Here is a 135,300-nt window from a genome sequence, read left to right as displayed (position 1 = left end):
CCCCGACCCCCTCCCCTTCCCCGACCCCCTCCCCCTTCCCCGACCCCCTCCCCTTCCCCGACCCCCTCCCCTTCCCCGACCCCCTCCCCTTCCCCGACCCCCTCCCCTTCCCCGACCCCCTCCCCTTCCCCGACCCCCTCCCCTTCCCCGACCCCCTCCCCTTCCCCGACCCCCTCCCCTTCCCCCGACCCCCTCCCCTTCCCCGACCCCCTCCCCTTCCCCGACCCCCTCCCCTTCCCCGACCCCCTCCCCTTCCCCGACCCCCTCCCCTTCCCCGACCCCCTCCCCTTCCCCGACCCCCTCCCCTTCCCCGACCCCCTCCCCTTCCCCCGACCCCCTCCCCTTCCCCGACCCCCTCCCCTTCCCCGACCCCCTCCCCTTCCCCGACCCCCTCCCCTTCCCCGACCCCCTCCCCTTCCCCGACCCCCTCCCCTTCCCCGACCCCCTCCCCTTCCCCGACCCCCTCCCCTTCCCCGACCCCCTCCCCTTCCCCGACCCCCTCCCCTTCCCCGACCCCCCTCCCCTTCCCCGACCCCCTCCCCTTCCCCGACCCCCTCCCCTTCCCCGACCCCCTCCCCTTCCCCGACCCCCTCCCCTTCCCCGACCCCCTCCCCTTCCCCGACCCCCTCCCCTTCCCCGACCCCCTCCCCTTCCCCGACCCCCTCCCCTTCCCCGACCCCCTCCCCTTCCCCGACCCCCTCCCCTTCCCCGACCCCCTCCCCTTCCCCGACCCCCTCCCCTTCCCCGACCCCCTCCCCTTCCCCGACCCCCTCCCCTTCCCCGACCCCCTCCCCTTCCCCGACCCCCTCCCCTTCCCCGACCCCCTCCCCTTCCCCGACCCCCTCCCCTTCCCCGACCCCCTCCCCTTCCCCGACCCCCTCCCCTTCCCCGACCCCCTCCCCTTCCCCGACCCCCTCCCCTTCCCCGACCCCCTCCCCTTCCCCGACCCCCTCCCCTTCCCCGACCCCCTCCCCTTCCCCGACCCCCTCCCCTTCCCCGACCCCCTCCCCTTCCCCGACCCCCTCCCCTTCCCCGACCCCCCCCCTTTCCCCGACCCCCCCCCTTTCCCCGACCCCCCCCCCTTCCCCGACCCCCCCCCCTTCCCCGACCCCCCCGACCCTTCCCCGACCCCCTCCCCCCTTCCCCGACCCCCTCCCCCCTTCCCCGACCCCCTCCCCCCTTCCCCGACCCCCCTCCCCCCTTCCCGACCCCCTCCCCCCTCCCCGACCCCCTCCCCCCTCCCCGACCCCCTCCCCCCTCCCCGACCCCCCTCCCCGACCCCCTCCCCCTCCCCGACCCCCCTCCCCGACCCCCCTCCCCGACCCCCTCCCCCCTCCCCGACCCCCTCCCCCCTCCCCGACCCCCTCCCCCATCCCCGACCCCCTCCCCCCTCCCCGACCCCCTCCCCCCTCCCCGACCCCCTCCCCCCTCCCCGACCCCCTCCCCCCTCCCCGACCCCCTCCCCCCTCCCCGACCCCCTCCCCCTCCCCGACCCCCTCCCCCCTCCCCGACCCCCTCCCCCCTCCCCGACCCCCTCCCCCCTCCCCGACCCCCTCCCCCCTCCCCGACCCCCTCCCCCCTCCCCGACCCCCTCCCCCCTCCCCGACCCCCTCCCCCCTCCCCGACCCCCTCCCCGACCCCCTCCCCCCTCCCCGACCCCCTCCCCCCTCCCCGACCCCCTCCCCCCTCCCCGACCCCCTCCCCGACCCCCCCTCCCCGACCCCCGACCCCCTCCCCGACCCCCTCCCCGACCCCCTCCCCCCCTCCCCGACCCCCTCCCCCCCTCCCCCCGACCCTCCCCCCCTCCCCCCGACCCTCCCCCCCTCCCCCCGACCCTCCCCCCCTCCCCCCGACCCCCCCCCCCTCCCCCCGACCCCCCCCCCCCCCCGACCCCCACCCCCCCCCACACCCCTTCCCCGGAACACCCCACCCCTTCCCCGGAACACCCCACCCCTTCCCCGGAACACCCCACCCCTTCCCCGGAACACCCCACCCCTTCCCCGGAACACCCCACCCCTTCCCCGGAACACCCCACCCCTTCCCCGGAACACCCCACCCCTTCCCCGGAACACCCCACCCCTTCCCCGGAACACCCCACCCCTTCCCCGGAACACCCCACCCCTTCCCCGGAACACCCCACCCCTTCCCCGGAACACCCCACCCCTTCCCCGGAACACCCCACCCCTTCCCCGGAACACCCCACCCCTTCCCCGGAACACCCCACCCCTTCCCCGGAACACCCCACCCCGTCCCCGGAACACCCCACCCCTTCCCCGGAACACCCCACCCCTTCCCCGGAACACCCCACCCCTTCCCCGGAACACCCCACCCCTTCTCCGGTACACCCCCCCCCCCCCCACCCCTTCCCCGGAACACCCCCCCCCCCACCCCTTCCCCGGAACACCCCCCCCCCCCCCCACCCCTTCCCCGGAACACCCCCCCCCCACCTCTTCCCCGGAACACCCCCCCCACCCTTCCCCGGAACCACCCCCCCCCCCCTTCCCCGGAACTCCCCCCCCCCCCCCCTTCCCCGGAACTCCCCCCCCCCCCACCCCTTTCCCGGAACTCCCCCCCCCCCCCCCCCCCCTCTCCTCCCCGGAACTCCTCCCCCCCCCCCCCCCTCTCCTCCCCGGAACTCCCCACCCCCCCCCCCCCTCTCCTCCCCGGAACTCCCCCCCCCCCCCCCCACCCCCTCCCCGGAACTCCCCCCCCCACCCCTTCCCCGGAACTCCCCCCCCACCCCCCACCCCTTCCCCGGAACTCCCCCCCCACCCCCCACCCCTTCCCCGGAACTCCCCCCCCACCCCCACCCCTTCCCCGGAACTCCCCCCCACCCCCCACCCCTTCCCCGGAACTCCCCCCCACCCCCCACCCCTTCCCCGGAACTCCCCCCCACCCCCCACCCCTTCCCCGGAACTCCACCCCACCCCCACCCCTTCCCCGGAACTCCCCCCCACCCCCACCCCTTCCCCGGAACTCCCCCCCACCCCCACCCCTTCCCCGGAACTCCCCCCGACCCCTTCCCCGGAACTCCCCCCGACCCCTTCCCCGGAACTCCCCCCGACCCCTTCCCCGGAACTCCCCCCGACCCCTTCCCCGGAACTCCCCCCGACCCCTTCCCCGGAACTCCCCCCGACCCCTTCCCCGGAACTCCCCCGACCCCTTCCCCGGAACTCCCCCCGACCCCTTCCCCGGAACTCCCCCCGACCCCTTCCCCGGAACTCCCCCCGACCCCTTCCCCGGAACTCCCCCGACCCCTTCCCCGGAACTCCCCCCGACCCCTTCCCCGGAACTCCCCCCGACCCCTTCCCCGGAACTCCCCCCGACCCCTTCCCCGGAACTCCCCCCGACCCCTTCCCCGGAACTCCCCCCGACCCCTTCCCCGGAACTCCCCCCGACCCCTTCCCCGGAACTCCCCCCGACCCCTTCCCCGGAACTCCCCCCGACCACTTCCCCGGAACTCCCCCCGACCCCTTCCCCGGAACTCCCCCCGACCCCTTCCCCGGAACTCCCCCCGACCCCTTCCCCGGAACTCCCCCCGACCCCTTCCCCGGAACTCCCCCCGACCCCTTCCCCGGAACTCCCCCCGACCCCTTCCCCGGAACTCCCCCCGACCCCTTCCCCGGAACTCCCCCCGACCCCTTCCCCGGAACTCCCCCCGACCCCTTCCCCGGAACTCCCCCCGACCCCTTCCCCGGACCTCCCCCCGACCCCTTCCCCGGACCTCCCCCCGACCCCTTCCCCGGACCTCCCCCCGACCCCTTCCCCGGACCTCCCCCCGACCCCTTCCCCGGAACTCCCCCCGACCCCTTCCCCGGAACTCCCCCCGACCCCTTCCCCGGAACTCCCCCCGACCCCTTCCCCGGAACTCCCCCCGACCCCTTCCCCGGAACTCCCCCCCCCCCCCCCCCTTCCCCGGAACTCCCCCCCCCCCCCCCCCCCCTCCCCGGAACTCCCCCCCCCTTCCCCGGAACTCCCCCCCCCCCCCCCCTTCCCCGGAACTCCCCCCCCCCCCCCCTTCCCCGGAACTCCCCACCCCTTCCCCGGAACTCCCCCCCCCCCCCCCCCCCCCTCCCCGGAACTCCCCCCCCCCCCCCCCCCCTTCCGCGGAACTCCCCCCCCCCCCCCCCCCCCCTTCTCTCCGAAACTCCCCCCCCCCCCCCCCCCCCCCCCGCCCTTGTCTCCGAAACTCCCCCCCCCCCCCTCTCCCCGGAACTCCCCTTCCCCGGAACTCCCCCCCCCCCCCCTCCCCGGAACTGCCCCCCCCCCTCCTTTCCCCGGAACTCCCCCCCACCCCCCCTTCCCCGGAACTCCCCCCCCCCCCCCCCGCCCTTCCCCAGAACTCCTCCCCCCCCCCCCCCCCCCTCCCCCCCCCCCCCCCCCCCCCTCCTTTACCCAGAACTCCCCACCCCGCATTCCCCGGAACTCCCCACCCCACATTCCCCGGAACTCCCCACCCCCCCTTCCCCGGAACTCCCCCCGCCCCTTCCCCGGAACTGTCTGTGTGGAGTTTGCACATTCTCCTCGTGTCTGCGTGGGTTTCCTCCGGGTGCTCCGGATTCCTCCCACTGTCCAAAGATGTGCGGGTTAGGTTGATTGGCCATGCTAAAATTGCCCCTTAGAGTCCTGAGATGCGTACATTCGAGGGCTTAGCGGGTAAATATGTGGGGGTAGGGCCTGGGTGGGATGTGGTGGGTGCAGACTCGATGGGCCAGCTCAGTGTGAATGTAGAGGAGACGCAGCTCAGTGTGAATGTACAGGAGACGCAGTTCAGTGTGAATGTACAGGAGACGCAGCTCAGTGTGAATGTACAGGAGACGCAGCTCAGTGTGAATGTACAGGAGACGCAGCTCAGTGTGAATGTACAGGAGACGCAGCTCAATGTGAATGTACAGGAGACGCAGCTCAGTGTGCGTGTGAATGTACAGGAGACGCAGCTCAGTGTGAATGTCCAGGAGACGCAGCTCAGTGTGAATGTCCAGGAGACGCAGCTCAGTGTGAATGTCCAGGAGACGCAGCTCAGTGTGAATGTCCAGGAGACGCAGCTCAGTGTGAATGTCCAGGAGACGCAGCTCAGTGTGAATGTACAGGAGACGCAGCTCAGTGTGAATGTACAGGAGACACAGCTCAGTGTGAATGTACAGGAGACGCAGCTCAGTGTGAGTGTGAATGTCCAGGAGACGCAGCTCAGTGTGAATGTACAGGAGACGCAGCTCAGTGTGAATGTACAGGAGACGCAGCTCAGTGTGAATGTACAGGAGACGCAGCTCAGTGTGAATGTACAGGAGACGCAGCTCAGTGTGAATGTACAGGAGACGCAGCTCAGTGTGAGTGTGAATGTACAGGAGACGCAGCTCAGTGTGAGTGTGAATGTACAGGAGACGCAGCTCAGTGTGAGCGTGAATGTACAGGAGACGCAGCTCAGTGTGAGCGTGAATGTACAGGAGACGCAGCTCAGTGTGAATGTACAGGAGACGCAGCTCAGTGTGAATGTACAGGAGACGCAGCTCAGTGTGAATGTACAGGAGACGCAGCTCAGTGTGAGTGTACAGGAGACGCAGCTCAGTGTGAGTGTACAGGAGACGCAGCTCAGTGTGAATGTACAGGAGACGCAGCTCAGTGTGAATGTACAGGAGACGCAGCTCAGTGTGAATGCACAGTAGACGCAGCTCAGTGTGAATGTACAGGAGACGCAGCTCAGTGTGATGTGAATGTACAGGAGACGCAGCTCAGTGTGAATGTACAGGAGACGCAGCTCAGTGTGAATGTACAGGAGGCGCAGCTCAGTGTGAGTGTGAATGGACAGGAGACGAAGCTCAGTGTGAGTGTGAATGTACAGGAGACGCAGCTCAGTGTGAATGTACAGTAGACGCAGCTCAGTGTGAATGTACAGGAGACGCAGCTCAGTGTGAGTGTGAATGTACAGGAGACGCAGCTCAGTGTGAATATACAGGAGACGCAGCTCAGTGTGAATGTACAGGAGACGCAGCTCAGTGTGAATGTACAGGAGACGCAGCTCAGTGTGAATGTACAGGAGATGCAGCTCAGTGTGAATGTACAGGAGACGCAGCTCAGTGTGAATGTACAGGAGACGCAGCTCAGTGTGAATGTACAGGAGACGCAGCTCAGTGTGAGTGTGAATGTACAGGAGACGCAGCTCAGTGTGAGCGTGAATGTACAGGAGACGCAGCTCAGTGTGAGCGTGAATGTACAGGAGACGCAGCTCAGTGTGAATGTACAGGAGACGCAGCTCAGTGTGAATGTACAGGAGACGCAGCTCAGTGTGAGTGTACAGGAGACGCAGCTCAGTGTGAGTGTACAGGAGACGCAGCTCAGTGTGAATGTACAGGAGACGCAGCTCAGTGTGAATGTACAGGAGACGCAGCTCAGTGTGAATGTACAGGAGACGCAGCTCAGTGTGAATGTACAGGAGACGCACCTCAGTGTGAGTGTACAGGAGACGCAGCTCAGTGTGAATGTACAGGAGACGCAGCTCAGTGTGAATGTACAGGAGACGCAGCTCAGTGTGAATGTACAGGAGACGCAGCTCAGTGTGAGTGTGAATGTACAGGAGACGCAGCTCAGTGTGAATGTCCAGGAGACGCAGCTCAGTGTGAATGTCCAGGAGACGCAGCTCAGTGTGAATGTCCAGGAGACGCAGCTCAGTGTGAATGTCCAGGAGGCGCAGCTCAGTGTGAATGTACAGGAGACGCAGCTCAGTGTGAATGTACAGGAGACGCAGCTCAGTGTGAATGTACAGGAGACGCAGCTCAGTGTGAGTGTGAATGTCCAGGAGACGCAGCTCAGTGTGAATGTACAGGAGACGCAGCTCAGTGTGAATGTACAGGAGACGCAGCTCAGTGTGAATGTACAGGAGACGCAGCTCAGTGTGAATGTACAGGAGACGCAGCTCAGTGTGAATGTACAGGAGACGCAGCTCAGTGTGAGTGTGAATGGACAGGAGACGCAGCTCAGTGTGAGTGTGAATGTACAGGAGACGCAGCTCAGTGTGAGCGTGAATGTACAGGAGACGCAGCTCAGTGTGAGCGTGAATGTACAGGAGACGCAGCTCAGTGTGAATGTACAGGAGACGCAGCTCAGTGTGAATGTACAGGAGACGCAGCTCAGTGTGAGTGTACAGGAGACGCAGCTCAGTGTGAGTGTACAGGAGACGCAGCTCAGTGTGAATGTACAGGAGACGCAGCTCAGTGTGAATGTACAGGAGACGCAGCTCAGTGTGAATGCACAGTAGACGCAGCTCAGTGTGAATGTACAGGAGACGCAGCTCAGTGTGATGTGAATGTACAGGAGACGCAGCTCAGTGTGAATGTACAGGAGACGCAGCTCAGTGTGAATGTACAGGAGGCGCAGCTCAGTGTGAGTGTGAATGGACAGGAGACGAAGCTCAGTGTGAGTGTGAATGTACAGGAGACGCAGCTCAGTGTGAATGTACAGTAGACGCAGCTCAGTGTGAATGTACAGGAGACGCAGCTCAGTGTGAATGTACAGGAGACGCAGCTCAGTGTGAATGTACAGGAGACGCAGCTCAGTGTGAATGTACAGGAGACGCAGCTCAGTGTGAATGTACAGGAGACGCAGCTCAGTGTGAATGTACAGGAGACGCAGCTCAGTGTGAATGTACAGGAGACGCAGCTCAGTGTGAATGTACAGGAGACGCAGCTCAGTGTGAATGTACAGGAGACGCAGCTCAGTGTGAGTGTGAATGTACAGGAGACGCAGCTCAGTGTGAGTGTGAATGTACAGGAGACGCAGCTCAGTGTGAGTGTACAGGAGACGCAGCTCAGTGTGAATGGACAGGAGACGCAGCTCAGTGTGAATGTACAGGAGACGCAGCTCAGTGTGAATGTACAGGAGACGCAGCTCAGTGTGAATGTACAGGAGACGCAGCTCAGTGTGAGTGTACAGGAGACGCAGCTCAGTGTGAATGTACAGGAGACGCAGCTCAGTGTGAATGTACAGGAGACGCAGCTCAGTGTGAATGTACAGTTGACGCAGCTCAGTGTGAATGGACAGGAGACGCAGCTCAGTGTGATGTGAATGGACAGGAGACGCAGCTCAGTGTGAATGTACAGGAGACGCAGCTCAGTGTGAATGTACAGGAGACGCAGCTCAGTGTGAGTGTACAGGAAATGGAGCTCAGTGTGAATGTACAGCAAACGCAGCTCAGTGTGAGTGTGAATGTACAGGAGATGCAGCTCAGTGTGAATGTACAGGAGACGCATCTCAGTGTGAATGTACAGGAGATGCAGCTCAGTGTGAATGTACAGGAGACGCATCTCAGTGTGAATGTACAGCAAACGCAGCTCAGTGTGAATGTACAGGAGATGCAGCTCAGTGTGAATGTACAGGAGACGCAGCTCAGTGTGAATGTACTGGAGCCGCAGCTCAGTGTGAATGTACAGGAGACGCATCTCAGTGTGAATGTACAGGAGACGCAGCTCAGTGTGAATGTACAGGTGACGCAGCTCAGTGTGAATGTACAGGAGACGCAGCTCAGTGTGAGTGTGAATGTACAGTAGACGCAGCTCAGTGTGAATGTACAGGTGACGCAGCTCAGTGTGAATGTACAGGAGACGCAGCTCAGTGTGAGCGTGAATGCACAGGAGACGCAGCTCAATGTGAGAGTGAATGTACAACAGACGCAGCTCAGTGTGAATGTACAGGAGACGTAGCTCAGTGTGAATGTGAATGCACAGGAGACGCAGCTCAGTGTGAGCGTGAATGTACAGGAGACGCAGCTCAGTGTGAGTGTACAGGAGACGCAGCTCAGTGTGAATGTACAGGAGATGCAGCTCAGTGCGAATGTACAGGAGACGCAGCTCAGTGCGAATGTACAGGAGACGCAGCTCAGTGTGAGTGTACAGGAGACGCAGCTCAGTGTGAATGTACAGGAGATGCAGCTCAGTGCGAATGTAAAGGAGTCGCAGCTCAGTGCGAATGTACAGGAGACGCAGCTCAGTGCGAATGTACAGGAGATGCAGCTCAGTGCGAATGTACAGGAGACGCAGCTCAGTGTGAATGTACAGGAGATGCAGCTCAGTGCGAATGTACAGGAGATGCAGCTCAGTGCGAATGTACTGGAGATGCAGCTCAGTGTGAATGTCCAGGAGACGCAGCTCAGTGTGAATGTACAGGAGATGCAGCTCAGTGTGAATGTCCAGGAGATGCAGCTCAGTGTGAATGTACAGCAAACGCAGCTCAGTGTGAGTGTGAATGTACAGGAGACGCCGCTCAGTGTGAATGTACAGGAAACGCAGCTCAGTGTGAGTGTGAATGTACAGGAGACGCCGCTCAGTGTGAATGTACAGGAGACGCAGCTCAGTGTGAATGTGCAGGAGATGCAGCTCAGTGTGAATGTACAGGAGACGCAGCTCAGTGTGAATGTACTGGAGATGCAGCTCAGTGTGAATGTACAGGAGACGCAGCTCAGTGTGAATGTACAGGAGCTGCAGCTCAGTGTGAATGTACAGGAGACGCAGCTCAGTGTGAATGTACAGGAGATGCAGCTCAGTGTGAATGTACAGGAGATGCAGCTCAGTGTGAATGTACAGGAGACGCAGCTCAGTGTGAGTGTACAGGAGATGCAGCTCAGTGTGAATGTACAGGAGATGCAGCTCAGTGTGAATGTACAGGAGATGCAGCTCAGTGTGAGTGTACAGGAGACGCAGCTCAGTGTGAATGTACAGGAGACGCAGCTCAGTGTGAGTGTGAATGTCCAGGAGACGCAGCTCAGTGTGAATGTACAGGAGACGCAGCTCAGTGTGAGTGTGAATGTACAGGAGACGCAGTTCAGTGTGAATGTACTGGAGATGCAGCTCAGTGTGAATGTACAGGAGACGCAGCTCAGTGTGAATGTACAGGAGACGCAGCTCAGTGTGAATGTACAGGAGACGCAGCTCAGTGTGAGTGTGAATGTACAGGAGACGCAGTTCAGTGTGAATGTACTGGAGATGCAGCTCAGTGTGAATGTACAGGAGACGCAGCTCAGTGTGAATGTACAGGAGACGCAGCTCAGTGTGAATGTACAGGAGACGCAGCTCAGTGTGAATGTACAGGAGATGCAGCTCAGTGCGAATGTACTGGAGATGCAGCTCAGTGTGAGTGTACAGGAGACGCAGCTCAGTGTGAATGTACAGGAGCTGCAGCTCAGTGTGAATGTACAGGAGACGCAGCTCAGTGTGAATGTACAGGAGATGCAGCTCAGTGTGAATGTACAGCAAACGCAGCTCAGTGTGAATGTACAAGAAACGCAGCTCAGTGTGAATGTACAGGAGACGCAGCTCAGTGTGAATGTACAGGAGACGCAGCTCAGTGTGAATGTACAGGAGACGCCGCTCAGTGTGAATGTACAGGAGACGCAGCTCAGTGTGAATGTACAGGAGACGCCGCTCAGTGTGAATGTACAGGAAACGCAGCTCAGTGTGAATGTGAATGTACAGGAGACGCAGCTCAGTGTGAATGTACAGGAGACGCCGCTCAGTGTGAATGTACAGGAGGCGAAGCTCAGTGTGAGTGTGAATGGACAAGAGATGCAGCTCAGTGTGAGTGTGAATGTACTGGAGATGCAGCTCAGTGTGAATGTACAGGAGACGCAGCTGAGTGTGAGTGTGAATGTACAGGAGACGCAGCTCAGTGTGAATGTACAGCAAACGCAGCTCAGTGTGAATGTACAGGAGACGCAGCTCAGTGTGAGTGTGAATGTACAGGAGACGCCGCTCAGTGTGAATGTACAGGAAACGCAGCTCAGTGTGAGTGTGAATGTACTGGAGATGCAGCTCAGTGTGAATGTGCAGGAGATGCAGCTCAGTGTGAATGTGAAGGAGATGCAGCTCAGTGTGAATGTACAGGAGACACAGCTCAGTGTGAATGTACAGGAGACGCAGCTCAGTGTGAATGTACAGGAGGCGCAGCTCAGTGTGAATGTACAGGAGGCGCAGCTCAGTGTGAATGTACAGGAGATGCAGCTCAGTGTGAATGTACAGGAGACGCAGCTCAGTGTGAATGTACAGGAGGCGCAGCTCAGTGTGAATGTACAGGAGATGCAGCTCAGTGTGAATGTACAGGAGACGCAGCTCAGTGTGAATGTACAGGAGGCGCAGCTCAGTGTGAGTGTGAATGTACAGGAGACGCAGCTCAGTGTGAATGTACAGGAGACGCAGCTCAGTCTGAATGTACAGGAGACGCAGCTCAGTGTGAATGTACAGGAGACGCAGCTCAGTGTGAATGTACAGGAGACGCAGCTCAGTGTGAGTGTGTATGTACAGGAGACGCAGCTCAGTGTGAGTGTGAATGTACAGGAGACGCAGCTCAGTGTGAGTGTGAATGTACAGGAAACGCAGCTCAGTGTGAATGTACAGGAGACGCAGCTCAGTGTGAATGTACAGGAGACGCAGCTCAGTGTGAGTGTGAATGTACAGGAGACGCAGCTCAGTGTGAGTGTGAATGTACAGGAGACGCAGCTCAGTGTGAGTGTGAATGTACAGGAGACGCAGCTCAGTGTGAGTGTGAATGTACAGGAAACGCAGCTCAGTGTGAATGTACAGGAGACGCAGCTCAGTGTGAATGTACAGGAGACGCAGCTGAGTGTGAACGTACAGGAGACGCAGCTCAGTGTGAGTGTGAATGTACAGGAAACGCAGCTCAGTGTGAATGTACTGGAGATGCAGCTCAGTGTGAATGTACAGGAAACGCAGCTCAGTGTGAATGTACAGGAGACGCAGCTCAGTGTGAATGTACTGGAGATGCAGTTCAGTGTGAATGTCCAGCAAACGCAGCTCAGTGTGAGTGTGAATGTACAGGAGACGCCGCTCAGTGTGAATGTACAGGAAACGCGGCTCAGTGTGAGTGTGAATGTACTGGAGATGCAGCTCAGTGTGAATGTGCAGGAGATGCAGCTCAGTGTGAATGTACAGGAGACACAGCTCAGTGTGAATGTACAGGAGATGCAGCTCAGTGTGAATGTACAGGAGACGCAGCTCAGTGTGAATGTACAGGAGGCGCAGCTCAGTGTGAATGTACAGGAGACGCAGCTCAGTGTGAATGTACAGGAGACGCAGCTCGGTGTGAATGGACAGGAGACGAAGCTCAGTGTGAGTGTGAATGTACAGGAGACGCAGCTCAGTGTGAATGTACAGTAGAAGCAGCTCAGTGTGAATGTACAGGAGACGCAGCTCAGTGTGAGTGTGAATGTACAGGAGACGCAGCTCAGTGTGAATGTACAGGAGACGCAGCTCAGTGTGAATGTACAGGAGACGCAGCTCAGTGTGAATGTACAGGAGACTCAGCTCAGTGTGAATGTACAGGAGACACAGCTCAGTGTGAATGTACAGGAGACGCAGCTCAGTGTGAGTGTGAATGTACAGGAGACGCAGCTCAGTGTGAGTGTGAATGTACAGGAGACGCAGCTCAGTGTGAGTGTACAGGAGACGCAGCTCAGTGTGAATGTACAGGAGACGCAGCTCAGTGTGAATGTACAGGAGACGCAGCTCAGTGTGAATGTACAGGAGACGCAGCTCAGTGTGAATGTACAGGAGACGCAGCTCAGTGTGAGTGTACAGGAGACGCAGCTCAGTGTGAATGTACAGGAGACGCAGCTCAGTGTGAATGTACAGGAGACGCAGCTCAGTGTGAATGTACAGTAGACGCAGCTCAGTGTGAATGTACAGGAGACGCAGCTCAGTGTGATGTGAATGTACAGGAGACGCAGCTCAGTGTGAATGTACAGGAGACGCAGCTCAGTGTGAATGTACAGGAGACGCAGCTCAGTGTGAGTACAGGAAACGCAGCTCAGTGTGAATGTACAGCAAACGCAGCTCAGTGTGAATGTACAGGAGATGCAGCTCAGTGTGAACGTACAGGAGACGCAGCTCAGTGTGAGTGTGAATGTACAGTAGACGCAGCTCAGTGTGAATGTACAGGTGACGCAGCTCAGTGTGAATGTACAGGAGACGCAGCTCAGTGTGAGAGTGAATGTACAGGAGACGCAGCTCAGTGTGAATGTACAGGAGACGCAGCTCAGTGTGAGTGTGAATGTACAGGAGACACAGCTCAGTGTGAGTGTGAATGTACAGGAGACGCAGCTCAGTGTGAGTGTGAATGTACAACAGACGCAGCTCAGTGTGAATGTACAGGAGACGCAGCTCAGTGTGAGTGTGAATGCACAGGAGACGCAGCTCAGTGTGAGCGTGAATGTACCGGAGACGCAGCTCAGTGTGAATCTACTGGAGACGCAGCTCAGTGTGAATGTAAAGGAGTCGCAGCTCAGTGAGAATGTACAGGAGATGCAGCTCAGTGAGAATGTACAGGAGATGCAGCTCAGTGTGAATGTACAGGAGACGCAGCTCAGTGTGAATGTGAATGTACAGGAGCTGCAGCTCAGTGTGAATGTACAGGAGACGCAGCTCAGTGTGAATGTACTGGAGATGCAGCTCAGTGCGAATGTACAGGAGACGCAGCTCAGTGTGAATGTACAGGAGACGCAGCTCAGTGTGAATGTACAGGAGACGCAGCTGAGTGTGAATGTACAGGAGACGCAGCTCAGTGTGAATGTACAGGAGACGCAGCTCAGTGTGAATGTACAGGAGACGCCGCTCAGTGTGAATGTACAGGAGACGCAGCTCAGTGTGAATGTACAGGAGACGCAGCTCAGTGCGAATGTACAGGAGACGCCGCTCAGTGTGAATGTACTGGAGACGCAGCTCAGTGTGAATGTACAGGAGATGCAGCTCAGTGTGAATGTACAGGAGACGCAGCTGAGTGTGAATGTACAGGAGACGCAGCTCAGTGTGAATGTACAGGAGACGCCGCTCAGTGTGAATGTACAGGAGACGCAGCTGAGTGTGAATGTACAGGAGACGCAGCTCTGTGTGAATGTACAGGAGACGCAGCTGAGTGTAAATGTACAGGAGACGCAGCTCAGTGTGAGTGTACAGGAGACGCAGCTGAGTGTGAATGTACAGGAGACGCAGCTCAGTGTGAGTGTACAGGAGATGCAGCTCAGTGTGAATGTACTGGAGGTGCAGCTCAGTGTGAATGTACAGGAGACGCAGCTCAGTGTGAATGTACAGGAGACGCAGCTCAGTGTGAATGTACAGGAGGCGAAGCTCAGTGTGAGTGTGAATGTACAGGAGATGCAGCTCAGTGTGAATGTACAGCAAACGCAGCTCAGTGTGAATGTACAGGAAACGCAGCTCAGTGTGAATGTACAGGAAACGCAGCTCAGTGTGAACGTACAGGAAACGCAGCTCAGTGTGAATGTACAGGAGACGCCGCTCAGTGTGAATGTACAGGAGGCGAAGCTCAGTGTGAGTGTGAATGTACAGGAGATGCAGCTCAGTGTGAATGTACAGCAAACGCAGCTCAGTGTGAATGTACAGGAAACGCAGCTCAGTGTGAATGTACAGGAAACGCAGCTCAGTGTGAATGTACAGGAGACGCCGCTCAGTGTGAATGTACAGGAGACGCCGCTCAGTGTGAATGTACAGGAGACGCCGCTCAGTGTGAATGTACAGGAGACGCCGCTCAGTGTGAATGTACAGGAGACGCAGCTCAGTGTGAATGTACAGGAGACGCCGCTCAGTGTGAATGTACAGGAGACGCCGCTCAGTGTGAATGTACAGGAGACGCCGCTCAGTGTGAATGTACAGGAGACGCAGCTCAGTGTGAATGTACAGGAGACGCAGCTCAGTGTGAATGTACAGGAGACGCCGCTCAGTGTGAATGTACAGGAGACGCAGCTCAGTGTGAATGTACAGGAGGCGCAGCTCAGTGTGAATGTACAGGAGACGCAGCTCAGTGTGAATGTACAGGAGACGCCGCTCAGTGTGAATGTACAGGAAACGCAGCTCAGTGTGAATGTGAATGTACAGGAGCTGCAGCTCAGTGTGAATGGACAGGAGACGCAGCTCAGTGTGAATGTACAGGAGACGCCGCTCAGTGTGAATGTACAGGAGGCGAAGCTCAGTGTGAATGTACAGGAGGCGAAGCTCAGTGTGAGTGTGAATGTACAGGAGATGCAGCTCAGTGTGAATGTACAGCAAACGCAGCTCAGTGTGAATGTACAGGAAACGCAGCTCAGTGTGAATGTACAGGAAACGCAGCTCAGTGTGAATGTACAGGAGACGCAGCTCAGTGTGAATGTACAGCAAACGCAGCTCAGTGTGAGTGTGAATGTACAGGAAACGCAGCTCAGTGTGAGTGTGAATGTACTGGAGATGCAGCTCAGTGTGAATGTGCAGGAGATGCAGCTCAGTGTGAATGTACAGGAGACGCAGCTCAGTGTGAATGTACAGGAGGCGCTGCTCAGTGTGAATGTACAGGAGGCGCAGCTCAGTGTGAATGTACAGGAGACGCAGCTCAGTGTGAGTGTGAATGGACAGGAGACGAAGCTCAGTGTGAGTGTGAATGTACAGGAGACGCAGCTCAGTGTGAATGTACAGGAGACGCAGCTCAGTGTGAATGTACAGGAGACGCAGCTCAGTGTGAATGTACAGGAGACGCAGCTCAGTGTGAATGTACAGGAGACGCAGCTCAGTGTGAGTGTGTATGTACAGGAGACGCAGCTCAGTGTGAGTGTGAATGTACAGGAGACGCAGCTCAGTGTGAGTGTGAATGTACAGGAAACGCAGCTCAGTGTGAATGTACAGGAGACGCAGCTCAGTGTGACTGGACAGGAGACGCAGCTCAGTGTGAGTGTGAATGTACAGGAGACGCAGCTCAGTGTGAGTGTGAATGTACAGGAGACGCAGCTCAGTGTGAGTGTGAATGTACAGGAGACGCAGCTCAGTGTGAGTGTGAATGTACAGGAGGCGAAGCTCAGTGTGAGTGTGAATGGACAAGAGACGCAGCTCAGTGTGAATGTACAGGAGACGCAGCTCAGTGTGAATGTACAGGAGACGCAGCTCAGTGTGAATGTACAGCAGACGCAGCTCAGTGTGAATGTACAGGAGACGCAGCTCAGTGTGAATGTACAGGAGACGCAGCTCAGTGTGAATGTACAGGAGTCGCAGCTCAGTGTGAATGTACAGGAGTCGCAGCTCAGTGAGAATGTACAGGAGTCGCAGCTCAGTGAGAATGTACAGGAGTCGCAGCTCAGTGAGAATGTACAGGAGTCGCAGCTCAGTGAGAATGTACAGGAGACGCAGCTCAGTGTGAATGTAAAGGAGTCGCAGCTCAGTGTGAATGTACAGGAGACGCCGCTCAGTGTGAATGTACAGGAGACGCAGCTCAGTGTGAATGTACAGGAGACGCAGCTCAGTGTGAATGTACAGGAGACGCCGCTCAGTGTGAATGTACAGGAGACGCAGCTCAGTGTGAATGTACAGGAGGCGCAGCTCAGTGTGAATGTACAGGAGACGCAGCTCAGTGTGAATGTACAGGAGACGCCGCTCAGTGTGAATGTACAGGAAACGCAGCTCAGTGTGAATGTGAATGTACAGGAGCTGCAGCTCAGTGTGAATGGACAGGAGACGCAGCTCAGTGTGAATGTACAGGAGACGCCGCTCAGTGTGAATGTACAGGAGGCGAAGCTCAGTGTGAATGTACAGGAGGCGAAGCTCAGTGTGAGTGTGAATGTACAGGAGATGCAGCTCAGTGTGAATGTACAGCAAACGCAGCTCAGTGTGAATGTACAGGAAACGCAGCTCAGTGTGAATGTACAGGAAACGCAGCTCAGTGTGAATGTACAGGAGACGCAGCTCAGTGTGAATGTACAGCAAACGCAGCTCAGTGTGAGTGTGAATGTACAGGAAACGCAGCTCAGTGTGAGTGTGAATGTACTGGAGATGCAGCTCAGTGTGAATGTGCAGGAGATGCAGCTCAGTGTGAATGTACAGGAGACGCAGCTCAGTGTGAATGTACAGGAGGCGCTGCTCAGTGTGAATGTACAGGAGGCGCAGCTCAGTGTGAATGTACAGGAGACGCAGCTCAGTGTGAGTGTGAATGGACAGGAGACGAAGCTCAGTGTGAGTGTGAATGTACAGGAGACGCAGCTCAGTGTGAATGTACAGGAGACGCAGCTCAGTGTGAATGTACAGGAGACGCAGCTCAGTGTGAATGTACAGGAGACGCAGCTCAGTGTGAATGTACAGGAGACGCAGCTCAGTGTGAGTGTGTATGTACAGGAGACGCAGCTCAGTGTGAGTGTGAATGTACAGGAGACGCAGCTCAGTGTGAGTGTGAATGTACAGGAAACGCAGCTCAGTGTGAATGTACAGGAGACGCAGCTCAGTGTGACTGGACAGGAGACGCAGCTCAGTGTGAGTGTGAATGTACAGGAGACGCAGCTCAGTGTGAGTGTGAATGTACAGGAGACGCAGCTCAGTGTGAGTGTGAATGTACAGGAGACGCAGCTCAGTGTGAGTGTGAATGTACAGGAGGCGAAGCTCAGTGTGAGTGTGAATGGACAAGAGACGCAGCTCAGTGTGAATGTACAGGAGACGCAGCTCAGTGTGAATGTACAGGAGACGCAGCTCAGTGTGAATGTACAGCAGACGCAGCTCAGTGTGAATGTACAGGAGACGCAGCTCAGTGTGAATGTACAGGAGACGCAGCTCAGTGTGAATGTACAGGAGTCGCAGCTCAGTGTGAATGTACAGGAGTCGCAGCTCAGTGAGAATGTACAGGAGTCGCAGCTCAGTGAGAATGTACAGGAGTCGCAGCTCAGTGAGAATGTACAGGAGTCGCAGCTCAGTGAGAATGTACAGGAGACGCAGCTCAGTGTGAATGTAAAGGAGTCGCAGCTCAGTGAGAATGTACAGGAGATGCAGCTCAGTGCGAATGTACAGGAGACGCAGCTCAGTGCGAATGTACAGGAGACGCAGCTCAGTGTGAATGTACAGGAGACGCAGCTCAGTGTGAATGTACAGGAGACGCAGCTCAGTGTGAGTGTACAGGAGACGCAGCTCAGTGTGAGTGTACAGGAGACGCAGCTCAGTGTGAGTGTACAGGAGACGCAGCTCAGTGTGAGTGTACAGGAGACGCAGCTCAGTGTGAGTGTACAGGAGACGCAGCTCAGTGTGAGTGTACAGGAGACGCAGCTCAGTGTGAATGTACAGGAGACGCAGCTCAGTGTGAATGTACAGGAGACGCAGCTCAGTGTGAGTGTGAATGTCCAGAAGACGCAGCTCAGTGTGAATGTACAGGAGACGCAGCTCAGTGTGAATGTACAGGAGATGCAGCTCAGTGCGAATGTACTGGAGATGCAGCTCAGTGTGAGTGTACAGCAAACGCAGCTCAGTGTGAGTGTACAGCAAACGCAGCTCAGTGTGAATGTACAGCAAACGCAGCTCAGTGTGAATGTACAGGAGACGCCGCTCAGTGTGAATGTACAGGAGACGCAGCTCAGAGTGAATGTGAATGTACAGGAGCTGCAGCTCAGTGTGAATGTACAGGAGACGCAGCTCAGTGTGAATGTACAGGAGATGCAGCTCAGTGTGAATGTACAGGAGGCGAAGCTCAGTGTGAGTGTGAATGTACAGGAGATGCAGCTCAGTGTGAATGTACAGGAGATGCAGCTCAGTGCGAATGTACTGGAGATGCAGCTCAGTGTGAATGTACAGCAAACGCAGCTCAGTGTGAATGTACAGGAAACGCAGCTCAGTGTGAATGTACAGGAGACGCCGCTCAGTGTGAATGTACAGGAGACGCCGCTCAGTGTGAATGTACAGGAGACACAGATCAGTGTGAATGTACAGGAGACGCAGCTCAGTGTGAATGTACAGGAGACGCCGCTCAGTGTGAATGTACAGGAAACGCAGCTCAGTGTGAATGTGAATGTACAGGAGCTGCAGCTCAGTGTGAATGTACAGGAGACGCAGCTCAGTGTGAATGGACAGGAGACGCAGCTCAGTGTGAGTGTGAATGTCCAGGAGGCGAAGCTCAGTGTGAATGTACAGGAGGCGAAGCTCAGTGTGAGTGTGAATGTACAGGAGATGCAGCACAGTGTGAATGTACAGGAGATGCAGCTCAGTGTGAGTGTGAATGTACAGGAGATGCAGCTCAGTGTGAGTGTGAATGTACAGGAGACGCAGCTCAGTGTGAATGTACAGGAGACGCAGCTCAGTGTGAATGTACAGCAAACGCAGCTCAGTGTGAGTGTGAATGTACAGGAGACGCCGCTCAGTGTGAATGTACAGGAAACGCAGCTCAGTGTGAGTGTGAATGTACTGGAGATGCAGCTCAGTGTGAATGTGCAGGAGATGCAGCTCAGTGTGAATGTACAGGAGACACAGCTCAGTGTGAATGTACAGGAGGCGCAGCTCAGTGTGAGTGTGAATGGACAGGAGACGAAGTTCAGTGTGAGTGTGAATGTACAGGAGACGCAGCTCAGTGTGAATGTACAGGAGACGCAGCTCAGTGTGAATGTACAGGAGACGCAGCTCAGTGTGAATGTACAGGAGACGCAGCTCAGTGTGAATGTACAGGAGACGCAGCTCAGTGTGAATGTACAGGAGACGCAGCTCAGTGTGAGTGTGTATGTACAGGAGACGCAGCTCAGTGTGAGTGTGAATGTACAGGAGACGCAGCTCAGTGTGAGTGTGAATGTACAGGAAACGCAGCTCAGTGTGAATGTACAGGAGACGCAGCTCAGTGTGAATGGACAGGAGACGCAGCTCAGTGTGAGTGTGAATGTACAGGAGACGCAGCTCAGTGTGAGTGTGAATGTACAGGAGACGCAGCTCAGTGTGAGTGTGAATGTACAGGAGACGCAGCTCAGTGTGAGTGTGAATGTACAGGAGGCGAAGCTCAGTGTGAGTGTGAATGGACAAGAGACGCAGCTCAGTGTGAATGTACAGGAGACGCAGCTCAGTGTGAATGTACAGGAGACGCAGCTCAGTGTGAATGTACAGCAGACGCAGCTCAGTGTGAATGTACAGGAGACGCAGCTCAGTGTGAATGTACAGGAGACGCAGCTCAGTGTGAATGTACAGGAGACGCAGCTCAGTGTGAATGTACAGGAGACGCAGCTCAGTGTGAATGTACAGGAGACGCAGCTCAGTGTGAATGTACTGGAGACGCAGCTCAGTGTGAATGTACAGCAAACGCAGCTCAGTGTGAGTGTGAATGTACAGGAGACGCCGCTCAGTGTGAATGTACAGGAAACGCAGCTCAGTGTGAGTGTGAATGTACAGGAGATGCAGCTCAGTGTGAATGTGCAGGAGATGCAGCTCAGTGTGAATGTACAGGAGACACAGCTCAGTGTGAATGTACAGGAGATGCAGCTCAGTGTGAATGTACAGGAGACGCAGCTCAGTGTGAATGTACAGGAGGCGCAGCTCAGTGTGAGTGTGAATGGACAGGAGACGAAGCTCTGTGTGAGTGTGAATGTACAGGAGACGCAGCTCAGTGTGAATGTACAGGAGACGCAGCTCAGTGTGAATGTACAGGAGACGCAGCTCAGTGTGAATGTACAGGAGACGCAGCTCAGTGTGAATGTACAGGAGACGCAGCTCAGTGTGAATGTACAGGAGACGCAGCTCAGTGTGAATGTACAGGAGACGCAGCTCAGTGTGAATGTACTGGAGATGCAGCTCAGTGTGAATGTACAGGAGACGCAGCTCAGTGTGAATGTACAGGAGACGCAGCTCAGTGTGAGTGTACAGGAGACGCAGCTCAGTGTGAGTGTACAGGAGACGCAGCTCAGTGTGAATGGACAGGAAACGCAGCTCAGTGTGAATGTACAGGAGACGCAGCTCAGTGTGAATGTACAGGAGATGCAGCTCAGTGTGAATGTACAGGAGACGCAGCTCAGTGTGAATGTACAGGAGATGCAGCTCAGTGTGAATGTACAGGAGATGCAGCTCAGTGTGAATGTACAGGAGATGCAGCTCAGTGTGAATGTACAGGAGACGCAGCTCAGTGCGAATGTCCAGGAGATGCAGCTCAGTGTGAATGTACAGGAGATGCAGCTCAGTCTGAATGTACAGGAGACGCCGCTCAGTGTGAATGTACAGGAAACGCAGCTCAGTGTGAATGTACAGGAAACGCAGCTCAGTGTGAATGTACAGGAGACGCAGCTCAGTGTGAATGTACAGGAGACGCAGCTCAGTGTGAATGTACAGGAGACGCAGCTCAGTGTGAATGTACAGGAAACGCAGCTCAGTGTGAATGTACAGCAAACGCAGCTCCGTGCGAATGTACAGGAGCTGCAGCTCAGTGTGAATGTACAGGAGGCGAAGCTCAGTGTGAATGTACAGGAGACGCAGCTCAGTGCGAATGTACAGGAGACGCAGCTCAGTGTGAATGTACAGGAAACGCAGCTCAGTGTGAATGTGCAGGAGATGCAGCTCAGTGTGAATGTACAGGAGATGCAGCTCAGTGTGAATGTACAGGAGACGCAGCTCAGTGTGAATGTACAGGAGATGCAGCTCAGTGTGAATGTACAGGAGACGCAGCTCAGTGTGAATGTGCAGGAGATGCAGCTCAGTGTGAATGTACAGGAGACGCAGCTCAGTGTGAATGTACAGGAGACGCAGCTCAGTGTGAATGTACAGGCGGCGCAGCTCAGTGTGAGTGTGATTGTACAGGAGACGCAGCTCAGTGTGAATGTACAGGAGACGCCGCTCAGTGTGAGTGTGAATGTACAGGACACGCAGCTCAGTGTGAATGTACAGGAGGCGCAGCTCAGTGTGAGTGTGAATGTACAGGAGACGCAGCACAGTGTGAATGTACAGGAGACGCAGCTCAGTGTGAATGTACAGGAGACGCAGCTCACTGATTGTCAATGTACAGGAGATGCAGCTCAGTGTGAATGTACATGAGACGCAGCTCACTGAATGTCAATGTACAGGAGATGCAGCTCAGTGTGAGTGTGAATGTACAGGAGACGCAGCTCAGTGTGAGTGTGAATGTACAGGAGATGCAGCTCAGTGTGAGTGTGAATGTACAGGAGACGCAGCTCAGTGTGAGTGTGAATGTACAAGAGACGCAGCTCAGTGCGAATGTACAGGAGACGCAGCTCAGTGTGAATGTACAGGAGACGCAGTTCAGTGTGAATGTACAGGAGACGCGGCTCAGTGTGAATGTACAGGAGACGCAGCTCAGTGTGAATGTACAGGAGACGCAGCTCAGTGCGAATGTACAGGAGACGCAGCTCAGTGTGAATGTACAGGTGACGCAGCTCAGTGTGAATGTACAGGAGACGCAGCTCAGTGTGAATGTACAGGAGACGCAGCTCAGTGTGAATGTACAGGAGACGCAGCTCAGTGTGAATGTACAGGAGATGCAGCTCAGTGTGAATGTACAGGAGACGCAGCTCAGTGTGAACGTACAGGAGACGCAGCTCAGTGTGAACGTACAGGAGACGCAGCTCAGTGTGAATGTACAGGAGACGCAGCTCAGTGTGAATGTACAGGAGACGCAGCTCAGTGTGAATGTACAGGAGACGCAGCTCAGTGTGAATGTACAGGAGACGCAGCTCAGTGTGAATGTACAGGAGACGCAGCTCAGTGTGAATGTACAGGAGATGCAGCTCAGTCTGAATGTACAGGAGACGCAGCTCAGTGTGAGTGTGAATGTACAGGAGACGCAGCTCAGTGTGAATGTACAGAAGACGCAGCTCAGTGTGAATGTACAGGAGATGCAGCTCAGTGTGAGTGCACAGGAGACGCAGCTCAGTGGGAATGTACAGGAGATGCAGCTCAGTCTGAATGTACAGGAGACGCAGCTCAGTGTGAGTGTGAATGTACAGGAGACGCAGCTCAGTGTGAATGTACAGGAGACGCAGCTCAGTGTGAATGTACAGGAGACGCAGCTCAAGGTGAATGTACAGGTGACACAGCTCCGTGTGAATGTACAGGAGACGCAGCTCAGTGTGAACGTACAGGAGACGCAGCTCAGTGTGAATGTACAGGAGACGCCGCTCACTGTGAGTGTGAATGTACAGGAGACGCAGCTCAGTGTGAATGTACAGGAGTCGCAGCTCAGTGTGAGTGTACAGGAGTCGCAGCTCATTGTGAATGTACAGGAGTCGCAGCTCAGTGTGAATGTACAGGAGACGCAGCTCAGTGTGAATGTACAGGAGTCGCAGGTCATTGTGAATGTACAGGAGTCGCAGCTCAGTGTGAATGTACAGGAGACGCAGCTCAGTGTGAGTGTACAGGAGTCGCAGCTCAGTGTGAATGTACAGGAGTCGCAGCTCAGTGCGAATGTACAGGAGACGCAGCTCAGTGTGAATGTACAGGAGACGCAGCTCAGTGTGAGTGTGTCTGTACAGGAGGTGCAGCTCAGTGTGAGTGTGAATGTACAGGAGATGCAGCTCAGTGTGAGTGTGAATGTACAGGAGACGCAGCTCAGTGTGAGTGTGAATGTACAGGAGACGCAGCTCAGTGTGCGTGTGAATGTACAGGAGACGCAGCTCAGTGTGAGTGAGAATGTACAGGAGATGCAGCTCAGTGCGCATGTACTGGAGATGCAGCTCAGTGTGAATGTACACCAAACGCAGCTCAGTGTGAGTGTGAATGTACAGGAGACGCAGCTCAGTGTGAATGTACAGGAGACGCAGCTCAGTGTGAGTGTGAATGTAAAGGAGACGCAGCTCAGTGAGAATGTACAGGAGACGCAGCTCAGTGAGAATGTACAGGAGACGCAGCTGAGTGTGAATGTACAGGAGACGCAGCTCAGTGAGAATGTACAGGAGACGCAGCTGAGTGTGAATGTACAGGAGACGCAGCTCAGTGTGAGTGTGAATGTAAAGGAGACGCAGCTCAGTGTGAATGGACAGGAGACGCAGCTCAGTGTGAATGGACAGGAGACGCAGCTCAGTGTGAATGTACAGGAGACGCAGCTCAGTGTGAATGTACAGGAGACGCGGCTCAGTGTGAATGTACAGGAGACGCAGCTCAGTGTGAATGTACAGGAGACGCGGCTCAGTGTGAATGTACAGGAGACGCAGCTCAGTGTGAATGTACAGGAGACGCAGCTCAGTGCGAATGTACAGGAGATGCAGCTCAGTGTGAATGTACAGGAGACGCAGCTCAGTGTGAATGTACAGGAGACGCAGCTCAGTGTGAATGTACAGGAGATGCAGCTCAGTGTGAATGTACAGGAGACGCAGCTCAGTGTGAATGTCCAGGAGACGCAGCTCAGTGTGAATGTACAGGAGACGCAGCTCAGTGTGAGTGTGAATGTAGAGGAGACGCAGCTCAGTGTGAATGTGCAGGAGATGCAGCTCAGTGTGAATGTACAGGAGACGCAGCTCAGTGTGAATGTACAGGAGACGCAGCTCAGTGTGAACGTACAGGAGACGCAGCTCAGTGTGAATGTACAGGAGACGCAGCTCAGTGTGAATGTACAGGAGACGCAGCTCAGTGTGAATGTACAGGAGACGCAGCTCAGTGTGAATGTACAGGAGACGCAGCTCAGTGTGAGTGTACAGGAGACGCAGCTCAGTGTGAGTGTACAGGAGACGCAGCTCAGTGTGAATGGACAGGAAACGCAGCTCAGTGTGAATGTACAGGAGACGCAGCTCAGTGTGAATGTACAGGAGATGCAGCTCAGTGTGAATGTACAGGAGACGCAGCTCAGTGTGAATGTACAGGAGATGCAGCTCAGTGTGAATGTACAGGAGATGCAGCTCAGTGTGAATGTACAGGAGATGCAGCTCAGTGTGAATGTACAGGAGACGCAGCTCAGTGCGAATGTCCAGGAGATGCAGCTCAGTGTGAATGTACAGGAGATGCAGCTCAGTCTGAATGTACAGGAGACGCCGCTCAGTGTGAATGTACAGGAAACGCAGCTCAGTGTGAATGTACAGGAAACGCAGCTCAGTGTGAATGTACAGGAGACGCAGCTCAGTGTGAATGTACAGGAGACGCAGCTCAGTGTGAATGTACAGGAGACGCAGCTCAGTGTGAATGTACAGGAAACGCAGCTCAGTGTGAATGTACAGCAAACGCAGCTCCGTGCGAATGTACAGGAGCTGCAGCTCAGTGTGAATGTACAGGAGGCGAAGCTCAGTGTGAATGTACAGGAGACGCAGCTCAGTGCGAATGTACAGGAGACGCAGCTCAGTGTGAATGTACAGGAAACGCAGCTCAGTGTGAATGTGCAGGAGATGCAGCTCAGTGTGAATGTACAGGAGATGCAGCTCAGTGTGAATGTACAGGAGACGCAGCTCAGTGTGAATGTACAGGAGATGCAGCTCAGTGTGAATGTACAGGAGACGCAGCTCAGTGTGAATGTGCAGGAGATGCAGCTCAGTGTGAATGTACAGGAGACGCAGCTCAGTGTGAATGTACAGGAGACGCAGCTCAGTGTGAATGTACAGGCGGCGCAGCTCAGTGTGAGTGTGATTGTACAGGAGACGCAGCTCAGTGTGAATGTACAGGAGACGCCGCTCAGTGTGAGTGTGAATGTACAGGACACGCAGCTCAGTGTGAATGTACAGGAGGCGCAGCTCAGTGTGAGTGTGAATGTACAGGAGACGCAGCACAGTGTGAATGTACAGGAGACGCAGCTCAGTGTGAATGTACAGGAGACGCAGCTCACTGATTGTCAATGTACAGGAGATGCAGCTCAGTGTGAATGTACATGAGACGCAGCTCACTGAATGTCAATGTACAGGAGATGCAGCTCAGTGTGAGTGTGAATGTACAGGAGACGCAGCTCAGTGTGAGTGTGAATGTACAGGAGATGCAGCTCAGTGTGAGTGTGAATGTACAGGAGACGCAGCTCAGTGTGAGTGTGAATGTACAAGAGACGCAGCTCAGTGCGAATGTACAGGAGACGCAGCTCAGTGTGAATGTACAGGAGACGCAGTTCAGTGTGAATGTACAGGAGACGCGGCTCAGTGTGAATGTACAGGAGACGCAGCTCAGTGTGAATGTACAGGAGACGCAGCTCAGTGCGAATGTACAGGAGACGCAGCTCAGTGTGAATGTACAGGTGACGCAGCTCAGTGTGAATGTACAGGAGACGCAGCTCAGTGTGAATGTACAGGAGACGCAGCTCAGTGTGAATGTACAGGAGACGCAGCTCAGTGTGAATGTACAGGAGATGCAGCTCAGTGTGAATGTACAGGAGACGCAGCTCAGTGTGAACGTACAGGAGACGCAGCTCAGTGTGAACGTACAGGAGACGCAGCTCAGTGTGAATGTACAGGAGACGCAGCTCAGTGTGAATGTACAGGAGACGCAGCTCAGTGTGAATGTACAGGAGACGCAGCTCAGTGTGAATGTACAGGAGACGCAGCTCAGTGTGAATGTACAGGAGACGCAGCTCAGTGTGAATGTACAGGAGATGCAGCTCAGTCTGAATGTACAGGAGACGCAGCTCAGTGTGAGTGTGAATGTACAGGAGACGCAGCTCAGTGTGAATGTACAGAAGACGCAGCTCAGTGTGAATGTACAGGAGATGCAGCTCAGTGTGAGTGCACAGGAGACGCAGCTCAGTGGGAATGTACAGGAGATGCAGCTCAGTCTGAATGTACAGGAGACGCAGCTCAGTGTGAGTGTGAATGTACAGGAGACGCAGCTCAGTGTGAATGTACAGGAGACGCAGCTCAGTGTGAATGTACAGGAGACGCAGCTCAAGGTGAATGTACAGGTGACACAGCTCCGTGTGAATGTACAGGAGACGCAGCTCAGTGTGAACGTACAGGAGACGCAGCTCAGTGTGAATGTACAGGAGACGCCGCTCACTGTGAGTGTGAATGTACAGGAGACGCAGCTCAGTGTGAATGTACAGGAGTCGCAGCTCAGTGTGAGTGTACAGGAGTCGCAGCTCATTGTGAATGTACAGGAGTCGCAGCTCAGTGTGAATGTACAGGAGACGCAGCTCAGTGTGAATGTACAGGAGTCGCAGGTCATTGTGAATGTACAGGAGTCGCAGCTCAGTGTGAATGTACAGGAGACGCAGCTCAGTGTGAGTGTACAGGAGTCGCAGCTCAGTGTGAATGTACAGGAGTCGCAGCTCAGTGCGAATGTACAGGAGACGCAGCTCAGTGTGAATGTACAGGAGACGCAGCTCAGTGTGAGTGTGTCTGTACAGGAGGTGCAGCTCAGTGTGAGTGTGAATGTACAGGAGATGCAGCTCAGTGTGAGTGTGAATGTACAGGAGACGCAGCTCAGTGTGAGTGTGAATGTACAGGAGACGCAGCTCAGTGTGCGTGTGAATGTACAGGAGACGCAGCTCAGTGTGAGTGAGAATGTACAGGAGATGCAGCTCAGTGCGCATGTACTGGAGATGCAGCTCAGTGTGAATGTACACCAAACGCAGCTCAGTGTGAGTGTGAATGTACAGGAGACGCAGCTCAGTGTGAATGTACAGGAGACGCAGCTCAGTGTGAGTGTGAATGTAAAGGAGACGCAGCTCAGTGAGAATGTACAGGAGACGCAGCTCAGTGAGAATGTACAGGAGACGCAGCTGAGTGTGAATGTACAGGAGACGCAGCTCAGTGAGAATGTACAGGAGACGCAGCTGAGTGTGAATGTACAGGAGACGCAGCTCAGTGTGAGTGTGAATGTAAAGGAGACGCAGCTCAGTGTGAATGGACAGGAGACGCAGCTCAGTGTGAATGGACAGGAGACGCAGCTCAGTGTGAATGTACAGGAGACGCAGCTCAGTGTGAATGTACAGGAGACGCGGCTCAGTGTGAATGTACAGGAGACGCAGCTCAGTGTGAATGTACAGGAGACGCGGCTCAGTGTGAATGTACAGGAGACGCAGCTCAGTGTGAATGTACAGGAGACGCAGCTCAGTGCGAATGTACAGGAGATGCAGCTCAGTGTGAATGTACAGGAGACGCAGCTCAGTGTGAATGTACAGGAGACGCAGCTCAGTGTGAATGTACAGGAGATGCAGCTCAGTGTGAATGTACAGGAGACGCAGCTCAGTGTGAATGTCCAGGAGACGCAGCTCAGTGTGAATGTACAGGAGACGCAGCTCAGTGTGAGTGTGAATGTAGAGGAGACGCAGCTCAGTGTGAATGTGCAGGAGATGCAGCTCAGTGTGAATGTACAGGAGACGCAGCTCAGTGTGAATGTACAGGAGACGCAGCTCAGTGTGAACGTACAGGAGACGCAGCTCAGTGTGAATGTACAGGAGACGCAGCTCAGTGTGAATGTACAGGAGACGCAGCTCAGTGTGAATGTACAGGAGACGCAGCTCAGTGTGAATGTACAGGAGACGCAGCTCAGTGTGAATGTACAGGAGACGCAGATCAGTGTGAATGTACAGGAGACGCAGCTCAGTGTGAATGTACAGGAGACGCAGCTCAGTGTGAATGTACAGGAGACGCAGCTCAGTGTGAATGTACAGGAGACGCAGCTCAGTGTGAATGTACAGGAGATGCAGCTCAGTGTGAATGTACAGGAGACGCAGCTCAGTGTGAGTGTGAATGTACAGGAGATGCAGCTCAGTGTGAATGGACAGGAGACGCAGCTGAGTGTAAATGTACAGGAGATGCAGCTCAGTGTGAATGTACAGGAGTCGCAGGTCATTGTGAATGTACAGGAGTCGCAGCTCAGTGTGAATGTACAGGAGACGCAGCTCAGTGTGAGTGTACAGGAGTCGCAGCTCAGTGTGAATGTACAGGAGTCGCAGCTCAGTGCGAATGTACAGGAGACGCAGCTCAGTGTGAATGTACAGGAGACGCAGCTCAGTGTGAGTGTGTCTGTACAGGAGGTGCAGCTCAGTGTGAGTGTGAATGTACAGGAGATGCAGCTCAGTGTGAGTGTGAATGTACAGGAGACGCAGCTCAGTGTGAGTGTGAATGTACAGGAGACGCAGCTCAGTGTGCGTGTGAATGTACAGGAGACGCAGCTCAGTGTGAGTGAGAATGTACAGGAGATGCAGCTCAGTGCGCATGTACTGGAGATGCAGCTCAGTGTGAATGTACACCAAACGCAGCTCAGTGTGAGTGTGAATGTACAGGAGACGCAGCTCAGTGTGAATGTACAGGAGACGCAGCTCAGTGTGAGTGTGAATGTAAAGGAGACGCAGCTCAGTGAGAATGTACAGGAGACGCAGCTCAGTGAGAATGTACAGGAGACGCAGCTGAGTGTGAATGTACAGGAGACGCAGCTCAGTGAGAATGTACAGGAGACGCAGCTGAGTGTGAATGTACAGGAGACGCAGCTCAGTGTGAGTGTGAATGTAAAGGAGACGCAGCTCAGTGTGAATGGACAGGAGACGCAGCTCAGTGTGAATGGACAGGAGACGCAGCTCAGTGTGAATGTACAGGAGACGCAGCTCAGTGTGAATGTACAGGAGACGCGGCTCAGTGTGAATGTACAGGAGACGCAGCTCAGTGTGAATGTACAGGAGACGCGGCTCAGTGTGAATGTACAGGAGACGCAGCTCAGTGTGAATGTACAGGAGACGCAGCTCAGTGCGAATGTACAGGAGATGCAGCTCAGTGTGAATGTACAGGAGACGCAGCTCAGTGTGAATGTACAGGAGACACAGCTCAGTGTGAATGTACAGGAGATGCAGCTCAGTGTGAATGTACAGGAGACGCAGCTCAGTGTGAATGTCCAGGAGACGCAGCTCAGTGTGAATGTACAGGAGACGCAGCTCAGTGTGAGTGTGAATGTAGAGGAGACGCAGCTCAGTGTGAATGTGCAGGAGATGCAGCTCAGTGTGAATGTACAGGAGACGCAGCTCAGTGTGAATGTACAGGAGACGCAGCTCAGTGTGAACGTACAGGAGACGCAGCTCAGTGTGAATGTACAGGAGACGCAGCTCAGTGTGAATGTACAGGAGACGCAGCTCAGTGTGAATGTACAGGAGACGCAGCTCAGTGTGAATGTACAGGAGACGCAGCTCAGTGTGAATGTACAGGAGACGCAGATCAGTGTGAATGTACAGGAGACGCAGCTCAGTGTGAATGTACAGGAGACGCAGCTCAGTGTGAATGTACAGGAGACGCAGCTCAGTGTGAATGTACAGGAGACGCAGCTCAGTGTGAATGTACAGGAGATGCAGCTCAGTGTGAATGTACAGGAGACGCAGCTCAGTGTGAGTGTGAATGTACAGGAGATGCAGCTCAGTGTGAATGGACAGGAGACGCAGCTGAGTGTAAATGTACAGGAGATGCAGCTCAGTGTGAATGGACAGGAGACGCAGCTCAGTGTGAATGGACAGGAGACGCAGCTCAGTGTGAATGGACAGGAGACGCAGCTCAGTGTGAATGGACAGGAGACGCAGCTCAGTGTGAATGGACAGGAAACGCAGCTCAGTGTGAATGTGCAGGAGATGCAGCTCAGTGTGAATGTACAGGAGACGCAGCTCAGTGTGAATGTACAGGAGACGCAGATCAGTGTGAATGTACAGGAGACGCAGCTCAGTGTGAATGTACAGGAGACGCAGCTCAGTGTGAATGTACAGGAGACGCAGCTCAGTGTGAATGTACAGGAGACGCAGCTCAGTGTGAATGTACAGGAGATGCAGCTCAGTGTGAATGTACAGGAGACGCAGCTCAGTGTGAGTGTGAATGTACAGGAGATGCAGCTCAGTGTGAATGGACAGGAGACGCAGCTGAGTGTAAATGTACAGGAGATGCAGCTCAGTGTGAATGGACAGGAGACGCAGCTCAGTGTGAATGGACAGGAGACGCAGCTCAGTGTGAATGGACAGGAGACGCAGCTCAGTGTGAATGGACAGGAGACGCAGCTCAGTGTGAATGTACAGGAGATGCAGCTCAGTGTGAATGTACAGGAGATGCAGCTCAGTGTGAATGTACAGGCGGCGCAGCTCAGTGTGAGTGTGAATGTACAGGAGACGCCGCTCAGTGTGAATGTACAGGAGACGCAGCTCAGTGTGAATGTACAGGAGACGGAGCTCAGTGTGAATGTACAGGAGACGCAGCTCAGTGTGAATGTACAGGCGGCGCAGCTCAGTGTGAATGTACAGGAGACGCAGCTCAGTGTGAGTGTACAGGAGACGCAGCTCAGTGTGAACGTACAGGAGACGCAGCTCAGTGTGAATGTACAGGAGACGCAGCTCAGTGTGAATGTACAGGCGGCGCAGCTCAGTGTGAGTGTACAGGAGATGCAGCTCAGTGTGAATGTACAGGAGACGCAGCTCAGTGTGAATGTACTGGAGATGCAGCTCAGTGTGAATGTACAGGAGACGCAGCTCAGTGTGAATGTACAGGAGACGCAGCTCAGTGTGAATGTACAGGAGACGCAGCTCAGTGTGAATGTACAGGAGACGCAGCTCAGTGTGAATGTACAGGAGACGCAGCTCAGTGTGAATGTACAGGAGACGCAGCTCAGTGTGAATGTACAGGAGACGCAGCTCAGTGTGAATGTACAGGAGACGCAGCTCAGTGTGAATGTACTGGAGATGCAGCTCAGTGTGAATGTACAGGAGACGCAGCTCAGTGTGAATGTACAGGAGACGCAGCTCAGTGTGAATGTACAGGAGACGCAGCTCAGTGTGAATGTACAGGAGGCGCAGCTCAGTGTGAATGTACAGGAGACGCAGCTCAGTGTGAATGTACAGGAGATGCAGCTCAGTGTGAATGTACAGGAGACGCAGCTCAGTGTGAATGTACAGGAGACGCAGCTCAGTGTGAGTGTACAGGAGACGCAGCTCAGTGTGAGTGTACAGGAGACGCAGCTCAGTGTGAATGTACAGGAGACGCAGCTCAGTGTGAATGTACAGGAGGCGCAGCTCAGTGTGAGTGTGAATGTACAGGAGACGCAGCTCAGTGTGAATGTACAGGAGACGCAGCTCAGTGTGAATGTACAGGAGACGCAGCTCAGTGTGAGTGTGAATGTACAGGAGATGCAGCTCAGTGTGAATGTACAGGAGACGCAGCTCAGTGTGAATGTACAGGAGACGCAGCTCAGTGTGAATACAGAAAACGCAGCTCAGTGTGAATCTACAGGAGACGCAGCTCAGTGTGAGTGTGAATGTAAAGGAGACGCAGCTCAGTGTGAATGTACAGGAGATGCAGCTCAGTGTGAGTGCACAGGAGATGCAGCTCAGTGTGAATGTACAGGAGATGCAGCTCAGTGTGAATGTACAGGAGATGCAGCTCAGTCTGAATGTACAGGAGACGCAGCTCAGTGTGAGTGTGAATGTACAGGAGACGCAGCTCAGTGTGAATGTACAGGAGACGGAGCTCAGTGTGAATGTACAGGAGACGCAGCTCAGTGTGAATGTACAGGCGGCGCAGCTCAGTGTGAATGTACAGGAGACGCAGCTCAGTGTGAGTGTACAGGAGACGCAGCTCAGTGTGAACGTACAGGAGACGCAGCTCAGTGTGAATGTACAGGAGACGCAGCTCAGTGTGAATGTACAGGCGGCGCAGCTCAGTGTGAGTGTACAGGAGATGCAGCTCAGTGTGAATGTACAGGAGACGCAGCTCAGTGTGAATGTACTGGAGATGCAGCTCAGTGTGAATGTACAGGAGACGCAGCTCAGTGTGAATGTACAGGAGACGCAGCTCAGTGTGAATGTACAGGAGACGCAGCTCAGTGTGAATGTACAGGAGACGCAGCTCAGTGTGAATGTACAGGAGACGCAGCTCAGTGTGAATGTACAGGAGACGCAGCTCAGTGTGAATGTACAGGAGACGCAGCTCAGTGTGAATGTACTGGAGATGCAGCTCAGTGTGAATGTACAGGAGACGCAGCTCAGTGTGAATGTACAGGAGACGCAGCTCAGTGTGAATGTACAGGAGACGCAGCTCAGTGTGAATGTACAGGAGGCGCAGCTCAGTGTGAATGTACAGGAGACGCAGCTCAGTGTGAATGTACAGGAGATGCAGCTCAGTGTGAATGTACAGGAGACGCAGCTCAGTGTGAATGTACAGGAGACGCAGCTCAGTGTGAGTGTACAGGAGACGCAGCTCAGTGTGAGTGTACAGGAGACGCAGCTCAGTGTGAATGTACAGGAGACGCAGCTCAGTGTGAATGTACAGGAGGCGCAGCTCAGTGTGAGTGTGAATGTACAGGAGACGCAGCTCAGTGTGAATGTACAGGAGACGCAGCTCAGTGTGAATGTACAGGAGACGCAGCTCAGTGTGAGTGTGAATGTACAGGAGATGCAGCTCAGTGTGAATGTACAGGAGACGCAGCTCAGTGTGAATGTACAGGAGACGCAGCTCAGTGTGAATACAGAAAACGCAGCTCAGTGTGAATCTACAGGAGACGCAGCTCAGTGTGAGTGTGAATGTAAAGGAGACGCAGCTCAGTGTGAATGTACAGGAGATGCAGCTCAGTGTGAGTGCACAGGAGATGCAGCTCAGTGTGAATGTACAGGAGATGCAGCTCAGTGTGAATGTACAGGAGATGCAGCTCAGTCTGAATGTACAGGAGACGCAGCTCAGTGTGAGTGTGAATGTACAGGAGACGCAGCTCAGTGTGAATGTACAGAAGACGCAGCTCAGTGTGAATGTACAGGAGATGCAGCTCAGTGTGAGTGCACAGGAGACGCAGCTCAGTGGGAATGTACAGGAGATGCAGCTCAGTCTGAATGTACAGGAGACGCAGCTCAGTGTGAGTGTGAATGTACAGGAGACGCAGCTCAGTGTGAATGTACAGGAGACGCAGCTCAGTGTGAATGTACAGGAGACGCAGCTCAGTGTGAATGTACAGGAGACGCAGCTCAGTGTGAATGTACAGGAGACGCAGCTCAGTGTGAATGTACAGGTGACACAGCTCCGTGTGAATGTACAGGAGACGCAGCTCAGTGTGAACGTACAGGAGACGCAGCTCAGTGTGAATGTACAGGAGACGCCGCTCACTGTGAGTGTGAATGTACAGGAGACGCAGCTCAGTGTGAATGTCGAGGTGAAGCAGCTCCGTGTGAATGTACAGGAGACGCAGCTCAGTGTGAATGTACAGGAGTCGCAGGTCATTGTGAATGTACAGGAGTCGCAGCTCAGTGTGAATGTACAGGAGACGCAGCTCAGTGTGAGTGTACAGGAGTCGCAGCTCAGTGTGAATGTACAGGAGTCGCAGCTCAGTGCGAATGTACAGGAGACGCAGCTCAGTGTGAATGTACAGGAGACGCAGCTCAGTGTGAGTGTGTATGTACAGGAGGTGCAGCTCAGTGTGAGTGTGAATGTACAGGAGATGCAGCTCAGTGTGAGTGTGAATGTACAGGAGACGCAGCTCAGTGTGAGTGTGAATGTACAGGAGACGCAGCTCAGTGTGCGTGTGAATGTACAGGAGACGCAGCTCAGTGTGAGTGAGAATGTACAGGAGATGCAGCTCAGTGCGCATGTACTGGAGATGCAGCTCAGTGTGAATGTCCAGCAAACGCAGCTCAGTGTGAGTGTGAATGGACAGGAGACGCAGCTCAGTGTGAATGTACAGGAGACGCAGCTCAGTGTGAGTGTGAATGTAAAGGAGACGCAGCTCAGTGAGAATGTACAGGAGACGCAGCTCAGTGAGAATGTACAGGAGACGCAGCTGAGTGTAAATGTACAGGAGACGCAGCTCAGTGTGAATGTACAGGAGACGCAGCTCAGTGTGAATGTACAGGAGACGCGGCTCAGTGTGAATGTACAGGAGACGCGGCTCAGTGTGAATGTACAGGAGACGCAGCTCAGTGTGAATGTACAGGAGACGCAGCTCAGTGTGAATGTACAGGAGACGCAGCTCAGTGTGAATGTCCAGGAGACGCAGCTCAGTGTGAATGTACAGGAGACGCAGCTCAGTGTGAGTGTGAATGTAGAGGAGACGCAGCTCAGTGTGAATGTACAGGAGATGCAGCTCAGTGTGAATGTACAGGAGACGCAGCTCAGTGTGAACGTACAGGAGACGCAGCTCAGTGTGAATGTACAGGAGACGCAGCTCAGTGTGAATGTACAGGAGACGCAGCTCAGTGTGAATGTACAGGAGACGCAGCTCAGTGTGAATGTACAGGAGACGCAGCTCAGTGTGAATGTACAGGAGACGCAGATCAGTGTGAATGTACAGGAGACGCAGCTCAGTGTGAATGTACAGGAGACGCAGCTCAGTGTGAATGTACAGGAGACGCAGCTCAGTGTGAATGTACAGGAGACGCAGCTCAGTGTGAATGTACAGGAGATGCAGCTCAGTGTGAATGTACAGGAGACGCAGCTCAGTGTGAGTGTGAATGTACAGGAGATGCAGCTCAGTGTGAATGGACAGGAGACGCAGCTCAGTGAGAATGTACAGGAGACGCAGCTGAGTGTGAATGTACAGGAGACGCAGCTCAGTGAGAATGTACAGGAGACGCAGCTGAGTGTGAATGTACAGGAGACGCAGCTCAGTGTGAGTGTGAATGTAAAGGAGACGCAGCTCAGTGTGAATGGACAGGAGACGCAGCTCAGTGTGAATGTACAGGAGACGCAGCTCAGTGTGAATGTACAGGAGACGCAGCTCAGTGTGAATGTACAGGAGACGCGGCTCAGTGTGAATGTACAGGAGACGCAGCTCAGTGTGAATGTACAGGAGACGCGGCTCAGTGTGAATGTACAGGAGACGCAGCTCAGTGTGAATGTACAGGAGACGCAGCTCAGTGCGAATGTACAGGAGATGCAGCTCAGTGTGAATGTACAGGAGACGCAGCTCAGTGTGAATGTACAGGAGACGCAGCTCAGTGTGAATGTACAGGAGATGCAGCTCAGTGTGAATGTACAGGAGACGCAGCTCAGTGTGAATGTCCAGGAGACGCAGCTCAGTGTGAATGTACAGGAGACGCAGCTCAGTGTGAGTGTGAATGTAGAGGAGACGCAGCTCAGTGTGAATGTGCAGGAGATGCAGCTCAGTGTGAATGTACAGGAGACGCAGCTCAGTGTGAATGTACAGGAGACGCAGCTCAGTGTGAACGTACAGGAGACGCAGCTCAGTGTGAATGTACAGGAGACGCAGCTCAGTGTGAATGTACAGGAGACGCAGCTCAGTGTGAATGTACAGGAGACGCAGCTCAGTGTGAATGTACAGGAGACGCAGCTCAGTGTGAATGTACAGGAGACGCAGATCAGTGTGAATGTACAGGAGACGCAGCTCAGTGTGAATGTACAGGAGACGCAGCTCAGTGTGAATGTACAGGAGACGCAGCTCAGTGTGAATGTACAGGAGACGCAGCTCAGTGTGAATGTACAGGAGATGCAGCTCAGTGTGAATGTACAGGAGACGCAGCTCAGTGTGAGTGTGAATGTACAGGAGATGCAGCTCAGTGTGAATGGACAGGAGACGCAGCTGAGTGTAAATGTACAGGAGATGCAGCTCAGTGTGAATGTACAGGAGTCGCAGGTCATTGTGAATGTACAGGAGTCGCAGCTCAGTGTGAATGTACAGGAGACGCAGCTCAGTGTGAGTGTACAGGAGTCGCAGCTCAGTGTGAATGTACAGGAGTCGCAGCTCAGTGCGAATGTACAGGAGACGCAGCTCAGTGTGAATGTACAGGAGACGCAGCTCAGTGTGAGTGTGTCTGTACAGGAGGTGCAGCTCAGTGTGAGTGTGAATGTACAGGAGATGCAGCTCAGTGTGAGTGTGAATGTACAGGAGACGCAGCTCAGTGTGAGTGTGAATGTACAGGAGACGCAGCTCAGTGTGCGTGTGAATGTACAGGAGACGCAGCTCAGTGTGAGTGAGAATGTACAGGAGATGCAGCTCAGTGCGCATGTACTGGAGATGCAGCTCAGTGTGAATGTACACCAAACGCAGCTCAGTGTGAGTGTGAATGTACAGGAGACGCAGCTCAGTGTGAATGTACAGGAGACGCAGCTCAGTGTGAGTGTGAATGTAAAGGAGACGCAGCTCAGTGAGAATGTACAGGAGACGCAGCTCAGTGAGAATGTACAGGAGACGCAGCTGAGTGTGAATGTACAGGAGACGCAGCTCAGTGAGAATGTACAGGAGACGCAGCTGAGTGTGAATGTACAGGAGACGCAGCTCAGTGTGAGTGTGAATGTAAAGGAGACGCAGCTCAGTGTGAATGGACAGGAGACGCAGCTCAGTGTGAATGGACAGGAGACGCAGCTCAGTGTGAATGTACAGGAGACGCAGCTCAGTGTGAATGTACAGGAGACGCGGCTCAGTGTGAATGTACAGGAGACGCAGCTCAGTGTGAATGTACAGGAGACGCGGCTCAGTGTGAATGTACAGGAGACGCAGCTCAGTGTGAATGTACAGGAGACGCAGCTCAGTGCGAATGTACAGGAGATGCAGCTCAGTGTGAATGTACAGGAGACGCAGCTCAGTGTGAATGTACAGGAGACGCAGCTCAGTGTGAATGTACAGGAGATGCAGCTCAGTGTGAATGTACAGGAGACGCAGCTCAGTGTGAATGTCCAGGAGACGCAGCTCAGTGTGAATGTACAGGAGACGCAGCTCAGTGTGAGTGTGAATGTAGAGGAGACGCAGCTCAGTGTGAATGTGCAGGAGATGCAGCTCAGTGTGAATGTACAGGAGACGCAGCTCAGTGTGAATGTACAGGAGACGCAGCTCAGTGTGAACGTACAGGAGACGCAGCTCAGTGTGAATGTACAGGAGACGCAGCTCAGTGTGAATGTACAGGAGACGCAGCTCAGTGTGAATGTACAGGAGACGCAGCTCAGTGTGAATGTACAGGAGACGCAGCTCAGTGTGAATGTACAGGAGACGCAGATCAGTGTGAATGTACAGGAGACGCAGCTCAGTGTGAATGTACAGGAGACGCAGCTCAGTGTGAATGTACAGGAGACGCAGCTCAGTGTGAATGTACAGGAGACGCAGCTCAGTGTGAATGTACAGGAGATGCAGCTCAGTGTGAATGTACAGGAGACGCAGCTCAGTGTGAGTGTGAATGTACAGGAGATGCAGCTCAGTGTGAATGGACAGGAGACGCAGCTGAGTGTAAATGTACAGGAGATGCAGCTCAGTGTGAATGGACAGGAGACGCAGCTCAGTGTGAATGGACAGGAGACGCAGCTCAGTGTGAATGGACAGGAGACGCAGCTCAGTGTGAATGGACAGGAGACGCAGCTCAGTGTGAATGGACAGGAAACGCAGCTCAGTGTGAATGTGCAGGAGATGCAGCTCAGTGTGAATGTACAGGAGACGCAGCTCAGTGTGAATGTACAGGAGACGCAGATCAGTGTGAATGTACAGGAGACGCAGCTCAGTGTGAATGTACAGGAGACGCAGCTCAGTGTGAATGTACAGGAGACGCAGCTCAGTGTGAATGTACAGGAGACGCAGCTCAGTGTGAATGTACAGGAGATGCAGCTCAGTGTGAATGTACAGGAGACGCAGCTCAGTGTGAGTGTGAATGTACAGGAGATGCAGCTCAGTGTGAATGGACAGGAGACGCAGCTGAGTGTAAATGTACAGGAGATGCAGCTCAGTGTGAATGGACAGGAGACGCAGCTCAGTGTGAATGGACAGGAGACGCAGCTCAGTGTGAATGGACAGGAGACGCAGCTCAGTGTGAATGGACAGGAGACGCAGCTCAGTGTGAATGTACAGGAGATGCAGCTCAGTGTGAATGTACAGGAGATGCAGCTCAGTGTGAATGTACAGGCGGCGCAGCTCAGTGTGAGTGTGAATGTACAGGAGACGCCGCTCAGTGTGAATGTACAGGAGACGGAGCTCAGTGTGAATGTACAGGCGGCGCAGCTCAGTGTGAATGTACAGGAGACGCAGCTCAGTGTGAGTGTACAGGAGACGCAGCTCAGTGTGAACGTACAGGAGACGCAGCTCAGTGTGAATGTACAGGAGACGCAGCTCAGTGTGAATGTACAGGCGGCGCAGCTCAGTGTGAGTGTACAGGAGATGCAGCTCAGTGTGAATGTACAGGAGACGCAGCTCAGTGTGAATGTACTGGAGATGCAGCTCAGTGTGAATGTACAGGAGACGCAGCTCAGTGTGAATGTACAGGAGACGCAGCTCAGTGTGAATGTACAGGAGACGCAGCTCAGTGTGAATGTACAGGAGACGCAGCTCAGTGTGAATGTACAGGAGACGCAGCTCAGTGTGAATGTACAGGAGACGCAGCTCAGTGTGAATGTACAGGAGACGCAGCTCAGTGTGAATGTACTGGAGATGCAGCTCAGTGTGAATGTACAGGAGACGCAGCTCAGTGTGAATGTACAGGAGACGCAGCTCAGTGTGAATGTACAGGAGACGCAGCTCAGTGTGAATGTACAGGAGGCGCAGCTCAGTGTGAATGTACAGGAGACGCAGCTCAGTGTGAATGTACAGGAGATGCAGCTCAGTGTGAATGTACAGGAGACGCAGCTCAGTGTGAGTGTACAGGAGACGCAGCTCAGTGTGAGTGTACAGGAGACGCAGCTCAGTGTGAGTGTACAGGAGACGCAGCTCAGTGTGAGTGTACAGGAGACGCAGCTCAGTGTGAATGTACAGGAGACGCAGCTCAGTGTGAATGTACAGGAGGCGCAGCTCAGTGTGAGTGTGAATGTACAGGAGACGCAGCTCAGTGTGAATGTACAGGAGACGCAGCTCAGTGTGAATGTACAGGAGACGCAGCTCAGTGTGAGTGTGAATGTACAGGAGATGCAGCTCAGTGTGAATGTACAGGAGACGCAGCTCAGTGTGAATGTACAGGAGACGCAGCTCAGTGTGAATACAGAAAACGCAGCTCAGTGTGAATCTACAGGAGACGCAGCTCAGTGTGAGTGTGAATGTAAAGGAGACGCAGCTCAGTGTGAATGTACAGGAGATGCAGCTCAGTGTGAGTGCACAGGAGATGCAGCTCAGTGTGAATGTACAGGAGATGCAGCTCAGTGTGAATGTACAGGAGATGCAGCTCAGTCTGAATGTACAGGAGACGCAGCTCAGTGTGAGTGTGAATGTACAGGAGACGCAGCTCAGTGTGAATGTACAGAAGACGCAGCTCAGTGTGAATGTACAGGAGATGCAGCTCAGTGTGAGTGCACAGGAGACGCAGCTCAGTGGGAATGTACAGGAGATGCAGCTCAGTCTGAATGTACAGGAGACGCAGCTCAGTGTGAGTGTGAATGTACAGGAGACGCAGCTCAGTGTGAATGTACAGGAGACGCAGCTCAGTGTGAATGTACAGGAGACGCAGCTCAGTGTGAATGTACAGGAGACGCAGCTCAGTGTGAATGTACAGGAGACGCAGCTCAGTGTGAATGTACAGGTGACACAGCTCCGTGTGAATGTACAGGAGACGCAGCTCAGTGTGAACGTACAGGAGACGCAGCTCAGTGTGAATGTACAGGAGACGCCGCTCACTGTGAGTGTGAATGTACAGGAGACGCAGCTCAGTGTGAATGTCGAGGTGAAGCAGCTCCGTGTGAATGTACAGGAGACGCAGCTCAGTGTGAATGTACAGGAGTCGCAGGTCATTGTGAATGTACAGGAGTCGCAGCTCAGTGTGAATGTACAGGAGACGCAGCTCAGTGTGAGTGTACAGGAGTCGCAGCTCAGTGTGAATGTACAGGAGTCGCAGCTCAGTGCGAATGTACAGGAGACGCAGCTCAGTGTGAATGTACAGGAGACGCAGCTCAGTGTGAGTGTGTATGTACAGGAGGTGCAGCTCAGTGTGAGTGTGAATGTACAGGAGATGCAGCTCAGTGTGAGTGTGAATGTACAGGAGACGCAGCTCAGTGTGAGTGTGAATGTACAGGAGACGCAGCTCAGTGTGCGTGTGAATGTACAGGAGACGCAGCTCAGTGTGAGTGAGAATGTACAGGAGATGCAGCTCAGTGCGCATGTACTGGAGATGCAGCTCAGTGTGAATGTACAGCAAACGCAGCTCAGTGTGAGTGTGAATGGACAGGAGACGCAGCTCAGTGTGAATGTACAGGAGACGCAGCTCAGTGTGAGTGTGAATGTAAAGGAGACGCAGCTCAGTGAGAATGTACAGGAGACGCAGCTCAGTGAGAATGTACAGGAGACGCAGCTGAGTGTAAATGTACAGGAGACGCAGCTCAGTGTGAATGTACAGGAGACGCAGCTCAGTGTGAATGTACAGGAGACGCGGCTCAGTGTGAATGTACAGGAGACGCGGCTCAGTGTGAATGTACAGGAGACGCAGCTCAGTGTGAATGTACAGGAGACGCAGCTCAGTGTGAATGTACAGGAGACGCAGCTCAGTGTGAATGTCCAGGAGACGCAGCTCAGTGTGAATGTACAGGAGACGCAGCTCAGTGTGAGTGTGAATGTAGAGGAGACGCAGCTCAGTGTGAATGTACAGGAGATGCAGCTCAGTGTGAATGTACAGGAGACGCAGCTCAGTGTGAACGTACAGGAGACGCAGCTCAGTGTGAATGTACAGGAGACGCAGCTCAGTGTGAATGTACAGGAGACGCAGCTCAGTGTGAATGTACAGGAGACGCAGCTCAGTGTGAATGTACAGGAGACGCAGCTCAGTGTGAATGTACAGGAGACGCAGATCAGTGTGAATGTACAGGAGACGCAGCTCAGTGTGAATGTACAGGAGACGCAGCTCAGTGTGAATGTACAGGAGACGCAGCTCAGTGTGAATGTACAGGAGACGCAGCTCAGTGTGAATGTACAGGAGACGCAGCTCAGTGTGAATGTACAGGAGATGCAGCTCAGTGTGAATGTACAGGAGACGCAGCTCAGTGTGAGTGTGAATGTACAGGAGATGCAGCTCAGTGTGAATGGACAGGAGACGCAGCTGAGTGTAAATGTACAGGAGATGCAGCTCAGTGTGAATGGACAGGAGACGCAGCTCAGTGTGAATGGACAGGAGACGCAGCTCAGTGTGAATGGACAGGAGACGCAGCTCAGTGTGAATGGACAGGAGACGCAGCTCAGTGTGAATGGACAGGAAACGCAGCACAGTGTGAATGTGCAGGAGATGCAGCTCAGTGTGAATGTACAGGAGACGCAGCTCAGTGTGAATGTACAGGAGACGCAGATCAGTGTGAATGTACAGGAGACGCAGCTCAGTGTGAATGTACAGGAGACGCAGCTCAGTGTGAATGTACAGGAGACGCAGCTCAGTGTGAATGTACAGGAGATGCAGCTCAGTGTGAATGTACAGGAGACGCAGCTCAGTGTGAGTGTGAATGTACAGGAGATGCAGCTCAGTGTGAATGGACAGGAGACGCAGCTGAGTGTAAATGTACAGGAGATGCAGCTCAGTGTGAATGGACAGGAGACGCAGCTCAGTGTGAATGGACAGGAGACGCAGCTCAGTGTGAATGGACAGGAGACGCAGCTCAGTGTGAATGGACAGGAAACGCAGCTCAGTGTGAATGTGCAGGAGATGCAGCTCAGTGTGAATGTACAGGAGATGCAGCTCAGTGTGAATGTACAGGAGACGCAGCTCAGTGTGAATGTACAGGCGGCGCAGCTCAGTGTGAGTGTGAATGTACAGGAGACGCCGCTCAGTGTGTGTGTGAATGTACAGGAGACGCAGCTCAGTGTGAATGTACAGGAGGCGCAGCTCAGTGTGAGTGTGAATGTACAGGAGACGCAGCACAGTGTGAATGTACAGGAGATGCAGCTAGACTGTGAATGGACAGGAGACGCAGCTCAGTGTGAATGTACAGGAGACGCAGCTCAGTGTGAATGTACAGGAGACGCAGCTCAGTGTGAATGTACAGGAGACGCAGCTCAGTGTGAGTGTGAATGTACAGGAGATGCAGCTCAGTGTGAATGTACAGGAGACGCAGCTCAGTGTGAATGTACAGGAGACGCAGCTCAGTGTGAATGTACAGGAGACGCAGCTCAGTGTGAGTGTGAATGTACAGGAGATGCAGCTCAGTGTGAATGTACAGGAGACGCAGCTCAGTGTGAATGTACAGGAGACGCAGCTCAGTGTGAATGTACAGAAAACGCAGCTCAGTGTGAATCTACAGGAGACGCAGCTCAGTGTGAGTGTGAATGAAAAGGAGACGCAGCTCAGTGTGAATGTACAGGAGATGCAGCTCAGTGTGAGTGCACAGGAGATGCAGCTCAGTGTGAATGTACAGGAGATGCAGCTCAGTCTGAATGTACAGGAGACGCAGCTCAGTGTGAGTGTGAATGTACAGGAGACGCAGCTCAGTGTGAATGTACAGAAGACGCAGCTCAGTGTGAATGTACAGGAGATGCAGCTCAGTGTGAGTGCACAGGAGACGCAGCTCAGTGGGAATGTACAGGAGATGCAGCTCAGTCTGAATGTACAGGAGACGTAGCTCAGTGTGAGTGTGAATGTACAGGAGACGCAGCTCAGTGTGAATGTACAGGAGACGCAGCTCAGTGTGAATGTACAGGAGACGCAGCTCAGTGTGAATGTACAGGTGACACAGCTCCGTGTGAATGTACAGGAGACGCAGCTCAGTGTGAACGTACAGGAGACGCAGCTCAGTGTGAATGTACAGGAGACGCCGCTCACTGTGAGTGTGAATGTACAGGAGACGCAGCTCAGTGTGAATGTCGAGGTGAAGCAGCTCCGTGTGAATGTACAGGAGACGCAGCTCAGTGTGAATGTACAGGAGTCGCAGGTCATTGTGAATGTACAGGAGTCGCAGCTCAGTGTGAATGTACAGGAGACGCAGCTCAGTGTGAGTGTACAGGAGTCGCAGCTCAGTGTGAATGTACAGGAGTCGCAGCTCAGTGCGAATGTACAGGAGACGCAGCTCAGTGTGAATGTACAGGAGACGCAGCTCAGTGTGAGTGTGTATGTACAGGAGGTGCAGCTCAGTGTGAGTGTGAATGTACAGGAGATGCAGCTCAGTGTGAGTGTGAATGTACAGGAGACGCAGCTCAGTGTGAGTGTGAATGTACAGGAGACGCAGCTCAGTGTGCGTGTGAATGTACAGGAGACGCAGCTCAGTGTGAGTGAGAATGTACAGGAGATGCAGCTCAGTGCGCATGTACAGGAGATGCAGCTCAGTGCGCATGTACTGGAGATGCAGCTCAGTGTGAATGTACAGCAAACGCAGCTCAGTGTGAGTGTGAATGTACAGGAGACGCAGCTCAGTGTGAATGTACAGGAGACGCAGCTCAGTGTGAGTGTGAATGTAAAGGAGACGCAGCTCAGTGAGAATGTACAGGAGACGCAGCTCAGTGTGAATGTACAGGAGACGCAGCTCAGTGAGAATGTACAGGAGACGCAGCTGAGTGTGAATGTACAGGAGACGCAGCTCAGTGTGAATGTACAGGAGACGCAGCTCAGTGTGAGTGTGAATGTAAAGGAGACGCAGCTCAGTGTGAGTGTGAATGGACAGGAGACGCAGCTCAGTGTGAATGGACAGGAGACGCAGCTCAGTGTGAATGTACAGGAGACGCAGCTCAGTGTGAATGTACAGGAGACGCGGCTCAGTGTGAATGTCCAGGAGACGCAGCTCAGTGTGAATGTACAGGAGACGCGGCTCAGTGTGAATGTACAGGAGACGCAGCTCAGTGTGAATGTACAGGAGACGCAGCTCAGTGCGAATGTACAGGAGACGCAGCTCAGTGTGAATGTCCAGGAGACGCAGCTCAGTGTGAATGTACAGGAGACGCAGCTCAGTGTGAGTGTGAATGTAGAGGAGACGCAGCTCAGTGTGAATGTACAGGAGACGCAGCTCAGTGTGAATGTACAGGAGACGCAGCTCAGTGTGAATGTACAGGAGACGCAGCTCAGTGTGAATGTACAGGAGACGCAGCTCAGTGTGAATGTACAGGAGACGCAGATCAGTGTGAATGTACAGGAGACGCAGCTCAGTGTGAATGTACAGGAGACGCAGCTCAGTGTGAATGTACAGGAGACGCAGCTCAGTGTGAATGTACAGGAGACGCAGCTCAGTGTGAATGTACAGGAGATGCAGCTCAGTGTGAATGTACAGGAGACGCAGCTCAGTGTGAGTGTGAATGTACAGGAGATGCAGCTCAGTGTGAATGGACAGGAGACGCAGCTGAGTGTAAATGTACAGGAGATGCAGCTCAGTGTGAATGGACAGGAGACGCAGCTCAGTGTGAATGGACAGGAGACGCAGCTCAGTGTGAATGGACAGGAGACGCAGCTCAGTGTGAATGGACAGGAGACGCAGCTCAGTGTGAATGGACAGGAAACGCAGCTCAGTGTGAATGTGCAGGAGATGCAGCTCAGTGTGAATGTACAGGAGACGCAGCTCAGTGTGAATGTACAGGAGACGCCGATCAGTGTGAATGTACAGGAGACGCCGCTCAGTGTGAATGTACAGGAGACGCAGCTCAGTGTGAATGTACAGGAGACGCAGCTCAGTGTGAATGTACAGGGGACGCAGCTCAGTGTGAATGTACAGGAGATGCAGCTCAGTGTGAATGTACAGGAGACGCAGCTCAGTGTGAGTGTGAATGTACAGGAGATGCAGCTCAGTGTGAATGGACAGGAGACGCAGCTGAGTGTAAATGTACAGGAGATGCAGCTCAGTGTGAATGGACAGGAGACGCAGCTCAGTGTGAATGGACAGGAGACGCAGCTCAGTGTGAATGGACAGGAGACGCAGCTCAGTGTGAATGGACAGGAGACGCAGCTCAGTGTGAATGGACAGGAAACGCAGCTCAGTGTGAATGTGCAGGAGATGCAGCTCAGTGTGAATGTACAGGAGATGCAGCTCAGTGTGAATGTGCAGGAGACGCAGCTCAGTGTGAATGTACAGGCGGCGCAGCTCAGTGTGAGTGTGAATGTACAGGAGATGCAGCTCAGTGTGAATGTACAGGAGATGCAGCTCAGTGTGAATGTGCAGGAGATGCAGCTCAGTGTGAATGTACAGGAGACGCAGCTCAGTGTGAATGTACAGGAGACGCAGCTCAGTGTGAATGTACAGGAGACGCCGCTCAGTGTGAGTGTGAATGTACAGGAGACGCAGCTCAGTGTGAATGTACAGGAGGCGCAGCTCAGTGTGAGTGTGAATGTACAGGAGACGCAGCACAGTGTGAATGTACAGGAGATGCAGCTAGACTGTGAATGTACAGGAGACGCAGCTCAGTGTGAATGTACAGGAGACGCAGCTCAGTGTGAATGTACAGGAGACGCAGCTCACTGATTGTCAATGTACAGGAGATGCAGCTCAGTGTGAATGTACAGGAGACGCAGCTCAGTGTGAATGTACAGGAGACGCAGCTCACTGATTGTCAATGTACAGGAGACGCAGCTCAGTGTGAATGTACAGGAGACGCAGCTCAGTGTGAATGTACAGGAGACGCAGCTCAGTGTGAATGTACAGGAGACGCAGCTCACTGATTGTCAATGTACAGGAGACGCAGCTCAGTGTGAATGTACAGGAGACGCAGCTCACTGATTGTCAATGTACAGGAGGCGAAGCTCAGTGTGAGTGTGAATGTACAGGAGATGCAGCTCAGTGTGAGTGTGAATGTACAGGAGACGCAGCTCAGTGTGAGTGTGAATGTACAAGAGACGCAGCTCAGTGCGAATGTACAGGAGACGCAGCTCAGTGTGAATGTACAGGAGACGCAGTTCAGTGTGAATGTACAGGAGACGCAGCTCAGTGTGAATGTACAGGAGACGCAGCTCAGTGCGAATGTACAGGTGACGCAGCTCAGTGTGAATGTACAGGAGACGCAGCTCAGTGTGAATGTACAGGAGATGCAGCTCAGTGTGAATGGACAGGAGACGCAGCTCAGTGTGAATGTACAGGAGATGCAGCTCAGTGTGAATGTACAGGAGACGCAGCTCAGTGTGAATGTACAGGAGACGCAGCTCAGTGTGAACGTACAGGAGACGCAGCTCAGTGTGAATGTACAGGAGACGCAGCTCAGTGTGAATGTACAGGAGACGCAGATCAGTGTGAATGTACAGAAAACGCAGCTCAGTGTGAATCTACAGGAGACGCAGCTCAGTGTGAGTGTGAATGTAAAGGAGACGCAGCTCAGTGTGAATGTACAGGAGATGCAGCTCAGTGTGAGTGCACAGGAGACGCAGCTCAGTGGGAATGTACAGGAGATGCAGCTCAGTCTGAATGTACAGGAGACGCAGCTCAGTGTGAGTGTGAATGTACAGGAGACGCAGCTCAGTGTGAATGTACAGGAGACGCAGCTCAGTGTGAATGTACAGGAGACGCAGCTCAGTGTGAATGTACAGGTGACACAGCTCCGTGTGAATGTACAGGAGACGCAGCTCAGTGTGAACGTACAGGAGACGCAGCTCAGTGTGAATGTACAGGAGACGCCGCTCACTGTGAGTGTGAATGTACAGGAGACGCAGCTCAGTGTGAATGTCGAGGTGAAGCAGCTCCGTGTGAATGTACAGGAGACGCAGCTCAGTGTGAATGTACAGGAGTCGCAGGTCATTGTGAATGTACAGGAGTCGCAGCTCAGTGTGAATGTACAGGAGACGCAGCTCAGTGTGAGTGTACAGGAGTCGCAGCTCAGTGTGAATGTACAGGAGTCGCAGCTCAGTGCGAATGTACAGGAGACGCAGCTCAGTGTGAATGTACAGGAGTCGCAGCTCAGTGTGAATGTACAGGAGACGCAGCTCAGTGTGAGTGTGAATGTACAGGAGACGCAGCTCAGTGTGCGTGTGAATGTACAGGAGACGCAGCTCAGTGTGAGTGTGAATGTACAGGAGATGCAGCTCAGTGTGAGTGTGAATGTACAGGAGACGCAGCTCAGTGTGAGTGTGAATGTACAGGAGACGCAGCTCAGTGTGCGTGTGAATGTACAGGAGACGCAGCTCAGTGTGAGTGAGAATGTACAGGAGATGCAGCTCAGTGCGCATGTACTGGAGATGCAGCTCAGTGTGAATGTACAGGAGACGCAGCTCAGTGTGAGTGTGAATGTAGAGGAGACGCAGCTCAGTGTGAATGTACAGGAGACGCAGCTCAGTGTGAATGTACAGGAGACGAAGCTCAGTGTGAGTGTGAATGTAGAGGAGACGCAGCTCAGTGTGAATGTACAGGAGATGCAGCTCAGTGTGAATGTACAGGAGACGCAGCTCAGTGTGAACGTACAGGAGACGCAGCTCAGTGTGAACGTACAGGAGACGCAGCTCAGTGTGAATGTACAGGAGACGCAGCTCAGTGTGAATGTACAGGAGACGCAGATCAGTGTGAATGTACAGAAAACGCAGCTCAGTGTGAATGTACAGGAGACGCAGCTCTGTGAATGTACAGGAGACGCAGATCAGTGTGAATGTACAGAAAACGCAGCTCAGTGTGAATGTACAGAAAACGCAGCTCAGTGTGAATCTACAGGAGACGCAGCTCAGTGTGAGTGTGAATGTACAGGAGATGCAGCTCAGTCTGAATGTACAGGAGATGCAGCTCAGTCTGAATGTACAGGAGATGCAGCTCAGTGTGAATGTACAGGAGGCGCAGCTCAGTGTGAGTGTGAATGTACAGGAGACGCAGATCAGTGTGAATGTACAGGAGACGCAGCTCAGTGTGAATGTACAGGAGACGCAGCTCAGTGTGAATGTACAGGAGATGCAGCTCAGTGTGAGTGCACAGGAGACGCAGCTCAGTGGGAATGTACAGGAGATGCAGCTCAGTCTGAATGTACAGGAGACGCAGCTCAGTGTGAGTGTGAATGTACAGGAGACGCAGCTCAGTGTGAATGTACAGGAGACGCAGCTCAGTGTGAATGTACAGGAGACGCAGCTCAGTGTGAATGTACAGGAGACGCAGCTCAGTGTGAATGTACAGGAGACGCAGCTCAGTGAGAATGTACAGGAGACGCAGCTCAGTGTGAATGTACAGGAGACGCAGCTCAGTGTGAATGTACAGGAGACGCAGCTCAGTGTGAATGTACAGGAGACGCAGATCAGTGTGAATGTACAGAAAACTCAGCTCAGTGTGAATCTACAGGAGACGCAGCTCAGTGTGAGTGTGAATGTACAGGAGACGCAGCTCAGTGTGAATGTACAGGAGACGCAGCTCAGTGTGAATGTACAGGAGATGCAGCTCTGTGTGAGTGCACAGGAGACGCAGCTCAGTGGGAATGTACAGGAGATGCAGCTCAGTCTGAATGTACAGGAGACGCAGCTCAGTGTGAATGTACAGGAGATGCAGCTCAGTCTGAATGTACAGGAGACGCAGCTCAGTGTGAATGTACAGGAGATGCAGCTCTGTGTGAATGTACAGGAGACGCAGCTCAGTGTGAATGTACAGGAGACGCAGCTCAGTGTGAATGTACAGGAGATGCAGCTCAGTGTGAATGTACAGGTGACACAGCTCAGTGTGAATGTACAGGTGACACAGCTCAGTGTGAATGTACAGGAGACGCAGCTCAGTGTGAATGTACAGGAGACGCAGCTCAGTGTGAACGTACAGGAGACGCAGCTCAGTGTGAATGTACAGGAGACGCCGCTCACTGTGAGTGTGAATGTACAGGAGACGCAGCTCAGTGTGAATGTCGAGGTGAAACAGCTCCGTGTGAATGTACAGGAGACGCAGCTCAGTGTGAATGTCGAGGTGAAACAGCTCCGTGTGAATGTACAGGAGACGCAGCTCAGTGTGAATGTCGAGGTGAAACAGCTCCGTGTGAATGTACAGGAGACGCAGCTCAGTGTGAATGTACAGGAGTCGCAGGTCATTGTGAATGTACAGGAGTCGCAGCTCAGTGTGAATGTACAGGAGACGCAGCTCAGTGTGAGTGTACAGGAGTCGCAGCTCAGTGTGAATGTACAGGAGTCGCAGCTCAGTGCGAATGTACAGGAGACGCAGCTCAGTGTGAATGTACAGGAGTCGCAGCTCAGTGTGAATGTACAGGAGACGCAGCTCAGTGTGAGTGTGTATGTACAGGAGGTGCAGCTCAGTGTGAGTGTGAATGTACAGGAGACGCAGCTCAGTGTGAGTGTGAATGTACAGGAGATGCAGCTCAGTGTGAGTGTGAATGTACAGGAGACGCAGCTCAGTGTGAGTGTGAATGTACAGGAGACGCAGCTCAGTGTGAATGTACAGGAGTCGCAGGTCATTGTGAATGTACAGGAGTCGCAGCTCAGTGTGAATGTACAGGAGACGCAGCTCAGTGTGAGTGTACAGGAGTCGCAGCTCAGTGTGAATGTACAGGAGTCGCAGCTCAGTGCGAATGTACAGGAGACGCAGCTCAGTGTGAATGTACAGGAGTCGCAGCTCAGTGTGAATGTAGAGGAGACGCAGCTCAGTGTGAGTGTGTATGTACAGGAGGTGCAGCTCAGTGTGAGTGTGAATGTACAGGAGACGCAGCTCAGTGTGAGTGTGAATGTACAGGAGATGCAGCTCAGTGTGAGTGTGAATGTACAGGAGACGCAGCTCAGTGTGAGTGTGAATGTACAGGAGACGCAGCTCAGTGTGCGTGTGAATGTACAGGAGACGCAGCTCAGTGTGAGTGAGAATGTACAGGAGATGCAGCTCAGTGCGCATGTACTGGAGATGCAGCTCAGTGTGAATGTACAGGAGACGCAGCTCAGTGTGAATGTACAGGAGACGAAGCTCAGTGTGAGTGTGAATGTCGAGGAGACGCAGCTCAGTGTGAATGTACAGGAGATGCAGCTCAGTGTGAATGTACAGGAGACGCAGCTCAGTGTGAACGTACAGGAGACGCAGCTCAGTGTGAATGTACAGGAGACGCAGCTCAGTGTGAATGTACAGGAGACGCAGCTCAGTGTGAACGTACAGGAGACGCAGCTCAGTGTGAATGTACAGGAGACGCAGCTCAGTGTGAATGTCCAGGAGACGCATCTCAGTGTGAATGTACAGGAGACGCAGCTCAGTGTGAATGTACAGGAGACGCAGATCAGTGTGAATGTACAGAAAACGCAGCTCAGTGTGAATCTACAGGAGACGCAGCTCAGTGTGAGTGCACAGGAGATGCAGCTCAGTGTGAATGTACAGGAGATGCAGCTCAGTCTGAATGTACAGGAGACGCAGCTCAGTGTGAGTGTGAATGTACAGGAGACGCAGCTCAGTGTGAATGTACAGGAGACGCAGCTCAGTGTGAATGTACAGGAGATGCAGCTCAGTGTGAGTGCACAGGAGACGCAGCTCAGTGGGAATGTACAGGAGATGCAGCTCAGTCTGAATGTACAGGAGACGCAGCTCAGTGTGAGTGTGAATGTACAGGAGACGCAGCTCAGTGTGAATGTACAGGAGACGCAGCTCAGTGTGAATGTACAGGAGACGCAGCTCAGTGTGAATGTACAGGAGACGCAGCTCAGTGTGAATGTACAGGAGACGCAGCTCAGTGTGAATGTACAGGAGACGCAGCTCAGTGTGAATGTACAGGAGACGCAGCTCAGTGTGAATGTACAGGAGACGCAGATCAGTGTGAATGTACAGAAAACTCAGCTCAGTGTGAATCTACAGGAGACGCAGCTCAGTGTGAATGTACAGGAGACGCAGCTCAGTGTGAATGTACAGGAGATGCAGCTCAGTGTGAGTGCACAGGAGACGCAGCTCAGTGGGAATGTACAGGAGATGCAGCTCAGTCTGAATGTCCAGGAGACGCAGCTCAGTGTGAGTGTGAATGTACAGGAGACGCAGCTCAGTGTGAATGTACAGGAGACGCAGCTCAGTGTGAATGTACAGGAGACGCAGCTCAGTGTGAATGTACAGGTGACACAGCTCCGTGTGAATGTACAGGAGACGCAGCTCAGTGTGAACGTACAGGAGACGCAGCTCAGTGTGAATGTACAGGAGACGCAGCTCAGTGTGAATGTACAGGAGACGCAGCTCAGTGTGAGTGTGAATGTACAGGAGATGCAGCTCAGTGTGAGTGTGAATGTACAGGAGACGCAGCTCAGTGTGAGTGTGAATGTACAGGAGACGCAGCTCAGTGTGCGTGTGAATGTACAGGAGACGCAGCTCAGTGTGAGTGAGAATGTACAGGAGATGCAGCTCAGTGCGCATGTACTGGAGATGCAGCTCAGTGTGAATGTACAGCAAACGCAGCTCAGTGTGAGTGTGAATGTACAGGAGACGCAGCTCAGTGTGAATGTACAGGAGACGCAGCTCAGTGTGAGTGTGAATGTAAAGGAGACGCAGCTCAGTGTGAATGGACAGGAGACGCAGCTCAGTGTGAATGGACAGGAGGCGCAGCTCAGTGTGAATGTACAGGAGACGCAGCTCAGTGTGAATGTACAGGAGACGCGGCTCAGTGTGAATGTACAGGAGACGCAGCTCAGTGTGAATGTACAGGAGACGCGGCTCAGTGTGAATGTACAGGAGACGCAGCTCAGTGTGAATGTACAGGAGACGTGGCTCAGTGCGAATGTACAGGAGACGCAGCTCAGTGTGAATGTACAGGAGACGCAGCTCAGTGTGAATGTACAGGAGACGCAGTTCAGTGTGAATGTACAGGAGACGTGGCTCAGTGCGAATGTACAGGAGACGCAGCTCAGTGTGAATGTACAGGAGACGCAGCTCAGTGTGAATGTACAGGAGACACAGCTCAGTGTGAATGTACAGGAGACGCAGCTCAGTGTGAATGTACAGGAGACGCAGCTCAGTGTGAATGTACAGGAGACGCAGCTCAGTGTGAGTGTGAATGTAGAGGAGACGCAGCTCAGTGTGAATGTACAGGAGACGCAGCTCAGTGTGAACGTACAGGAGACGCAGCTCAGTGTGAACGTACAGGAGACGCAGCTCAGTGTGAATGTACAGGAGACGCAGCTCAGTGTGAATGTACAGGAGACGCAGCTCAGTGTGAATGTACAGGAGACGCAGCTCAGTGTGAATGTACAGGAGACGCAGCTCAGTGTGAATGTACAGGAGACGCAGCTCAATGTGAATGTACAGGAGACGCAGCTCAGTGTGAATGTACAGGAGACGCAGATCAGTGTGAATGTACAGGAGACGCAGCTCAGTGTGAATGTACAGGAGACGCAGCTGAGTGTGAATGTACAGGAGACGCAGCTCAGTGTGAATGTACAGGAGATGCAGCTCAGTGTGAATGTACAGGAGACGCAGCTCAGTGTGAGTGTGAATGTACAGGAGATGCAGCTCAGTGTGAATGGACAGGAGACGCAGCTGAGTGTAAATGTACAGCAGATGCAGCTGAGTGTAAATGTACAGGAGATGCAGCTCAGTGTGAATGGACAGGAGACGCAGCTCAGTGTGAATGGACAGGAGACGCAGCTCAGTGTGAATGGACAGGAGACGCAGCTCAGTGTGAATGGACAGGAGACGCAGCTCAGTGTGAATGGACAGGAGACGCAGCTCAGTGTGAATGTACAGGAGACGCAGCTCAGTGTGAGTGTACAGGAGACGCAGCTCAGTGTGAGTGTGTATGTACAGGAGGTGCAGCTCAGTGTGAGTGTGAATGTACAGGAGATGCAGCTCAGTGTGAGTGTGAATGTACAGGAGATGCAGCTCAGTGTGAGCGTGAATGTCCAGGAGACGCAGCTCAGTGTGAGTGTGAATGTACAGGAGATGCAGCTCAGTGTGAATCTACAGGAGACGCAGCTCAGTGTGAGTGTACAGGAGACGCAGCTCAGTGTGAATGTACAGGAGACGCAGCTCAGTGTGAATGTACAGGAGACGCAGCTCAGTCTGAATGTACAGGAGACGCAGCTCAGTGTGTGTGTGAATGTACAATAGACGCAGCTCAGTGTGCATGTACAGGAGATGCAGCTGAGTGTGAATGTCCAGGAGCCGCAGCTCAGTGTGAGTGTGAATGTACAGGAGACGCAGCTGAGTGTGAATGTACAGGAGACGCAGCTGAGTGTGAATGTACAGGAGACGCAGCTGAGTGTGAATGTACAGGCGACGCAGCTCAGTGTGAATGTACAATAGACGCAGCTCAGTGTGAATGTACAGGAGTCGCAGCTCAGTGTGAGTGTGAATGTACAGGAGACGCAGCTCAGTGTGAATGTACAAGAGACGCAGCTCAGTGTGAATGTACAAGAGACGCAGCTCAGTGTGAATGTACAGGAGACGCAGCTCAGTGTGAGTGTGAATGTACAGGAGACGCAGCTGAGTGTGAGTGTACAGGAGACGCAGCGCAGTGTGAGTGAATGTAAAGGAGACTCAGCTCAGTGTGAATGTACAGAAGACACATCTCAGTGTGAATGTGAATGTCCAGGAGACACATCTCAGTGTGAATGTGGATGTACAGGAGACGCAGCTCAGTGTGTGTGTGAATGTACAATAGACGCAGCTCAGTGTGCATGTACAGGAGATGCAGCTCAGTGTGAGTGTGAATGTACAGGAGCCGCAGCTCAGTGTGAGTGTGAATGTACAGGAGACGCAGCTGAGTGTGAATGTACAGGAGACGCAGCTGAGTGTGATGTGAATGTACAGGAGACGCAGCTCAGTGTGAATGTACAGGAGACGCAGCTCAGTGTGAATGTACAGGAGACGCAGCTGAGTGTGAATGTACAGGAGACGCAGCTGAGTGTGAATGTACAGGAGACGCAGCTGAGTGTGAATGTACAGGCGACGCAGCTCAGTGTGAATGTACAATAGACGCAGCTCAGTGTGAATGTACAGGAGTCGCAGCTCAGTGTGAGTGTGAATGTACAGGACCTGCAGCTCAGTGTGAGTGTGAATGTACAGGACCTGCAGCTCAGTGTCAATGTACAGGAGACGCAGCTCAGTGTAAGTGTGAATGCGCATTCCAGGCCCCCACCACCCTCTGTGTAAAATACGTCCCTCTGATTTCCGTGTTAAACCTCCCCCCCCCCCCCCCCCCCTCCCCCTCACCTTGAACCTATGACCCCTCGTGAATGTCACCACTGATCTGGGAAAAAGCTTCCCACCGTTCACCCTATCTATGCCTTTCATAATTTTATACACCTCTATTAAGTCTCCCCTCATCCTCCGTCTTTCCAGTGAGAACAACCCCAGTTTACCCAATCTCTCCTCATAACTAAGCCCTTCCATCCCAGGCAACATCCTGGTAAACCTCCTCTGCACTCTCTCTCAAGCCTCCACGTCCTTCCGGTCGTGTGGCGACCAGAATTGGGCGCAGTATTCCAAATGCGGCCGAACCAACGTTCTTTCCAACTGCAACATCAGACCCCAACTTTTATATTCTATGCCCCGTCCTGTAAAGGCAAGCATGCCATATGCTTTATTCACTACCTTCTCTACCTGTGACGTCACCTTCAAGGATCTGTGGACTTGCACACCCAGGTCCCTCTGCGTATCTACACCCTTTATGGTTCTGCCATTTATCGTATAGCTCCCCCCCACGTTAGTTCTACCAAAATGCAACACTTCGCATTTATCTGGATTGAACTCCATCTGCCATTTCTTTGCCCAAATTTCCAGCCTATCTATATCCTTCTGTAGCCTCTGACAATGTTCCTCACTATCTGCAAGTCCAGCCATTTGTGTGTCGTCCGCAAACTTACTGATCACCCCAGTTACACCTTCTTCCAGATCGTTTATATAAATCACAAACAGCAGAGGTCCCAATACAGAGCCCTGCGGAACACCACTAGTCACAGGCATCCAGCCGGAAAAAGGCCCTTCCACTACCATCCTCTGTCTTCTGTGACCAAGCCAGTTCTCCACCCATCTAGCCACCTCCCCCTTTTACCCATGAGATCCAACCTTTTGCACCAACCTACCATGAGGGACTTTGTCAAACGCTTTACTAAAGTCCATAGAGACGACATCCATGGCCCTTCCCTCGTCAACCATTCTAGTCACTTCTTCAAAAAACTCCACCAGGTTAGTGAGGCATGACCTCCCTCTCACAAAACCATGCTGACTATCGTTAATGAGTTTATTCTTTTCTAAATGCGCATACATCCTATCTCTCAGAATCCTCTCCAACAACTTCCTGACCACGGACGTCAAGCTCACCGGCCTATAATTACCCGGGTTATCCTTCCTACCCGTCTTAAATAACGGGACCACATTAGCTATCCTCCAGTCCTCTGGGACCTCACCTGTGTCCAGTGACGAGACAAAGATTTGCTTCAGAGGCCCAGCGATTTCATCTCTCGTCTCCCTGAGCAGCCTTGGATAGATTCCATCAGGCCCTGGGGATTTGTCAGTCTTTATATTCCCTAAAAAACCTAACACTTCCTCCCTTGTAATGGAGATTTTCTCTAACGGGTCAACACTCCCCTCCGAGACACTCCCAGTCAACACATCCCTCTCCATTGTGAATACCGACGCAAAGTATTCATTTAGGATCTCCCCTACTTCTTTGGGCTCTAAGCATAATTCCCCACTTTTGTCCCCGAGAGGTCCGATTTTTTTCCTGACAACCCTTTTGTTCCTAACGTATGAATAAAATGCCTTGGGATTCTCCTTAATCCTGTCTGCCAAGGACATTTCGTGACCCCTTTTTGCCCTTCTAATTCCTCGTTTGAGTTCTTTCCTTCTTTCTTTGTACTCCTCCAGAGCTCCCTCCGTTTTTAGCTGCCTGGACCTAACGTATGCCACTCTTTTCTTTTGGACCAATCCCTCAATTTCCCTGGTTATCCATGGTTCTCGAATCCTACCCTTCCTATCCTTTTTTACAGGCATATGCCTATCCTGCAGCCCTAACAACTGTTCCTTAAAAGACTCCCACATGCCAGATGTGGATTTACCCTCAAACAGCCTCTCCCAATCAACAGCTGCCAATTTCTGCCTAATCCTATTAAAGTTAGCCTTCCCCCAATCCAACACCTTACCCTTGGGACACCACTCATCCTTTTCCATTACTATCCTAAAGCTAACAGAATTGTGGTCACTATTTGCCACATGTTCCCCTACCGAAACTTTGAAGACCTGACCGGGCTCATTCCCCAGTACTAGGTCCAGTATAGCCCCCTCTCCAGTCGGGCTATCTACATATTGTTCCAAAGAACCTTCCTGTACGCATTTTACAAATTCCTCCCCATCCAGACTCCCAGCCCTACGCGATTTCCAGTCTATACCAGGGAAATTGAAGTCTCCCACTACAACAACCCTATTTTTCCTGCACCTATCCATTATCTCCTGACATATCCGTTCTTCCACTTCCCTTGGGCTGTTGGGGGGCCTGTAGCATACCCCCAACATAGTGACTGCGCCCTTCCTGTTTCTGAGCTCCACCCACAGTGACTCGTTCCACGACCTCTTTGAATTGTCCTCCCTCTGCACTGCTGTAATATGCTCTCTAACTAATACTGCTACTCCCCCACCTCTTTTGGCCCCTCCTCTGTCTTGCCTAAAATACTTGTACCCCGGAATATTCAGCTGCCAGTCCTGTCCCTCTTTCAACCAAGTCTCTGTCACCGCAACCACATCCAAATTCCTCGTGAGCATTAAGGCCCTAAGTTCGTCTGTCTTACCTGCTACGCTCCTTGCATTGAAGTAGACACACTCCAGACCCAGTGAGGTCATCCTCCCCCAGAGTGCTCTTTTTCTTTGGCAGCCTTGTCCTGGCCCCAAGCTCGTCCCCAGCCTCTACACTTGTAGACCTAATTTTTTGATCCCCACCCCCCTGCCATACTAGTTTAAACCCACCCGAATTGCACTAGCAAAACTCCCAGCCAGGATATTTGTGCCCTTCCAATTTCGTTGTGACCCGTCCTTCTTGTACAGGTGCCCTCCTCTCTTGAAAACTTCCCAGTGATCCAGGAATATGAATCCCTCCCTCCTGGACCAGTCCTTTAGCCAAGCGTTCAATTGTACTATCTCCCTATTCCTAGCCTCACTGGCCCTCGGCATTGGGAGCAGCCCAGAGATTGCCACTCTGGAGGCCCTACTTTTTAGCCTATTTCCCAACTCCCTGAATTGCTCTCGTAGGATCCCCCTGCTCTTCCTATCTGCGTCATTTGCACCAATGTGTACAATGACATCTGTTTCTTTATCCTCCCCTTTTAATATGCCTCCTATCCGCTGGGAGACATCCAGTACCCCAGCACCAGGTAGGCAGACTACCATCCTGGAGTCCTGTTCGCACCCACAGAATCGCCTGTCCGTGCCTCTAACCGACGCATCCCCCACCACTATTGCTCTCCTAATCCCTCTCTTTCCTTTTCGGGCCACAGAGCCTGACTGTGTGCCAGTGACCTGGTCACTGTGGCTTACCCCTGGAGAGTCATCCTCCTCCACACTATCCAAAACAATATACCTGTTTTAGAGGGGGACAACCACAGGTGACCCCTCCACTAATTGCTCACTCCCCTCCCCTCTCACACCTGTCGCCACAGGAATACTCTCTGGTACGTTACCCTTATGACCTTTACTTCTCCTAACTGTGACCCACGTGTCTTCCCCCTGAGGCCCCGGTGTAACTACTTGCCTATAACTCATGTCTATTTGTCTCTCATTCTCCCTGACTAGACCAAGGTCAGCAATCTGCAGCTCCAGTTCCCCTACGCGGTCCCTCAGGAGCTGCAGTTCCACGCACCTGGCACAAATGTGAACCTCTGGGCGGCTAGGTGTTTCCAGGAACTCCCACATCCCACACCGAAAGCAACAAACTGGCCTATCACTCATAGCTACCCTTTTCCTTTATAGGAATGGAAAAGAAAAAAAAACCTACCCTGCTTCGCCCTTTCCGCCTCAGCCCTGTGAGCCAAAGCCCTTACAGCTCACACTCTACTCCCTGCTCACTCCACTGCCCGCTCAAAAGTGCAGCCTGCTTTTAAACCCTCCAAAAAAAAAACCTTCCCAGGCTTCTCTTGAGCCTACTTCCTGTTTTGGATAAAAAAACCTCTGATTTTTAACACAAATTTAACTGAAAAAAAAATAAATCAACTGCATTCCCTTACCCTCAGGAGCTACGTCTCCTGTACCCTGATGTACAGGAGACGCAGCTCAGTGTGAGCGTGAATGTACAGGAGACGCAGCTCAGTGTGTGTGAATGTACTGGAGACGCAGCTCAGTGTGAGTGTGAATGTTCGGGAGACACAGCTGTGTGTGTGTGTGTCTGACGCTGTGTGTGTGTGTCTGACGCTGTGTGTGTGTGTCTGACGCTGTGTGTGTGTGTCTGACGCTGTGTGTGTGTGTCTGACGCTGTGTGTGTGTGTCTGACGCTGTGTGTGTGTGTCTGACGCTGTGTGTGTGTGTCTGACGCTGTGTGTGCGTGTGTCTGACGCTGTGTGTGCGTGTGTCTGACGCTGTGTGTGCGTGTGTCTGACGCTGTGTGTGCGTGTGTCTGACGCTGTGTGTGCGTGTGTCTGACGCTGTGTGTGCGTGTGTCTGACGCTGTGTGTGCGTGTGTCTGACGCTGTGTGTGCGTGTGTCTGACGCTGTGCGTGCGTGTGTCTGTCGCTGTGCGTGCGTGTGTCTGTCGCTGTGCGTGCGTGTGTCTGACGCTGTGCGTGCGTGTGTCTGTCGCTGTGCGTGCGTGTGTCTGTCGCTGTGCGTGCGTGTGTCTGTCGCTGTGCGTGCGTGTGTCTGACGCTGTGCGTGCGTGTGTCTGTCGCTGTGCGTGCGTGTGTCTGTCGCTGTGCGTGCGTGTGTGTCTGTCGCGGTGTGCGTGCGTGTGTCTGTCGCGGTGTGCGTGTGTGTGTGTCTGTCGCGGTGTGCGTGCGTGTGTGTCTGTCGCGGTGTGCGTGCGTGTGTGTCTGTCGCGGTGTGCGTGCGTGTGTGTCTGTCGCGGTGTGCGTGCGTGTGTGTCTGTCGCGGTGTGCGTGCGTGTGTGTCTGTCGCGGTGTGCGTGCGTGTGTGTCTGTCGCGGTGTGCGTGCGTGTGTGTCTGTCGCGGTGTGTGTCTGTCGCGGTGTGTGTGCGTGTGTGTCTGTCGCTGTGTGTGTGCGTGTGTGTCTGTCGCTGTGTGTGTGCGTGTGTGTCTGTCGCTGTGTGTGTGCGTGTGTGTGTGTCGCTGTGCGCGTGTGTGTGTCGCTGTGGGCGTGTGTGTGTCGCTGTGGGCGTGTGTGTGTCGCTGTGGGCGTGTGTGTGTCGCTGTGGGCGTGTGTGTGTCGCTGTGGGCGTGTGTGTGTCGCTGTGGGCGTGTGTGTGTCGCTGTGGGCGTGTGTGTGTCGCTGTGGGCGTGTGTGTGTCGCTGTGGGCGTGTGTGTGTCGCTGTGGGCGTGTGTGTGTCGCTGTGGGCGTGTGTGTGTCGCTGTGGGCGTGTGTGTGTCGCTGTGGGCGTGTGTGTGTCGCTGTGGGCGTGTGTGTGTCGCTGTGGGCGTGTGTGTGTCGCTGTGGGCGTGTGTGTGTCGCTGTGGGCGTGTGTGTGTCGCTGTGGGCGTGTGTGTGTCGCTGTGGGCGTGTGTGTGTCGCTGTGGGCGTGTGTGTGTCGCTGTGGGCGTGTGTGTGTCGCTGTGGGCGTGTGTGTGTCGCTGTGGGCGTGTGTGTGTCGCTGTGGGCGTGTGTGTGTCGCTGTGGGCGTGTGTGTGTCGCTGTGGGCGTGTGTGTGTCGCTGTGGGCGTGTGTGTGTCGCTGTGGGCGTGTGTGTGTCGCTGTGGGCGTGTGTGTGTCGCTGTGGGCGTGTGTGTGTCGCTGTGGGCGTGTGTGTGTCGCTGTGGGCGTGTGTGTGTCGCTGTGGGCGTGTGTGTGTCGCTGTGGGCGTGTGTGTGTCGCTGTGGGCGTGTGTGTGTCGCTGTGGGCGTGTGTGTGTCGCTGTGGGCGTGTGTGTGTCGCTGTGGGCGTGTGTGTGTCGCTGTGGGCGTGTGTGTGTCGCTGTGGGCGTGTGTGTGTCGCTGTGGGCGTGTGTGTGTCGCTGTGGGCGTGTGTGTGTCGCTGTGGGCGTGTGTGTGTCGCTGTGGGCGTGTGTGTGTCGCTGTGGGCGTGTGTGTGTCGCTGTGGGCGTGTGTGTGTCGCTGTGGGCGTGCGTGTGTCGCTGTGGGCGTGCGTGTGTCGCTGTGGGCGTGCGTGTGTCGCTGTGGGCGTGCGTGTGTCGCTGTGGGCGTGCGTGTGTCGCTGTGGGCGTGCGTGTGTCGCTGTGGGCGTGCGTGTGTCGCTGTGGGCGTGCGTGTGTCGCTGTGGGCGTGCGTGTGTCGCTGTGGGCGTGCGTGTGTCGCTGTGGGCGTGCGTGTGTCGCTGTGGGCGTGCGTGTGTCGCTGTGGGCGTGCGTGTGTCGCTGTGGGCGTGCGTGTGTCGCTGTGGGCGTGTGTGTGTCGCTGTGGGCGTGTGTGTGTCGCTGTGGGCGTGTGTGTGTCGCTGTGGGCGTGTGTGTGTCGCTGTGGGCGTGTGTGTGTCGCTGTGGGCGTGTGTGTGTCGCTGTGGGCGTGTGTGTGTCGCTGTGGGCGTGTGTGTGTCGCTGTGGGCGTGTGTGTGTCGCTGTGGGCGTGTGTGTGTCGCTGTGGGCGTGTGTGTGTCGCTGTGGGCGTGTGTGTGTCGCTGTGGGCGTGTGTGTGTCGCTGTGGGCGTGTGTGTGTCGCTGTGGGCGTGTGTGTGTCGCTGTGGGCGTGTGTGTGTCGCTGTGGGCGTGTGTGTGTCGCTGTGGGCGTGTGTGTGTCGCTGTGGGCGTGTGTGTGTCGCTGTGGGCGTGTGTGTGTCGCTGTGGGCGTGTGTGTGTCGCTGTGGGCGTGTGTGTGTCGCTGTGGGCGTGCGTGTGTCGCTGTGGGCGTGCGTGTGTCGCTGTGGGCGTGCGTGTGTCGCTGTGGGCGTGCGTGTGTCGCTGTGGGCGTGCGTGTGTCGCTGTGGGCGTGCGTTTGTCGCTGTGGGCGTGCGTGTGTCGCTGTGGGCGTGCGTGTGTCGCTGTGGGCGTGCGTGTGTCGCTGTGGGCGTGCGTGTGTCGCTGTGGGCGTGCGTGTGTCGCTGTGGGCGTGCGTGTGTCGCTGTGGGCGTGCGTGTGTCGCTGTGGGCGTGCGTGTGTCGCTGTGGGCGTGCGTGTGTCGCTGTGGGCGTGCGTGTGTCGCTGTGGGCGTGCGTGTGTCGCTGTGGGCGTGCGTGTGTCGCTGTGGGCGTGCGTGTGTCGCTGTGGGCGTGCGTGTGTCGCTGTGGGCGTGCGTGTGTCGCTGTGGGCGTGCGTGTGTCGCTGTGGGCGTGCGTGTGTGTCTGTCGCTGTGTGCGTGCGTCTGTCGCAGTGTGTGTGCGTGTGTGTCTGTCGCGGTGTGTGTGCGTGTGTGTCTGTCGCGGTGCGTGTGTGTCTGTCGCTGTGCGTGTGTGTCTGTCGCGGTGTGTGTGCGTGTGTGTCTGTCGCGGTGTGTGTGCGTGTGTGTCTGTCGCGGTGTGTGTGCGTGTGTGTCTGTCGCGGTGTGTGTGCGTGTGTGTCTGTCGCGGTGTGTGTGCGTGTGTGTCTGTCGCGGTGTGTGTGTGTCTGTCGCGGTGTGTGTGTGTCTGTCGCGGTGTGTGTGTGTGTCTGTCGCGGTGTGTGTGTCTGTCGCGGTGTGTGTGTGTGTCTGTCGCGGTGTGTGTGTGTGTCTGTCGCGGTGTGTGTGTGTCTGTCGCGGTGTGTGTGTGTCTGTCGCGGTGTGTGTGTGTCTGTCGCGGTGTGTGTGTGTCTGTCGCGGTGTGTGTGTGTCTGTCGCGGTGTGTGTGTGTCTGTCGCGGTGTGTGTGTGTCTGTCGCGGTGTGTGTGTGTCTGTCGCGGTGTGTGTGTGTCTGTCGCGGTGTGTGTGTGTCTGTCGCGGTGTGTGTGTGTGTCTGTCGCGGTGTGTGTGTGTCTGTCGCGGTGTGTGTGCGTGTGTGTCTGTCGCGGTGTGTGTGCGTGTGTGTCTGTCGCGGTGTGTGTGCGTGTGTGTCTGTCGCGGTGTGTGTGCGTGTGTGTCTGTCGCGGTGTGTGTGCGTGTGTGTCTGTCGCGGTGTGTGTGCGTGTGTGTCTGTCGCGGTGTGTGTGCGTGTGTGTCTGTCGCGGTGTGTGTGCGTGTGTGTCTGTCGCGGTGTGTGTGCGTGTGTGTCTGTCGCTGTGTGTGTGCGTGTGTGTCTTTCGCTGTGTGTGTGCGTGTGTGTCTTTCGCTGTGTGTGCGCGTGTGTGTCTGTCGCGGTGTGTGCGCGTGTGTGTCTGTCGCGGTGTGTGCGCGTGTGTGTCTGTCGCGGTGTGTGCGCGTGTGTGTCTGTCGCGGTGTGTGCGCGTGTGTGTGTGCGTGTGTGTCTGTCGCTGTGTGTGTGCGTGTGCGTCTGTCGCTGTGTGTGTGCGTGTGCGTCTGTCGCTGTGTGTGTGCGTGTGCGTCTGTCGCTGTGGGCGCGCGCGTCTGTCGCTGTGGGCGCGCGCGTCTGTCGCTGTGGGCGCGCGCGTCTGTCGCTGTGGGCGACCAGCTAATGTACAGGAGACACAGCTCAGTTTTTGCCTGTGAATGTACAGGAGCTGTAGCTCAGTGTGTGTGACAGAGAATGTGCGGGAGACAGTGCTCAGTCTGTGTGAGAACTGCACAGGAGACACGTGTGTGTGTGTGTGAATGTTCAGGCGACACAGCGCAGTGACGGTAATGTACAGGAGGCACAGCACAATGTGTGACAATGAATGTACGGGAGACACAGCTATATGTGTGACAGTGAACGTACAGGAGACATTGCTTAGTGTGTGTGTGTGAACGCACAGGAGACAGCGCAGTGAGTGACGGTGAATGTACAAGAGACACAGTTCAGTGTGTATGTGAGAATGTATAGGAGACGCAGCTCAGTGTGTGTGTGAATGTACAGGAGACACAGCTCAGTGTGTGTGTGTGAACATACAGGAGACAGCTCAGTGAGCGAGTGAGTGTACAGGAGACAGCTCAGTGTGTGTGTGTGAATGTAGAGGAGGCACAGCTCAGTGTAAGTCTGAATGACCTGTATCGCCTGTACAATGTATGACAGTGAATGTGCAGGAGACACAGCTCAGTGTGTGTGTGTGAATGTACTGGTGATGCAGCTCAGTATTTGCCTCTGATTGTACAGGAGATTCAGCTGTGTGTGTGACAGTGCATGTGCAGGAGACACACACACCCGCGCACGCACACTGTGAGTGTGAATGTATTGGAGAGAGAGCTCAGTTTGAGTGTGAATGTGCAGGAGACCCAGCTCTGTGTATGACAGTCAATGTACAGGAGACACAGCTCAGTGTGAGCGTGAACATACAGAAGACAGCTCAGTTTGAGTGTGAATGTACAGGAGACACCGCTCAGTTTGTGACAGTGAATTTTTAGGTGCCAGTGGCCAATTTACACGTAGTTTTTGGAATCCCTGTTGCTCCCTGCACTCAAATTGTGATGCTTTGGTTTTTAAATTGGTTAACAGTTGTACCCTTATGATCTCACTTGAGCTGTTGTTGAATCTACGTTGCCTGTGTTCTGATGCTCAGACGTGGCTCTCGATGTGATTGTTGACTCTTTGTTCGCTGACAGTGTAACCTTGGTCACCTCAACCATGGTTTGTGTGTAGGTCAGTGGATAATGATGAGCACATACTGAGATTGATTTCCCCCAGTCCTGTTCTCCATCTGGAGCGTGTTCCCCAAGTCACGATGACAGGAGGCAGTGCCTTCCGCAAAGTGGATGACACTCGCACACTGAATACATATAAATCATTTTAATTTTGAAGACTATGAAAATTGTGCAGTTACATAATAGATCTTAAAGCGACCTGTACTTTGTATAAAATGGTACCTCCTATGTGCTGGAACTTTCTGCTTAAAGTCACATATGCCAGAATAGACTGTGCAGTCCATTGCTTTAGTAGGTCCACAGCTGTTGCTGATGCAGCAGTCCTCTGAGTGGTTGGTCTCAGATTTGAAAGTGTGGTGTAACAGTACAGCCGTGCATGTGTGTTTGCATGCGTGCGCGTTGCTGCTGCAGTTTGCTTATGGTGGTGGTAGCCCAGACTTCAGTTGCCTTGTTTAATCCATTCCATGATGGTTGTGGAGTTGGGGAAGATGGCTGGGCAGACAGATTTGTTCTCCTTACAGAATCTTGTCTTATAGAAGTAGTGTAGTTTGCTGGGTTTAGCCTTGGACAAACATTCGGCAAAGGCCCTGTCACATTCGCATGACATCCTGGTACACACGGTCCGCCCCTTACACTCTGTCTGAGCCCTCTTGCATGTGAAGTTGTACGGGCTCCATTTGACATGGCTGTGGCAGCCCAGGGTCACTCTTGTGTGGTAATAGCAGCAGTCGTGTAGGAAGCAACAATGGTCTACCTGGTCGACAGGTCTGCTCCAGCCACCCGTCCCACAATAGCAGCCGTAGTTATGGAGTTTGAGAAGGGGGATTCCCAGTTTGGAGCGATAACACCACAAGGTCATGGCCATGTCAACGAGACCCCGGCGCTCTCGGTTTGCAGCTGGCCCCAGCTGGACACCAGGACACAGGCACAACCAGATGATTGCAAACAGAACCATCAGCATCGTTCTCCTCTTTCCTTTCTGTCCTGCCTCCCTGCCAGCTGTTTTGTGCTTTCCTGGCTTTTATTAAGCTCTGCCTCTCTTCCCTCCCTTTCCTGACATCATGTGATCCCTGACCCACCCCTTTCACTCCTTACACATTGTGCCTCCTGAAGTCTCCTCCTTGTTGGCTGTACATCCCAATGGATTTGGTTTTAGATATTCCTGGTTATTTTAGTTGGACTGTTCCAAGAAAAGCGAAGCATACCTTTTTTGCTTTTGGGCTAAAAGATTTAAAAAGAGATGATCGTAGGTATGAGTGGGTGTGAAAGTAGGTATGAGACTAATGGGGTGAAATATTTCCTGTCCTACCAAAATGTTCTGTCAATCCCCCTGCTCCTGACTTTGTCCTTTTGCTATTTATTGTTATCTGCTTAAAAATTATCATCTTTTAATCGGGATTAGGGTTGATAATTAGCAGTGTCTGTGGTGTGTGTGTTCTCAGTAAATCATCACTGCAGGAAGTGCCTTTCTTTACCCACACTGTCAACTGAGACTGCAGGGTAACCTCACTTAATGCACCCCTCTTGCAATTGGTGTCTTGCCTGTGGGGCCTAACTCCTTGTTGGGAATCCTATCGAAAGAAGCACAATGCTATGTTGTGTTGACCTTGTCCCATTGCAACCCTGCTGTTGCTACACCAGAGCGAGCAGAATACCTTTCCTGCTGTATTCATGCATTTCTGTGTCCAGTCACAGTTGTGACCTCAAGTTAGCTTTCTGTCCCTTTCCCATACATCAACTTGAATGGCTTTCAGCATTCTGCAAATGCCACCTGAAAAATCAGCGGTGACACTGAGTGAGCCTCCCAGAGACATGTAATTCCATGTCCTGTCGAGGCGTGATGCTCCTTAGTTCAGCACCTCCCCATATGACCATCGGGGATTTACTTAAAGCTAGCAGTAAAACCACAGGAGCCACACATGTAATTTAAGGAAATGTTGATGCAAGTAAATGTCCCAGAGTCACACCAGGGTTGTGTTTACTATAGTTAGAAAGTTGCATCTTTTTCTCAGTATAACCAGTGTTTTTTATTACTTTACCCAGTAAAACAAAAATGAACCCAAGGACAATTAAAATTGCGCCAACAGCAGGACAAAAGATTGCTTTCGCCTGCAGTTTGTGTGTATGTGGTACAAGATGTTCCTGCCACAGTCACTGCCACAGAAAAACTGATCCCCACATCTTCATTTCTGCAAGTCTGAATTGCTGTGCTAGGGCCAAACAGTTAAGTTCAGTAAATCACGCATAAGACCACCATTACGCCTCTCAGCTTGTGGCATATTGGAAAATATCACACCATTAGTCTCTCATACAGGCTAAACTATAAGGACATAAGAACATAAGAAATAGGAGCCAGGAGTAGGCCATCTAGCCCCTCAAGCCTGCCCCGCCATTCAATAAGATCATGGCTGATCTGAAGTGAATCAGTTCCACTTACCCGCCTGCTCCCCATAACCCTTAATTCCCTTACCGATCAGAAATCCATCTATCCATGATTTAAACATATTAAACGAGGTAGCCTCCACCACTACAGTGGGCAGAGAATTCCAGAGATTCACCACCCTCTGAGAGAAGAAGTTCCTCCTCAACTCTGTCCTAAACTGACCCCCCTTTATTTTGAGGCTGTGCCCTCTAGTTCTGGTTTCCTTTCTAAGTGGAAGGAATCTCTCCACTTCTACCCTATCCAGCCCCTTCATTATCTTATATGCCTCAATAAGATCACCCCTCAGCCTTCTAAACTCCAACAAGTACAAACCTAATCTGATCAATCTCTCCTCATAATCTACACCTCTCATCTCCGGTATCAACCTGGTGAACCTTCTCTGCACTCCCTCCAAGGCCAATATATCCTTTCGCAAGTAAGGGGACCAAAACTGCACACAGTATTCCAGCTGCGGCCTCACCAATGCCTTGTACAGATGCAGCAAGACTTCTCTGCTTTTATATTCTATCCCCCTCAGGATAAATGCCAACATTCCATTTGCCTTCTTGATCGCCTGTTGTACTTGCAGACTGAGTTTTTGCGACTCATGCACAAGGACCCCCAGGTCCCTTTGCACAGTAGCATGTTGTAATTTTTTTCCATTTAAATAATAATCCAATTTGTTATTAATTCTTCCAAAGTGAATAACCTCGCATTTGCCAATGTTATACTCCATCTGCCAGATCCTCGCCCACTCACAGCCTATTCAAATCTCTCTGCAGACCTTCCACTTCCTCCACGCAATTCACTTTCCCACTTATCTTCGTGTCGTCAGCAAACTTTGTTACCCTACACTCAGTCCCCTCCTCCAGATCATCTATGTAAATAGTAAACAGTTGAGGCCCCAGTACCGATCCCTGCGGCACGCCACTAGTCACCAACTGCCAACCAGAAAAGCACCCATTTATTCCAACTCTCTGCTTCCTGTTGGATAGCCAATGCCCAATCCACACTAACACCCTACCCCCATCTCCGTGTGCCCCAATCTTCTGCAGCAACCTTTTGTGAGGCACCTTATCGAATGCCTTTTGGAAATCCAAAAACACCACATCTACCGGTTCCCCTCCGTCAACCGCACTAGTCACATCTTCTTAAAAATCCAGTAAGTTCGTCAAACACGACTTTCCTCTCATGAATCCATGCTGCGTCTGCTTGATAGCCTGCTATTTCTTCTTTAATGATGGATTCCAGCATTTTCCCAACTACGGACGTTAAGCTAACCGGCCTGTAGTTACCCGCCTTTTGTCTACTTCCTTTTTTAAACAGCGGCGTAACATTAGCCGTTTTCCAATCAGCCGGCACTACCCCAGAGTCCAGTGAATTTTGATAAATAACCACTAACGCATCCGCTATTACCTCTGACATTTCTTTCAGTACCCTGGGATGCATTCCATCCGGGCCCAGGGACTTGTCCACCTTCAGTCCCGTTAGTCTACCAAGCACTGCCTCTCTAGTAACAATAATTGTATTGAGTACCTCTCCTCCTACCAACACTCGATCGTTAATATTCGGTAAACTATTTGTGTCTTCCACCGTGAAGACCGACACAAAAAACCTATTTAAAGTCTCAGCCATTTCCTCGTTTTCCATTATTAAATCCCCCCTCTCGTCCTCCAAGGGTCCAACATTCACTCTAGCCACTCTATTCCTTTTTATATATTTGTAAAAACTTTTACTGTTATTTTTTATGTTTAGAGCTAGTTTAGTTTCAAAATCTATCTTTCCTTTCTTTATCGCTTTCTTAGTCATTCTTTGTTGTTTTTTAAAACTTTCCCAATCTTCTAAGTCTCCACTATTTTTGGCCACTCTGTACGCATCAGTTTTTAATTTAATACTCTCCTTTATTTCCTTCGTTATCCACGGCTGGCTATCCCTTTTCTTACAGTCCTTCTTTATCACCGGAATATATTTTTGCTGAGTACTGAAAAAGATCTCCTTAAAAATCCTCCATTGTTCCTCAGTTGTCCCACCTACCAGTCTGCTCTCCCAGTCCACCTCAGCCAATTCAGCCCTCATCCTATCGTACTCCCCTCTGTTCAAGCAGAGGACATTGGTTTGGGACCCTACTTTCTCCCCCTCCATCTGCACCAGAAATTCGATCATATTATGACCACTCGACCCAAGAGGGTCCTTCACAAGAAGATCCTTAATTCTACCTGTCTCGTTACACATTATGTGGAGATGCCGGCGTTGGACTGGGGTAAACACAATAAGAAGTTTAACAACACCAGGTTAAAGTCCAACAGGTTTATTTGGTAGCTTGTGTGGCTTTTGCTACCAAATAAACCTGTTGGACTTCAACCTGGTGTTGTGAAACTTCTTACTGTCGTTACACATTACCAGATCTAAGATAACTCGCTCCCTCGTAGGTTCTGTAACATACTGTTCAAGGAAACTATCCCGACAGCATTCTAAGAACTCTTCCTCCATCCCACCACGTCCAACTTGAGTTAGCCAATCAATATGCAGGTTAAAATCCCACATGATTATTGCCGTTCCGTTTTTGCACGCATCCATTATTTGTTTGTTTATAGCCCTCCCCACCTCAACATTATTATTTGGGGGCCTATAGACCACGCTTACTAGTGTCTTTCTCCCCCTACTATTCCTTATCTCCACCCATAATGATTCCACATTTATTTACAAATAAGATGTAGCAAACACACAGGCCAGAAATGATCTAATCAGCTAGTAATTTACACAAGGTACAAATTGCATTGTCAGTTTAATCAATGGTTTTTCCATTTTCTTCAGGAGAAAGATTCTCTGCTTACGTGTGTGTACCTGTGTGCGACTTATAGACCTCGATCCAGTCCTGTCTGCAACCACACGAGGGGTTGCAAATGGTCTCTGAAAGACCTGACATTCAAATTATGTTGGCAGCAGCAAGAGCAAAGGGATTTTCACCAAACAACCTTGGGCCATTTTCATTCTGCATTTACCCTGAATATTTAAACACACATGAAATAGATAAAGTACTTACCAAAATAATTTCAAGTGGGACTGAGCATGGCACAGTACCAAGTCCCCTGCTTTTTATGGTCTAACTGATTTTGATGTAAATGTGGGGGACATGATCAAGAAGCTTGCATACAGCACAAAAGTTGGTGTGCGTTAGATGGCGAGGAGGATTTCTGTACACTGCAAGATGATATCAATGGACTGGTCAGATGGACAGGAAATGGACAAATGGAATTCAACTCCGTAAAGTGTGAGGTCATGCATTTGGGGAGGTCAAACAAGGCAAAGGAACACACAATAAATGCGAGAATACTGAGAGCTGTCGACAAAGTGAGAAACCTTGAGGTGCATGCCCTCCGATTCCTGAATGTAGCAGGACAGGTCAATAAGGTGATTAATAAGGCAAATGCAATCCTTTTGTTTCTTAGCTGAGGTATGGAATATAAGAGCAGGGAGGTTATATTGGGACTGTATAAAACACTTGTTAGGTCACAAGTGCTGTGTGCAGTTCTGACCAGCTCATTACAGAAAGGATGGAATTGCATTAGACAGGGTACAGAGAAGATTGACAGGGGTGCAACTACAAGAAAAGAGTGATAGGCTGGGGTTATTCTCCTTAGAACAGAGGACGCTGTGGGGGGATTTGATTGAGATGTACAGGTTGTGTGGGTCCTGGCTATAGTGGATGGGAAAGGTTTACTTTAGCAGAAAGATGTGGAGATGCCGGTGTTGGACTGGGCTGGGCACAGTAAGAAGTCTCACAACACCAGGTTAAAGTCCAACGGGTTTATTTGGTAGCACAAGCTTTCGGAGCGCTGATCCTTCATCAGGTGAGTAAAGAGTTGGGTTCACAAACAGGGCATATATAGACACAGACTCAATTACAAGATAATGGTTGGAATGCGAGTCTTTACAGGTAATCAGGTCTTTACAGGTACAAACAATGCTAGTGGAGGGCGGGTTAAGCACAAGTTAAAGAGATGTGTATTGTCTCAAGCCAGGACAGCTAGTGAGATTTTGCAAGCCATGGGCAAGTCGTTGGGGTTACAGATAGTGTGATATGAACCCAAGATCCCGGTGGAGGCCGTCCTCCTGTGCGGAACTTGGCTATCAGTTTTTGCTCAGCGATTGTGCGTTATCATGTGTCGTGTAGGCCACCTTGGAGAATGCTTACATGAAGGTCAGAGGCTGAATGCCCTTGACCACTGAAGTGTTCCTTGACAGGAAGGGAACACTCCTGCCTGGTGATTGTCGAGCGGTGTCTATTCATCCATTGTCATAACATTTAGCAGAAAGGTCAGTGACTAGAGTGATAGGGTTAAAGTGATTGGTAGAAGGATTAAAGGGGAGATGAGGAATTGTTTTTCATCCAGAGGGTAATAGGGGTCTGGAACTAACCGTCTGAAAGTGTGTGCAAGGCAACAACTTTCAACTCATTAAAAATTTCTGCATTTGCAGCTGAACTTCCTATAATCTGCAGGACGTAAGACTGAGTGCTAGAAAATGGGAGAAACTGGGGAGAAACGCAGACATGATGGGCAGAGTGGCCTGTGCTGCAAATCTTTTCTAAATATCTGAAAGGGATTTAGGGAGGTGAGGAAGTGGTAGGACATGAATTGTTCCTTAGAGCCAGCAGACATAATGGGTCGAACGGCCACCTTTTCTGATGTCAGAGTTTTACAGCGTAGAAAGAGGCCCTTCGGCTCATCATCTCTGCAGCAGCCATCAGGCACCTAACTGTTCTAATCTCATTTTCCAGCACGTGGTTCATAGCATTGTATGCTATGGTTTTTTAAGTGCTCATCTAAATGCTTCTTAAATGTTGTTTAAATGTTGTCTGCTTCCATCATCCTTTTGGGCAGTTTGTTCCAGACTCCACCATCCTCTGGGTGAAAAGGTTTTTCCTCAAATCCCAACTAAACCTCCTGCCCCTTACCTTAAATCGATGCCCTGGTTATTGATCCCTCTACTAAGGGAAAAGTTTCTTCCTATTTACCCTTTCTATGTCCATAATTTCGTACAGGTCCATCATGATTCTTTGAATGTGTATTTAAAGTGTCAGCATGAACAGTTTCCCTGAAAATAACACCTAGAGAAATCTAGGGGTGAGGAACAGGAGAAGGCCATTCTGTCCCTGAGCCTGCTTTGATATGATATTAGATCATAACTAATCTTTTCCTTCACTAAACATCATTCAATAACTCTTAATGCCCTTACCTAAGAATAGTCTTTATCAATTTCAGTTTTCACAGTTTCAATTGATTTTCAGCTTCCAGAAATGTTTTATTGACAGGCTGGGAGTTCAGCTGCATGCAGCTTTCTATTATCAGTCAAGTTCTGGCTGAGCAGGGTTAGTGATCTCAGTCAGCACTCCAATGGGCCTCAGCATCCCAAGGTTAGGGGGCATGACCAACCCGCTATTGATCACAGCTACATTGCACCAGGTCAAGGACATTGATGTCGATGTGATCCAGCTCAACTATGAGAACCCTGGCTGTCAAAGCTCCTGGTTAGAATGTGCCCAGAGTGCAGAATGGGTCTCTTGTGTGAAGTAGTGGGGGCACCAATGGTCTGGGCTGTTCCTGAGTAATGACACACAGCATCTTGTGGACAGGAGGTAAGTGACTACAGACAAGCTGGCAGTGTCTGTGTGGTCACTCTGATTAACATACAATCACAGACTTGAATTTGGAAAGGGCCAATTATGGCCTGTGATCAGTCTGCGATTCTGGGTAGGGGCTGTTTGTGCTGAATTATAGGAGTGAGCATGTGAGGGGAATGGGAGAGAATGAGCAGTGTGTAATTAAATGTCCAGCTGGAGCCAGGAGCAATGCTTGGCTCGGGTGGGACCTGCACTTGGTTAAAAGCACTGCACAATGTAATTACGGGGAGAAGAAAGTAAGTGTCAGTCTTCGCACTTTATGACTGGGCTATTTTAAGCTTCTATGTGTTTGTCAGGGTGTCTCACTCAGTTTGATGCCAGCAGCCACAAAGCTGGCTCAGCACTCGCTCTCTTGTTAGCTGTTCGACAAATGTGCAAAGAGAAAAAAACAAGCCTCACGAAAGAGCCTTTCACAATCTCATCAAAGTAAGGAGGCTAATGCTTCAGTTATACAGGGCACTGAGACCACATCTCAAATACTGTGAGCAGATTTATTGAAAGAAGGATGTAGTTGTGTTGGAGATGGTTCAGAGAAGGTTTACTAGATTAATACCTGGATTGAATGGGTTGTCTTGTGAGAAAAGGTTAAGACAAACTGGGCTTGTTTCCACTGGAGTTTAGAAGAGTGAGCGGTGACATGATATTTATAAGATCCTGAATGGCCTTGACAAGGTGGACGTGGAAAGGGTGTTTCCCCTCGTATCTCAAAGCATCCCACAGTCCTTTACAGTCTCTTTTCAGTATATTTAAAGTGTAATTACTGTTTAATGGGAAAAACGGGCAGCCAATTTCTGCACAGCAAGACCCCACACACAGTAGTGTCATAATGTTCTTCTTTCATTCACATCTCCTCTGGGTACATCTTTAGTTTCTTGTCCCATTATCACTCCCTTGAGCTATTCCTAACAGTATTTAATATTGGCTGCCTTCCATCCCATTGCAGGATCACCCTCTCCATTTCACCTTCTTAACACTTACTATATTTTAAACAACGTAGTGTCATTGACCTGAAACTAAGTGTTTCTCTTTGCACAGATGCTGCCTGACATTGCTCTTATTTCAGATTTCCAGCAACTACAGTTTGCTTTTGTTTTCTTCAGTTTTTCATTGAGATAAAAAATGTTGTTTGGTTGATACATGCTGTGGAATCTTTGCTGCTCTGAGAAGATGCACTGTCAATCTTGCGCTGTATCTTGTACCCACTCTCCACCATTCAGCTGTGCAAGTGGTCCACCCTGCCCACAGGATGAGAGGGAAACACTCTGTCAATGAGATTTTATAATACGACTTGATGAAGTTATTTTTCACCTTGTTCTAGGTTGGTCATGAACCTATTGCTCCAGTTATGGGCAGGAACTTCTTCAGGCGACCAGTTCTTCAGCTACCTGGCCTTTTTACATATGGTACGTACTGAAGCAATGCAGAATGCTGCTTCCAATTATTGCTGTCTGACAGTCAGTTCAGAGTGAACACAATCTTAGCCACCAAGTCTCCGTTCGTCTGTACTGTAGTTGCGATTTGGAGTGTTTGATGGGACATGTAGCTGGAGCTTTGCTCTGTGCCTTGGCACTATCGGCCTAGGTTGTTTGAGATGGTCTACAGGGGACTTTACTCTGTATCTAACCCCATGCTGTACCTGTCTTGGGAGTGTTTGATGGGGGCAGTGTTGAGGGAGCTTTACTTTGTATCTAACCCCATGTGTAATTGCCCTGGGAGTGTTTGATGAGACAGTGTAGAAGGAGCTTTACTCTGTATTTAACTCCGTGCTGTACCTATCCTGGGAGTATTTGATGGGACAGTGTAGAAGGAGCTTTACTCTGTATTTAACTCCATGCTGTACCTGACCTGGGAGTGTTTGATGAGAGCAGTGGTTCCCAACCAGTGTGCCATGCAGAGCCCCCCAAGTGTGCCGTGAAGAAAGATTCAAAATGATTCAACATTCATGTAATTAAACTAAAACTAACCTTTGTCTTCAGCTCTGTGGTCAACATCTCCAAGATCTGATGAATCTTGGGCCTCCCATGTATGTGGCGGCTGATAAAGAACAGCCCATGTGCAGTTTAGATTTTTTAAGTTGGTTAGGCCCATGTGCATGACCAGCGGGACTCAGAGCTGAAGACAAAGGCCCCATGTGCCTGCACAAAAAATGAAAACTCAAAAAGGGTGCCAAAACCCTGGGAGAAGTGAGAGACAAAGAGCGGTTTTAAAAAACAGGCAATACGACAGGGAGAAGTTAAAAACAAAGTTCCCAGTAAGGGAAGAAGGCAGAGAAAATAGGAAATGTGCCTCAAAATTGTTTATTGGTATAGAGGTGTGCCATGCCATATAAAAAGTTGCGAACCACTGATGCAGAAATTTTACTCTATGAAATATCATGCTGTACCAGCTCAGAGAGTTTGCTGGAGACAGTGTAGAGGAAGCTTTACTCTGTCTCTAACCCCGTCCTGTCCCTGTCCTGGGAGTGTTTGATGGGGACAGTGTAGTGGGATCTTTACTCTATATTTAACCTCGTGCTGTATCTGTCCTGGAAGTATTTGATGGGGACAGTGTAGAGGGAGCTTTACTCTCTATCTAACCTTGTGCTGCACCTATCCTGGGAATGTTTAATGGGACAGTTGCCAACAATGATGTATGGCTTTAAGTTCAATGCTTATTCGTATTTTGTTGAGAAAGTTGAAACCTGCTTTAGTTTCATTTAGAGTTTTTTGTGAGCTGGGTGCCGGGAAGTCTGGGGCCTTGTTTGTATACATGCAATTTTAGTGCAGTTTGGAAGGTGCTGTCAAAGGGATCTTGGTGCATTTCTGTGGTACATCTTGTACATGTTTCCACTGTGCGCTAATGATGAATGCATAAGGTGGTGGGTGGACTGCTGTATCCTGAATGAGGATGTTGCACTTGGGTGTCAATGGCTGATGGTTAGATTCTTGCTTGTTGGAGATGGTCATTGCCTGGCATTTGTGTGGCACGAATGTTACTTTCAATTTGTCAGACCAAGCCTGGATATTGTCCAGACCTTGCTGCACTTGGACCTGGTATTTCAGTATCTGAGGAGTTGTAAATAGTGCTGAACATTGTGCAATCATCAGCACGTATCCCCCATCTCTGACCTTATGGTGGAAGGAAGGAAGATGAAGCAGCTGAAGGGGGTGTCTGACATTAAACAGTAGTCGAACATTATTGTATTACCAAAGATTCACTGTCAAAGTATTTGAAAAGATTGAACCTAATTGAATTGTTACTTATTCCTATTTCTCCTGCAGCCAAGCACATTGTGAAAATCGATGGAAAGCGGGGTCTGTTTAAAGGTCTAACACCTCGTCTGTGCGCAGGAGCCATTGGGACACTTGTACACGGCCAAGTACTGCAGGTAGCTCCTGTATCCATGGTGAACTGAACTCTTGCATTGAAGTTGCAGTCGGGGAATGATGAACACTGATTTCCTGGAAATTGCCTGACAGTCACTTCACAGTAAATGGAGTAGCCCTCCAGTGAATTGTGTCTGCTGTGTGTGTAGGGTGGTCAAGAGTGGAATTCTTTCCTTGGGAAGGGTGAACAGAGGTCAGGGACACTGGTTGGTTGTGTACTTTGACACAGCAGGCTGAACTGATGTAATGTGTTGCTCTGGGTTTAGGGTGGGAATCCAGTGTTGTGCCAGCCAGGGAACTTGGGGAAGTAAATAGTGATGGCTTGGAAGGTATCCACATTACACAAAAGGAGGTGCTGGAGGTCTTAAAACGCATAAAGGTAGATAAATCCCTGGAACTTGATCAAGTGCATCCCAGGACGTCATAGGAAGCTAGGAAAGAAATTGTGGAGATATTTGTATCATCGACAGCCACGGGTGAGGTACTGGAATACTGGAAGGAGGCAAATGCTGTGCCATTATTTAAGAAAGGCAGCAGAGAAAAGCCAGAGAACTTACAGACCAGTGAGCCTAACGTCAGTGATGGGTAAGTTATTGGAGAGGATTCTGAGAGACCAGATCTACATGCATTTGGAACGGCAAAGACTGATTAGGAATAGTCAGCACGGCTTTGTGCGTGGGAAATCGTGTTTTACAAATTTGATAAGAGTTTTTTGAAGGGGTGACCAGGAAAATAGATGAGGGCAGACATTGGCAAGGCCTTCAACAAAGTACCGCATCGTAGACTGGACAGTAAGGTTAGATCACGGGATCCAGAGAGGACTAACCAATTGGATACAAAATTGGCTTGCTGATAGGAGACAGAGGGTTGTTTTTTAGACTGGAGGCCTGTGACCAGCGATGTGCCACAGGCATCGTTGCTAGGTCCACTGTTGTTTGTCATTGCTATAAACGATTTGGATGAGAATATAGGAGACGTGGTTAGTAAGTTTGTGGATGACACCAAAATTGATGGTGTAGTAGACAGTGAAGAAGGTTATCTAAGACTACAACGGGATCTTTATCAATTGGGCTAGTGGTCTGGCAGATGGAGTTTAATTCAGATAAATGCGAGTTAAATTTTGGTAAGACAAATCAGGGCAGGACTTGCACAGTCCTGGGGAGTGTTGTCGAACAGAGAGACCTTGGAGTGCTGGTACATAGCTCCTTGAAAGTAGCGTCATAAATAGACCGGGTGGTGAAGAAGACGTTAGGCACACTTGCCTTCATCAGTCAGAGCATTGAGTACAGGCGTTGAGACATTTTGTAACAACTACAAGACATTGGTAAGGCCACATTTGGAGTACTGCGTACAATTCTGGTCACCCTGCTATAGGAAGGATGTTATTAAACTGAAAAGGGTGCAAAACAGATTTACAAGGATGTTACTGGGACTGGACGGTCTGAATTATAAGGAGAGGCTGGATAGGCTCAGACTTTTATAGATCATGGATCTTTTATATATAAATTTTCTCCCTGGAGCGCAGGAGGATGAGGGGTGAGGTTTACAAAATCATGAGGGGCATATTAAGGTGAATTGTCGAGGTCTTTTCCCCAGGGTAGGGGAGTCTAAAACTAGAGGGCATAGGTTTAAGATGAGAGGGGAAAGAGTTAAAAGATACCGCTCGACAATCACCTGTGTTTATGGGATGAGCTGCCAGAGGAGATGGTTGAGGCGGGTACAATTACAACATTTAAAAGACATTTGGGCAAGTGCATGGGTAAGAAAGGTTTAGAGGGATATGGGCCAAACGTAGGCAAATGGGACTAGTTAAGTTTAGGAAACCTGGTTGGCTAGAACGAGTTGGGCCGAAGGGCCTGCTTCCATGCTGTATAATCTTTATGACACAGTAAGTAGTCTCACAACACCAGGTTAAAGTCCAACAGGTTTATTTGGTAGCACGAGCTTTCGGAATGCTGCTCCTTCATCAGGTGAGTGCATGATACATTGATGATATTTGATACACTAGATACATTGATGACATTTTCTTCCTTTGGATTCATGGTGAACAATCTCTGAAACAACTACATCATGACATCAACAAGTTACATCCCACCATCAGACTCACCATGGACTATTTTCCAGAATCGGTTGCATTCTTGGACACACATATCTCCATCAAGAACGGTCACTAACCTCACGATGCTCCACTTCTCCAGCTTCCACCCTAAACATGTTAAAGAAGCCATCCCCTACGGACAAACGGACAGGATCTGCTCAGATGAGGAGGATCGCAACAGACACCTACAGACGCGTAAAGACGCCCTCGTAAGAACAGGATATGGCGCTCGACTCATCGATTGACAGTCCCGGCGTGCCACAGCGAAAAACCGCACCGACCTCCTCAGAAGACAAATGCGGGACACGGTGGACAGAGTACCCTTCGTCGTCCAGTACTTCCCTGGAGCGGAGAAGCTACAACATCTTCTCCGGAGCCTTCAATATATCATCGATGAAGGCGAACATCTCACCAAGGCCATCCCCACACCCCCACTACTTGCCTTCAAACAACCGCACAACCTCAAACAACCGTTGTATGCAGCAAATTACCCAGCCTTCAGGAGAACAGTGACCACGACACCACACAACCCTGCCACAGCAACCTCTGCAAGACGTGCCGGATCATTGACACGATGCCATCATCTCACGTGAGAACACCATCCACCAGGTACACGGTACATACTCTTGTGACTCGGCCAACATTGTCTACCTGATATACTGCAGGAAAGGATGTCCCGAGGCATGACGAGACCATGCAGACGCTACGACAACAGATGAAAGGACACCGCTCGACAATCACCAGGCAGGAGTGTTCCCTTCCTGTCAGGGAAGACTTCAGCTGTCACGGGCATTCAGCCTCTGATCTTTGGGTAAGGCAGCCTTCAAGACATATGACAACGCAGAATCGCCGAGCAGAAACTGATAGCCAAGTTCCGCAAGCATGAAGACAGCCTCAACCGGGATCTAGGGTTCATGTCATACTATCTGTAACCCCCACAACTTGCCTGGGCTTGCAAAGTCTCACCGTCCTGGCTGGAGACAATTCACACCTCTTTAACCTGTGCTTAACCCTCTCTCCACTCGCATTGTCTGTACCTGTAAAAACTTGATTACCTGTTAAGATTCGCATTCCAACCATTATCTTGTAATTGAGTTTGTGTCTATATATGCCCTGTTTGTGAAACAAATCTTGCACTCACCTGATGATGGAGCAGTGCTCCAAAAGCCCGTGCTGCCAAATATACCTGGACTTTAACCTGGTGTTGTGAGACTACTTAGTAGGGAAACATGCCCTGGGGTCTGGTACAGCGGAGTTTGAAACAGCAACCAGTACCCATTAAAGCTGCCAACAAGAGTCGGCATTTTAATGAGGTGGGGATTGTAAACTGGTCTGGGCAGCATGGCCAGAGAAACCAATAAATAGTTCAGAATTTAACTTTCTGAGCTGGGTGGGTTATTGAATAATCAGAGCTGTATGTTGGTAGATTTTCACAGTCTCGTACCTGCTCCACTGAACGATTGAGTGTTCTTACCCTTGCTCCCGTTAGCATGCCCAGGAGCTGGACATTTTGAGCATTGGATGTAATTTGTTTAAATGTCTTTCCTTGCAGGGCAACCTTTCTTGTGCTCTGCCGCTCTCTGCTGCTCTCTGCCGCTCTCTGCAGTTACAACCCATCTGTCACTTCCCATGTGTCATTTGCTCATTACTGTTTGAGACTCTCACTTTCTCTGTCCCTTTTTCTGTTTCAGAATTGTCAGGAGATGAAAGAAAACGAGGTGAGTGTCTGTCTCTCAGTTCAGCTCTTCTACACATGCGTTTCTAGAGAAGTGAGTGCAGATAAATATTTGCAGGTCTATGTATAGAAGAATATGTGTGGGAGTGAGTGGCAGTGGTCGGGACTAACATGACAGTCAGGTGTGACTGATGATTTCACTGATGAATGCACTGACTTAAATCCACAAAGAAAGCAGGGTTCCCTTTGACTATAGGATCTTCCTATAACCTTTGAAATTTATCTATTCACCACCTGTACTTGATATTGGCTGCTTAGTTTCTGGACCTGATTTGCTTATCATTGTCTTAATCACTGTTATAACTCAGCAACCATGATTGCATATGCTTCTGAATCAATTCTTTATATATAATCCACCCTGAACCCCTCAATTAGATTCCAGTCTGTAACTCGCTCCCAGCTATCTGTCTTCCTATACATAAACCTCCAGAACACTCTATTAGATTCCAGTCTGTAACTTGCTCCCGGGTATCTGTTTTTCTATATAAACCTCCAGAAGTCTCAATTAGATTCCAGTCTGTAACTCACTCCAATATATCTATTATTCTATTTATATAAATCTTCCCGAACCCCTCAATTATATTCCATTCTGTAACTCACTCCTGGGTATCTGTTCAATATATGAACCACTCCGAACCCCTCAATTAGATTCCAGTCTGTAACTCACTCCCAGGTATCTGTTATTCTATATAAACCTCCAGAATTAACAATTAGATTCCAGTCCAACTCACTCCGGGGTATCTGTTATTCTATATATAAACCACTCCAAACCCCTCAGTTGGATTCCAGTCTGTAACTCACTCCTGGGTATCTGTTATTCTATATAAACCTCCAGAATTAACAATTAGATTCCAGTCCAACTCACTCCGGGGTATCTGTTATTCTATATATAAACCACTCCAAACCCCTCAGTTGGATTCCAGTCTGTAACTCACTCCTGGGTATCTGTTATTCTATATATAAACCACCCCGAATCTCTCAATTAGATTCCAGTCTGTAGCTCACTCTCAGCTAATTGTTATTTTCAGCTTGCATCTTATATTGCAGTGCTTTGTCCATCAGATTTCCTTGGCTGTTGATAGTTGGTATGATTTGAGCCAATTGCAGATTCAAGAGTTCTCGAGATTAGAATTAACTTCAGGAACACATATACCTCGAAGTGTTTGTGAAGGTTTTCCCAGAGATATTAGTTACTCCTGGGTTATATTTTGTACCTTTGCTTGCAGTGCACAGATCTGGAGAAAATTGGGGATGAGCCATCACTGCACCGTGTGTTTGAAGAGGTAAGTGTAGTATCTAATGGGATGGAGCTGGTCACTCCTTACTCCAGCTGCCAGGGGGCCACTACTCTCTGCAGGCTGCAGTACTCTGGTCACACTTGGCAGCTTTAAGTAAGGAGTTACAACATTATTGTGGCATGACAGGCAGTCCACCGTCAGACTGACCACTTATAATTCTGATTGCAATGTTTGTGCTCTTGGTCACACTTCAAATTATTTTACATGAAGTCTAAAGCATGAGACATTTGGTCCAGTAATTCTGCTGTATCCAAAATCCCAGTTAGTTAATCTGTCAGGGACTATCCTCTCTCTCTCTCGCTCTCTCATCATTCAAAGTAAAGCTCCCTCAATACTGTCCCCATCAACACTCCCAGGACTGATACAGCACGGTTAGATATGGAGTAAAGCTCCCTCTACACTGTCCCCATCAAACTCTCCCAGACAGGTACAGCATGGGGTTAGATACAGGCTAAAGCTCCCTCTACACTGTCCCCACCAAACACTCCCAGCCAGGACAGGTACAGCATGGGGTTAGATACAGGCTAAAGCTCCCTCTACACTGTCCCCATCAAACTCTCCCAGACAGGTACAGCATGGGGTTAGATACAGGCTAAAGCTCCCTCTACACTGTCCCCACCAAACACTCCCAGCCAGGACAGGTACAGCATGGGGTTAGATACAGGCTAAAGCTCCCTCTACACTGTCCCCATCAAACTCTCCCAGACAGGTACAGCATGGGGTTAGATACAGGCTAAAGTTCCCTCTACACTGTCCCCACCAAGCACTCCCAGGACAGGTACAGCATGGGGTTAGTTACAGAGTAAAGCTCCCTCTGCACTAACCCCATCAAACGCTCCCACGTCAATTACAGCACCAAGTTAGTTGTAGAGTGCAAGTTCCTTCTCTCATACACATGCTGGTATTGGGGGCAGAATGATATGATCCGCTAGTGATGGGAGATTTGGGGGCCCCATCGATGTGTGCATTGTAGCAGGAGTTTCTCTTATCTTGGTGCCCTGAGCTTTCGTGATTTTGACTATTTGCTTATTTGCTTTGTGCCTAGACAATGCGGGAGATGATTGCTCGCTCCACAGCCACCATCGTCACCCACCCCTTCCACGGTTAGTGCCGATTGCTGCCTTCAAACTTTTTGTTGTGTTCCAATAGTGTGCAAACTTGGGAGTATTAATCTTTTGTGTTTCCTTGCAGTGGTCACCTTGCGATGCATGATACAGTTTATTGGCCGTGAAACCAAGTACAGGTCAGTGATGAGACGTGACTGGTTTGGATGAGCCATCAGACTGTCAGTGTTAGGGAGTTCCAGCACTCTGAACAGGGACATTTGCTCCTGTACTAGACAAGAATGGGCCATTGGAGGCTGCTGAAAGTGTGTGTCTGACCAATCACAGGCCATGGGGCGGCACGGTAGCACAGTGGTTAGCACTGCTGCTTCACAGCTCCAGGGACCTGGGTTCGATTCCTGGCTTGGGTCACTGTCTGTATGGAGTTTGCACATTCTCCTCGTGTCTGCATGGGTTTCCTCCGGGTGCTCCGGTTTCCTCCCACAGTCCAAAGATGTGCAGGTTAGGTTGATTGGCCATGCTAAAAATTGCCCCTTAGTGTCCTGGGATGTGTAGATTAGAGGGATTAGCGGGTAAAATATGTAAGGATATGGGGTAGGGCCTGGGTGGGATTGTGGTCGGGGCAGACTCGATGGGCCGAATGGCCTCCTTCTGCACTGCAGGGTTCCTATGATTTCTATGATTTTGATTTGTGCTGTCAATTACCTGCAAGTGGTTCTTGCGATTTGCCTACAAATTAAACTCTAACCTGATGAATGGAAGTGCATGAGTGTGTACACAGTTCGTGTTCAGATGAATTAATATGTGCAGTTATTGTGTACTGGTGCGTTTGTGTACATAGTGTACCAGTGAATTAATGTGTGGGGTTATTGTGTACTGGTGTGTATGTGTATACAGTTAGTGTACTGGTGAATTAATGTGTGCAGTTATTGTGTACTGGTGCATGTGTGAACACAGTTAGTGTTCAGATTCATTAATGTGCGCAGTTATTATGTATTGGTGCATGAGAACATGTGAATTAGGAGCAGAAGTAGGCAATTCAACCCTTCAAACCTGCTCCACCATTCAGTCAGATCATGGCTGATCGCTCCCGGGTCTCAAATCCTGTTCCCCATATCCCTTTTAACCCCTTTTTATCAGAAATATATGTGTCCCCTTCTTGAAACCATTTAATGATTCCGATTCCACCGTGCTATGGGGCAACGAGTTCCATAAATTCACCACCGTCTGTGAGAAGCAGTTCCTCGTCATCTCAGTTTTAAATCTACTGCCTCTCAACCTATACCCGTGATCTCGTTTTAACGTTTATTTCTAAGTGTCACATGTAGGCTTGCATTAACACTGCAATGAAGTTACTGTGAAAATCCCCAAGTTGCCACACTCTGGCGCCTGTTCAGATACACTGAGGGAGAATTTGCATGGCCAATGCACCTAACCAGCACTTCTTTCGGACTGTGGGAGGAAACCAGAACACCTGGAGAAAACCCATACAGACACCGGGAGAACGTGCAAACTCCACAAACCCAAGCCAGGAATCGAACCCAGGTCCCTGGCGTTGTTTGCCCCACCCCTCCCCCAGGGGAAACATTTATCAATCCCTTTTAAAGTTTTATATACCTCGATCAGATCCCCATTCATCCTTCTAAAGTCCAGCAAGTATAAGCCCAAACTGTTTAATCTCTCCTCATACATCAACCCTCGGATTGATTCATCCCCAGAATCAATCTAGTGAACCTCCTCTGAACTGCCTCCAATGCCACCACATCCTTCCTCAAATAAGGAGACCAAAACTGGACAATACTCTAGCTGTGATCGTATCAACGCCCGATACAATTGCAACAACACTTCTCTACTTTTATGCTCCAGTCCTTTTGTAATAAATGCATTAAATAAAGCTGCAGCTGCATACTGACTTTTTGTGATTCATGAACGTGGACGCCCAGATCCCTCTGCCCAGATGCATTTTGAATCTGCTTTCCATTTGAATAATTTGGGTTTCTATTTTTTCGGCCTATATGGGTAACCTCACACTTATCCACATTAAACGCTATCTGCCAAATTTTGGCCCATTCTCTTAGCCTATGTATATCCATCTGTAAATTCTTCATTTTCCCATCTCTTTTAGTACCATCTGCAAATTTTACTATGTTACACTCTGTCACTGCTTTCAGACCATACATCTAAATTGTAAACAGTTGAGGTCCGAGGACTGACCCCTGCAACACCCCACTAGTTACAACTTGCAAGCCAGAGAAGGACCCATTTATCCCGACACTCTGTTTTCTGTTAGTCAGCCAATTTTCAATCCAATCTAGTACTCTACCCCAAATCCCCTGCAATCTCACCTTCTGGATCAGTCTTTTATGCGGCACCTTGCCAAACACCACCTGGAAGTTTGACATTATCCACAGGTCCTCCATTATCCACCTTGCTGGTTATATCCTCAAAGAACTCCAGCAAGTTTGTCAAGCATGACTTATCCTTCATAAAACCATGCTGACAATGGTAGATTGAACTTTGTCTTTCCAAATGTTCAGTCATCTCCTCCTTAATGATAGATTCCAGCAACTTCCCCACCACAGAGGGTCAAGCTAACCGGCCTATAGTTTCCTACTTTTTGCCCCTCTCCCTTTTTGAATATGGGCATCACATTAGCATGTTTCCAATCCACTGGGACAGTCACCTGATGAAGGGGCAGCGCTCCGAAAGCTAGTGGCCTGTGCTACCAAATAAACCTGTTGGACTTTAACCTGGCGTTGTGAGACTTCTTACTGTGTTTACCCCAGTCCAACGCCAGCATCTCCACATCATGACCTTTCCAGAATCCAGGGAATTTTGGAATATCGCAACCAAAACATCCACTATCGCTGCTGCCACCTCCTTTAATGCCCTAGGGTGCAGGCCATCAGGTCCGGGAGGCTTATCTGCCTTTCATGCCATTAGTTTATTCAATACTTTCTCCCTAGTGATGGTGATTGAACCAAGTTCCTCTGCGTGAACTGCAGTTTTTGAAAAATTTCCATTATTCTCTACCGTGAAGACTGAGGCAAAATATTGGTTTAGTGTCTCTGAGATCTGTGTTCCCCATGGTATGTTTGTACACAATTAGTGTTCAGATGAATTAATGTGCGCATGGTGCTGGTGCATGTGTGTACACAGTGTGTTACAATGGATAAGAATGCACAGTTTTTAAAAAACTCTTTTGAGATGTGGATGTCACTGGCTAGATCAGCATTTATTGCCCCATCCCTGTTTGCGCTTCAGAAGGTGATGGTGAGCTGCCACCTTGAACTGCTGCAGTCCCTGAGGTGGTGTTACACTCACAGTGCTGTTAGGTAAGGAGTTCCAGGGTTTTGACCCAGCGACAGTGAAGGAATGGAGATATATTTCAAAGTCAGGATGTTGGGTGACTTGGAGGGGAACCTCCAGATAGTGGTATTCCCAGGTATGTGCTGCTCTTGTCCTTCTAGATGGTAGTGGTCATGGATTTGGAAGGTGCCGCCAAAGGAACCTTGGTGAGTTCCTGCGGTGCATCTTGTCGATGGTACATATGGCTGCCACTGTTCACTGGTGGTAGAGGGAGTGAATGTTTCTGAAGAGTTAGCAATCAGTCAAGCAATCAAGTTATTGTGTTATGGTGTATGAGAAAATACACTGTGTTCAGATGGTTTAGTTGTGGGGCGCACATGAAAACTGAATCAATGTGGCTTTTAAAACTTTAAATCTGAGCTTTCGGTATTGTGCAGGCATGAGAATGCCAGTAACTGATTCTTTCTTGAATCGTAATTCCTTGCTTTGTCTTTTTTATCTTGGCAGTGGGATATTCGGTTCTGTAGTAACAATCTATAAGGAGGAGGGGTTTCTGGGCTTTTTTGCGTAAGTATAAATTGAATGTGAATGTTTTTTACCCAGAGGGTGGTGATTGTCTGGAATGCGCTGCCTGGGAGGGTGGTGGAGGCAGGTTGCCTCCCATCCTTTAAAAAGTACCTGGATGAGCACCTGGCACGTTAAAACATTCAAGTCTATGGGCCAAGTGCTGGTAAATGGGATTAGGTAGTAGTTCATGTTTCTCACATGTTGGTTCACACTTGTGTGAAATAATTTAGAATGTTGCCTCAGAAGATCATGAGCTGCCTGTACCTGCAGCCCAGTGTCCTTTTAAAAAAAACATGAGAAGATTAAAAAGCTGCTCAGCAGTTTATTTATGGGAGGAAACTCAGTGACAATCAAAGGAAATATGAAACCTGGAGCTGGAATTGCTCTAACTCTCGCTCGCTACTAACATCAGCACCAAGTGTGTTAAACAAAGTAAAATCTGCGTCCAAGCTCTCGCAGCACATATATCTGGACACTCTTCACAATAAGACAGGATGTGTTAAAGTCAGGAGTATGATCCCAGGATCAAAGGCACATGGCAAATTGATCAGTAAAGATTGGGTCTTTGAGGAGCCTGCGGGCAGCGTGGATGCCCTGTTCTATTCCTTCCACGCATTTACTTTTGGTGCTGCATGACTGAGCACCAAGTCCAAGCTTTTCACTTTCTCTTGTTGGGGTGTAGTGTAGACTCCCAGAATCTGAAGTGGTTTCAGTTGCTGAAATGCAAAAAGCATACAACGCTTTATTATGTTAAAGGTGCTGCATAAATCAGAGTTCTTGAGTAGCCTGTACTCCCAAAAGAGAAACCTAGATTTCACAAGTGCTTCACAGCCGATGATAGAAATGTAAGATGCCATAAACATTACTAAGATAAACTACCCGATCGTCCAGTTTGACATTGATTGATGTATAAATATTGGCTTGGTTACCAGCTCGGGGCCTGTTTAATCTCTTACCTAAAAGATAGCATGTCAACAACACAGCACTCCATCAGTACTGAAGGGTGGGGTTAGAGTGTGTGAACCCCTTACAAAGCAGTGTGGGAGTGTGTTGATGTAAACATGTCCAATTCTGTCCTGAATGTTATTGTGAATGTCTCGGATTCTAGTCTGCACAGGCACACTGTATTTCTCTAACACCAGTACCGTGTGTCCTCCTGCAGTGGCCTGATTCCTCGATTGCTGGGTGACATGATTTCCTTGTGGCTTTGCAATATGTTGGCATACCTCATCAACACATATGCACTGGAGCCCCCCAGCCAGGTAGGTGACAATTATAATGCAATTCCCCTCAGGTCAAAGTCTGCCCAGAGGAGGCGGTCAGCAGGGTTAGGGGATTGGAATGGAGGAAGAGGAGCAGTGCGGGATGGGTGGAAGGGTGAAGCAAGGTTAGTGGGGTGGGGTGAGGTGGGGGTATGGGCTGTAGGAAGAGGTGGTATGTGCACTGAAGTGCAGTGGGTATGAAGGACAGGTATAGGGAGGGGGTGAGGGACGGGATGGGGAGGGTAAGAGGGACGAGATGGTGAGGGGGACGGGATGGGGAGGGTGAGGGTGACGGGATGGTGAGGGGGACGGGATGGTGAGGGCGAGGGGGCGGGATGAGGAGGGGGCGGGATGGGGAGGGCGGGATGGGGAGGGCGAGGAGGGGGCGGGATGGGGAGGGCGAGGAGGGGGCGGGATGGGGAGGGCGAGGAGGGGGCGGGATGGGGAGGGCGAGGAGGGGGCGGGATGGGGAGGGCGAGGAGGGGGCGGGATGGGGAGGGCGAGGAGGGGGCGGGGTGTTGAGGGCGTGAGGGGCGCGGGGTGTTGAGGGCGTGAGGGGCGCGGGGTGTTGAGGGCGTGAGGGGCGCGGGGTGTTGAGGGCGTGAGGGGCGCGGGGTGTTGAGGGCGCGGGGTGTTGAGGGCGTGAGGGGCGCGGGGTGTTGAGGGCGTGAGGGGCGCGGGGTGTTGAGGGCGTGAGGGGCGCGGGGTGTTGAGGGCGTGAGGGGCGCGGGGTATTGAGGGCGTGAGGGGCGCGGGGTATTGAGGGCGTGAGGGGCGCGGGGTAGGGGGCTGGAATAACCTGCAAAATACAATAAATCTCTGAATATAAGAGAAATACTGCATCTATTCAAATGCGATAACACTAAATAACCAGAACAAGTCACTGATAACGCAGCTTCTGGATCTCGGCAGCAGCACTCTCAGAACGAGCTAAAATCTCTGCTTTGTCGCTGTCTATCTCTCTTTGCTGTCCCTCTCTCTCTCTCTTTCCCCACACTCTGTCTGCCTCCCTTTCCCCGCTCTATCTCTTATTTCTTCTTTCCCACTTAGTCTGCCTGTGCTTGATTTCTCCCTCGATACCGGGTAGCGCTCTCCCGCCCTCTCCATCGGGAAATGCCCCCCGCACCGCCCCCCCCCCGCACCCCAATGGCTCCCGCTCCCTGCCTCTTTCTCATAGTCATAGAGCCTTTGGCCATGCCGCCATTTTTTTAAACCCCTAATCTCGTCCCAATTGCTCGCATTTGGCCCATATCCCTCTGTACCCATCTTACCCATGTAACTGTCTAAATGCTTTTTAAAAAACAAAATTGTACTCGTTTCTACTACCTCTGGCAGCTTGATCCAGACACTCACCACCCTCTGTGTTAAAACATTGGCCCTCTGGACCCTTTTGTATCTCTCCCCTCTCACCTTAATCCTATGCCCTCTAGTTTTAGACTGCTACCTTTGGGAAAAGATATTGACTATCTAGCTGATCTATGCCCCTCATTATTTTATAGACCTCTATAAGATCACCCCTAAGCCTCCTACACTCCAGAGAAAAGAGTCCCAGTCTATCCAACCTCTCCTTATAACTCAAACCATCATGTCCCGGGAGCATCCTAGTCAATCTCTTCTGCGCTCTTTCCAGTTTAATAATATCCTTCCATAATAGGGTGACCAGAACTGTACACAGTATTCCAAGTGTGGCCTTACCAATGTCTTGTGCATCTTCAACAAGACGTCCCAACTCCTGTATTCAATGTTCTGACCAACGAAACCAAGCATGCTGAATGCCTTCTTCACCACTCTGTCCACCTGTGACTCTACTTTCAAGGAGCTATGAACCTGGACCCCTAGATCTCTTTGTTCTGTAACTCTCCCCAACATCCTACTATTAACTGAGTAAGTCCTGCCCTGGTTCAATCTACCAAAATGCATCACCTCACATTTGTCTAAATTAAACTCCCATCTGCCATTCGTCAGACCACTGGCCCAATTGATCAAGATCCCGTTGCAATCCGAGATAATCTTCTTCACTGTCCACTATGCCACCAATCTTGGTGTCATCTGCAAACTTACTAACCATGCCTCCTATATTCTCACCCAAATCATTTAATAAATGACAAATAACAGTGGACCCAGCACTGATCCCTGAGGCACACCGCTGGTCACAGGTCTCCAGTTTGAAAAACAACCCTCTACAACCGCCCTCTGGCTTCTGTCATCAAGCCAATTTTGTATCCATTTGGCTACGTCACCCTGGATCCCGTGAGATTTAACTTTATGCAACAACCTACCATGTGGTACCTTGTCAAAGACCTTGCTAAAGTCCATGTAGACAACATCAACTGCACTGCCCTCAACTACCTTCCTGGTTACCCCTTCAAAAAACTCAATCAAATTTGTGAGACATGATTTTCCATTCACAAAGCCATGCTGACTGTCCCTAATCAGTCCTTGCGTCTCTAAATGCCTGTAGATCCTGTCTCTCAAAAACCCTTTCAACAACTTACCACAGCTGTGCGGCTCACCGGCCTGCAGTTCCCAGGCTTTTCCCTGCAGCCCTTTTTAAACAAAGGCACAACTTTTGCCACCCTCCAATCTTCAGGCACCTCACCTGTGACTATCGATGATTCAAATATCTCTGCTGGGGGACCCGCGATTTCCTCCCTAGCCTCCCACAATGTCCTAGGATACACTTCACCTGGTCCCGGGGATTTATCTATCTTGATGCGCTTTAAGACTTCCAGCACCACTACCTCTGTAATATGTACACTCCTCGAGACATCACTATTTATTTCCCCAAGTTCCCTAACATCCATGCTTTTCTCAACAGTAAATATTGATGAGAAATATTCATTTAGGATCTCGCCCATCTCTTGTGGATCCGCACATAGATGACATTGTTGATCCTTAAGAGGCCCTACTCTCTCCCTAGTTACTCTTTTGGCCCTTTGGATTCTCCTTTGCCTTATCTGCCAAAACAATCTCGTGTCCCCTTTTTGCCCTCCTAATTTCTCTCTTAACTCTACTCCTACACCCCCTATAGTCCAAGGGATTCATTGATCCCAGCTGCCTCTGCATGTCATGTGCCTCCTCCTTCTTCTTGACCAGGGCCTCAATATCCCGAGTCATCCAGGGTTCCCTACTTCTACCAGCCTTGCCCTTCACTCGAAGAGGAATGTGCTTACTCTGAACCCTGGTTAACACACTTTTGGAAGCCACCCATTTACCAGACGTCCCTTTGCCTGCCCACAGACTCCCCCATATAACTTTTGAAAGTTCCTGCCTGATACCATCAAAATTGACCTTGCCCCAATTTAGAATTTTAACTTTTGGGCCGGACCTATCATTCTTCATAGCTATCTTAAAACTAATGGAATTATGGTCACTGATCCCAAAGTGATCCCTCACTAACACTTCTGTCACCTGCCCTTCCTTATTTCCCAAGGAGGTCAAACTTTGCCTCCTCTCTATAATAGGGTGACCAGAAACGTTCTCTTTTTCTCTCACTACACTGTGATGCATTCCCTTTTTCTCTCTCTGTCTACACCGGCAAACATCCCCTTTCTCACTCACTCAGTATACTATGAAACGTTTTCTTTTTCTCTCTCTATAATATGATACATTCCTTTTCTCTCTCTCTCTCTTTGCACAGTAATACATAGAACATAGAACAGTACAGCACAGTACAGGCCCTTCGGCCCTTGATGCTGCGCTGAGCTTTGTCCGAAACCAAGATCAAGCTATCCCACTCCCTATCATTCTGGTGTGCTCCATGTGCCTATCCAATAACCGCTTGAAAGTTCCTAAAGTGTCCGACTCCAATATCACAGCAGGCAGTCCATTCCACACCCCAACCACTCTGAGTAAAGAACCTACCTCGGACATCCCTCCTATATCTCCCACCATGAACCTTATAGTTATGCCCCCTAGTAACAGCTACATCCACCCGAGGAAATAGTCTCTATACGTCCACTCTATCTATCCCCCTCATCTTATAAACCTCTATTAAGTCACCTCTCAACCTCCTCCGCTCTAAAGAGAAAAGCCCTAGCTCCCTCAACCTTTCCTTATAAGACCTACCCTCCAAACCAGGCAGCATCCTGGTAAATCTCCTTTGCACTCCCTCCAATGCTTCCACATCCTTCTTATAGTGAGGTGACCAGAACTGCACACACTATTCCAAATGTGGTCTCACCAAGGTCCTGTACAGTTGCAGCATAACCCCACGGCTCTTAAACTCAAACCCCCTGTTAATAAACGCTAACACACTATAAGCCTTCTTCACGGCTCTATCCACTTGAGTGGCAGCCTTCAGAGATCTGTGGATATGAATCCCAAGATCTCTCTGTTCCTCCACATTCCTCAGAACCCTACCGTTGACCCTGTAATCCGCATTCAAATTTGTCCTACCAAAATGAATCACCTTGCACTTAGCAGTGTTAAACTCCATCTGCCATTTTACGGCCCAGCTCTGCATCCTATCAATGTCTCTTGGCAGCCTACAACAGCCCTCCATTTCATCCACTACTCCACCAATCTCGGTGTCATCAGCAAATTTACTGATCCACCCTTCAGCCCCCTCCCCCAAGTTATTGATAAAGTCACAAATATAGAGGACCCAGCACTGATCCCTGGGTACACCACTGGTAACTGGTCTCCAGTCTGAAAATTTTCCATCCACCACCACCCTCTGTTTTCTATGAGATATGATGTGGAGATGCCGGCGTTGGACTGGGGTAAACACAGTAAGAAGTTTAACAACACCAGGTTAAAGTCCAACAGGTTTATTTGGTAGCAAAAGCCACACAAGCTTTCGGAGCTCCAAGCCCCTTCTTCAGGTGAGTGGGAATTCTGTTCACAAACAGGGCATATAAAGACACAGACTCAATTTACATGAATAATGGGTGGAATGTGAATACTTACAACTAATCAAGTCTTTAAGAAACAAACAACGTGAGTGGAGAGAGCATCAAGACAGGCTAAAAAGATGTGTATTGTCTCCAGACAAGACAGCCAGTGAAACTCTGCAGGTCCAGGCAAACTGTGGGGTTACAAATAGTGTGACATGAACCCAATATCCCGGTTGAGGCCGTCCTCGTGTGTGCGGAACTTGGCTATCAGTTTCTGCTCAGTGACTCTGCGCCGTCGTGTGTCGCGAAGGCCGCCTTGAAGAACGCTTACCTGAATATCAACTTGATTAGTTGTAAGTATTCACATTCCAACCATTATTCATGTAAATTGAGTTTGTGTCTTTATATGCCCTGTTTGTGAACAGAATTCCCACTCACCTGAAGAAGGGGCTTGGAGCTCCGAAAGCTTGTGTGGCTTTTGCTACCAAATAAACCTGTTGGACTTTAACCTGGTATTGTTAAACTTCTTTCTATGAGATAGCCAGTTACTTATCCAATCGGCCAACTTTCCCTCAATCCCACACCTCCTTACTTTCTTCATGAGCCGACCATGGGGAACCTTATCAAACGCCTTACTAAAATCCATGTGTACAACATCAACTGCTCTACCTTCATCAACACACATCATTGATGGGTATAGATAGAGTGAATGCAAGCAGGCTTTTTCCGCTGAGGCTAGGGGAGAAAAAAACCAGAGGGCCTGGGTTAAGGGTGAAAGGAGAAAAGTTTAAAGGGAATATTAGGGGGGGCTTCTTCACGCAGAGAGTGGTGGGAGTGTGGAATGAGCTGCCGGATAAAGTGGTAAATGCGGGGTCACTTTTAACATTTAAGAAAAACTTGGACGGGATCATGGATGAGAGGGGTGTGGAGGGATATGGTCCAAGTGCAGGTCAGTGGGACTAGGCATAAAATGGTTCGGCACAGACAAGAAGGGCCAAAAGGCCTGTTTCTGAGCTGTAATTTTCTATGGTTCTATGGTTCTAACACACTTCACAACTTAGTTACATCCTCAAAGAATTCAATCAAATTTGTGAGGCAAGACTTACCCTTCACAAATCCGTGTTGACTATCCCAGATTAAGCTGCATCTTTCTAAATGGTCATAAATCCTATCCCTCAGGACCGTTTCCATTAACTTACCAACCACCGAAGTAAGACTAACTGGCCTATAATTACCAGGGTCATTCCTATTTCCTTTCTTGAACAGAGGAACAACATTTGCCACTCTCCAGTCCTCTGGCAGTATCCCAGTGGACAGTGAGGACCCAAAGATCAAAGCCAAAGGCTCTGTAATCTCATCCCTTGCCTCCCAAAGAATCCTAGGATATATCTCATCTGGCCCAGGGGACTTATCGACCCTCATGTTTTTCAAAATCGCGAATGCATCTTCCCTCAACAACGTCTACCTCCTCCACCTATCAGTCTATATCTCACATTCATCCTCAAAAACATGGTCCCTCTCCTTGGTGAACACTGAAGAAAAGTATTCATTCATCGCCTCTCCTGTCTCTTCTGACTCCATGCACAAGTTCCCACTACTGTCCTTGACCGGCCCTAACTTCACCCTGGTCATTCTTTTATTTCTCACATAAGAGTAAAAAGCATTGGGGTTTTCCTTGATCTGACCCGCCAAGGACTTCTCATGCCCCCTCCTAGCTCTCCTAAGCCCTTTTTTTTAGCTCATTCCTTGCTAACTTGTAACCCTCAATCGACCCAACTGAACCTTGTTTTCTCATCCTTACATACGCTTCCTTTTTCTTCTTGACAAGACATTCAACCTCTTTTGTGAACCATGGTTCCCTCACTCGGCCATTTCCTCCCTGCCTGACAGGGACATACCTATCAAGGACACGCAGTATTTGTTCCTTGAACAAGCTCCACTTTTCATTTGTGCCTTTCCCTGACAGTTTCTGTTCCCATCTTATGCTCCCTAATTCTTGCCTAATCGCATCATAATTACCTCTCCCCCAATTGTAAACCTTGCCCTGCTGTATGGCCCTATCCCTCTCCATTGCAATAATGAAAGACACCGAATTGTGGTCACTATCTCCAAAGTGCTCTCCCACAACCAAATCTAACACTTGGCCCAGTTCATTACCCAGTGCCAAGTCCAATGTGGCCCCACCTCTTGTCAGCCTATCCACATATTGTGTCAGGAAACCCTCCTGCACACACTGTACAAAAACTGCCCCATCCGAACTATTCGACCTATAAAGGTTCCAATCAATATTTGGAAAGTTAAAGTCACCCATGACAACTACCCTGTGACCTCCACACCTATCCATAATCTGCTTTACAATGTCTTCCTCCACATCTCTATTACTATTTGGGGACCTATCGAAAACTCCTAACAATGTGACCGCTCCTTTCCTATTTCTAACTTCAGTCCATATTACCTGAGTAGGCAGATCCCCCTCAAACTGCCTTTCTGCAGTTGTTAAACTATCCTTGATTAACAATGCCACTCCTCCACCTCTTTTACCACCTTCCCTACTCTTACTGAAACATCTATACCCCGGAACTTCCAACAACCATTCCTGTCCCTGTTCTAACCATGTCTCCGTAATGGCCACAACATCGTAGTCCCAAGTACCAATCCACGCCCCAAGTTCACCTACCTTATTCCGGATGCTCCTTGCATTGAAGTAGACACACTTCAACCCACCTTCCTGTCTGTCGGTACACTACTGCGACTTTGATACTTTCCTCAGTAAGTCACTACACTCAACACTGGCTTCTGGACTGCAGCTCCTTTTCCCATCCCCCTGACAAATTAGTTTAACCCCCCCCCCGAAGAGCCGTAGCAAATTTCCCTCCCAGGGTATTGGTGCCCCTCTGGTTCAGGTGCACCCCGTCCTGTTTGTACAGGTCCCACCTTCCCCAGAATGTGTTCCAATCGTCCATGTAACTGAAACCCTCCCTCCTACACCATCCCTGCAGCCACGTGTTTATCTGCACTCTCTCCCTGTTCCTCAACTCTCTCGCACGTGGCACCGGCAACAAACCAGAGATGACCACATGGTTTGTCTTCGCCCTCAGCTTCCACCCTAGCTCCCTAAGTTCCTGTTTTAAATCCCCGTCCCTTCTCTTACCTATGTTGTTGGTACCGCTGTGTACCACGACCTGTGACTGTTCCCCCTCCCCCTTAAGGATCCTGAAAACACGGTCCGAGACGTCACGGACCCTGGCACCTGGGAGGCAACATACCATCCGTGAGTCTCTTTCGCTGCCACAGAACCTCCTATCTATCCCTCTAACTAATGAGTCCCCAATAACTATTGCTCTCCTGCTCTCCCCCTTTCCCTTCTGAGCCACAGGGACGGACTCGGTGCTGATACGGTACCTTTCTCTCTCTCTCTCTCTCTCTCTGTCTACACCATAAAACATTCTCTTTCTCTCAATAGCAGGAAAGTTTCCCATTCTCTCTCTCTCTCGCTCTCCACTGGGAAATGTTCCCTTTTCTCTCGCTCTCTACACCAGGAGACGTTTCCTTTCTCGCTCTCTCTCTACACTGGGCTGTGGTCCATTCCAAGTGCCGCTGTATCCCAATTGTAGTTTTCAGTCAGTATTACAGTCTTTAGCTTGCTTCAAATGCTTATACTTTGAAAATGAGTTGACTCTGTAATTGACAGTCATTTTTTGAGAATTAAGGAATGATTCAAAGTATTATAGACTTAGAAAGAAAAACAGCAAGACCTGGAAGTCTGAGATCAAAACAGGAAAAATCGTGACAACTCCCACTTACACAACCTGTTTTCTTAGAACAACTGTGAGGACAGCTGAAGGACACTGAGCAGCCAGGGAAAGTTAGCAAGTCTAGGATGAGGCTGAGGAGACATCAAGCACTGGGACAGCGGGTGTGAGGGGTACCAAGCACTGGGACAGGAGGGAGGGGGGGGGGGTCTGAGGGGGTCACCAAGCCCTTGGGGTGGGGAGGGAGGGAGGGGGGGCTGGATGTGAGGGGGTATCAAGCACTGAGACGGGGGAACTAAGTGTGTACCAAGCATTTTGGCAGGGGAGCGAGGTCACTGGGGCGAGGGAGGGGAGTGGCAGAAAATTGGGATTGGGGTTACAGGGGTGTGGTTACTGGAGCGGGGCAGAGGAGCGGGGTCACTGAGGCGGAGGAGGGAGTGGGGTCACCAGGGTGGGGGGAAAGCGGAGTTATCTGTCAGGGGAGAGGAGAGGGGTCACCTGGGCGGTGGAGGGGGGACGAAGTCACCCGGGCAGTGGAGGGGGGAACGGGGTCACCTGGGCGGTGGAGGGGGGGGTGGTCGCCCGGGGGAGGGGGGGGTGGGGGCAGGGTTTCTGGGGCGGGGTCACTTTGTTGGCAGAGTGGGGCGGGGCCTCTGGGGCAGGGGGGGAGCGGGGTCACCAGTGTGGGGGAGGTGGGCAGGGTCACCGGGGCGGAGAAGCAGGGGGGTTGCAGATGGGGGTGTCGCTGAGCACTGGAAGCAGGGGGGAAAGCAGAGTGTAACCAGGGACAGCTGCTGTGTCTGGGACTGCAGTGTCAGCTTTGAGGACTGGACTCCTGAAGTTGGAATGTGGGAGAGTTTGTGTTTACAGTGAACAGTTGAGATGTGTGTTTTTTGCCGACTTTTTTTAAATTATGACTTGTTTTTAGGGCTCTCAGATTGGGGAACTGAGGAGTTACTCACAAGCTGTGACTGGGGTGAGTGCCATTTTTAACTTCATCCATCTTTTTATTCCTTCACAGCAGCAATCACCCATCACATTGTAATGACACAGTGCATCTTCAAACAGCTAAATACACACATCTTCATTCCCCTCTGGGAACAGGCACCAGAGTATGATGACATGGGGATTTTCATATTAACTTCATTGCAGTGTTAATGTAGGTCTGCTTGTGACTAATAAATAAACTTTAACTGAAAGCTGAAGGGGGATTTGATAAAAGTATTCAAAATGCTGAGAGCTCTGGGCAGAGGGAGAAACGCTTCCCACTTTTGAAAGGGTCAAAAACAAGAGAGCAATGATTAAAAGTAATTAGTAAAAGAAGCAGAAGTGATATGAGGAAGAATGTATTCAAGCAGCAAGTGGTTTGGTTGTGGATTGCACTGTCTGAGAGTATGGTGGAGGCAGCTTCAATTAAAGTTTTCACAAGGGAAAGAGTCTGTTCTCTGAAAAGGAAGAATGTGCAGGGGTATGGGGAAAAGGCAGGGGAATGAAACTAACTGAGTTGCTCATTCACAGAGCCAGTGCAGACATGATGGGCTGAGTGGCAGCTTCCTGCACCATAACATTTCTGAGATTCAGCAACTTGCCTGCTGTGTCAACAAACTGAATGCTGCTCTGAAATGAAATGGTACAGCAAGCAATATCTGTCAGCTTTAGGCCCCCTGCATTAAGGGGGGTCAGGCATGCAAAGACAGAGTTTAAGTCAAACTACAGGTCCTTCTGAGCTCATGGAGCCCCAGCACTATTGCTAGCTGCCGTTCAGCCTGGCTTCATTGGGTCCCGGGGTTTGGATAACTCAAAATTGAAGCACAGACAGAGGCTGTAGATAAATGGCAATGAGCCAAGACCTGGATTGATACATTAAATGAGAGGACAGTAAGAAGCTGGAGCTTTGTCCCTGCCCTGCACAGCAGGCTGTGTACTGCTGCTGCAGAAACATGGTGGCACAGTGGTTAGCACTGCTGCCCCACAGCGCCAGGGACCAGGGTTCGATTCCCTGCTTGGGTCACTGTCTGTGTGGAGTCTGAACATTCTCTCCGCGTCTGGGTGGGTTTCGTCTGAGTGCTCCAGTTTCCTCCCACACTCCAAAGACGTGCTGGTTAGATGCATTGGCCATGCTAAATTCTCCCTCCATGTACCTGAACAGGTGTCGGAGTGTGGTGACTGGGGGATTTTCACAGTAACTTTGTTGCAGCGTTAGTGTAAGCCTACTTGTGACAATAATGGTAAATAAAAGTGAAAGGAAAGGTGACTGAGCTGTATTGCTGCTGCTTTATCAAAAGTGGTGATGCGCATTCTTTCACTGTCTGTCTACTCATTTCTTTAACAGTTCCTGGCCAGTATGCTGACATACCCCTTTGTACTCGTCTCCAATCTGATGGCAGTCAACAACTGTGGGTGAGTTAGCCCTCCAATCTTTTCTCAAACCCCATGCTTTGTGTGGGAGACTTAGTAGTTGTAGACAAGTCATTTATGTCTGAATTTCTTGCTCATAGAATCAAGGATGTTATTCCTGGGAAGTGAAATATTTTTAGCTTAGTCACCTAGCAGTAGCATCTAAAGTCGCCTTGACAGGTACAGCACAGGGTTAGATACAGAGCAAAGCTCTGTCTACACTGACCAATGAATGTCTTTCAGCAGGAAGCAAGAGTGCAATCTGCTTCTCCCAATTGAACTGGAAAAGATGATTGCAATCCACCTGCTGCAGAAGTTGAAAACTCTGTACCTAATGTACCATCGAGTATCCCATACAGTATATATTGAGTTCACTGTACCATCGAGTATCCCATACAGTATATATTGAGTTCACTGTACCATCGAGTATCCCATACAGTATATATTGAGTTCACTGTACCATCGAGTATCCCATACAGTATATATTGAGTTCACTGTACCATCGAGTATCCCATACAGTATATATTGAGTTCACTGTACCATCGAGTATCCCATACAGTATATATTGAGTTCACTGTACCATCGAGTATCCCATACAGTATATATTGAGTTCACTGTACCATCGAGTATCCCATACAGTATATATTGAGTTCACTGTACCATCGAGTATCCCATACAGTATATATTGAGTTCACTGTACCATCGAGTATCCCATAGGGCGGCACGGTAGCACAGTGGTTAGCACTGCTGCTTCACAGCTCCAGGGACCTGGGTTCGATTCCCGGCTCGGGTCACTGTCTGTGTGGAGTTTGCACATTCTCCTCGTGTCTGCGTGGGTTTCCTCCGGGTGCTCCGGTTTCCTCCCACAGTCCAAAGATGTGTGGGTTAGGTTGATTGGCCGTGCTAAAATTGCCCCTTAGTGTCTTGAGATGGGTAGGTTAGAGGGATTAGTGGGTAAATATGTGGGGATATGGGGGTAGGGCCTGGGTGGGATTGTGGTCGGTGCAGACTCGATGGGCCGAATGGCCTCTTTCTACACTGTAGGGTTTCTATGATTCTATGATTTCTATACAGTATATATCGAGTTCACTGTACCATCGAGTATCTTATTCAGTGTATATTGAGTGCACTGTACAATCAAGTACCCCATGCAGTGTATATCAAGTACACTGTACCATCGAGTACCCTATGCACTGTATATCGAGTACACCATACCGAGTATCCCATGCAGTGTATATCGAGTGCAGTGTACCATCGAGTATTCCATGCAGTGTATATCAAATACGATGTACCATCAAGTATCCCAGTCAGTGTATATCAAATACAATGAAACATCAAGTATCCCATTCAGTGTATATCAAATACATTGTACCACCAAGTATCCCATTGAGTATATATCGAGTACAATGCATCATTGAGTATTCCATGCAGTGTATATGTGTGGCAGCTGTTCCTGATAAGAAGATGTCACTAGCAGGGCATTAATGCAAGGAATGAGATTGTAGAGTGACAGCTATCAAAATGTCAGTTCCAATGAGTGCAGGCCATGTGCAATGCAGCCAAAAAGAAAGGGATCATCTCCTCCTTGTAGAGTGTTGTCCCGCCTGGTGCTGAGCTGTGTAACAGCAGGTTTTCCCCTCTGTGCTGGTTGTTGAATCACTGTCTAATGTGTGTGTCTCTCCCCAGCCTGGTTGGTGGCCTCCCTCCCTATGCAGCTGTGTACACTTCATGGGTTGACTGCTGGCGCCAGCTGAGCAGAGAGGTGAGTGGATTCACTTGTTTCATTTGCTACTTGTACTGGAAGCAGTATAGGTCTATTGTAACCGCCTGCATTTATTGCGTGGTCACTGTATTGAGTCTCCCTGGCCCATGAATTGGAAAGTGAGTGGGCCTAGCTGAATATAGCATTAAAAATAGGAGGAGACTATTCAGCCCCTCAATATGGCTAACCTAATTGTGGTCTTAACTCCACTTTCCTGCCTGTCCCCCATACCCCTTTACTCTCTTGTCAGTCAAAAATTTGTCTAACTTGGCCTCATATATATTCAATGACCCGGCCTCCACTTTCTATGTGGAAGAGAATTAATGACCCTCTGAGAAGGACTTAAATGGAAGACTCTGCTGAGGAGGACCAGTGGATGTGGTTTATTTAGACTTTCAGAAGGCTTTCAGCAAAGTCTCACACCAGATACTATGTAAAGTTAAAGTGTATGGGATCGCAGGTAATGTCTTGAGATGGACAGAAAGCTGGTTAGCAGATAGGAAGCACAAAGAGTTGGCATAAATGGGTCTTTTTCTGATTTGGCAGGCAATGACTAGTGGGGTTCCACAGGGATCTGTGCTAGGATCCCAACTGTTCACATTATATATTAATGATTTGGAAGAGGGAACTAAATGCATTATCTCCAAATTTGCAGGTGGTACAAAGTTGGGTGGGAGGGTGAGCTGAGGAGGTTGGAGAATTGTTTCAGTGTGATTTGGACAGGCTGAGTGAGTGGCATATGCATGGCAAATGCAGTGTAATGTGGGTTACTGAGGTTATCCACTTTGGTAGCAATAGTAGGAAAACAGATGATTACTTGAATTGGTGTAAATTGAGATACTTAGCGAGGCCTTGGTGTCCTCATGCATCAGTCACTGAAAGTAAGTGCGCAGGTACAGTAGGCAGTAAAGAAGGCAAATGGTATGTTGGCCTTCATAGAGAGAGGATTGGAGTATAGGGATAGGGATGGTTTGCTGCAATTGTACAGGGTATTGATGAGGCCACATCTGGAGTATTGTGTGCAGTTTTGGTGTCCCTATCTAAGGAAGGATGTCCTTGCTATAGAGGGAATACAGCAAACGTTTACCAGACTGATTCCTGGGATGGCAGGTCTGTTACATGAGGAGAGACTAAGTCAGTTAGGATTGTATTCGTTGGAGTTTAGAAGAGTGAGAGGGGATCTCATGAAACTTATAAAACTCTAATAGGGTTAGACAGGGTAGATTCAGAAAGAATATTCTCAATGGTGTGGGAGTACAGAACTAGGGGTCATAGTTTGAGTATAAGACCGGAGGTAAGGAGAAATTTCTTCACCCAGAGGGTGGTGAACGTGTGGAATTCACTACCAGAGAAAGTAGCTGAGGCCAAAACATTGTGTGATTTCAAAAGGAAATTAGTTATAGCTCTAGGGCTAAAGAGATCAAGGGATATGGGAGAAGGGGAGATCAGGATATTGAATTTGATGATCAGCCATGATCGTAATGAATGGTGGAGAGGCTCGAAGGGCCGAATGGCCTGCTCTTGCTTCCAGTTTCTATGTTTTATGACATTTATTTTGAAACTGTGCCCCTAGTTGCTGACTCCCTTACAAGGGGAAACATTCTTTCAGCACCTACGCAGTTGAGCCCCCTTAGATATTTCAATAAGGTCACCTCTCATTCTTCTAAACACCAATGAGTATGGACTCAAGCTGCTCTAGTGTTTTTCTTAAGCGAATAAACCCTTTTCTGCAAGTCCAGGCTTGCCTCCTGGACTTGCAGAATCTCACTGGCTGTCCTGTCTGGAGACAATACACATCTCTCTAACCTGTGCTTAATGCGCCCTCCACTCACATTGTCTGTATCTTTAAGACCTGGTTGGCTGTAGAGATTCGCATTCTAATCAGTATTCTGTAACTTGATTTTGTGTCTCTGTGCCCTGTTTGAAAGCAGATTTCCACTCCATCTGACAAAGGAGCAGCGCTCCGAAAGCTAATGGCATTTGCTACCAAATAAACCTGTTGGACTTGAACCTGGTGTTGTTAAAACTCTTACTGTGTTTACCCCAGTCCAACGCCAGCATCTCCACATTATAGAGAACAGGCAGGAAAGTGGGAGGGGATTCTGTGCAAGTTCCGACTGCCTATGATCTTATTGGATGGCGCAGTTGCCTCGAGAGTCTACTGCTATTTCCTGCATTCTTGTATCTAAATTATTAAAAGACAGAGCGAATGGCTGAGACCCCAGCACAGATCATTGTGGGACACCAAATATCATTTCTTGCATTATCCCTGCTCTGGGAGTTGGGCTAGATAAGAGACGGCAATTGGCCAATAATTTTTCATCAATTCTGTGAGCTTTAGTTTCAACTAACAAGTGTCTTATGTGGAACTTTATTACCTACTAGTTTAGTTACTGCCTCAATGGCAGCACAGGTGGAGAGGGTGGTGAAGAAGGCACATGGCATGCTTGCCTTTATTGGACAGGGCATAGAATATAAAAGTTGGCATATGATGTTGCGGCTGTATAGAACGTTGGTTAGGCCACATTTGGAATACTGTGTCCAGTTCTGGTCGCCACACTACCAGAAGGACGTGGAGGCTTTGGAGAGAGTACAGAAAAGGTTTACCAGAATGTTGCCTGGTATGGAGGGGCTTAGTTATGAGGAGAGATTGGGTAAACTGGGGTTGTTCTCCCTGGAAAGACAGAGGATGAGGGGCGACCTAATAGAGGTGTATAAAATTATGAAGGGCATAGATAGGGTGAACAGTGGGAAGCTTTTTCCCAGGTCGGAGGTGACGGGGGGCAAGGTTCAACACAGATGTCAGGGGGACGTATTTTACACAGAGGGTGGTGGGGGCCTGGAATGCACTCCCAAGCAAGGTGATTGAGGCGGACATGCTGGGATCGTTTAAGACGTATCTAGATAGCCACATGAACAGACTGGGAATGGAGGGATACAAACGAATGGTCTAGTTGGGCACATGAGTGGCGCAGGCTTGGAGGGCCGAGGGGCCTGTTCCTGTGCTGTTTTGTTCTTTGTTCTTTGTTCAATGTTCCATTTGACTTGTTAGAACTGGCCAGGTAAGTTCGAGCACAGATATGAATGAGTCTGGGATCTGTTCCTGTTTGTATCTTGTGGCTGTTCCTCAGTTGCTGCATTATCCAGTTAATATGATGTGGCTGGAACATGCCACACACATTAAAGATGGTTCCCACCGACAAGCCCTCAGGAGTTGCCAGGGTTTCTGTGCGATGGTTCCAAACATCTCTTCTCAAACCGGCCTAGTTCCAAGACTGGAGAAAGTTGTAGGTGGGTGGAGTTTGTGAAACCGAGCAAGACGAGGCTTCACATCTTCCAAGCTGTTTAAGGGACATTAGAAGAGTAATTAAACCAGTTAGCCCCTCACACCTACTCCATCCTTCAATTGGACGATTTGTTAACTTCAACCCATCTTGGTTTCCATAACATTCAATATTCTTAACTAACAAAATTATATTGAGTTCCATTTGAAATTTTCAAGGGCCCCAGCATCAACAGCTTTTTGGATAAGAGTTCCATACTTCCACTCCCTTCTGTGTGGAGAAAATTGCTTCATACTACCTAGAATGGCGTAGCACTCCTTTTAAGATTATGCATTTTTGTTCTGCACTCCCCGTTAGTGCTTTGTCAGTTGATGTTTGTATCATGAGGTACTGGGCCAGAGTAGTCAGGCCTCCATCTTGTCTTGTTAGTGGATCTGAGATGGGTTGGCAGTCGGTATACTGGAGTTTCTTTGTTCCTAGGTAACTATTACTTGGATGCTGTAGTGATCCAACGGGGACAGAAATCAGCCAGGATTCTCACTGGTCAATCTCTAAAGAATGTCTGTGAATCTGAGTCAGCTACAGCGCCTAATTCCTCCGAGGCAGGGTGTCCACTGACATTGGCTGTCTGCTCTAAGCAGCATCGTTAAACCTTTTGATTTGATTTGATTTATTACTGTCACGTGTATTAGCGTACAGGGAAAAGTATTGTTTCTTGCATGCTATACAGGCAAAACATACCGTTCACAGAGAAGGAAACGAGAGAGTGCAGAATGTAGTGTTACAGTCATAGCTAGGGTGTAGAGAAAGATCAACTTAATGCAAGGTAAGTCCATTCAAAAGTCTGACAGCAGCAGGGAAGAAGGTGGAAGAGAGAATGTCTGGGGTGCGTGGGGTCCTTAATTATGCTGGCTGCTTTGCAGAGGCAGCGGGAAGTGTAGACCAAGTCAATGGATGGGAGGCTGGTTTGCGTGATGGATTGGGCTACATTCACGACCTTTTGTAGTTCCTTGCGGTCTTGGGCAGAGCAGGAGCCATACCAACAGAAAATACAAACAGAAAGAATGCTTTCTATGGTGCATCTGTAAAAGTTGGTAAGAGTTGTAGCTGACATGCCAAATTTCCTTAGTCTTCTGAGAAAGTAGAGGCGTTGGTGGGCTTTCTTAACTATAGTGTTGGCATGGGGGGACCAGGACAAGTTGTTGGTGATCTGGACACCTAAAAACTTGAAGCTCTCAACCCTTTCTACTTCATCCCCGTTGATGTAGACCTGTCTTTGTATTGGCATAAAACCAAAATACCGCATGTGCTGGAATTTGAAAATCAAAGCAGTAATTAGTGAGGAGCTGAAGGAAATCAGCATTAGTAGAGAAATGGTTTTGGGGAAATTGATGGGATTGAAGGTGGATAAATCTCCAGGTCCAATTAATCTTCATCCCAGAGTACTTGAGGAATTGGCCCGAGAAGTAGTAGATCCATTGGTGGTTATTTTCCAAAATTCTTTGCAGTCTGGAATAGTTCCTACAGATTAGAGGGTAGCTAATGTAAGCCCACTTTTCAAAAAGGGAGGTAGAGAGAAAACAGGAAACTAGACCAGTGAGCCTAACATCAGTACTGGGGAAGTTGCTGGAGTCTATTATCAAAGATTTCATAACTTGGCATTTGGAAGGCAGTGGTATAATCAGACAAAGTCAGCATGGATTCATAAAAGAGAAAATCATGCTTAACAAATCTATTGGAATTTTTTGAGGATGTAACTAGTAGACTTGACCAAGGAGAACCAGTGGATGTGGCTTATTTAGATTTCCAGAAGGCCTTTGACAAGGTCTCACATAACAGACTACTATGTAAAGTTAAAGCACATGGGATTGCATGTAATGCCTTGAGATGAATAGCAAGCTGGTTAGCAGATAGGAAACAAAGAGTTGGCATAAAGGGTCATTTTCTTATTGGCAGACAGTGACTAGTGGGGTTCCACAGGGATCTGTGCTCGGACCCCAATTGTTCACATTCTATATTAATGATTTGGAAGAGGAAACTAAAGGTATTATCTCCAGATTTGCAGATGATACAAAGTTGAGTGGGAGGGTGAGCTGTGAGGAGGATGCAGAGATGCTTCAGCATGATTTGGACAGGCTGAGTGTGTGGGCATCTGCATGGCAGATGCAGTATAATGTGGATAAATGTGAGGTTGTCCACTTTGGTAGCAATAATAGGAAGAAAGATTATTACTTGAATGGGTGTAAATTGAGAGAGGTGGATACTCAACGAGACCTTGGATTCCTCATGCATCAGTCGCTGAAAGTAAGAGCGCAGGTACAGCAGGCAATAAAGAAAGCAAATGGTATGTTGGCCTTCTATAGGGATAGGGATGTTTTGCTGCAATTGTGTAGGGCATTGGTGAGACCACACCTGGAGTATTGTGTGCAGTTTTGGTGTCCTTATGAGGAAGGACGTCCTTGCTATAGAGTGAGTACAGCGAAGGTTTACCAGGCTGATTCCTAGGATGGCAAGTTTGTCATACGAGGAGAGACTTGGTTAAGATTATATTCGCTGGAGTTTAGAAGAGTGAGGGGGAATCGCATAGAAACCTATAAAATTCTAACAGGGTTAGACAAAGTAGATTCCGAAAGAATGCTGTCAATGGTGGGGGAGTCCAGCACTAGAGTCATAAAGGTTTACAGCACGGAAATAGGCCCTTCGACCCAACTTATCCATGCTGCCCTTTTCTTTAAACCCCTAAACGTGTCCCAATTGCCTGCCTTTGGCCCATATCCCTCTATACCCCTCTTACCCATGTAACTGTCTAAATGCTTTTTAAAATACCAAATTGTACCCGCCTCTACTACTACCTCTGGGAGCTTGTTCCAGACACTCACCACCCTGTGTGTGAAAAAATTGCCCCTCTGGACACTTTTGTATCTCTCCCCTTAAACCTATGTCCTCTAGTTTTAGACTCCCCTACCTTTGGAAAAAGATATTGACTATCTAGCTGATCTGTGCCCCTCATTATTTTATAGACCTTTATAAGATCACCCCTCAGCCTCCTACGCTCCAGAGAACAAAATCCCAGACTATCCAGCCTCCTCTTATAACTCAATCCATCAAGTCCCGGTAGCATCCTAGTAAATCTTTTCTGCACTCTTTCTACTTTAATAATATCCTTTCTATAATAGGGTGACCAGAACTGTACACAGTATTCCAAGTGTGGCCTTACCAATGTCTTGTACAACTTCAACAATATGTCCCAACTCCTGTATTCAATGTTCTGACCGATGAAACCAAGCATGCTGAATGTCTTCTTCACCACTCTGTCCACCTGTGACTCCACTTTCAAGGAGCTATGAACATGTATCCCTCGATCTCTTTGTTCTGTAATTCTCCCCAGCGTCCTACCATTAAGTAAGTCCTGCCCTGGCTCAATTTAGAGGGGATAGTTTGAGGATAAGGGGTAAATGTTTTAGAACTGAGGAAAAATGTCTTCACCTAGAGGGTGATGAATGTGTGGAATTCACTACCACAGAAAGTAGTTGAGGCCAACATGTTGTCTGATTTCAAGAAGAAATTAGATATAGCTGTCAGGGCTAAAGGGATCAAGGAATATGGGAGGAAGGGGGAAGCAGGACATTGATTCAATGATCAGCCATGATCAAGATGAATGGCGGAGCAGGCTCGAAGGGCCAAATGACCTACCCCTGCTTCTAGTTTGTGTTTCTAAAATGCTGGAAATTCTCAGTAGGCCCAGCGGTGTTTGTGCAGCGAAACAGAAAGTAAGTTTTCATCACTTATGCTGAGTATTTCCAGTGCTGGCACATGTGACATTGCTGGCTGTGTGTTGAAGCAGATATCAGTCTGTCTCTTTTCTTTAGAATCATTGAATCCCTGCAGTGTAGAAGGAGGCCATTTGGCCCATCGAGTCTACACTGACCACAATCCCACCCAGGCCCTATCTCCCTGACCCCACATATTTACCCTGCTAATCCCCCGACACGAAAGGGCAATTTAACCAGCACATCTTTGGATTGTGGGAGGAAACCAGAGCACCCGGAGGAAACCCACGCAGATCCGGAGAGAACGTGCAAACTCCACACAGACAGTGACCCGAGACTGTGCGGCAGCAGTGCTAACCACTGTCCCACCGTGCTGCCCATAGTCTCCAGATCCTGGAGACAGTCTCGACTGTTTCCAGGATCTGGTATCGAGCCCCTGTCTTTACCTGCAGCTCCTCCCCCACTTTCTTTTCAGCAGCTTTCTCATGACATGTTTTTTCTCTTGCAGGGAAACCTGAGCCGAGGAAACAGTCTGTTTTTCCGGAAGGCTCCAGCTGGGCGAATGTACGCAGTTGACCAAAAGCGATTTGTGTAGATGCACTTGAGTTTGTGAATGGAAAGGAAAATGCGGTGGGAGCTGGTGTCTAATTTGTATGATTCTGTTTACAATGACGTACGTGCAGTTTTTAATGATGTATTGTTGATCTGCACTGGCACAATGTGTTATTTTATGATGGAATGAGATTGTCTGATTTAAAGAGGAAAGTATTTTAACTCCGTTTGTTACCCAGTGGTTTGTATAATGAGTGGTCTTTGTGAGGGGGGATGGGATGGTTTTCCAAGAGCTCTCTTCCCGGGAATGGGGCACTCTGTTCTATCAGTACCATTCCAATAACATCGCCATAATCCTGCCTGCTATTCCTAGTGTTGGTGAGCACCTGGAGGGGAGAAGGAAGAGTTAGAATGGCATCTCTGTTATCACAGTTACTCACCATCCACCTCCAACAGCATTGTCAGTCTGTCTTACACACGCGAGGATAAATCCAGTTTAAAATTCCTGGTCAAGTTCAACTTCTGTCCTGCAACAATGCTTTTAGAGTTTGAGTGAATGACTAGAGAAGGGAAGGCCCTATAGGTTTGGTGGATTGGCCATGCTAAATTGCCCTTGGTGTAAGAGGGACTAGCTAGGGTAAATGCATGGGGTTGTGAGGATCGGGCCTAGGTGGGATTTTGTTCGGCGCAGACTCAATGGGCTGAATGGCCTCCTTCTGCACTGTAGGGATTCTATGATGATGTTCACTGCTCCTTACCCCTCTAAATATAGCCAGGATTTCAATGGCAGCTATTTAGTAGACACAGGATCATTGCGGAACTATGCCCTGATGCTGTCATCATTCCTCCCGCCCTCACTGGGAGGGAAGGGGCAGTACTGAAGAGACTGCATACCTCACCACAGTACCCATTCTTCCTGGGCAAACCCAGGAAATGACCTTATCTGGCTGTTGGACTGAGAGCGTGTTGCAGCCATGTCTGATCTTGTCCACATGGTTTCCAGCAGGATGTGGCCAGGAAATGGGGCCCTGGCTGGCTCCCCACTCCCAACAGAGGTACTTGGACCAATTGCAGACTGCAATTGGCCAATTTGGCACAGACTGGAACCCTCCTGGGCATTTGTGATCTTCACTGGCTCAGTGTGGCACTGGGCCAGTGCATTGTACCTTTTGGATCCACAGGGTGAGACAGGACATAACTTTCCTCAATTCTATTTGGAAATTGATTTGCTTCATGTCCCCCTAATCCTGTAACCAAGACAAATCAGTCAACACTCAGTGGAAAGCCAGCTGCTGTGAACATTTGTCCCTCCTGAGACAGTCTTGTCTGTAGCGACTGTCCACCACCAGCAGGGGGTAGTTCTGTATAGCCTCTAGTTCTGCACTGGTTCCTCTTAAGAGTAGTGAAGCAGGCTTGTTGATGTCCATTCAATAAAGCAGATTTGTGCGGCACTATTATTTTGTATAATATGTCATTCTGACAGTGGCTGCTCCCCATACTATACAGAGTCTGCTCGCACTCGACTATTTTGCTTGTTTCATGAATGTTATCCTGCTAAGTTCAGTGTAGAAAAACTACATTGTGAGCTAAATAAAATGTTTGATTCCTGTACAAATGAGAGAATTTCTGCTCAAGCCGGCATGACAGTCTGAATTGGAAGGGAGGAATGGGGTGGAGGATGTCCAAATTCATGTCTACACAACAACCATCACCTTGTACATCAACTCTTATAGGCAGATCAGGAGCCACTAAAACCTTCGGGATTTTCTGGCCGTGCTCACCCTCAAACCGAAAAATCCCGCCTGAAGTCAGCAGACCTTTCCATGGTCCCCCCCCTCCCTCCCCGCCCGCTGCGATTTTCGTGGTGGGCAGGATGGCAAAATTCCGCCTCCCACCTCTAAATAGACAAGAGAAAGGTGTTGAGCACCCACTCTGCACGCACAAAAAATGGTTAGTTCTATGAAGATGATAATGGGCAATGTCCATTGGCATAATGTAGGTTATGATTTAGAATTGGAAGTTCAGACAGGTGTGTCAGAGAGACAAGTGATTATGCTTATCGCAAACTGCTGTTTCTCAATAAGCCAGATCATTTATAAGGAATGGGAGTAACAGACAGCGATTCTGAAATACAAATGCTCAGTAGCAACCAGATACATCCTTTTAAAAGGACTAATGTGGAAGAAATGAGAAAGCTGAAGCTGAACAATTGGGTAAAAGATGTTTGTGTGCAACATCTTTTAAAGACATAATGACAAGTGCGTGTGCAGCAGCAGATTAAGCAAGCCTGGTTTTAAATAGAAAAATAAATCAAAAATGAAACTAAGAGGAGGAAGTGGATACTCTGAATATAGGGGTACAGGGCCAAGCAACACAATCCATTAAATGGGACATTTGAAGAGGGACAGAAAAGGCACAGTGCAAAGTCTTTTAGTGTTGTAGTATAAAGAGAATCGTCAGAGGTGAGAATCAGAAAAAGTTTGGCTTGAAACAGGATGAGCACTTAATAATAAACATTTTGAGTGCCCACTCCAAGAATTCACATGTTTCCACCCCCCCCCCCCCCCCCTACAAATAACCCAAGCAGCATTAACAAGCTTTTTAACACAGTTAAGGCCAGAAACCTCAACCATCAATAAATCTCATGGGATTCAGCAGTTCTGGGAAACCAGGTAGGAAATGTGAAGCAAGCAAATTATTATTGTGTGTTCTGGGATACCTGGAATGTGTTAATAGATAAGAAATGCACCAATGAGGTGTCCCTACTCCTATGCCCATAAATGGGGGGTCTATGTTTTTAATCAATTGCGAAATTTGTACAGGAATAAACTAGCAATCAGCATGGGCTTAGAAGGGGGCTCTGCATGACACAGATCTTGATTTCTTGAAAGAAACGATTTTCCAAATGCAGACAGTCCTACGAGGTGGTGAACTGAGATCCCAGGAGACATCCAACAAAGTACCGCTGAGAGTCACCTAGCACAGGAGGAGGCCATTCAGCAAATCAAGAGCCAGTACTTTGAGGGAAATGTGCCGGTGTACAAAGAACAAAGAAAATTACAGCACAGGAACAGGCCCTTCAGCCCTCCAAGCCTGCACCGACTATGCTGCCCGATTGAACTAAAACCCCCCCCTACCCTTCCGGGGACCATATCCCTCTATTCCCATTCTATTCATGTATTTGTCAAGTCGCCCCTTAAAAGTCACTACCGTATCCGCTTCCACTACCTCCCCCGGCAACGGGTTCCAGGCGCCCACTACTCTGTGTAAAAAATCTGCCTCATACATCTCCTTTAAACCTTGGCCCTCGCACCTTAAACCTGTGCCCCCAAGTAATTGACTCTTCCACCCTGGGAAAAAGCTTCTGACTATCCACTCTGTCCATGCCTCTCAATCTTGTAGACTTCTATCAGGTCTCCCCTCAACCTCCGTCGCTCCAGTGAGAACAAACCAAGTTTCTCCAACCTCTCCTCATAGCTAATGCCCTCCATACCAGGCAACATCCTGGTAAATATTTTCTGTACCCTCTCCAAAGCCTCCACATCCTTCTGGCAGCGTGGCGACCAGAATTGAACACTATTCCAAGTCCGGCCTAACTAAGGTTCTATAAAGCTGCAACATGACTTGCCAATTTTTAAACTTAATGTCCCGGCCGATGAAGGCAAGCATGCCTTCTTGACTACCTTCTCCACCTGCGTTGCCACTTTCAGTGACCTGTGTACCTGTACACCCAGATCCCTTTGCCTATTAATACTCTTAAGGGTTCTGCCATTTACTGTATATTTCCTATCTGTATTAGAACTTCCAAAATGTATTACCGCACATTTGTCCGGATTAAACTCTATCTGCCATCTTTCCGCCCAAGTCTCCAACTGATGTATATCCTGCTGTATCCTCTGATGGTCCTCATGGCTATCCGCAAATCCGTCAACCTTTGTGTCTTCTGCAAACGTACTAATCAAACCAGTTACATTTTCCTCCAAATCATTTATATATATATATATAAAACAAACAGCAAAGGTCCCAGCACTGATACCTGAGGAACACCACTTGTCACAGCCCTCCATTCAGAAACGCACCCTTCTACTGCTACCCTCTGTCTTCGACCGAGCCAGTTTTGTATCCACCTTGCCAGCTCACCTCTGATCCCATGCGACTTCACCTTCTGCACCAGTCTGCCATGAGGGACCTTGTCAAAGGCCTTACTGAAGTCCATGTAGACAACATCCACTGCCCTACCCACATCAATCATCTTCGTCACTTCCTCAAAAAACTCGATCAAGTTCGTGAGACACGACCTCCCCTTCACAAAACCATGTTGCCTCTCACTAATGCGTCCACTTATTTCCAAGTGGGAATAAATCCTGTCTCGAAGAATCCTCTCCAATAATTTCCCTACCACTGATGTAAGGCTCACCGGCCTGTAATTACCTGGATTATTCTTGCTACCCTTCTTAAACAAAGGAACAACATTGGTTATTCTCCAATCCTCTGGGACCTCCCCTGTAGCCAGTGAGGATACAACGATTTCTCTCAAGGCCCCAGTAATTTCCTCCCTTGCCTCTCTCAGTATTCTGAGGTATATCCCATCAGGCCCTGGGGACTTGTCTACCTTAATGTTTCTCAAGAACCCCAATACCACCTTTTTGATCTCAACATGGCTCAAACTATCGACACATCCTTTCCCAGACTCATCATCCACTAAGTCCATCCCTTTGGTGAATACTGACGCAAAGTACTCATTTAATTCCTCGCCCATTTCCTCTGGCTCCATGCATAGATTCCCTCCCTTGTTCTTGAGTGGGCCAACCCTCTCCCTGACTACCCTCTTGCTCTTTACATATGTATAAAAAGCCTTGAGATTTTCCTTAATCCTGCTGGCCAATGTTTCTTCGTGACCCCTTTTAGCCCTTCTTAGTCCTTGCTTCAGTTTCTTTCTACTTTCCTTGTATTCTCACACCACAATTACTTCTCTCGAACATTGCAACTACAGGGTTCGATTTCCTTTTGAAATTTCCAATGGAAGCTGATTGTCCAGGGAATGTGTTCCAGAGTATAACAGCTTTGTGTGTGAAATCAGTTCCCCTCCTTGCCTCTTTGTCAATTCTCTGACCGTTTGCCACAGGAAACTGTTTCTCCTGACTTGCTGTAACAAAACCCCTCATCATTCTGAAAATTGTTGCTGGATCACCCCGTAAACATCTTTGCTCTTTGGGGAAACTGAGTTTTGTCACCTATTTTGCCACAAAACTCAAGTCCCATAGAACATTACAGCGCAGTACAGGCCCTTCGGCCCTCGATGTTGCGCCAACCACTGGAACCAATCTAAAGCCCCTCTAATCTACACTATTCCAATATCATCCATATGTTGATCCAATAACCATTTGAATGCTCTTAATGTTGACGAGTCCACTACTGCTGCAGGCAGGGCATTCCACCCTCTTACTACTCTCTGAGTAAAGAACCTACCTCTAACATCTGTCCTATATCTCTCACCCCTCAATTTAAAGCTATGTCCCTTTGTGCTAGCCATCACCATCCGAGGAAAAAGGCTCTCACTATCCACCCTATCTAATCCTCTGATCATCTTGTATGCCTCTATTAAGTCACCTCTTAACCTTCTTCTCTCTAACGAAAACAATCTCAAGTCCCTCGGCCTTTCCTCATACGATCTTCCCACCATACCAGTCAACATCCTGGTAAATCTCCTCTGCACCCTTTCCAACACTTCCACATCTTTCCTATAATACGGCGACCAGAACTGTACGCAATACTCCAAATGCGGCCGCACCAGAGTTTTGTACAGTTGCAGCATGACCTCCTGGCTCCGAAACTCAATCCCTCTACCAATAAAAGCTACCAATGTACGCCTTCTTAACAACCCTATCAGTCTGGGTGCCAACTTTCAAGGATCTATGCACATGGACACCCAGATCCCTCTGTTCATCCACACTACCAAGTATCTTACTATTAGCCCAGTACTCTGTATTCCTGTTACTCCTTCCAAAGTGAATCACCTCACACTTTTCCACATTAAACTCCATTTACCACCTCTCAGCCCAGCTCTGCAGCTTATCTATGTCCCTGCCACTTCCCTCTGCACTGTCTACAACTCCACCGACTTTAGTGTCATCCGCAAATTTACTAATCCATCCTTCCACGCCCTCATCCAGGTCATTAATAAAAATGACAAACAGCAGTGGCCCCAAAACAGATCCTTGCAGTACACCACGAGTAACTGAACTCCAGGATGAATATTTCCCATCAACCACCACCCTCTGTTTTCCTGATCCAAACCACTAAATCACCCTCAATCCCATGTGTCCGTATTTTCTGCAAAAGCTTACCATGGGGAACCTTATCAAACGCTTTGCTGAAATCCATATACACCACATCAACCGCTTTACCCTCATCCACCTCTTTGGTCACCTTCTCAAAGAACTCAATAAGGTTTGTGAGGCACGACCTACCTTTCACAAAACCGTGCTGACTATCCCTAATCAAATTATTCCTTTCTAGGTGATTATGAATCCTATCTCTCATAATCCTTTCCAATACTTTGCCCACAACAGAGGTAAGGCTCACCGGTCTATAATTATCAGGGTTGTCCCTACTCCCCTTCTTGAACAAGGGGACAACATTTGCTATCCTCCAGTCTTCTGGCACTGTTCCTGTAGACAATGACAACACAAAGATCAAAGCCAAAGGCTCTGCAATCTCCTCTCTAGCCTCCCAGAGAATCCTAGGATAAATCCCATCCGGCCCAGGGGACTTATCTATTTTTACCCTTTCCAGAATTGCTAACACCTCCTCCTTATGAACATCAATCCCATCCAGTCCAACAGAGTGCATCTCAGTACTCCCCTCAACAACACTGTCCCTCTCCAGTGTGAATACCGACGAAAAATATTCATTTAGTGCCTCTCCTATCTCTTCAGACTCCACGCACATCTTCCCACTACTGTCTTTGACTGGCCCTAATCTTACCCTAGTCATTCTTTTCCTCCTGACATATCTATAGAAAGCTTTAGGGTTTTCCTTGATCCTACCTGCCAAAGACTTCTCATGTCCCCTCCTGGCTCTTCTTAACTCTTTCTTTAGGTCCTTCCTAGCTAACTTGTAACTCTCAAGTGCCCTAACTGAGCCTTCATGTCTCATCTTTACATAAGTCTCCTTCTTCCTCTTCACAAGAGATTCAACCACGGTTCCCTCACACGACTGCTTCCTCCCTACCTGACGGGTACATATTTATCAAGGACGCATAGTAGCTGTTCCTTGAACAAGTTCCACATTACAATTGTGCCCATCCCCTGCAGTTTCCTTCCCCAACCTATGCCAGCGAAATCTCGCCTAATCGCATCATAATTTCCTTTCCCCCCCAGCTATAACTCTTGCCCTTTTGGTATATACCTATTCTTTTCCATTGCTAAGGTAAACTTAATCGAATTGTGGTCACTGTCACCAAAGTGCTCACTTACCTCCAAATCTAACACCTGGCCTGGTTCATTATCCAGTACCAAATCCAATGTGGCCTCGCCTCTTGTTGGTCTATCTACATACTGCGTCAGGAAGCCTTCCTGCACACATTGGACAAAAACCGACCCCTCTAAAGTACTCGAACTATAGCTTTTCCAGTCAATATTTGTAAAGTTAAAGTCCCCCAGTACAACTACCCTGTTACTTTCGCTCCTATCCAGAATCATCTTTGCAATCTTTTCCTCTACATCTCTGGAACTTTTCGGAGGTCTATAAAGAACTCCCAACAGGGTGACCTCTCCTTTCCTGTTTCTAACCTCAGCCCAAACTACCTCAGTAGACGAGTCCTCATCAAATGTCCTTTCTGCCACCGTAATACTGTCCTTGACTAACAATGCCACACCTCCCCCTCTTTTACCACCTTCCCTGCACTTACTGAAACATCTAAACCCCGGAACCTGCAACAACCATTCCTGTCCCTGCTCTATCCATGTCTCTGAGATGGCCACAACATCAAAATCCCAGGTACCAACCCATGCTGCAAGCTCACCCACCTTATTCCGGATGCTCCTGGCGTTGAAGTATACACATTTCAAACCGTCTTCCTGCCTGCCAGTACACTCCTGCGACCCTGAAACCTCATCCATGACCTCACTACTCTCAACCTCCTGTACACCGGAGCTACAATTCAGGTACCCACCCCCCTGCTGAATTAGTTTAAACCCTCCCGAAGAGCATTGGCAAATTTCCCCCCCAAGATATTGGTACCCCTCTGGTTCAAGTGCAGACCATCCTGTTTGTAGAGGTCCCACCTACCCCAGAAAGAGCCCCAATTGTCCAGGTATCTGAATCCCTCCCTCCTGCACCATCCCTGTAACCACGTGTTCAACTGCTCTCTCTCCCTATTCCTCACCTCACTATCCCGTGGCACGGGTAACAAACCAGAGATAACAACTTTGTTTGTTCTAGCCCTAAGCTTCCACCCTAACTCCCTGAATTTCTGCCTTACATCCCCATCCCTTTTCCTACCTATGTCTTGAGTGCCTATGTGAACCACAACTTGGGGCTGGTCCCCCTCCCCCTTAAGGATTTCGAAAACACGATCCGAGACATCGCGGACTCTGGCTCCTGGGAGGCAACACACCAACCGCGAGTCTCTCTCGTTCCCACAGAATCTCCTATCTGTCCCTTTAACTATGGAGTCCCCAATGACTAATCCTCTACTCCTCTCCCCCCTTCCCTTCTGAGCCACAAGGACAGACTCTGAGCCAGTGACCTGTACACCATGGCTTACCCCTGCTAAGTCGTCCCCCCCCCCCCCCCCCCCCCCCAACAGCATCCAAAAGTGTACTATTCCCAATTTCTACTACATTTTTTGTTTCTCCCCCCACTTGGCTGGCTCCCTGTACCTTGGTGCTGTGGTCAGTTTGCTCATCCTCCCTTTCCCTCCCCTTCTGAGCTGCCGGGCCGGACTCTGTGCCGGAGGCACGGCCACTGTTGCTTCCCCCAGGTAGGCTGCTCCCCCCAACAGTACTTAAACAGGAGTACTTATTTTTAAGGGGCACAGCCACTGGGGTACTCTCTCGTACCTGACCTTTCCCCTTCTCCTTCCTAACCGTGACCCACTTGTCTGTCTCCCGTGGCCCCGGTGTGACCACCTGCCTGTAACTCCGATCTATCACCTCCTCATTCTTCCTAACCAGACGAAGGTCATTGAGCTGCAGTTCCAGTTCCCCAACGCGGTCCCTTAGGAGCTGCAGCTCGACGCACCTCGCGCAGATATGGACGTCTGGGAGGCTAGCTGACTCCAGGACCTCCCACATCCGACACTGAGAACAACAAACTGGCCTCACAATCATAATTCCCCCTTTCTTCCAATGACACAGGAAAAAAACCTGTCTAAACCTACCCCACCTCTGCCTGTTTACGCCGAAGCCCGATGAGCCAAAGCCCGTCAGCTCTCACTCTGCTTCCCACTCACTCCACTACCCGCTCCCGACGCTGCCCGCTCAAAAGTATACCTTCTCTGAACTGCTTCTAACACATTTACGTTTTTCCTTAAATAGAGAGACCAATACTGTGCACAATGCTCCAGATGTGGTCTTATCAATGCCCTGTACAACTGAACCATAACCTCTCTACCTTTGCATTCAATTCCTTTCACAATAAATGATATTCTATTAGTTTAAAATGTATTTATTTGTCACAAGTTGGCTTACATTAACACTGCAATGAAGTTACTACGAAAATCCCCCCATGTTGTCACACTCCGGTGTCTTTTTGGGTATGCTGAGGGAGAATTTAGTACGGCCAATGCACCTAACCAGCACGTCTTTTGGACTGTGGGAGGAAACTGGAGCAAACCCACACAGACACAGGAAGAACATGCAGACGCCGCACGGTGACCCAAGCCAGGAATTGAACCTGGGTCCCTGGCCTGTGAGGCAGAAGTGCTAACCACTGTGTCATTGTGCCACTCTCAGTTTTCCTACTTACTTGCTGTACCTGTATACAAGCCTTTTGTGATTCATGCACCAGGACACCCAGGTCCCTCTGCACCTCAGAGCTCTGTAATCTCTCTCCTTTTTTATTATGTTTTCATGAATAAGCTTTTTTATTCTTCCTAACAAAATTGACAATTTCACATTTTCCTACATGATACTCCATTTGCCAGCCTATCTATATCATTTTGTAACCTCTTTATGTCCTCTTCACAACTTACTCTCCTATCTATCTTTGTGTCATCAGCAATTTTGACAACCATCTCTTCATTCAAGTCAGTTACATAAATTGTAAACAGTTGAGGCCCCAGCACTGATGCCTGTGACACATCACTCGTCATGTCTTGCCAACCTGAAAAAGACACATTTATGCCAACTCTCTGCTTCCTGTTAGCCAGCCAATCTTCTATCCACGGCAATGTGTTACCCGCTATACCATGAGGTTTATTTTCCGTAATAACTTTTCAAGTGGCACCTTATCAAATGCCTTCTGAAAATCTTTTATAAGTACAGTACCTCGATCAGTTCCCCTTCAACCAAGCACAGGGTACTTCCTCAAAGAATTCCAATCAATTGGTTAAGCACTGGATTTCCCTTTCACAGAACCATATTGATTCTGCCCGATTACTTTGAGCTTAACCAAGTGCCCTGCTATAGCTTCTTTAATAATAGCTTATAACATTTTCCTTCTGGCAGATATTAATCTAACTGGCCTTTAGTTTCTTGTTTTCTGTCTCCCTCCTTTCTTAAATAATTAAGTAGTTTTTGCTAAATTCCAATCTAATGGGACCTTCGGAAAATTCAATCTAATGTATCAACTATATCACTACACAGTACAGTCGCCATAGTCCCAGATGACCATAGGCTGCTCTCCTCTTGACTGGTGGTGACTTAACCTGAGGATCATCACAGACAAGGTTGAGAAGGCAGGGCCTTCATAAATAAACTCAATCAGAATGGGAATTGAACCTGCACGGTTGGTACACTCTGCATCATTAACCAGCCATCCAGCCAACTGAGCTAATCTCACCCACAGCTAGTAATTCCTGGAAAAGGTCACTAGTCTGTCACCAGCAGCTTATAGGTTGAGGAGTGCCACTCCACACCAAACATGGCTGACCAGGAGTCTCTCTCACTTTTACTGCCAGCCATTGGCATGTGTGGAAGAATTTGCAATCTGGCCACATTATGAACACACCTTACTTGGCCATCAGGTCCTGGATTGGGACTGGAATCTGGAGCTTATGGCTCAGAGGCAGAAATGCTAACCACTGCGCCACAAGACTTCCAGACTCTCCAATTAGTGAGAGTTATTTCTCTATATCAATCAAATTTGTTCTCTTAACATCTTAAATCCTTCAATTAAATCACCCTTTAATCTTCTATGTTGCAAGGAATACAACCCTAGTTCGTGTAATCTTTTCTCGTAGCATAAACCTTGGAGTCAGGATATCATTCTGTAATTCTACACTGTATTCCCTTCAAGTCAAATGTGTCCTTCCTAATGTGTGGTGCTCGGAACTGCTCTCAGTACTCCAGATATGGTCTAACCAGGGCTATGAGTGGCTGCAAATATGACTTCTATCCCCTTATATTCTATTCCACTCGATATAAAGGTAAGCAAGCCATTCAGCTTTTTGATTAATTTTATACTTATCCATAGTAAGTAGTCTCACAACACCAGGTTAATGTCCAACAGGTTTATTTGGTAGCACAAGCTTTCGAAACGTTGCTCCTTCATCAGGTGAGTGCAGGATTTGTTTCACAAACAGGGCATATATAGACACAAACTCAATTACAAGATAATGGTTGGAATGCGAATCTTATCAGGTAATCAAGTCTTTACAGGTGCAGACAATGTGAGTGGAGAGAGGGTTAAACACAGGTTAAAGGACAGTTAGTGAGATTTTGCAAGCCCAGGCAAGTCGTGGGGGTTACAGATAGTGTGACATGAACCCAAGATCCAGGTTCAGGCCGTCCTCATGTGTGCAGAACTTGGCTATCAGTTTCTGCTCAGCGATTCTGCGTTGTGTGTCATGAAGGCCACCTTGGAGAACACTTACCCGAACATCAGAGGCTGAATGCGCTTGACTGCTGAAGTCTTCCCCGATGTGGAGATGCCGGCGTTGGACTGGGGTGAACACAGTAAGAAGTTTAACAACACCAGGTTAAAGTCCAACAGGTTTATTTGGTAGCAAAAGCCACACAAGCTTTCGAGGCTCTAAGCCCCTTCTTCAGGTGAGTCTGAAGAAGGGGCTTAGAGCCTCGAAAGCTTGTGTGGCTTTTGCTACCAAATAAACCTGTTGGACTTTAACCTGGTGTTGTTAAACTTCTTACTGAAGTCTTCCCCGACAGGAAGGGAACACTCCTGCCTGGTCTTGGTGATCCCCCACAACGACGGCATTGCTGCAACTGCCTCAGTACTCAACGCCGACAACTGCCAATCTCCAGGTGCAATTTTACAATTCATCCGCTTCATCCTGGACCACAATGTCTTCACCTTCAACAACCAGTTCTTCATCCAGACGCACGGAACAGCCATGGGGACTAAATTCGCACCTCAATATGCACAGGTTCGAACAAGACTTCTTCACCGCACAGGACCTTCAGCCGACGCTATACACTAGATACATCGATGACATTTTCTTCCTTTGGACTCATGGTGAGCAATCACTGAAACAGCTATATGATGACATCAACAAGTTCCATCCCACCATCAGACTCACCATGGACTACTCTCCGGAATCGGTTGCATTCTTGGACACATCAAGGACGGTCACCTCAGCACCTCACTGTCCCGCAAGCCCACGGATAACCACACAATGCTTCACTTCTGCAGCTTCCACCCTAAACACGTTAAAGAAGTCATCCCTGACGGACAAGCCTCAATATACACAGGATCTGCTCAGATGAGGAGGATCACAACAGACACCTACAGACACTGAAAGATGCCCTCATAAGAACAGGATATGGTGCTCAACTCATCGATTGATAGTTCCAACACGCCACAGTGAAAAACCGCACAGACCTCCTCAGGAGACAAACATGGGACACGGCGGACAGAGTACCCTTCGTCGTCCAGTATTTCCCCGGAGCGGCGAAGTTACGGCATCTTCTCCGGAGCCTTCAATACGTCATCTATGAAGACGAACATCTCGCCAAGGCCACCCCCACACCCCCACTAGCCTGCCTTCAAACAACCGCGCAACCTCAAACAGACCATTGTATGGAGCAAATTACCCAGCCTTTAGGAGAACAGTGACCACGACGTCACACAACCTCTGCAAGACGTGCTGGATCATCGACACGGATGTCATCATCTCATGTGAGAACACCATCCACCAGGTACACGCATTGTCTACCTGATACGCTGCAGGAAAGGATGTCCCGAGGCATGGTACATCGGCGAGACCATGCAGACGCTACGACAACGGATGAATGGACACTGCTCGACAATCACCAGGCAGGAGTGTTCCCTTCCTGTCAGGGAAGACTTTAGCAGTCAAGGGATTTCATCCTCTGATCTTCGGGGAAGCGTTCTCCAAGGCAGCCTTTATGACACATGACAACGCAGAATCGCTGAGCAGAAACTGATAGCCAAGTTCCACACACATGAGGATGGCCTCAACCGGGATCTTGGGTTCATGTCACACTATCTGTAACCCTCACGACTTGCCTGGGCTTGCAAAATCTCACTAACTGTCCTGGCTGGAGACAATTCACGTTCCTTTAACCTGTGCTTAACCCTCTCTCCACTCACATTGTCTGCACCTGTCAAGACTTGATTACCTGATAAGACTCGCATTCCAACCATTATCTTGTAATTGAGTTTGTGTCTATATATGCCCTGTTTGTGAAACAAATTCTGCACTCACCTGATAAAGGAGCGACACTCCGAAAGCTCATGCTACCAAATAAACCTGTTGGACTTTAACCTGGCGTTGTGAGACTACTTACTGTGCCTCCCCCAGTCCAACGCTGGCAACTCCACATCATACTTATCCATGACGTTTTAATATCTGTGTACCTGGACTCCTAGGCCTCTTTGCACTTCAGTGTTATTTGACTTTCAATATTTCAAAAATATTCTATCATCATTTTCGGAGCAAAGTGGAGTACCTCACACTTGGCTACATTGGAATCCATTTGCCACTGTCTTCACCATTCATTTAATCTGTTCATTTCCACCATCACTTGATTGTAAAGAAGTTGAATATTGCTGAAAAGAGAGACATTGCTGAAGTTTTTTGTTAGGAGAAATACAAGAATGGCAAATTTCAAACAATCTCAACAATTTACACTACAGGAGAAAAGGGTGCTGATTGATTGGCAAGTTGACTCTGAGTGGCCAAGTTATTACCAAGGAGAAAGCAATGGGGAACTATAGGCTCCCCAAGCTCCTGGGCAATTCAAAAAGGCACATGGCTTGAACATATTTCTTTTGTTCACAGAGTACGGGCCTTTGTGTATAAATGTATACTTCTTCGGCAAGTGTCAATGAGCCATGTTGTGAGCTCAACTGATTATCAGAAATTGGCTGTTAGTGTTGCTCTTCACACACCTAGAATGGCTCAAGGATTGTTGAATCATGTTTCGGGTTTTGTAAGTGCGGCTGGTTGAGTACGGTCTGAACCCAGCCTATTTCGAACAATTGAAGGAACCTGCTGGTTGATTCAATCAGCCAGTCACTGGGACCTACAGCAAATACCTGGCATTACACAGGTACTGAAATTCATACTCGACATTGCTGAATTGTGTGGTAGGCAGAAGGTCCTTTTGAACTGATGGCAGTTCCTGTTCATGGAAAATGCCATTCACATAGCCACTGCACAGTGGCAGCATGTTTAACCTATTGTTCAGATTTTTGAGGTGCTTTATCTTGAAGTAGATCGGGTACTTTGCAGGACCACTAGTGGTGGTCTTTGGCAATTTGTGAGTTTTCCATTTCAGATTTGTTTCTTTCTCTCCTGAATCTACCCTCAAACTCTTCTACCCTTCAGCTTCCACACCAGCCTAGATATTCAACAGATCATCCTCAGCTATCTCTGTGACCTCCAGCATCATGCCACCACCAAACACACCTTCCCCTCCCTTTTAAGCATTGCAAAGTAACTGTACCTTCTGAAACACTCGGTCCACTCGAGTAGCGCAGCGGGCCGTTAAATGTCAGAGGGAGGGATGAAACGGGATTCGTGACCAGCATCCACCTGATAGTGACTTTCCAGGGCCATTTTTTATGCAGTAATCAACCTCGGGCTAGGAAGCAGCACGAGACTTAATCCAATATGGAAATTCTCATTTCCTTGTCATTAGTGAGCCTGGGACGGCATCATCTGGGCTCACTAATGTTTCCCATCCTGTCAGGGGAGGTTCCCACCAGCGGAGATTAAGGCTGGTCCCCACAGTGGGAGTGGCGGGGTGGGAGGGAGGATTGGGCTGGCCATGGAGGGGACTATTGGGACTGGCCATCGGGGTGGGGGGCAGGATGTCGGGGAGGCCAATAGACCGGGGGGGGGGGGACACCATCGGGCGGGCGGCGATCGGGGGTGGGTGGGGAGTGACCGGCGATCAGGAGGCCAGCGATGGGGGAGCCAGCGCCCTACTGACAGACTGGAGCATGTGCGGTGGTCCATTCAGCGTGCTAATGCCGGCTTCTCGGGCAAAATTAGGACTACCCCCCCATTTCCACCCCCCCCCCCCGCCCCACCTCCGCAACCTGCTGTAAATTCACTTGACTAAGTACGCCCAAAAAACAGGTGGGAAAATCTGTATTCCTGCCCATGGGGCACTTAGTTTCTTTTTGAGAAAATCACCCCCAGTGAGTGGGCAAGAACATGGCAGATGGAATATTATGTGGAAAAATGGGGGGTAATCCATTTTGGTAGAAGGAATAGATGTGCAGGGTATTTCCTAAATGGGAAGAAATTAAATTTAGATTCACAATGGGACCTGGGTGTCCTTTTCAATAAGCCACTGAAAGCTAAAATGCAGGTACATTAGAAAGGCTAGTGGAATGTTAGCATTTTTTCCCAAGAGGATTTGAGTTCAGGAGTAGTGAGGTCTTGCTTCAATTGTATAGGAGCTTGGTTAGACCGTATCTGGAGTACTGTGTGCAGTTTTGGTCCTCTTACCTCAGAAAAGATGTTACCATAGAGATAGTGCAACTAAGGTTCACAGACTTGTTCCAGGGATGGCGGGACTGCCTTATGAAGAGAGATTAGGCAAACCGGGCCTGTATTCTCCAGAGTTTTGAATAAACAGAGGTGATCGCCTTGAAACCTAGAAAATCCTTAAAGCAATAGGCAGGGTAATGCCCTGGGAACCTGGGTTCAAATCCTACCACGATACTCAGTGAAATTTGAAAATTCAATAAAATATCTAAACTTAAAATTAAGATGACCATGAAACCATTGTCGATTGTCATAAAAATCCATCTGGTTGACTAAGGCCTCTTAGAGAAGAAAACTTACCCTGTCTACGTATGACTCCAGTCCCACAGCAATGTGGTTGACTCTTAAATGGCCTTTGAAATGGCCCAGTGAGAAACTCTGTTGTATTCAACTGCCAACATCTGGGGGCTTGTGCTGACATTGGATAAGCTGTCTCATAGACTAGTCAAGAACACCCTGATGTAGTCATACTCACAATCATACCTTACAGATATTGTCCCAGACACCACCATTCCCATTCCGGCAGGACAGACCCAGCAGAGGTGGCAGCACAGTGGTACACAGTCAGGAGGGAGTTGCCCTTGGAGTACTCAGCAAGTGGTGAGGGAATCAACAAGGGGGAAAAATATACTTGGCCTCATCCTTACATAGAAGAAACAGAAGATAGGAGCAGGAAGAGGCCATTCGGCTCTTAGGGCCTGCTCCACCATTCATCACAATCATGGCTGATCGTCCAACTCAATAGCCTAATCCTGCTTTCTCCCCATAATCTTTGATCCCATTCGCCCCAAGTGCTATATCCAGCCGCCTCTTGAATCCATTCAATATTTTGGCATCAACTATTTCCTGTGGTAATGAATTCCACAGGCTCACCACTCTTTGGATGAAGAAATGTCTCCTCATCTCCGTCCTAAATGGTCTACCCTGTATCCTCAGGCTGTGACCTCTGGTTCTGGACACCCCCACCATCGGGAACGTCCACCCTGCATCTACCCTGTCTACTCCTGTTAGAATTATAGAAGTCTCTATGAGATCCCCCCTCATTCACCTGAACTCCAGCAAAAACAATCCTAACCTAGGCAATCTCTCCTCATGCATCAGCCCTGCCATCCCCAGAATCAGCCTGATAAACCTTCGCTGCACTCCCTCAGGAGCAAGAACATCCTCCCTCAGAAAAGGAGACCAAAACTGCACACAATATTCTAGGTGTGGCCTCACCAAGGCCCTGAAGAATTGCAACAGCACATCCCTGCTCCTGTACTCGAAACCTCTTGTGATGAAGGCCAACATACCATTTGCCTTCTTTACCGCCTGCTGCACCTGCATGCTTACCTTCAGCGACTGGTGCACAAGGACACCCAGGTCCCGCTGCACACTCCCCTCTCCCAATTTACAGCCATTCAATCTGTAGTAATCTGCCTTCTTGTTTTTGCTTCCAAAGTGAATAACCTCACACTTATCCAAATTATACTGCATCTGCCATTGATTTGCCCACTCAGCCAACCTGTCCAGATCATGCTGAAGGGTCTCTGCATCCTCATCACAGTTCATCCCCCCCACTCAATTTGGTATTCTCTGCAAACCTTGAGATGTTACATTTTGATCCCTTATCCAAATCATTCATATATATTGTGAATAGCTGGGGACCCAGCACCAATACCTGTGCCACCCCACTAGTTACTGCCTGCCAATTTGAAAAGTACCCATTAATTCCCACTCTTTGTTTCCTCTCTGCCCACCAGTTTTCTATCCATCTCAATACACTTCCCCCAATCCCATGCACTTTAATCTTGCACGAATAATCTCTTATGCGGGACTTTGTCAAACGCTTTCTGAAAGTCTAAATATACCACATCAACTGACTCCCCTTTGTCAACTCTACTGGTTACATCTTCAAAGAATTACCAACCTGCCTGCCACAGGTGCAACAGTCCTGAACAGTACAGGTAGGAGTGACCATCACACAATCCTAGTGGAGACAAAGTCCCATCTTCACATTGAGGATACTCTCCATCGTGTTGTGTGGCGTTACCATTGTGATAAATTGGATAGATTCAGAACAGATCTAGCAACTTTAATCTGAACATCCATGTGGCACTGTGGGCCATCAGCAGCAGCTGAATTGTATCAACCACAATCTGTAACCTCATGGCCCGGCATATCCCCCACTTTATCATTACCACCAATCCAGGGGATCAAGCCTGGTTCAATGAAGAGTGCAGGAGGGTTTCCAGGAGCAACACCAAGCATACCTAAAAATGAGATATCAACCTAGTGAAGCTACAAGACAGGACTACTTGCATGCCAAACAGCATAAGCAGCAAGTAATAGACAGAGCTAAGCAATTCCACAGTCAACGGATCAGACCTAGGCTCTGCAGTCCTGCCACATCCAGCCATGAATGGTGGTGACAATTAAACAACTCGCTGGAGGAGGAGATTCCAAAAATATACCCCTCCTCAATGATGGAGGAGCTCAACAAAAGATAAGGCTCAAGCATTCGCAACAATCGTCAGCCTGAGATATTTGGATGAGCACTTGAAATATCGTAACATTCAAGGATATGGGACATGTTTCTGAATGGAGGGCTGTGACAAGTGGCATTCCTCAGGGATCAGTGCTGAGATCTTTGCTGTTTGTAAGAAAAAGCTGGGGGAAAGGAAATTATGATGCGATTAGGCGAGATTTAGCTGGCATAGGTTGGGGAAGGAAACTGCAGGGGATGGGCACAATTGTAATGTGGAACTTGTTCAAGGAACAGCTACTACGCGTCCTTGATAAATATGTACCTGTCAGGCAGGGAGGAAGCAGACGTGTGAGGGAACCGTGGTTTACTAAGGAGGTTGAATCTCTTGTGAAAAGGAAGAAGGAGACTTATGTTAAGATGAGACGTGAAGGCTCAGTTAGGGCGCTTGAGAGTTACAAGTTAGCCAGGAACGACCTAAAGAAAGAGTTAAGAAGAGCCAGGAGGGTACATGAGAAGTCTTTGGCAGCTAGGATCAAGGAAAACCCTAAAGCTTTCTATAGGTATGTCAGGAGTAGAAGAATGACTCGGGTAAGATTAGGGCCAGTTAAGGACAGTAGTGGGAAGTTGTGCGTGGAGTCTGAAGAGATAGGAGAGGCACTAAATGAATATTTTTCGTCGGTATTCACACAGGAGAGGGACAGTGTTGTCGAGGGGAGTACTGTGATGCACTCTGTTGGACTGGATGGGATTGATGTTCATAAGGAGGAGGTGTTAGCAATTCTGGAAAGGGTAAAAATAGATAAGTCCCCTGGGCCGGATGGGATTTATCCTAGTATTCTCTGGGAGGCTAGAGAGGAGATTGCAGAGCCTTTGGCTTTGATCTTTGTGTCGTCATTGTCTACAGGAACAGTGCCAGAAGACTGGAGGATAGCAAATGTTGTCCCCTTGTTCAAGCATGGGAGTAGGGACAACGCTGGTAATTATAGACCGGTGAGCCTTACTTCTGTTGTGGGCAAAGTATTGGAAAGGATTATAAGAGATAGGATTTCTAATCACCTAGAAAGGAATAATTTGATTAGGGATAGTCAGCACGGTTTTGTGAAGGGTAGGTCGTGCCTCACAAACCTTATTGAGTTCTTTGAGAAGGTGACCAAAGAGGTGGATGAGGGTAAAGCGGTTGATGTGGTGTATATGGATTTCAGCAAAGCGTTTGATAAGGTTCCCCATGGTAAGCTTTTGCAGAAAATACGGACACATGGGATTGAGGGTGATTTAGTGGTTTGGATCAGGAATTGGCGAGCTATAAGAAAACAAAGGGTGGTGGTTGATGGGAAATATTCATCCTGGAGTTCAGTTACTAGTGGTGTACCGCAAGGATCTGTTTTGGGGCCACTGCTGTTTGTCATTTTTATTAATGACTTGGATGAGGGCGTGGAAGGATGGATTAGTAAATTTGCGGATGACACTAAAGTCTGTGGAGTTGTAGACAGTGCGGAGGGAAGTGGCAGGTTACAGAGGTTCATAGATAAGCTGCAGAGCTGGGCTGAGAGGTGGTAAATGGAGTTTAATGCGGAAAAGTGTGAGGTGATTCACTTTGGAAGGAGTAACAGGAATACAGAGTACTGGGCTAATGGTAAGATACTTGGTAGTGTGGATGAACAGAGGGATCTGGGTGTCCATGTGCATAGATCCCTGAAAGTTGGCACCCAGGTTGATAGGGTTGTTAAGAAGGCGTATGGTGTGTTAGCTTTTATTGGTAGAGGGATTGAGTTTCGGAGCCAGGAGGCCATGCTGCAACTGTACAAAACTTTGGTGCGGCCGCATTTGGAGTATTGCGTACAGTTCTGGTCGCCGTATTATAGGAAAGATGTGGAAGTGTTGGAAAGGGTGCAGAGGAGATTTACCAGGATGTTGCCTGGTATGGTGGGAAAATCGTATGAGGAAAGGCTGAGGGGCTTGAGGTTGTTTTCGTTAGAGAGAAGAAGGTTAAGAGGTGACTTAATAGAGGCATACAAGATGATCAGAGGATTAGATAGGGTGGATAGTGAGAGCCTTTTTCCTCGGATGGTGTTGGCTAGCATGAGGGGACATAGCTTTAAATTGAGGGGTGAGAGATATAGGACAGATGTTAGAGGTAGGTTCTTTACTCAGAGAGTAGTAAGGGCGTGGAATGCCCTGCCTGTAGCAGTGGTGGACTCGTCAATGTTGAGAGCGTTCAAGTGGTTATTGGATAAACATATGGATGATATTGGAATAGTGTAGATTAGAGGGGCTTTAGATTGGTTCCACTGGTCGGCGCAACATCCAGGGCCGAAGGGCCTGTACTGCGCTGCAATGTTCTATGTTCTATATATATATAAATGATTTGGAGGAAAATATAACTAGTTTGATTAGTAAGTTTGCGGACGACACAAAGGTTGGTGGATTTGCGGATAGCGATGAGGACCATCAGAAGATACAGCAGGACATAGATTGATTGGAGACTTGGGCGGAGAGATGGCAGATGGAGTTTAATGCGGACAAATGTGAGGTAATGCATTTTGGAAGGTCTAATACAGATAGGAAATATACAGTAAATGGCAGAACCATTAAGAGTATTGATAGGCAAAGGGATCTGGATATACAGGTACACAGGTCACTGAAAGTGGCAACGCAGGTGGAGAAGGTAGTCAAGAAGGCATACGGCATGGCCTTCATCGTCTGGGGCATTGAGTTTAAAAATTGGCAAGTCATGTTACAGTTTTATAGAACCTTAGTTAGGCCGCACTTGGGATATAGTGTTCAATTCTGGTCGCCACACTATCAGAAGGATATGGAGGCTTTGGACAGGGTACAGAAAAGATTTACCGGGATGTTGCCTGGTATGGAGGGCATTAGCTATGAGGAGAGTTTGGAGAAACCTGGTTTGTTCTCACTGGAATGACGGAGGTTGAGGGGCAACCTGATAGAAGTCTACAAGATTATGAGGGGCATGGACAGAGTGGATAGTCAGAATCTTTTTCCAAGGGTGGAAGAGTCTATTACTAGGGGGCATAGGTTTAAGGTGCAAGGGGCAAGGTTTAAAGGAGATGTACGAGGCAAGTTTGTTACATAGAGGGTGGTGGGTGCCTGGAACTCGCTGCCGGGGGAGGTAGTGGAAGCAGATACGATAGTGACTTTTAAGGGGCGTCTTGACAAATACATGAATAGGATGGGAATAGAGGGATATGGTCCCCCGAAGGGTAGGGGGTTTTAGTTCAGTTGGGCAGCATGGTCGGTGCAGGCTTGGAGGGCCGAAGGGCCTGTTCCTGTGCTGTAATTTTCTTTCTTCTTTGTAAGTGCTGGAAAATGGGATTAGCTTGACTTTAGTGGTGGCTATTCTTGGTGCAGACTCGATGGGCAGTGGGCCTTTTCCGCACTGTACGACTTAATGACTCAATGGGAATCAGGGACTGATTGGAGTCATACTGGCACAAAAGAAGATGGTTATGGGGGTCGGAGGTCAATCAATCCCAGCTTCAGGACACCACTGCAGGCATCTAGCAAAAACAAGGCGGCAGGTTACTACCTGAATGGCTGTACATTGGGAGAGGGGAGTGTACAGCGGGACCTGGGTGTCCTTGTGCACCAGTCACTGAAGGTAAGCATGCAGGTGCAGTAAGCGGTAAAGAAGGCAAATAGTATGTTTGCCTTCATTGCAAGAGGTTCCGAATATAGGAGTAGGGTTGTGTTGTGGCAATTATACAGGGCCTTGGTGAGGCCACACCTAGAATATTGTGTGCAGTTCTTCTTCCTTTTCTGGGGAAGGATGTTCTTGCTCTCGAGGGAGTGCAGCGAAGGTTTACCAGGCTGATTCCGGGGATGGCAGGACTGATGTATGAGGAGAGATTGACTAGGATTGTTTTCGCTGGAGTTCAGACAAATGAGGGAGGATTTAATAGAGACTTATAAAATTCTAACAGGACTAGACAGGGAGGATATTCCCAATGGTAGGGAAGTCCAGAACCAGGGGTCACAATCTGAGGATTTGGGGTAAACCATTTAGGACGGAGATGATGTGACACTTCTTCACCCAAAGAGTGGTGAGCCTGTGGAATTAATTGCCACAGGAAGTAATGCCAAAATATTGAATGTATTCAAGAGGTGGCTAGATATAGCACTTGGGGTGAATGGGATGAAAGGTTATGGGGAGAAAGCAGGATTCGGCAATTGAGTTGGCCGATCAGCCATGATCATAATGAATAATGGAGCAGGCTCAAAGGGCCAAATGGCCTCCTCCTGTTCCTATCTTCTATGTTTCTATTCCTCACAAGAGCATCCTAGACCCAACCATCTTCAGCTGCTTCATCAATGACTTTCCTTCCCTCATAAGATCAGAAGTGGGGGATCTTCGCTAATGACTGCACAATATTCAGTATAATTGATGACTCCTCAGATACTGAAGCAGTCTCTGTCTAAATGCAACAAGATCTGGACAATATTCGGGCTTGGGCTGACAAATAGCAAGTAACATTCACTCCACACAAGTGCCAGCCAATGACCAACTGCAACAAGAGAAGATCTAACCATCGCCCCTTGACATTCAATGTCATTACCATCGCTGAATCTCGCACTATCAACATGTTGGGTTTTACCATTGACCAGAAACTGAACTGGACTGTGGCTAACAGATCAGGTCAAAGGCTAAGAATCCTGCGGCGAGTAACTCACCTCCTGACTCCCCAAAACCTGCCCACCATCCACACGGCACAGGTCAGGAGTGTGATGGAAAACTCTCCACTTGCTTGAGGGAGTGGAGCTCCAAAACACTGAAGAAGCTCAACACCATCCAGGACACAGCAGCCACTTGATTGCAACTCCTTCCACAAACAGTCAATCCCTCCACCATGAACAGTGGCAGCCGTGTATACCATCTACAAGATGCACTACAGGAACTCACCAATGTTCCTTAGGCTGCACCGTCCAAATCCATGACCACTACCATCCAGAAGGACAAGAGCAGCAGATACCAGCTGGCAACACCACCATCTGGAGGTTTCCCCTTCAATTCACTCACCATCCTAACTTGGAAATGTATCGCCATTCCTTCACTGTCACTGGGTCAAAATATTGGAATTCCCTCCCTCACAGCACTATGGGTGTACTTACCCTTCAAAGACTACAGCGGTTCAAGGTTGCAGCTCATCAGCACCTTCTCAAGGGCATCTAGGGATGGGGAATAAATGTTGGCCTCCCTGCGACACCCACATCCCATAAATGAATTAAAAAAGAGGGGTCGGTTATCTCAGTTGGCCAGACAGCTGGTTTGTGATGTGGAACAACACCAATAGTGTGGGTTCAACGCCTGTACTGACTGAGGTTATTCATGAAGGCCCCGTCTTCGCAACCTTTCACCTAACCGGAGGTGATGTGATCCTCAGGTTAAATCACCACCAGTCAGCTCTCCCCCTTCAAGGGGAAAGCAGCCTATGGTCATCTGGGATTATGGCGAGTTTTAGTTGCAGGTAGGATGTTTTCCTTGGCTGGGGAGTCGAGAACCAGGGAACACAATTCGAAATTATGTGGACAAAAGCATCCATTGACATTACACTTATTTCCTGTCATTAAACCCATGATGGATCCAGCCTGTCACTTTCCCCCATACCCCACGAGATCTCGGTTTTCTGACCAGCCTGCCATGTGGAAACTTGTCAATTACCTTATTGAAATCCATATAGACAACATCCACTGTACTACTCCCATCGATCATCCTTGTTACTTCCTCAAAGAATTCTATTGGGCGGCACGGTGGCACAGTGGTTAGCACTGCTGCCTCACAGCGCCAGGGACCTGGGTTCAATTCCTGGTTTGGGTCACTGTCTGTGTGGAGTTTGCATGTTCACCCTGTGTCTATGTGGGTTTCCTCTGGGTGCTCCGGTTTCCTCCCACAGTCTGAAATATGTGCTGATTAGGTGCATTGACCTGTACAGGTGCTGGAGTGTGGCGACTAAGGGAATTTCACAGTAACTTCATTGCAGTGTAAGCTTTACTTGTGACTAATAAACTTTACTTTTTACTTTTATTTTATTGTTCGTCAGATACAGTCTTCCCATAACAAAACCATGCTGACTACCCCTGATATCCTGCATTTTAGAATTGATTTTAATAATTTGCCTCCCCCACCGAAGGCAGCCTGACCAGCCCATAACTGGCCTATCCAATGCACCCATTTTGAATATTGGTAAAAGTTCACAGGTCTCTAATCTGCAAGGATCTGGTCTGCATGAGTGTTGCAAAAGATGCAAAGTTGTTCATTTTGAAAACAGTAGGGTATTTTGCCAAGGATAAATGCAAAATACTGTGATGCTGGAATCTGAAAGCTGCTCTGACAAAGGGTCATCTAGACTCAAAATGTTGACTCTACCCCCCACAGATGCAGTCAGACCTGCTGAGATTTTCCAGCATTTTTCTGTTTGTGTTTGGAGGGTATTTTGCCTCATTTGCAACCTTAATCAACATCTTTATTTTATTCGTTCGTGGGACATGGACGTCGCTGGCTGGCCAGCATTTATTGATGTGGAACCATTATTCATGTAAATTGAGTTTGTGTCTTTATGTGCCCTGTTTGTGAACAGAATTCCCACTCACCTGAAGAAGGGGCTTGGAGCTCCGAAAGCTTGTGTGGCTTTTGCTACCAAATAAACCTGTTGGACTTTAACCTGGTGTTGTTAAACTTCTTACAGCATTTATTGCCCATCATTATTTGCCCTTGAGAAGGTGGTGGTGAGCTGCCTACTTGAATCGCTGCAGTCCATGTTCTGTGGGTTGACCCACAATGTCGTTAGGGAGGGAATTCCAGGATTTTGACCAAGCGATTGCGAAGGAATGACGATATATTTCCAAGTCGGGATGGTAAGTGGCTTGGAGGGGAACTTCCAGGTGGAGGTGTTCTGTATCTGTTGCCCTTATCCTTCTAGCGGGAAGTGGTCGTGGGTTTGGAAGGTGCTGTCGAAGGATATTTGGTGAATTGCTGCATTGCACCTTGTATAGTGCAAATTGCAGCTACTGAGCGTGGGTGGTGGATGGATTGAGGGTTTGTAGATGTAGTGCCAATCAGGCTGGCTGCTTTGTCCTGGATGGTGTCCAGCTCCTTGAGCGTTGTTGCAGCTGCACCCATCCAGGCAAGTGGGGAGTGTTCCATCACATAAAATTGAGACTCAAAACAAGATTATGATGTGATTTATCTAATGGTAGATTTGGGATCTTGTTATGTTAGAATTGGCTGCTAATTTCCGACATGACAACACGAACATCACTTTGCGCACTGCAGCCTCCCCGGAGCGGTTTGATTGACAGCTAGCTCACTTCCCGGCATGCTCCGTGCCGCAGATTCGACATCAAATGGAAGCGGGATCGGTTGCAGGTACTGGAGGCTGAGCTGGGCAGGGCCATGCCGAGTCAGTCAATCCCGTTTCCCAGGGAAAATCCGCCATAGACAGCAACCAGATCAGCAGGCCCGGCAATACTGCGGCTGCGCCGCGACAGGAGTGAATGTGCGAACCAGAATTGAGGATAGCGGAGACAGGAAAATGGCTTCCCTAAATGACAGATCCGTGTGGGATGAAGTGGAGGTGAGTGAGAGAGAGAGAGAGTGAGAATAGAGAGAGAGAGAGAGAGCGTGAGAATAGAGAGAGAGAGACTGTGAGAATAGAGAGAGAGAGAGAGTGTGTGAGAATAGAGAGAGAGAGAGAGTGTGAGAATAGAGAGAGAGAGAGTGTGAGAATAGAGAGAGACAGAGTGTGAGAATAGAGAGAGAGAGAGAGAGTGTGAGAATAGAGAGAGAGAGAGAGTGTGTGAGAATAGAGAGAGAGAAGAGAGAGAGTGTGAGAATAGAGAGAGAGAGAGTGTGTGAGAATAGAGAGAGAGAGAGAGAGAGAGTGTGAGAATAGAGAGAGAGAGAGTGTGAGAATAGAGAGAGAGAGAGAGAGATAGTGAGTGAGAATAGAGAGAGAGAGAGAGTGTGGAGAATAGAGAGAGAGAGAGTGTGAGAATAGAGAGAGAGAGAGTGTGAGAATAGAGAGAGAGAGAGAGTGTGTGAGAATAGAGAGAGAGAGAGAGAGTGTGTGAGAATAGAGAGAGAGAGAGAGAGAGTGTGAGAATAGAGAGAGAGAGGAGTGTGAGAATAGAGAGAGAGAGAGAGAGAGAGAGTGTGAGAATAGAGAGAGAGAGAGTGTGAGAATAGAGAGAGAGAGAGAGAGTGTGAGAATAGAGAGAGAGAGAGAGTGTGAGAATAGAGAGAGAGAGAGTGTGAGAATAGAGAGAGAGAGAGAGATGTGAGAATAGAGAGAGAGGAGTGTGAGAATAGAGAGAGAGAGAGAGAGTGTGAGAATAGAGAGAGAGAGAGAGTGTGTGAGAATAGAGAGAGAGAGAGAGAGTGTGTGAGAATAGAGAGAGAGAGAGAGAGAGAGTGTGAGAATAGAGAGAGAGAGAGTGTGTAGAATAGAGAGAGAGAGAGAGAGTGTGAGAATAGAGAGAGAGAGAGGTGTGTGAGAATAGAGAGAGAGAGAGAGAGTGTGAGAATAGAGAGAGAGAGAGTGTGAGAATAGAGAGAGAGAGAGTGTGAGAATAGAGAGAGAGAGAGAGTGTGAGAATAGAGAGAGAGAGAGTGTGAGAATAGAGAGAGAGAGAGAGTGTGAGAATAGAGAGAGAGAGAGAGTGTGAGAATAGAGAGAGAGAGAGTGTGAGAATAGAGAGAGAGAGAAGGTGTGAGAATAGAGAGAGAGAGAGTGTGTGAGAATAGAGAGAGAGAGAGAGTGTGTGTGAGAATAGAGAGAGAGAGAGAGAGTGTGAGAATAGAGAGAGAGAGAGAGTGTGAGAATAGAGAGAGAGAGAGAGAGAGGAGAGTGTGAGAATAGAGAGAGAGAGAGAGTGTGAGAATAGAGAGAGAGAGAGAGTGTGAGAATAGAGAGAGAGAGAGAGTGTGAGAATAGAGAGAGAGAGAGAGTGTGAGAATAGAGAGAGAGAGAGAGTGTGAGAATAGAGAGAGAGAGAGAGTGTGAGAATAGAGAGAGAGAGAGGTGTGTGAGAATAGAGAGAGAGAGAGAGTGTGTGAGAATAGAGAGAGAGAGAGAGTGTGTGAGAATAGAGAGAGAGAGAGAGAGTGTGAGAATAGAGAGAGAGAGAGAGAGAGAGAGTGTGAGAATAGAGAGAGAGAGAGTGTGTGAGAATAGAGAGAGAGAGAGAGTGTGAGAATAGAGAGAGAGAGAGTGTGAGAATAGAGAGAGAGAGAGAGAGAGAGAGTGTGAGAATAGAGAGAGAGAGAGAGTGTGAGAATAGAGAGAGAGAGAGTGTGAGAATAGAGAGAGAGAGAGAGTGTGAGAATAGAGAGAGAGAGAGAGTGTGAGAATAGAGAGAGAGAGTGTGAGAATAGAGAGAGAGAGAGAGTAGAGAGAGTGTGAGAATAGAGAGAGAGAGAGTGTGAGAATAGAGAGAGAGAGAGAGTGTGAGAAGAGAGAGAGAGAGTGTGAGATAGAGAGAGAGAGAGTGATAGAGAGAAGAGAGGAGATAGAACAACAACCCCCCACACACACACAACACACCAACAAACCCCCCCACACAAC

General features: G+C 49.8%; 2 protein-coding genes and 1 non-coding gene across 4 annotated transcripts; 2 read left to right on the top strand and 1 right to left on the bottom strand.

Moving 5' to 3' along the window:
* Window positions 1-64,389: 64,389 nt before the first annotated feature.
* LOC144499243 (basic phospholipase A2 PLA-B-like) lies at window positions 64,390-64,911 on the bottom strand. Its single transcript, XM_078221361.1, has one exon. It carries the CDS (start codon window positions 64,909-64,911, stop codon window positions 64,390-64,392), a length of 522 nt encoding a protein of 173 aa, XP_078077487.1.
* A 1,078-nt stretch (window positions 64,912-65,989) lies between these two features.
* Window positions 65,990-107,330, top strand: mtch2 (mitochondrial carrier homolog 2). 2 transcript variants are annotated; one of them, XM_078220350.1, is made up of 14 exons: window positions 65,990-66,173; window positions 69,187-69,783; window positions 73,374-73,458; window positions 75,316-75,422; window positions 79,210-79,236; window positions 80,480-80,536; window positions 81,597-81,654; window positions 81,743-81,794; window positions 85,432-85,491; window positions 86,654-86,753; window positions 96,272-96,319; window positions 97,676-97,743; window positions 99,427-99,502; window positions 107,065-107,330. In XM_078220350.1, exons 2-14 carry the CDS (start codon window positions 69,622-69,624, stop codon window positions 107,149-107,151), a joined length of 987 nt encoding a protein of 328 aa, XP_078076476.1. In that variant the 5' UTR covers window positions 65,990-66,173; window positions 69,187-69,621; the 3' UTR covers window positions 107,152-107,330. The 2 variants fall into 2 exon arrangements, with proteins under 2 accessions (XP_078076476.1, XP_078076477.1); XM_078220351.1 differs by lacking the exon at window positions 69,187-69,783.
* Window positions 102,619-102,750, top strand: LOC144499359 (small Cajal body-specific RNA 14). The gene has a single exon (XR_013498832.1).
* Window positions 107,331-135,300: the final 27,970 nt, after the last annotated feature.

Source organism: Mustelus asterias, chromosome 9 (genome assembly GCF_964213995.1).
Source record: "Mustelus asterias chromosome 9, sMusAst1.hap1.1, whole genome shotgun sequence".
NCBI classification, from domain to species: domain Eukaryota; kingdom Metazoa; phylum Chordata; class Chondrichthyes; order Carcharhiniformes; family Triakidae; genus Mustelus; species Mustelus asterias.
Note: the sequence above shows the minus strand (reverse complement) of the source record. Positions and strands in the feature narration are given on the sequence as shown.

Coding starts and splice junctions, on each gene's coding strand:
- LOC144499243 (XM_078221361.1), bottom strand. CDS start 64,911: ATGCTGATGGTTCTGTTTGCAATCATCTGGTTGTGCCTGTGTCCTGGT.
- mtch2 (XM_078220350.1), top strand. CDS start 69,622: ATGGAATTCAACTCCGTAAAGTGTGAGGTCATGCATTTGGGGAGGTCA. Junction 75,423..79,209: donor TACACGGCCAAGTACTGCAG/GTAGCTCCTGTA, acceptor TTTCTGTTTCAG/AATTGTCAGGAGATGAAAGA. Junction 79,237..80,479: donor AGGAGATGAAAGAAAACGAG/GTGAGTGTCTGT, acceptor CTTTGCTTGCAG/TGCACAGATCTGGAGAAAAT.